The following is a 123395-nucleotide window of genomic DNA, read 5'->3' as shown; positions in this document are numbered from 1 at the left end:
GAATGCATGCAGCACTCACGACAAGGCAGATCATTTGAAGGCACAAATAGAGCTAAACAAGTATGATTTAATTGCCATTACGGAGATGTGGCTACAGGGTGACCAGGACTGGGGATTGAATATTCAGGAATATAATGGTGGGTGAACATTGATGTAATGGTATTCATAATATGATCAAGTGCAGTATAGGGGACAAACACAAAACAGCTACTAAGATTCTCAATTTATGTAAGACTGACCTCAATGTGATGAGACAGAGACTGTCCACAGTAAACTGGGCAAATCTGTTAATGGGTAAATTGACAGATCAGTGGGAAATGTTCAAAAAAATAATTTAATGTGATACAGAATCAGTTTATATCCCTAAAGGGCAAGAGTTTTACTTGCCAAAAAGAAACAGCCATGGATGACTAAAGCAGTAAGAGGAAACATAAAACTAAAGGAAAAAGCATACAAAATGCAAAAAAAAGTACAGATCCTGGTGATTGGGAGGAATACAAAGAACAACAAAAGATGAAAAAACTGATAGAGCTACAAAAAGGGAGTATGAAAAGAGACTTTCAAGGGATATCACAATCCACACAATGAGCTCAACTTTGTGCTGGAGGCTCCCGGTGCTGGGCAGAAAAGACAGGCAGATCCCTGACACCACATTTTCATGCTCCCCCCCCACCCCCCCAACCCCCACCCTGCAGCAATCCTCTGGTCTTTTTAAATCAAAGTTGTAGGAGCCAGGATTTCTGTCCCTTTAAAGACACCTCCAAAAGCCACCGGCCAATCAGAGGGACGTCAGCTCAGCAGTATCGGCAGCGTCACTGGGAGCGGTGGCCACAGCCAGTACTGCAGAGGCCTTGGACCCAGGCCCAGGGCTGGAACCCCAGAACACAGGTAGGTGAGGTGGGGTCATCGGGGCCAGTCCAGAAGGCCCCGGCAAGGAGGGGTGGGCTGTGTGTGGGGGGTTTGTCATGCAGTCCAGGGGGAGGGGTTCCCGGGGGGTAAAATTGCTCCCGGTGGGGGTCCTCCATGGGCCACAAATTGCCCATGAAGGAAGGAACCCCCCGCACCCCCCCCCCCCCCCAACTGCCACAGGTAAGATCCCAGCGGCGGCTGGAAAAGGCCCTCAATTGACCGTTAATAGGCCACTTAGGGACCTCAATTGTCCTCTGGGCGGGAAAGACATTGTCCGGCTATGCCGCCCCCAGGAAGATCATTTGGTGATGGGGAAGCGAAGGGCCCTTCACGCCCCGCTACCCCCCCCCCCTTCACCACCTGTCGTGGTGCTCAGTGTCCCCCGCGTCAAGGGGCCACAGAAAATCTGAGCCAATACTTTTTTCAACAATATTAGGAAAAAGAGGGTGTTCAGGAGCAATGTGGCTCTTTGAAAACTAATAACAGTGATGTTGTCAATGAAAATATGGAAATGGCAGACATGTTGAATAATTACATTGCTCATCCAGGTACACAGATCATTAAAATGTCATGGGCAGGTACAGAAAATAATTACAAAGGTGAATGGAATGCTGAGCTTTATATCTAACGGACCAGAATACAAGGGGTTAGAAGACATGCTTCAGCTACACAAAGTCCTGGTTAGACCACACCTGGAGTTACTGTGAGCAGTTCTGGGCACCACACCTTAGGAAGTATATATTGGCCTTGGAGCGAGTGCAGTGTAAATTTACCAAACTCCAAGGGTTAAGTTACAAGGAGAGATTACACAAACTAGCATCGTATTCCCTGGAATTTAGAAGGTTAAAGGATGATTTGATCAATGTTTTCAAGTTATTATGGGAAACAGATCAGGTAAATAGAGAGAAACTATTTCCACTGGTTGGGGAGTCAAGGACAAGGGGACTGAGACTAAAAATTAGAGCCAGACCTTTCAGGAGTGAAATTAGGAAAACTGCTACACACAAAGGGCTGAATTCTATTCTCCAGCCACCAGGAGCGGCAGTGGGCGAAGAAAACAGCTCAAGGTAATACATCAGTCAGGCCACTCCCTCCCTAATCACATGGGGAATCGCTCTGCGATGCTGGCAATGATGTCAGTTACCTGTGTGCAGGTACTGGTGCTATTTCTAAAGGGCAGCCAGACCTGCTGCTAAATTTAAATATTTAAAACTGTAGCCCCCAGTATACCACAATAAAAAATATAGCAGCACCACCCCCCCCCCGCCCCACAACATTAAAACTTAAATATAATAGTTGCCCTCCCCCAACAAAAGACATTTTTTTTATTTGTCTGTACAAGACTCGACCTTCCCACCCTGCCACAAACTGCTCAAAGGGCAGGGGTCACCTCTTTGTCCCCTCACCTACACTATTAATGCACATTTAACTCCATACCCCCCCCCCCACCACTACACTGAAAATCCTAAGTACTCCCTTCCCCACCTTGGTAGAGTCAGCTTTCCCTGGACGAGAAAGTGAGTGCCAGCCGCCGCTCGGAGGATTTCGGGCAACAGGTAAGACCGCTGACAATTTTATTTAAATTTATTCATTTTCTTAATTTACATATTCAAAGTCGGGTCCCATCACCCAGCAGTGGGCGGGGGGGGGGTGGGGGGGCGCGGGGATGGGAAGGGGTCCACTATAGAGCATCGCCACTACCGGGAAGATCAGGTCCGGCACTCCCGGCATCGCGCTCCGTGGCAGACCGCGGCTGGTACAATCTTCCTGATCCCCCGCCACAGGTCCCGAAGTCAGGATCTCAAGAAAATCCAGCCCAAAGGGTGGTAAAAGTTTGGAAATCTCTTCCTCAAGCAGCAATGAATGCTGGGTCAACTGTTAATTTTAAATCTGCGATTGATTGATTTTTGTTATCTAAAGGTATTATGGAATATCGGGCAAAGGGATATGGAGTTACGTCACAGATCTGCCATGATCTCACTGAATGATTGAATAGGCTTGAGGGGCTGAATGGCCTCCTCCTGTTCCTGTGTATTCCAACACCCTTCAGATAAAGGCTAACATTCCATTGGCCTTTTGATGCATGAGGGCTCTTACATCAGGAAAGCACAACACATTCAGGGGTGCGTTTGTTCGTTCCTTGATGCAACTCCACTGTGTCCCATGGAGGAGCTAAAATCCTGCACATGATCAGCTTCCCAAATATTCTTCACCTTGGAGCAAAGAGTGACAGTTTATTATGTAGCTCATAAATAATGAACACATGGCAAAGAGCACAGAGGGCAGCTGAGACCTGTGGAACTGTTCTCCAGTGAGACTGCTCCTTTAGGATGCCAGGGAGAAAGAACTGGGGTAAGTGACAATGCTCAACATTATTGATTTACTTCAAGCTCAAACCATACCATCCAACTCACCATCAGCTCAATACACAACTGAAACTTAACACAGAAAATAACAGATGTTTTTCACTTTCTCTGTGGTTGACCCTCTGATCAGATTTTGACGTGCCCTCACGTTAAATTTCCAGCTTTTCTATTTTCATGGTGTGAACACAACAGGACCGTATGACTAACATTAACAAGTACTTGTTCATGTTAACTGCAAAACCTGATGAAGGTGTTAATTTATTGCAGAGACTCTAATATACCCTGGAACCCAGTCACACCATCACACTGCTTCCCAACTCCAAACTAATTTCCCTGTGACACATACCAGGTTTTAAATTTCCTTCTAATTCTGCTGTCACTCTGCATCCTGGCTACACATCATTAATTTATACAATGTTATACCCAGAACACACCATGTGTTATTACAATATATACAGGAGTGTTATACCCAGTAACATGTGGTGTGTTTATAATATATACAGGAGTGTTATACCCAGTAACATGTGGTGTGTTTATAATATATACAGGAGTGTTATACCCAGTAACATGTGGTGTGTTATTACAATATATACAGGAGTGTTATACCCAGTAACATGTGGTGTGTTTATAATATATACAGGAGTGTTATACCCAGTAACATGTGGTGTGTTTATAATATATACAGGAGTGTTATACCCAGTAACATGTGGTGTGTTTATAATATATACAGGAGTGTTATACCCAGTAACATGTGGTGTGTTTATAATATATACAGGAGTGTTATACCCAGTAACATGTGGTGTGTTTATAATATATACAGGAGTGTTATACCCAGTAACATGTGATGTGTTTATAATATATACAGGAGTGTTATACCCAGTAACATGTGGTGTGTTTATAATATATACAGGAGTGTTATACCCAGTAACATGTGGTGTGTTTATAATATATACAGGAGTGTTATACCCAGTAACATGTGGTGTGTTTATAATATATACAAGAGTGTTATACCCAGTAACATGTGGTGTGTTTATAATATATACAGGAGTGTTATACCCAGTAACATGTGGTGTGTTTATAATATATAGAGGAGTGTTATACCCAGTAACATGTGGTGTGTTTATAATATATAGAGGAGTGTTGTACCCAGTAACACACGGTGTGTTATTACAATATATACAGGAGTGTTATACCCAGTAACATGTGGTGTGTTTATAATATATACAGGAGTGTTATACCCAGTAACATGTGGTGTGTTTATAATATATACAGGAGTGTTGTACCCAGTAACATGTGGTGTGTTTATAATATATACAGGAGTGTTATACCCAGTAACATGTGGTGTGTTTATAATATATACAGGAGTGTTATACCCAGTAACATGTGGTGTGTTTATAATATATAGAGGAGTGTTGTACCCAGTAACACACGGTGTGTTATTACAATATATACAGGAGTGTTATACCCAGTAACATGTGATGTGTTTATAATATATACAGGAGTGTTATACCCAGTAACATGTGGTGTATTTATAATATATAGAGGAGTGTTGTACCCAGTAACATGTGGTGTATTTATAATATATAGAGGAGTGTTGTACCCAGTAACATGTGGTGTGTTTATAATATATAGAGGAGTGTTGTACCCAGTAACACACGGTGTGTTATTACAATATATACAGGAGTGTTATACCCAGTAACATGTGGTGTGTTTATAATATATAGAGGAGTGTTGTACCCAGTAACACACGGTGTGTTTATAATATATAGAGGAGTGTTGTACCCAGTAACACACGGTGTGTTATTACAATATATACAGGAGTGTTATACCCAGTAACATGTGGTGTGTTTATAATATATACAGGAGTGTTATACCCAGTAACATGTGGTGTGTTTATAATATATACAGGAGTGTTATACCCAGTAACACACGGTGTGTTATCATATAATACAGAACATGAGAAATCGGAGCTGGAAGAGGCTATTTGGCCCTTCGAGCCTGCTCAGCTATTCAACTAGATCATGGCTGATCTTTTAGCTCAACCCCACCTTCGTGCACTATCCCCGTATCCCTTAATTCCCTTCGTACCCAAAAATCTACTGACCTCTGTCTCAAATATACTCAACAACTGAGCATCCAGAACTCTCTGGGGTAGAGAATTCCAAAGATTCACAACCCCTTGAGTGAAGAAATTCCTCCTCATCTCAGTCCTAAACGGCCAACCCCTCATTCTGAGACTGTGACCCGTGTTCTAGATTCCCCAGCCAGGGGAAACATTTTCTCAACATCTAACCTGTCAAACCTCTGAAGAATTTTGCATGCTCCAATTAGATCACGTCTCATTTTTAATTCCAGGCAAAATAAGCCTTGTCTACTCAATCTCTTCTCATGCTAAAAGCCAGTCCAGTGAAGCTTCATTGAACTCCCTCTGGGGCAAGTATGTCCTTCCTTAGATAAGGAAACCAAAACTGCACACAGTACTCCGGGCATGGCCTCACCAATACCCTGTATAATTGTAGTAAGACTTTTTTACTCTTATACACCAATCCCTCTGTAACAAAAACTAACATACCATTTGACTTCCTAATTGCTTGCTGTACCTGAATGTTATCTTTCTGTGATTCATGTACAAGGACACCGAGCTCCCTCTGAATGCAAACATTTTCCAGTCTCTCACCACTCAGAAAATACTCTGCTTTTTTATGTTTCCTACCAAAGTCGGTTACTTCACAATTCACCACACTGTATTCCATCTGCATGTTTTCGTCTACTCACCCAACCTGTCCATATCCCTCTGCAGCCTCTTTGCCTCCTTCTCACTGCTTACTTTCCCACCTAACTCTGTATGGTTAGCAAACTTGGATACACTCAGTCTCCTCACCTAAGTTATTGATATAGATTGTAAATAGTGCAGGCCCAAGTACTGATCCCTGCAGTCCCCTGCTAGTTACAGCCTGTCAACCATGAAAATGTCCTATTTATTCCCACTCTCTGCCCTCTGTCCATTAACCAATCCTCAATCCATGCTAATATATTATATCCAATCCCATGAGTCCTAATTTTGTGTAATAATCTCTTCTGTGGTGCCTTATAGAATGCTTTTTGAAAATCCAAATACACAACATGCACTGGTTCCTTCTTAGCCATCCTAGTAGTTTTATCCTAAAAAAATGAATAGATTTGTCAAACATGATTTTCCTTTCATAAATCCGTCTAGATCCTGCTTAATATTATAAATTTTCTAAGTGCCCTGTTACCACATCCCTAACAATACATTCTAACATTTTTCCTACTGATGTCGGGCTAACTGGCCTATAGTTCTCCATTTTCTCTGTTCCTCTTTTTTTAAATAGTGGGATTATGTTTGCTACCTTCAAATACTTGAGAACTTTTCTGGAATATAAGGAATTCTGGAAGATCAAAGATAATTCATCCACTATATCCGCAGCTCCCTCTTTTAAAGCCTAGGATGCAGTCGTCTTGTCACCACTTAGTACCATTAATTTCTCCAGTACTATTGCTTTACTAGAAGTGGTTTCTTTAAGTTTCTAATTCTCACTAGACCCTTGGTTCCCCATTATTTCTGGAATGTTTTTTGTGTTTCTATTGTGAAGACAGGTACAAGTATTTGTTTAACGTCTCTGAAATTTCCTCATTCCCCATTATAATTTCACCCATCTCTGCCTCTAATGAACCCACATTTATTTTCACTAATCTCTTGCTATTTGCATACCTATAGAAATGTTTACAATCTGTTTCTATGTCTCTTGCTGATCTATTCTCATATTGTCTTTTCTCTTTTCTTTATCAATTTCTTGGTCCTGCTTTGCTGAATTCTAAAATTCACTCAATGCTTAGGCTTACTATTCTTTTTGGCAACATTATAAGCCTCTTTGATTTAATACTATCTTTAACCCCTGTTAGCCATGATTGAAAACTTTTTCTGTGGGGATTTTATGCCTTAAAGGAATGTATATTTGTTACAAATTAATTAATTGCATTAATTCTTTAAATGCTAGCCATTGCTTGTCTACCTTCGCCAATGCACCTCTCATGCCTAGGTAGTGGGATTATGGATTCAAGTCCCATATGGATACAACCTAGGCTGACACTCCACTGCAGTTCTGAGGGAGTACTGCACTGTCAGAGGTGCTGTGTTTCAGGTGAGATGCTAAACTGAGGCCCTTTCGCTGTTCAGATGGGTATAGGAGATGGATGGCGCTGTTTGAGGAAGAACAGAGTTCCCCCACTGTCCTGACAATCATTTGTCCCCCAACTAGCATCACCAAAACAGCAGTTTGTGGGAGCGTGCTGTGTTCCCTACAACAGTTTAACAGCATTTTAAAAGTACTTCGTTGGCTGGAAAGCACTTTGGGACGTCCCGGGGAGATGAAAGATGGTTTCCAAATAAGAGTTTGTTCTCTGGTTTCTAATGTAGAGGGTGGACAGGAGGGTGTTGGGAGAGAGAGGTGACTCTGGATAGAGACTAACGGACTGAAAGGATTTTTAACTCATTCGGGTTTGTCTGCAGATTCTGTGTTTCTTGATAATCTCCAGCTAATTTTGGTAATGTGATTCTGCCTCAAATGAGTTGTTGAAAGACACTTTGCCCTTTGTCCCTAAATGATGCAAATAAAGAGACAACTGCAAGTATCAGGAGCGTGCAAAAAAGTTAAATACTAGAAACAAATAAATGATTCTAACATTCTTCGTCTGATGACTTCATCTCTCTGACCACACTCAGCTTTTCAGACACGTAGTACATTGGTTGCCAGGCTTATTTGTGTGTTTTTTCTCTCCCTGAGTCTGAATAAACTTCCAGTGAGTTGCAGATTTCTTTTAAGAAGCACAGGTCCTGCGGAGGAAACTGAGAAATCCGCAATCCAGGCGATTTCCGCCTTTCTCTTCAGGAGAAAGGGAGAGAGAGGCGGAATGTGAAGGGGCCACTCAACTCACTGCGGGAGGTTCCCCGACAATCAACTTAACCTGAGAGTCCCAGAGGAGCTGAGAGAGAATCAAAGACGCAGAGAAGGGACCAAAAGAACCTTCCTGAGAGAGTCAACCTGCAGTAAGTTTGGGAAGAAAAGTTGCTAGTGTTTTAAAACAAAGTTTGTGTAAGCTAAAGTTGAAGAACTTTCTGATCTCAATTAAAACTTGCTTTAGCTCAAATCGATGAGACTTACAAGAAATTTAAAAACAAAACGTGCATGATTCATTCAAAAGAAGACAGACTTGGACCGAGAAAGTTTCAGGCGGGTGAAAGCAGAGACTCATCCCATAATCCCAGACCAGGCTCTGCTTCGAGTTTGGACAAGTTGTTAATTATTGAGTGAAGCGGCTGAGATTGTGTAGAACAGATTTAAAGGGTCGATTTAACGAGTGGTTGCCGCTTTACTCATTCTCCGTGTTCCGCTTCCAGTCGCACCAGATGTCTCAATGTCTCAAGGTAACAGCAAGTGCTGCAGTTACAAAGAGCAGGAATCAGCGCCCACAACACACGGGACCCGACCGTCCCGGGATAGAGGTAAGGAACAGGGCCGAGCGACCGCAGAGCCAGCGGGAGGGTCAGAGACAGACAGAAACACACACTGGGTGAGAGAGAGTCAGAAACATACACTGGGACAGAAACAGAGAAAGATAAAGTTAAAGATAGACATTATACACAGAAGGGGAGAAACAGAATAAGTAATCCCAGACAGTGAGAAAAACACAAATACAGACACACACATAGAAACATACTTACACAGGCACAGAACACAGATACAGAGACTCAATAAGGAACATAGGGCAGACAGACTTACACTAAGAAACATTGCACAATAGATACACACAACATAGGCATACTCACGGAGAGACATACAACAAGGACAGACACAAAACACACAGAAGACAGAAACTCAGTTGCCTGGCCTAGAGTATTTCCAGTATTTTCTGGTTTTATTATAAAACAAAGGCCTACACGTTTACTGAATCAAAACTTTCAGAGATAGACTAATGGACACCTTGGCATACAGAAAGGTGAAGACAGACTCTGACACAGAGCAATGTAGGATGGATAAACAGCATAGGATCCACTGTCAAACAGACAAACCTATATAGAGAGAGAGAGACAGACAGACATCCAGCTACAAATACACATTCACAAAATTGCATCCTCCTTTTTTAAAATTCCTGAAATTGCATGGTCGAAAACCAGAAATGTTCGAAAGTTCCTTTATATTTTGGATGAAAAGTTGAATAATCTGACAGTCTTGAGATCTGACAGTGTGTGCATGATTTGAATGGATGTGAGGATACACAGAGATGCAACATTTAACTGTTTATGGGCTGAATCTAAGCAAATATCAGCTGTGACTCAGTGGGCAGAGCTCTCATCTCTGAGTCAGAAGGTTGGGGATTCAAATCCCACTCCAGAGACTTGAGCACAAAATCCAGCCTGGCACTCCCAGTGTCGTACTGGTGCTACACTGTCGGAGGAAATGTTTTCCATGTGAGACTTTGTCCAGGATTTTCCTTTCCCAATAGTGTTTGGTGCCATTGAGAGCCACGATGGCACTGTAACTTCCAGCAATCTTGCTTATGCAGAAACCCGGAGGTTGTGATGTTCCAGAAGAGCCCCCGCTGACGTTCCCACTAATACGATACTTAAAGCAGTCGTGGGAGAATTTTGCCTATTTGCCCAGAACTTGCACATATCTGTAGGTGCAAGGAGTTAGAGCTGACAATCACAAGAGTAAGTCAGCAAAGAAGAACTAAATTAGTGAACGGTAAATTCAAAGTAGATATATTTGGATGGCCTTGTTTAGTCGAGGCTGAAAATCTGTCAGGCGGGGACGTAGAAATGAAAATATCAGTAATATTCAAATCACAATTCGTCATTATTTTCTGCCATGAATGAAAGAGGGTCACAAATAAAGTCCAGCTCCCTCCCCACCACCCCCCCAGCTCTCTTCCCCCTCTCTCCCCCCCCCAGCTCTCATCCCCCCCCCTCCTCCCACCCCTCAGCTCTCTTCCCCCTCTCTCTCTCCCCCTGCTCTCATCCCTCCCTCTCCCCCATCCCTCAGCTCTCTTCCCCCCCTCTCCCCCCAGCTCTCATCCCCCCTCTCCCCTCACCCCTCAGCTCTCTTCCCCCTCTCTCTCTCCCCCAGCTCTCATCCCCCCTCTCCCCCATCCCTCAGCTCTCTTCCCCCTCTCTCCCCCCCAGCTCTCATCCCCCCTCTCCCCCCACCCCTCAGCTCTCTTCCCCCTCTCTCTCCCCCCCAGCTCTCATCCCCCCTCTCCCCCCACCCCTCAGCTCTCTTCCCCCTCTCTCCCCACCCCAGCTCTCATCCCCCCCTCTCCTCCCACCCCTCAGCTCTCTTCCCCCTCTCTCTCTCCCCCTGCTCTCATCCCTCCCTCTCCCCCATATTTCAGCTCCCTTCCCCCTCTCTCCCCCCCAGCTCTCATCCCCACTCTCCCCCCCACCCCTCAGCTCTCTTCCCCCTCTCTCCCCCCCCAGCTCTCATCCCCCCCCTCTCCTCCCACCCCTCAGCTCTCTTCCCCCTCCCTCCCCCCCCCAGCTCATCCCCCCTCTCCTCCCACCCCTCAGCTCATCCCCCACTCTCCCCCCACCCCTCAGCTCTCTTCCCCATCTCTCCCCACCCCGGCTCTCTTCCCCCTCTCTCCCCCTCCCTCCACCCCTCGGCTGTCTTCCCCCACTCTCTCCCCCCAGCTCTCCCCCACCCTCTGGCTCCCTTCCCCCTCTCTTTCCCCGCCCCCAGCTCTCTTCCCCCTCTCCCCTCCCAGTTCCTCAGTCCTGCCGATGTCCGAAACAGCACTTGTTAGGAAGGGGAAAAACATCATGAAACTGCCTAAGGCTTTCTCCTCCCAACAAGTGCTGTTTCTGACATCGATGAAACTGAGGAGCAAGGAGGGCGCAGGGATGTGAGCCAGAGGGAGAGGAACTGGGGGAGCCAGAGGTGAGGGGGAGTGGAGCTGGGGGAGCTGGAGGTGAGAGGGAGAGGAGCTGGGGGAGCTGGAGGTGAGGGGGAGTGGAGCTGGGGGAGCTGGAGGTGAGGGGGAGAGGAGCTGGGGGAGCTGGAGGTGAGGGGGAGTGGAGCTGGGGGAGCCGGAGGTGAGGGGGAGAGGAGCTGGGGGAGCTGGAGGTGAGGGGGAGTGGAGCTGGGGGAGCTGGAGGTGAGGGGGAGAGGAGCTGGGGGAGCCGGAGGTGAGGGGGAGAGAACTGGGGGAGCTGGAGGTGAGGGGGAGAGGAGCTGGGGGAGCAGGATGTGAGGGGGAGAGGAGCTGGGGGAGCTGGAGGTGAGTGGGAGAGGAGCTGGGGGAGCCGGAGGTGAGGGGGAGTGGAGCTGGGGGAGCTGGAGGTGAGAGGGAGAGGAGCTGGGGGAGCTGGAGGTGAGGGGGAGTGGAGCTGGGGGAGCCGGAGGTGAGGGGGAGAGGAGCTGGGGGAGCTGGAGGTGAGGGGGAGAGGAGCTGGGGGAGCTGGAGGTGAGGGGGAGAGGAGATGGGGGAGCCAGAGGTGAGGGGGAGAGGAGCTGGGGGAGCTGGAGGTGAGGGGGAGAGGAGCTGGGGGAGCCGGAGGTGAGGGGGAGTGGAGCTGGGGGAGCCGGAGGTGAGGGGGAGAGGAGCTGGGGGAGCCAGAGGTGAGGGGGAGAGGAGCTGGGGGAGCCGGAGGTGAGGGGGAGAGGAGCTGGGGGAGCCGGAGGTGAGGGGGAGAGGAGCTGGGGGAGCCAGAGGTGAGGGGGAGAGGAGCTGGGGGAGCCAGAGGTGAGGGGGAGAGGAGCTGGGGGAGCCGGAGGTGAGGGGGAGAGGTGCTGGGGGAGCCGGAGGTGAGGGGGAGAGGAGCTGGGGGAGCCAGAGGTGAGGGGGAGAGGAGCTGGGGGAGCCGGAGGTGAGGGGGAGAGGAGCTGGGGGAGCCGGAGGTGAGGGGGAGAGGAGCTGGGGGAGCCGGAGGTGAGGGGGAGAGGAGCTGGGGGAGCCGGAGGTGAGGGGGAGAGGAGCTGGGGGAGCCGGAGGTGAGGGGGAGAGGAGCTGGGGGAGCCGGAGGTGAGGGGGAGAGGAGCTGGGGGAGCCGGAGGTGAGGGGGAGAGGAGCTGGGGGAGCCGGAGGTGAGGGGGAGAGGAGCTGGGGGAGCCAGAGATGAGGGGGAGAGGAGCTGGGGGAGCTGGAGGTGAGGGGGAGAGGAGCTGGGGGAGGTGGAGGTGAGGGGGAGAGGAGCTGGGGGAGCCGGAGGTGAGGGGGAGAGGAGCTAGGGGAGCTGGAGGTGAGGGGGAGAGGAGCTGGGGGAGCTGGAGGTGAGGGGGAGAGGAGCTGGGGGAGCCGGAGTTGAGGGGGAGAGGAACCGTGGGAGTGGGGGCAAGAGGAGTGTGTGGGGGAGGGGGCTTTTGGGGAGAGGCATTGGTTGGGATGTTTGGGGGGAGAGAGGAAGAGGAACTGCATGGCATTAATACCTGAGGGACAGACCCCGGCAGGTGGGAGGTTTAGGCAAAGCCAGGGGCAAGGAGAGGATTGGCACAGAACCTTCCTGTGCCTGTCTAACTGTCTGTCTCCGTCCCACTCTGTCTCTCTCCCCTTCTCCCTCTCTCTCAGTTTTTAAGTTTATAAACTTTTAAAAACTTTTTTTTTAGTCTTTCATGGGATGTGGGCATCTCTGGCAAGGCCAGCATTTGTAGTCCATCCCTAATTGCCCTTGGAAGGGAGGAAGTTCTTGCTGTATCTTACAAACCAGGTAAGTATGGAGTTTTTTTGCATTCAGTGATCCCTCCCACTTTGCCGTTGACTGCAAAATGCAGGCCATTAAATCAAGGCTCTGTCTGACCTCTCGGGTGGATGCCATCTTTGAAGACGGGTGGGGGTTCTCCCCGGTTTGCTGGCTGTTCTAATCCAGCAAGTCAGGTGGTGAAGGAGAGAACTGGAGCCTAATCTTTACATACTTTTAAGCTTCTATTTATAGAAACACACATTACAAACACGTCCAAACCCGATAAGCCAGGTTTCAATCTGTTTCTATATGTAGGAGTACAAGTGAAGTCTCAGTTAATGCCCAAGACCTGAATACAATTAAACACTCAATTAATATACAATTAATACTCTCCCTTCGGCAGTCCCTCGGGATCGAGGATGACTTGCTTCCACTCCAGTTCAGTGGGTTCTGAGATGGCTGATAAGTCCAATGTGTGATCTGCAGACTCCGCCACGTGAGGGGCAGGTGATGTTTGAAGGGTCAGGTAGATGAGTAGTTGGGAAGTTTTTGCTCTTCCTCTGATGCCTCGATGTTGCTTCCACATGTTCCCGATGAAGTCCCTCAGGTTGTACGATGCCTTGCTGAATGAGCTTTCTCCATCTAGGACGGTCACAATGAGGGATTCCTACGAGTCGACAGAGATGTTTGATCTCTTCAGGAATTAACATTAGCCAATATTTATTGCTCAACCAACATCAAAAACAGATTATCTAGTCATTACCTCATTGCTGTGTGTGAGATCTGGCTGTGTGAAAATTGGCTGCCGTGTTTGCTACATTACAGCAGTGACTATACTTCAAAAGTACTTAATTGGTTGTAAAGCATTCTGGGATGTCCTGAGGTTGTGAAAGGCACTATATAAATGCAAGCCATTCTTTAATAAAGTCCAAAAACTTATTGATATACAATCCAATCTTAATGTGAAATTTATATACAGGAACATACAGAGAGCAGACTGAGGGGAACACATTCACCATTTACAGGGAATATTTTGTCACTACGTGACTATATTCATTTCTATTTAAGGAATATCAAACCTTGCTGGATATTCATTCTTGTTGCAGTATTTATTTACTCTGCCTATCAACATGGAAAAAGTGTCCCTTTCTTGTGCCTAATTACAAGGTAAGTTGGAGGCACACCAAATGTATCCAAGGAGTTGCTGAACTGAGGCCCCACACCCACTGGCGCCATCAACTATCCAACATTTCAGAAGGACCTTGCAGCCCATCTTAGCTCATCCATTCCTCCCAAATAACATCTTCTAACCGGACTCCGAGTTCTTTGCGCCTTTTAAATTCTGGCCTCTTGTGTATTCCCAATTTTTAATCGCTCTGCCAATGGCCTTCAGTTGCCCAGATTCTAAGCTCTGGAATTCCCTCCCTAAACCTCTCTGCCTCTCTTCTCCTTTCAGATCCTCCTTAAAATCGACCTCTTTGACAAAGTTTTGGTCACTTGTCCTAATATCTGTGTGTGTGGCTTGATGTCAAATTTTGTTTGATTACATTTATGTGAAGTGCCTTGGAATATTTGGCTACTTTAAAGGTACTATGTAAGTACAGGTTGCGTTGTTGAGTGAGTCTTCACCATCCCACCCAGAGCCTATTCCAAGTGTTGATCTCTCTTTGTGTGAAATCTTTCCTTTCCCCAGTTCTAACCTGTGCCCCACTGTTTTAATATCCAGGCATATGTTGAACCAGTGTTCGATATTACCTTATCTATCTTGTCTATCCCATTTAATATCTTGTGTACTCGATAAGGTCCTTTCAATTTCACCCCTTTTCAAGGAGCAAAAGCCCCAGTTTCTTCAGTCTTTCTTTGTAACTCAATTGGTTGATACCAGGAATCATGGGCTCTGACTTCACTCCCCTGACCTAGTGATATAACTCAACACTCTAGAGAATAACAAATAGGAGCTGGAGTAGGCCATTCGGCCCCTTGAGCCTGCTCCCCCGTTTAATAAGATTATGGCTGATCTAGCTGAACCCCACTTTCTCACCCGTTCCTTTTACCCCTTGATTCCCCTTGAATCCAAAAATCTATCTATCTCATTTAGAAATATACTCAACAACTGAGCATCCACAGCCCTCTGTGGTAGAAAATTCCAAAGACTCACGACCCTCTGAGAGAAAAAATTTCTCCTCATCTCTGTCTTAAATGGGCAACCCCTTATTTTTAAACAGTGACCCCTAGTTCTAGATTCTCCCACAAGAGGAACCATCCTTTCCACATCCACCCTGTCAAGACCCCTCAGAATCTTATATGTTTCAATCACGTTGCCTCTTACTCTTCTAAATTCCAACAGATACAAGCCTAGCCTGTCCAATCTTTCCTCATAAGACAACCCACCCTTTCCAGGTATTAGTCTAGTAAACCTTCTCTGTACTGCCTCCAACACATTTACATCCTTCCTTAAATAAGGAGACCAATACTGTACACAGTACTCCAGATGTGGTCTCACCAATGCCATGTATAGCTGAAGCAAAACCTCCCTACTTTTGTATTCAATTCCCCTCGTGATAAACGATAACATTCTATTAGTTTTCCTAATTACGTGCTGTACCTGCATACTAGCGTTTTGCAATTCATGCACTAGGATACCCAGATCCCTCTGCATCTCAGAGCTCTACGACCTCTCACCATTTAGATAATATGTTTATTTTTTTATTCTCCTGCCAAAGTGGACAATTTCCCACTTTCCCACATTATACTCTATTTTCCAGGTCTTTGCCCACTCTCTTAACCTTCCTCAGATAAGGAGACCAAAGCTGTGCACAGTGCTCTAGATGTGGTCTCACCAAAGCCGCATACAATTGTATCAAGATTTCTTCATTCTTGTACTCCAACACACTGGCAATAAAAGCCAACATAGAATCACAGAATTGTTACAGCACAGAAGGAGGCCATTCGGCCCATCATGTCTGCGCTGGCTGTCCGAAGGAGCAATTCACCTAGTGCCACTCCCTGGCTTTCTCCCTGTAGCCCTGCACATTCTTTCTTTCCAGATAACAATTCAATTCTCTCTTGAATGCCTCGATTGAATCTGCCTCCACCAAACTCTCAGGCAGTGCATCCTAACTACTCTCTGCATGAAAAAGTGTTTCCTCATGTCTCTGTTGCTTCTTTTGCCAATTACTTTAAATCTGTGCCCTCTTGTTCTTGATTCCTTCCTCCAATGGGAACAGTTTCTCTCTATCTGCTCTGTCCAGACACCTCATGATTTTGAATACCTCTATCAAATCACCTCTCAGCCTTCTCTTCAAGGAAAACAGTCCTAACTTCTCCAATCTATCCACGTAACTGAAATTCCTCATCCCTAGAACCATTCTCGTGAATCTTTTCTGGACTCTTTCCAATGCCTTCACATATTTCCTAACGTATGGCACCCAGAACCGGACACAATACTTCAGTTAAGGCCGAATCAGTGTTTTAGACAACTTTAACATAACTTCCTTGCTCTTGTACTCTATGCCCCTATTAATAAAGCCCAGGATACTGTATGCTTTATGAACCACTCTCTCAACCTGTCCTGCCACCTTCAATGATTTATGCACATATACACCCAGGTTCCTCTGCTCCTGCACCCCCTTTAGAATTGTACTCTTTATTTTATATTGTCTCTCTGCATTCTTCTTACCAAAATGAATCACTATGCATTAAATTTCAACTGCCGCTTTTCCTCTCATTCCACAAACTTGTCTATGTCCTTTTGAAGTTCTAAACTATCCTCCTCACAGTTCACAATGCTGCCAAGTTTTGAATCATCCGCAAAATTTAAAATTGTGCCCTGTACACCAAGGTCTAGGTCATTAATGTGTATCTGGTACAGCAAGGGTCGCAACACTCATCCCTGGGGAATTCCACTACAAACCTTCTTCCAGTCTGAAAAACATCGTTAATCACTACTCTTTGTTTCCTTTCACTCAGCCAATTTCATATCCATGTTGCTATTGTCCCTTTTCTTCCATGAGCTGTAATTTTACTCGCAAGCCTGCTGTGTGGCACTTTATCAAATGCTTTTTGGAAGTCCATGTACACCACATCAACAGCATTACCCTGATCAACCTTCTCTGTTAGCTCATCAAAAAACTCTGGCAAGTTAGTTAAACACGATTTGCCCTTCACAAATCCATGCTGGCTTTCCCTAATTGACCCGCATTTGCCCAAGTGACTTAATTTTGTCCCGAATTATCATTTCAAGAACCTTTTCCACCACCGAGGTTAAACTGACTGGCCTGAAGTTGCTGGGCCGTTCTTTACACCCTTTTTTGTACAAGGATGTAACATTTGCAATTCTCCAGTCTTCTAGCACCACCCCTGAATCTAAGGAAGACTGGAAAATTATGGCCAGTGCCTCTGCAATTTCCACACTCACTTCCCTCAGTATCCTTGGATGCATTGCATTCGGTCCTGGTGCCTTATCAACTTTAAGTACGGCTAGTCTATTCAATACCTTCTCCTTATCAATTTTAAATCCTTCAGGTGTTTGAATTACCTCCTTTTTCACAATGACCTGCACAGCATCTTCCTTGGTAAACACTGTAATATTAATTGTTCCTTTGATATGCAAACTATCGTCAGACTCATTGGACTATGAGTAATAGCCAAAGAAAATATGCGGTTTCATTATCACCTAACTAGAACATATATGTACAAACAGTTATTGCACAAGCCACAAAAAAGCATATCCCATTCTGTGGGGCGACATCCACAACTCCCTGGTCATTTTTGATGCAACATCACTTCCTCCAGTGACCTTTACTTACAGCTTCTTAAGGTGATCTGCTCTTAAGATCCTCCCACAACATCCCCCTTTTTTCTAAAGATAAAAACATATGTACAATATACAATGATGTTGCGGTTCAGATTAACTACACAAGATTAAAACAAAATGTTATTTACAAATAAGTAAGTTTAACACTCTCTAAAACGTAGAGAAGGTTTACTTATGCATCCCAATCTTGTTATCGTAAACCTCTTCCTAGAGCTGAGCTCATCTTGATGTCTTCTCTGAGACGCTGGTAACTCAGAACTCTGGTTAACATGTTCTTCCTCAATGCTGCTTCTGTACGTTCATCTTCAGATTTTGTCTTTGAACGTGTCCGTGATGCCACAGGGTTGTCACATGTCATGTTGACGTACAGCTCTCTGAGTTGACTTCAGTTCCATCTGAGAATCATACCATTGGGTGTCTGGACCTCGTACGATCTGGGCTGGTTGGATATCCTTGCAACCTCTGCAGGAAACCAAGTTCCCGATGCATGATTGAGGACTCTGACCTTCTGTCTACTCGCGATTGAACTAGTTCTGATCCTGCTTGCCTGTCGTATGATGCCTTCATCGTCCCTTGTTTAGACAGATTACAGAAATGATGACTGGCAAATTCACCAATCACCGGCAATCCTTCTGGCCTCACGGTACTTGCTGCAATGAAGTGAAGCTCGAGAGAGACTCCCGATCATATTGCCCCTTCGTGTCAAGACTCCCAGCCTTTGTGTTGTCCTTTACATGGACCAACCGGATACACTTGACTTGGGTATTTCCTACCATCTTCGGTGCGTTACTGCATTCATGGATTGTGACAATTCATAATTCTTGGCATACTGGAAGTCCCATAACAGCTGGTCCAGCTTCGTCTACAATTTAAAACATTTATGGTAGCCATTCGGAGCTCCCATAGCTGCACTGTAAGGTTATTGCTCCAGTGCACTTGATTGGAGAACCATTGCAGGCAGTCAGCCTAGCCGTGGTGAAATTTAAATTCAATTAATTACTTCAATTGAAAGCTAATCTCAGTAATGGTGCCATAAAACTATCATCGATTGTAGTAAAAACCCATCTGGTTCACTAATGTCCTTTCGGAAAGGAAATCTGCCATCCTTACCTGGGCTGGCCTACATGTCACTCTAGACCCACAGCAATGTGGTTGGCTCTTAATTGCCTTCTGCAGTTGTCAAGGGCAATTAGAGATGGGCAACAAATGCTGGCCTTGCCAGCAGTGCCCACATCCATTGAAAGAATAAAGAAAAGGCCGTTGGCCTGTCAGCTCTTTGAATGAGTTATCCAATTAGTCCCACTCTCCTGCTCTTTCCCCATAGCTCTGAAAATTTTTCTTTTAAAAGTATTTATTCAATTCCCTTTTAAAAGTTACTATTGAATCTGCTTCCACTGCCTTTCAGGCAGAACATTCCAGATCATAACTTGCAGCATAAAAAAAGTCTCCTCATTGCCCCTCTCATTCTTTTGCCAATTACCTTAAATCTGTGCCCTCTGTTTAAAAATCTCCTGCCAGTGGTAATAGTTTCTATTTTACTCTATCAAAACCATTTGAACACCTCTATTAAATCTCCTCTTAACCTTCTGTGCTCTAAAGGATAACAATCCCAGTTTCTCCAGCCTCCCCACATAACTGAAGACTCTCATCCCTGGAAGCATTCTGGTAAATCTCCTCTGCGTCCTCTCCAAGGCCCGGATATTCTTCCTGAAATGTGATGCCCGGAACTGGACATTCTACTCCTGCTGTGCGAGACGCATTTGTGATCTGTCACAGTTTTAATCCCTAAAATATTAATCTCAAAAAAGCAGGTGGGCTTGAGTTGGGTGGAGGGTTAACAGTCTGAACCCTGACATCAACCTGCCCACTTCTGGTTATAAAAGAGGCAGAATGCGGGGGGGCAGGGGAAGTGGGTAATCAACCCACTCAAAGGAGCATTTGTATTCATGATTTGAAGTTTAATATTGGATAGTCAGTCTCCCAGGCCTTGGAAAACCTGCTGGCTAAATCAAAGTGAAGGCCACTGGATCCAGAGGAAAATGCCTTTGCACCTACACGTAGAATTCAGCGTGCCTGCCTGGACAACCACCACCGCCCCTCACCACCGCGATCAGGCACTCCACCCGACCCTTCCAATACGCCCCCAATCTCCCCCATGAAGCCTCCAGCTGACCACCGAGATCATGCACTTTGCATTTATCTTAGACAGAGAGGTAGAGAGGTTTAAGGAGGAAAGTCCAGACCTTAGAGCCTGGTTAGATGCAGCCGCCAATGGTGGAACAATCTGCCAACCCCACACCCCAGCCCATACCAGTTGCCACTGCAAATCATGGACACTTCCTGCACCCACCCCACCCATGGGACTTATCTTTGGCCATTGGTATTTAAGATGATTAAAAGAATTGACAGGGTTAATGGAGACAAACTATTTCCTCTGGTGGGGGGAAATCCAGAACAAGGGGGCAAAACCTTAAAATTCGAGCCAGGCTATTCAGGGTGATGTCAGGAAGCACTTCTTCACACAAAGTGGAGTGGAAATCTGGAACTCTCTCCTCCAAAAAGCTTTTGAGGCTGGGGGTCAATTAAAACTTCCAAAACTGATATTGATAGATTTTTATTGGTAAAGGGATTATGGAACCAAGATGGGCAAATGGAGTTAAGATACAGATCGGCCTTGATCTGAATGAATGATGGGAACAGACCCGAAGGGCTAAATGGCCTCCTCCTTGTCCTGTGTTCAATCCCAATGACCTTTTTGAGAACAGATGCCCAACAGTACAGGCAATATCCTCAATGTTGATTTTCCAGTAAACTGAATAAGATTAGGACACCATCAAATGGCTTTGACATATTTCTCTCTCTTTCTATAAAATCTTTAACCCTCAGGATGTCCCAAAACACCCCTTAGTCATTGAAATATTTTGACATGTAATCAATGCTGTAATGTAGGAAGCACAGCAGCCAATTTTTGCACAGCAAGATCCCACAAAGAACACTAAGATAAATAACCTGATAATCAGTTTTACTGATGTGAGTTGATGGTAAATATTTTCCAGGACACCAGAGAGAACTCTGACGACTCTTCAAAATAGCATAAAACATAGAAACATAGAAAGATTTATGGCACAGAAGGAGACCATTTGGCCCATCGTGTCTGTGCTGGCTGAAAAAGAGCTACGTGGTCTAATCCCACCTTCCAGTTCTTGGTCCATAGCCCTGTAGTTTACAGGATCTCAAGTGCATATCCAAGTATCTTTTTAAATGTAATGAGGGTTTCTGCTTCTACCATCCTTTCAGGCAGTGAAATTGGAGGCAGAGGGAGATGATCCTAAACAGAGAGGTGTCCCGGCTGCATAATAAGGTGCACTGGCACAGCTTGGGGCACGAAGAGCTCATGAGGATGCCAATGAATGTCAGGGATCTCCTAACTCAGGAATGTTTCAACTGTGTCCCTCTGACCCAGGATGAGGGGCACAGCATGGAAGGGACTCTGAGGTAATTGTGCTAGCACATACACGGAAGACGCAGCCTGGAACATCTAATCACTTATTACCAATGAAGGAGGCACATCTGCCCAGAGGCTGCCCTCACTGTGGATGATCCCATTATCCCTTTCACCACCTCACACCACTTTTCCTGTCATGACAGCAATAAAAGGAGTCCCAGATGTCTGGCTTAAAATGTTACCATTTTATTGCATGCAAAGAGAGGACGACAGTAGACAGAGGGAGTAAGAACACACCCCAGTGACACACTCAGTGCTCCACGTGACCTGATGGTCTCCTCCTGCCACCCTCTGGAAACAGGACCTCGCTCCTCTCCTTCATGACCTCCAACGTTAGATCCAGGTTGGCATCGATGTTGCAAATGGCAGGCTTGCCACAGGTGCTCGGCCTCTGGTTACCTGTGACATCTCGCTGCCCTCTGGTACTGAGTGCCAAAGCCTTCCAAACCGCAGATCTCTCCCTCAGGACAACCAGCAGCCTCAGTGATGGTTGCCGTGGGGAGTGTAAATCAGTCTTACACTTCATTTGACCCTCCTCCATTTCCCTCTCCACTGGCTCTATTTGGACAGGAAACCCGTCTCTATATCAATTAACGGCTCATTCTCTGGAAAATCTGAACTTTAAGCAGTTTCCCACTGGCAGAAGTTTTCTGACCTGAAAAATGTTGATTGAGGGGTAGAAGATCCCACGGCATTATTTCGAAGAAGAGCAGGCGAGTTCTCCCCGATGTCCTTGACAATATTTACCCCTCAATCAACATTACAAGATAAACAGATGATCTGGTCAGTATCAAATTACTGTTTGTGAAATCTTGCTGTGTGTAAATTGGCAGCTATGTTTCCTGCATTATGACAGTGGCTACATTTCAAAAGTACTTCATTGGCTGTAAAGTGCTTTGGGACACCCGAGGTCATGAAAGATGATTAGATTAGATTAGAGATACAGCACTGAAACAGGCCCTTCGGCCCACCGAGTCTGTGCTGAACATCAGCCACCCATTTATACTAATCCTACACTAACTCCATATTCCTACCAAACATCCCCACCTGTCCCTATATTTCCCTACCACCTACCTATACTAGTGACAATTTATAATGGCCAATTTACCTATCAACCTGCAAGTCTTTTGGCTTGTGGGAGGAAACCGGAGCACCCGGAGGAAACCCACGCAGACACAGGGAGAACTTGCAAACTCCACACAGGCAGTACCCGGAATCGAACCCGGGTCCCTGGAGCTGTGAGGCTGCGGTGCTAACCACTGCGCCACTGTGCCGCCCCAGTGCTATAGGAATGCAATTTCTTTCTTTCTAAAATCACACCATTTATACACCTGTGTAGATTCAGAGACCAGTGTTAACAATGGAAACCATTGCATGAACCCTTGCTGCTAGAAACCATTCTACATCATGTACCTACGCAGGTCGACTGACAGCTCAGGCACTCCTAGATGGCAGATATTTGGCACCCCCAATGACAAGCAGCACCCTTACTCTGTTACAATCAGGTGAAGAAGGATCGAAGGGCTCCCCTCTTCTCCCTCTTGTTAGACTGCAACGGGGTTTATTTCTTTTTAAAAGTGAATGTACCTGACAATTCAGTGAGTGTTTCATTATTTACGTGCTATAATCATAAAAGAACCAATCGGACAGGTTTCCTTGAGTTTAACAAGGAAAGAGGTTAGCTTTATTGTACCTAAACCGATCTAAGTAAAATAATAAACTACGCTCCAACTTACACACACAAGCACATACACACACACACACACACACACAAATGGGTTACAGAGTGGAGAAGGATATATTGGTCGGATTAGAGTCCGGAGCATTAAAAAAGGGGTATACAGTCTGTGGAGTTTGATGATTTGATGGTCTCCTAGATGAACTCGGTGGTCCTGAGGCTTCTGGCTTGTAGATGTGGCCAGCATATTTGGGGTTTTCCTGGAGAACAGGGATGCAAATGATTTTTTTCATGGGGTCTCTGTCTGCAGCAATGATAGGCTTAGATGGTCATGATCAGCAGGCAGCGTTCGAAACTTGCCAGGTGGACTGGGGGGGGGGGGAGAAAGAGAAAGAGAGAGAGAGAGGGACCCTACTAGGGTCTCTTCTGAGCAGTGTTGGTTGCAGAGAGAGAACAGCCAGTTTAAAACACACAGATGGTGGGCCTGTCACATGATGATTCAGTGTTTTCTCTCTTGCAACTTGATTAGTTCATGTCTAGGAATTCCCCTTCTCTCAATCAGGGTCCCATTGTTCAAGCGATTACCTTTGAGTGGTCCATCTCCACCAGTTTTAATGTCCCAAGTTTGCCTTTAATGTCTTGTTAATGAAGACTGGGCAGGTGAGGCACTCCAAACTTCTCAAGTCATTGTTCGGGAGGGGACTGGCTAGACACCCCGACTCCCTCTCAATGCAGTGGAATGCAAGGGATTTTGATGCAAATTTTGATAGCCATTTTATCTGCCAACAGCCACCTTTTGGTTTGTTCTTTCTTTTTAAAAATTTAATTCAGGTTACCAGCCGACGGATTTTTTAAAAATCATCATTCCGCATAGCCTGTGTTCGTGACATCACCATGTACCAACCTCACTACTGGATTAAAACAGAAAGTGCTGGAAATACTCAGCAGGTCAGGCAGCATCTGTGGAGAGAGAAGCAGAGTTAACGTTTCAAGTCTGTGACCTTTCACCATCACTACTGGATGTCCCTTTCAGGAGGTAGAGAGGAAGCAATTAGAACCGAGATGAGGAGAAATGTCTTCACTCAGAGGGTGGTGAACCTGTGGACTTCTCTACCACAGAAGGCAGTCGAGGCCAAGTCATTAAATATATTCAAGAAGGAGATCGATATATTTCTTAATGCCAAAGGTATCAAGGGATATGGGGAGAAAGTGGGAACAGGGTACTGAATTAGACAATCAACCATGATCTTTTTTGAATGGCGGAGCAGGCCCGAAGGGCCGAATGGCCTACTCCTGCTCCTATTTTCTATGTTTCAATTCTCATCAGAGGGTGTTCATGGTCTGGAAAGGCAGCACTGAAATAGAAATGGGATAGAACTGAAGTAGTAGTACATTGGTCAGAGCTGCTAGAGTTCCTGGAGTCATGGTGATGTTACAGGACTAGTGCAATGATTCAGGAGTGCATTAGCTCCCGTTCTAACATGCTATAGATTTTGTGCCACTGCCATCAATGGATAAAGCACCGCACTCTGGCACACATGCATGCACACAGTAGTAAATATTTCAGGACTTCACTATCTCAGGTCTTTTTTTTTCCAAAATATACTTTATTCATAAAAATCTGTAAAAAATACATTACAAAACGATTCACAACAGCACAAAGTTGGCATTCCAAAAAGTGCACAGGAAATCAGTTTTCTTCGATACAGGAGTGAGTTGCCTCACAACCCTTCCAATCCATTTTACCTGCCATGTATATTTTACAGCAAAACCATATTTGGTGTAGACCCCCTGAGGGGTTTCCCATGGATCCAGCCCCTCAGTTCACCTTGGTGGGGGGACCTTACACTGTGGTCTTTCCCAATTGAGCCTTTGCTGCGGCTGCCCCAAGCTTTAGTGCGTCCCTCAGCACGTAGTCCTGGACCTTGGAATGTGCCAGTCTGCAACATTCGGTCGTGGACAACTCTTTGCACTGGAAGACCAGCAAGTTTCAGGCAGACCAAAGGGCTTCTTCAGCAGCAGTTGATGTTTGTCTCGGTGTGTGTCTCTGGGAACAGCCCATAGAGCACAGACTCCTGTGTTACAGAGCTGCTTGGGATGAACCTCGACAAAAACCACTGCATCTCTTTCCACACCTGCTTTGCAAAGACACATTCCAGGAGGAGGTGGGCAACTGTCTCTTCCCCACCACAGCCACCGCGGGGGCATTGTGCGGAGGGGGCGAGACTTCGGGTGTGCAGGAAGGATCTGACGGGGAGGGTCCTTCTCACCACCAGCCAAGCTACGTCTTGGTGCTTGTTTGAAAGTTCTGGTGATGAGGCATTCCGCCAAATGACTTTGGCAGTCTGCTTGGGGAACCATCCGACAAGATCCACCGTCTCCTTTTCCCGTAGGGCCTTGAGGACATTCTGTGCAGACCACTGCCTGATGGACAGGTGGTCAAAGGTGTTTTCCCGCAGAAACTGCTCCACGAAGGATAGGTGGTACAGCACGGTGCAACTGCATGGAGCGTTCCGCGGCAATGTGACCAGGCCCATCCTTCACAACACCGGGGACAGATAGAACCTCAGCACGTAGTGACACTTGGAGTTTGCGTACTGGGGATCTACACACAGCTTGATGCAGCCGCACACGAAGGTGGTCATCAGGATGAGGGCCACATTGTTTACATTTTTCCCGCCCTTATCCAGAGGTTTGAACATGGTGTCCCTCCGGACCTGGTTCATTTTGGCTCCCCAGATGAAGCGGAAAATGGCTTGGGTGACCGTCACAGCGCAGGAGTGGGGTTTGGGCCAGACCTGCGCCACGTACAGCAACAACGTGAGCGCCTCGCACCTGATGAGCAGGTTCTTACCCACAATGGAGAGAGATCGCTGCCCCCACATGCTCAACTTTTGTTGTACCTTGGCTGCTCTCTCCTCCCAGGTTTTGGTGCACGCCCCAGCCCTTCCGAACCATATCCCCAGCACCTTCAGGTAGTCTGACCTGACAGTGAAGAGGACAAAGGATCGGTCAGCCCAGTTCCCAAAAAACATGGCCTCGCTCTTGCCATGGTTAACTTTGGCTCCCGAGGCCAGTTCGAACTGGTTGCAGATGCTCATCAGTCTGCGTACGGACAGCGGATCCGAGCAGAAGACGGCGACGTCATCCATGTACAGGGAGGTTTTAACCTGAGTGCCTCCACTGCCTGGGATTGTCACCCCTCTTATGCTCGCATCCTTCCTAACAGATTCAGCAAAGGGTTCAATACAGCAAACAAACAAGACCGGGGTGAGAGGACAGCCTTGTCGAACTCCAGATTGGATCGGGAAACTTTCCGATTCCCATCCGTTGATTGAGACTGCGCTACTGATGTTTGTGTAGAGCAGTTGGATCCAATTGCAGATTCCCTCCCCAAACCCCATTTTGGAAAGCACGTCCATCATGTAGGTGTGCGATATCCTGTCAAAAGCCTTCTCCTGGTCCAGGCTGATGAGGCAGGTGTCCACCCTCCTGTCCCGTACGTAGGCGATCGTGTCCCTGAGTAGCGCGAGACTATCAGAGATCTTCCTGCCGGGTACAGTGCAGGTCTGATCGGGGTGAATTACCAACTCCAGAGCAGACTTGACTCGACTGGCGATGACTTGGGACAGAATCTTGTAGTCAACATTAAGCAGTGAGATGGGCCGCCAATTTCTGATTTCTGCCCTCTTCCCCTTCCGCTTGTAGATGAGGTCTTTTTTTTTAATTCTAAAATATACTTTATTCATAAAAATCTGTAAAAATTACCTTCTCAAACAGTTTAAAACAGCATCAAGTCAAAAAATACAAACAGTGCAAAGGTGATCAGTGTCCTTCTGTACAATCATGAGTTGCCTCACAACCCTTCCATTTCATTGTTATGCCAATTACATTTTTACATTTACAGCACACAAAATTTTCGCGATACAGTTCGAGGGGTTTTCCATGGATCCAGCCCCTTAGTTCAGCTTGGTGGGCGGACCTTACACTGTGGTCTTTCCCCATTGAGCCTTTGCTGCGGCTGCCCCAAGCTTTAATGCGTCCCTCAGCACGTAGTCCTGGACCTTGGAATGTGCCAGTCTGCAACATTCGGTGGTGGACAACTCTTTGCACTGGAAGACCAGCAAGTTTCAGGCAGACCAAAGGGCTTCTTTCACCGAATTGATAGTCCTCCAGCAGCAGTTGATGTTTGTAGATGAGGTCTGTCACATTAGTGATAGTGAGAAGCCTCCTGATCCTGAGCAGAAAGTGCTTTTTACCACCTCCAAGGATGTCCCAAAGCACTTTACAGTCAATGAAGTACTTTTTGAAGTGTAGTCACTGTTGTAGGAAACACAACAGCCAATTTATGCACCGAACAGAAATGTGATAATGACCAGATCATCTGTTTTTGTGATGTTGATTGAGGGATAAGTATTGACCAGGAGAACTCCCCGGCTTTTCTTTGAATAATATCATGGATCATTTGCATCCATCCAAGGGGGAATGACTGGGAGCTTTGGTTAACATCTCATCCAAAGAACACCTCCAACCGCGCAGCATTCCCTCAGTATCACACTGGTTTGTCAGCCTCGGTTTTATTGCTCAACTCTCTGGAGTCGGACCTCAACTGACAACCGTCTGCCTCCAAGGCGAGAGCTCTAACCACTGAGCCACAACTGACACAACCTTTTCTACTACACCCAGTCCTACCTGGGAAATCTCCACTAGTTATACAGAGCTGGGCAGACTCTCATCAGTCTTAATTGTTATAAATTGATTGGTTCTCCCCAGCAATTGAGATAGGTACATCTACGAACTCTGGTGGAACTGAAAAGGATCAGGAAGGTTCCAGGTTCTGGTCTGTTCTGAGCAAGTTGATCTAAGCTGGGCTGTTGCTGAGGTGATCGAATTGGCTTTTGCACTCCTGGGAACTTCAGCCAGGGTTCCTGTTCCTGTTCCTGTTTGCTATACGGTGACCCCTGCCAGAAAGTGTGGATGCCGGATGAAGGCAGAATCAGCTATGACGCCTATCACAGAGGAATAGCCTAAAGCCAGTAACGGTTCAAAGCCTCACATGAAGGGAGACAGCACCAATGGAACAGTATGGCATTATAAGTCAGTGAATAACTTTGGAGAGGAGGGCAGAGAAACAGAGAAATAAATTCCTCATGATATTGTGGAATTGGCCCAAGAAATCTGATCCCTATTTTTCTTTTGGCTTTCGATGTTGAAATTCAGCAGTTCCTCAGTGGGATCCAGCTCTGTGCTACCTCGTGCTTCCAGTATTTAACTCTGCATGCTAAAGGAATGTGAAGGGCAAACAAATAAATATGTTATTTTCTTGACTTGCTGGAAGCACTCAGATTGCAATCTGCTGATGCTTGACTCGAGAGGTTTGACAGAGTCGAGTGACACAGTGGTTCTGAGAGGCACTCGTTAACACTCTTGCTGCCAAGAGCCAATTTGGCTCAAATGTTTCCTGTTTTTTTGGGAAAAGGAGACTAGATTGCAAACAGAACTTTGTTTATTTTTGTGCTCATCTGGATGAGAGGTGGCAGAGTGGAAATAGAACAGTTGTTACTTTTAAGATCGGTCATAAGGTCACTTCCAGGGCAGGTACAGCATGGGGTTAGATACAGAGTAAAGCTCCCTCTACACTGTCCCCATCAAACACTCCCAGGACAGGTACAGCACGGAGTTAGAAATAAAAACGGGGGTTAGATACAGAGTAAATCTCCCTCTACACTGTCCCCATCAAACACTCCCAGGACAGGTAGAGCACGGGGTTAGATACAGAGTAAAACTCCCTCTACACTGTCCCCATCAAACACTCCCAGGACAGGGACAGCACGAGGTTAGATACAGAGTAAAGCTCCCTCTACACTGTCCCCATCAAACACTCCCAGGACAGGGACAGCACGGGGTTAGATAGAGAATAAAGCTCCTTCTGCACTGTCCCCAGCAAACACTCTGAGGGCAGGTACAGCAACAACAAAAAAAATGGGGGTTAGATAGAGAGTAAATCTCGCTCTACACTGTCCCCATCAAACACTCCCAGGTCAGGTACAGCACGGGGGTTAGATACAGAGTAAAGCTCCATCTATAGTCTGCATCCAGGAAGGCCTTTGTGCAGTTGTCTGCCAGTTTTGTGCTTCAGATTCACTAGAAACTAGACTGAGATGGCCCATAGAATCTAACAGCCAGAAGGCATCTTATTTTAATCCCAGCCGTCTGGGCTTGCTTCCAACAGGATAAACATAAGGATCCAAGAATTGGACGAAAGGGTTCATAGAACAATATCAAGCAGCCGAGGACCACAATGAAACTGTCCTGTTCATGCTCAAAGCAGAAGCAAGCAAAATTCCTCATCTAACATCAATGGAAATAAGAATGAGGGGAGATATAAACAGTTGGTTCCCATTCACATTACTAAGGTACAGAGTACAATGTTAACTGAGTGCATCATAAACAGAGTGAGAAGCTCTGAATTTGGTGAGAGTGGGCATTCAGTGCAGAAGGGAAAGGTGGTGGGTTCCTTTCAGTTAAATTTAATAGTTTAAAATAAATCAAGTGAGTTATTTACATAAAACTTTAAATATATAAAATTAGAGATGGCAGTGCAGGAGGTACAGCAGATGGGAGTTTGCAGGTAGCAGCGTGATCCGAGGCAACCACATCTGCAGTAAGTGACTGCAAATTGAGGAACTTCAGCTCAGAGTTGTTGATCTGGAGTCTGACATGCAGACATTGCTGGGCATCAGGGAAGGGGAAAGTGACCTGGACATCTGGACCCAGGAGACAGTCACACCCCTTATGTTAGATAGTTCTTTATGGCCAATGGTCAGAGGCTGGAAGGTACGACTGCAAGTCAGGCAGGTAAGGAGACCCAGTCGCAGTAGTGGAGGAGCCTCGACCCTTATCCAACAGGTACAAGGTTCCATGTATGTATGAGGGCAAAATCTGCAGGGTGGATGGGCAAACTAACCACAGCACCATGGTACAGGAGAGCATTCAAGTGGGGGAGTGAAAATTATTTTTTTTCTATTGGTTTGTGGGATGTGGGCATCACTGACTAGGCCAGCATTTATTGCCCTTCCCTAATTGCCCTTGAACTGAATGGCTTGCTAGGCCATTTAAGAGTCAACCACATTGTTGTGGGTCTGGAGTCACATGTAGGCCAGACCAGGTAAGGACAGCAGATTTCCTTCCCTAAAGAGCATTAGTGAAGCAGATGGGTTTTTATAACAATCGACAATGGTTTCATGGTCACTGTTAGATTAGCTTTTAATTCCAAATTTATTAAAAGAATTCAAATTTTACCATCTGCCGGTGGGATTTAAACCCATGGCCCCAGAGCATTAGCCTGGCTCTATATTACTAGTCCAGTGACATTACCACTACGCCACTGTGGTAGTTATGGTGGGTAGCATTGTCAGGGGAATAGATATTGTTCTCTGCAGCCACGACTGGGAGTTCCGAAGGTTGTGTTGCCTGCCCATTGCCAGGGTTAAGGACATCTCCTCATGGCTGGAGAAGAACTTGGAATGGGAAGGGAAGGATCCAGTTGTTGGTTCCTATGTGGAACACAACAACTGAATCATGATATTGGCAGAACTAGGAATGAGATTCTGCTGAGAGAATTTGAGGAGCTAGAGTCCAAATTAAAAAGCAGAACCTCAAAGATAAAAATCTCTGGATTACCACTTGAGCCAAAATCAAATTGGCATGGGGACAAACAGATTAGAGACTTAAAGGCATGGCTGAAAGATGTTTGAAAGGGGTTTCATTTCATGGGGTACTGGCATCAGTACTGTGGAAAGCAGGAGCTGTTCCATTGGGACAGGCTCCACTTAAACAGGGCTGGGATCAATGTCCTGGCATATTGAATAACTAGAACAGTAAATAGAGCTTCAAACTAACACGGGAGGAAGGGGTCAGATAAGGACAAATTTATAAGTCTGAAGAGAAAGGTTAAGCTTGTAGAACAGAGTAGCATTTTGGGTAAAATCAAGCAGGTTGTGTCAGGAAGGAACAGAGTTTAATAACTGTAATAGTGTATTAGCAACTAAGGTACATCAGGGAAAAATAGTAAAATGTTAATATTAAAGCTGTTTCTCTGAATGCAGCAAGTATTCACAACAAGACAGATGAATTAATAGCATAAATAGAGATACATGGGTTTGATCTAATCCCCATTTAGAACTGAGATGAGGAGAACTTTCTTCAATCAGAGGGTTGTGAATCTTTGGAATTCTCTGTACCCTAGAGAGCTCAATCGTTCAGTATATTTAAGACAGATGTCATTTTGGGGGCATTAAGTGAGTCAAAAAATACAAGGATTGGTTGGGAAAGTGAAGTTGAGATCTGGGATCAGCCATGATTGTATTGAATGATGGAGCAGGCTTGAAGGGCCAAATGGCCTATTCCTGCTCCTATTTCTTATGTTCTGATGTTTACACTATCGCATAAAGTCAAAATGATCTCCAGTGACATTGGCAGAGTGGGAATACTGCTCTGCCATTGACCTCCGCTCCTGATCCCATCAGAGCTTCTAGGGTCAAGAAAGGACCATCTGTTTACCATATTTTGAATGGGTTGCTTTGGAAATATGGGGGATGGGAAGGGGAAGGGTAGATGGGATGCTGGATGGTCCTGTGGGAATTTGCTTGCTGGAGCAGCCTTGAAAACTGAAATGTCTTGTGCAAATTGCTCCCCTTTATCAGAGGATGGTCATCAGTTCAGGAATCTTCCAGGTCAGCACCCAAGCGTGGAGAACCTCCTGGAGCCTAATTCCACTTGTAGAATGACCTGGTCAGGAGGTTCTTCTCATTTATTTGCTGGGATGGGAATTCTGGCAGCAAGTAAAATGCCCTGGGCTTCAATGGGCACCTGCATGATGCTCCTTTGAGCAAAGACCTGATGTTTATGGGTCCTGCCTGATTTTCACCCATGCTGGCCGACTTTCAGCCTAATTTACCCCCCACTATACGTCAGGCCCCCAAGTATTTTGGGACTAGTGTCTCCTCGCACTACTTTACATTCTTTGATAGGACACAAAACAAATCTTGATACAGGCTTTCGTCATTTGTCTCCAACTGTCTTCCCATTGCAACCTTTCTAGTCTTTAATCAATTAATACTAGAATCAATCTTCTCTGCACCTTTTCCTCATTTTTGTCTTGGCTCCAAACCTATCTTCCTATTCACATCAGATCTGGTCACACTGTGTCGTACTCTTTAACAAGAAATTTCCCAGGACTTCAAACCTTTGAAGTGACTCAACGGCCACAATCTTCCTTCTATACAAACCCAAGATCTGCATCACTGAACCACTATTCCTCAAGTAGTTTTGTTCCCTGGTCCTCCTCTATAGGCCTTAGTTGTCCACTGAGGATTCTCAATTTAAAAAAAAAATGATTGATTTCTTCCCAACCCAACAGCAAGACTGAAAATGGATGGAAGCTATAGGCAAAGTCACTGAAATGAACAACTGACACAAAATTACGCATTACTCCTTTTAGAAATTCAGTTTGTAAAATTGCCTATAATTATCCTTGATTCAGGCACAAAAAGAGACATTGAGGGATGCCTGGAGACTTCTCGTGAGAATTGGCGTCTATAATATCACCATAATACAGCTGACGCTGCAATTACAAAGAAGTTACGGAAAAAATCCACTTGAGCAAAAGGCATTCGTTATTCCATTCTTTTCAGTAAACTGGTTTTACAGAACGAAAAGTGGGTTTGGAACAAACGAGTTTTATAAAATTGAAATTGCACTGGATTTGAGCTTCAGAAAGGATAAAAGGTTGAATTTTATTATGTAGTGAAAAGAAAAGACACCTTCAAAACTGTGGTGAATAATAGAACAATGACTGACTTGGTACCTAATGTCCCTTTATATTCTAAAAATAGAAGCCAATATCGTGGAGCAGGAAAAGGCTATTTACCCCAATAACCCTACTGCTTCCACAACCCATGTACACTCGCCCCTCTTATGGACTCTACCCACCCATTTAATCGCTTTCCACAGCTCTTATAAACTCTACCCTATCGCAGACTTTACTCATCATTGAGATTAAAAATGATTTGATCTCCAGATGTTTGCGACGTCTTTAAACTTTTATATCACCTAGACTTCATGCTAAGTGTGAAGAACAAGTCCAGAAATTTTCTGCTTCCGTGATTACCCTCAGAGATGGTTCCTAAGAAGTTACTGAAACAACTGCAAGGAGTTCGACTTTTTAAAGATACAGCCTATTCGATGTTGTACTCTTTTCATATATCATAGTATTCTTTGCTTCTGTATATTACTTTATCTTCTTTGGTCTGAGTCTAACCTTGCTGCACACCAGGGAGTGGTCGGTGTCGCAGTCCGCACTGTGGAAGCTGCGTGTGATTTGAACACTGTTTAAGGCGGCTCGCCTTGTGACAATGAGGTCTAGCTGGTGCCAACGACGTGATCTTGGGTGCCTCCATGAAACCTGGTGACAGGGTTTAGTGTGAAAGAACGAGTTGGTGATGCAGAGGTTATGATAGGTACACAACTCAAGCAGTCTCTGCCCGTTCTCATTCATCCTTCCAACGCCATAGCGCCCAAGGCAGGAGGGCCATGAGTCATGGTCGGCCCCAACCCTGGCATTAAAGTCCCCCAGCAGGAATAGGTGTTCGGTGTTGGGGATGCTGCTAATGATGTTATGGAGTTGTTCATAGAACTGGTCTTTAGCTTCAGGTGCGGAGCAGAGTGTTGGAGCATAGATGCTGAGTAGGTGTACTGGACCAGAGGTGGTGAGCAGTCGGATGGACAGTATGCGTTCCGAGCCATTTGAGGGAGGCTCTATCATGCTGAGCAAGGAGTTTCTGATGGCGAAGCCCACTCCATGCTGTCTTGGTTCTTCAGGATCCCTGCCCTGCCAGAAGAAGGTGTAGTCTTGCTCTGCTAGAGAGCCACTCGCGGGGAGGCGAGTCTCCTGAAGTGCTGCAATGTCCACATTGAATCTACTGAGCTCGTTGTTAATGATGGCGGTCTTCCGAGAATCGTTGATTTGTGTAAGGTCTTCCGACAGGCCAGGACACATAGTTCTGACGTTCCAGCTTGCAAAGCGAAGGGCTGGTACCTTCTTTCCTTTTTTCATGTTGTTTGGTGCGGTGTATCAGTCCACCTTTCGGGCAATGACCCTGAGCTCCAAGCACCCATTGAAGCAGGCAGACTGTGGCGGGACAGAACCTTATTGACCGGGGGCTGCCCGGTTTGAGGCGGGCGGTAGCTGTCCAGTGAGGTGCAATGACCTCTCCCACCGACAAAGGCAACCCGTGGCGCCCAGTTTCTACGCCAATTTATCTGGACTTATAACCCGTAACTGCTGCCTTCCGTGTTGTTTTAGTCGCTGTGAGGCAACTATGGAGTGACCTCTCCATGGCGCATGCCTGGGCAAATTTATGGAGGTTGAGAGTTGCCCAGTCGTCAAAACCCCCCTCTCGGCCTTTCTGGTGGGGTCCAAAGGAGTGCAGGACACGACGTTTGGCACCAGTATGGCTGCAGGAACTGCCGGAAACATGCCAAAGGTGACACATGACCGCCTACGGGGTTCCGCTCCGGATTTTCTGTTAGGGTTTACTCCCTTAGCCTTGGTCTCTCCCGAGACGCCCACAAGGCAGTGGGGTTGTTGGGGCCCCTACACAGGTGTAGGATGGTGCCGGTGGGAGGAGGGGATGCAAGGGGGAGGGGTAGAGGGAGGGGGTGGGGGGGGGTGCAGGGGAAGGGGGTGCGGGGTGAAGATGGTGCGAGGGGGGGGCGGGCTGGGACGGGGTTGTGAGGGGGTTTCATGTGAGGCACCCAAGATCACGTCGTTGGCACCAGCTAGACCTCATTGTCACAAGGCGAGCCGCCTTAAACAGTGTTCAAATCACACGCAGCTTCCACAGTGCGGACTGCGACACCGACCACTCCCTGGTGTGCAGCAAGGTTAGACTCAGACCAAAGAAGTTGCATCATTCCAAGCAGAAGGGCCACCCGCGCATCAACACGAGCAGAATTTCTCACCCACAGCTGTTACAAAAATTTATAAATTCACTTGTAACAGCCCTTCAAAACACTCCCACAGGGGATGCTGAGACCAAGTGGGCCCACATCAGAGACGCCATCTATGAGTCAGCTTTGACCACCTACGGCAAAAGTGCGAAGAGAAATGCAGACTGGTTTCAATCTCATAATGAAGAGCTGGAACCTGTCATAGCCACTAAGCGCATTGCACTTTTGAACTACAAGAAAGCCCCCAGCGATTTAACATCCGCAGCACTTAAAGCAGCCAGAAGTACTGCACAAAGAACAGCTAGGCGTTGCGCAAACGACTACTGGCAACACCTATGCAGTCATATTCAGCTGGCCTCAGACACTGGAAACATCAGAGGAATGTATGATGGCATGAAGAGAGCTCTTGGGCCAACCATCAAGAAGATCACCCCCCTCAAATCTAAATCGGGGGACATAATCACTGACCAACGCAAACAGATGGACCGCTGGGTTGAGCACTACCTAGAACTGTACTCCAGGGAGAATGCTGTCACTGAGACTGCCCTCAATGCAGCCCAGCCTCTACCAGTCATGGATGAGCTGGACATACAGCCAACCAAATCGGAACTCAGTGATGCCATTGATTCCCTAGCCAGCGGAAAAGCCCCTGGGAAGGACAGCATTACCCCTGAAATAATCAAGAGTGCCAAGCCTGCTATACTCTCAGCACTACATGAACTGCTATGCCTGTGCTGGGACGAGGGAGCAGTACCCCAGGACATGCGCGATGCCAACATCATCACCCTCTATAAAAACAAAGGTGACCGCGGTGACTGCAACAACTACCGTGGAATCTCCCTGCTCAGCATAGTGGGGAAAGTCTTTGCTCGAGTCGCTCTGAACAGGCTCCAGAAGCTGGCCGAGCGCGTCTACCCTGAGGCACAGTGTGGCTTTCGTGCAGAGAGATCGACTATTGACATGCTGTTCTCCCTTCGTCAGATACAGGAGAAATGCCGTGAACAACAGATGCCCCTCTACATTGCTTTCATTGATCTCACCAAAGCCTTTGACCTCGTCAGCAGACGTGGTCTCTTCAGACTACTAGAAAAGATCGGATGTCCACCAAAGCTACTAAGTATCATCACCTCATTCCATGACAATATGAAAGGCACAATTCAACATGGTGGCTCCTCATCAGAGCCCTTTCCTATCCTGAGTGGTGTGAAACAGGGCTGTGTTCTCGCACCCACACTTTTTGGGATTTTCTTCTCCCTGCTGCTTTCACATGCGTTCAAATCCTCTGAAGAAGGAATTTTCCTCCACACAAGATCAGGGGGTAGGTTGTTCAACCTTGCCCGTCTAAGAGCGAAGTCCAAAGTACGGAAAGTCCTCATCAGAGAACTCCTTTTTGCTGACGATGCTGCTTTAACATCTCACACTGAAGGATGCCTGCAGAGTCTCATCGACAGGTTTGCGTCTGCCTGCAATGAATTTGGCCTAACCATCAGCCTCAAGAAAACGAACATCATGGGGCAGGATGTCAGAAATGCTCCATCCATCAATATTGGCGACCACGCTCTGGAAGTGGTTCAAGAGTTCACCTACCTAGGCTCAACTATCACCAGTAACCTGTCTCTAGATGCAGAAATCAACAAGCGCATGGGTAAGGCTTCCACTGCTATGTCCAGACTGGCCAAGAGAGTGTGGGAAAATGGCGCACTGACACGGAACACAAAAGTCCGAGTGTATCAGGCCTGTGTCCTCAGTACCTTGCTCTACGGCAGCGAGGCCTGGACAACGTATGCCAGCCAAGAGCGACGTCTCAATTCATTCCATCTTCGCTGCCTTCGGAGAATACTTGGCATCAGGTGGCAGGACTATATCTCCAACACAGAAGTCCTTGAAGCGGCCAACACCCCCAGCTTATACACACTACTGAGTCAGCGGCGCTTGAGATGGCTTGGCCATGTGAGCCGCATGGAAGATGGCAGGATCCCCAAAGACACATTGTACAGCGAGCTCGCCACTGGTATCAGACCCACCGGCCGTCCATGTCTCCGTTATAAAGACGTCTGCAAACGTGACATGAAATCGTGTGACATTGATCACAAGTCGTGGGAGTCAGTTGCCAGCATTCGCCAGAGCTGGCGGGCAGCCATAAAGACAGGGCTAAATTGTGGCGAGTCGAAGAGACTTAGTAGTTGGCAGGAAAAAAGACAGAGGCGCAAGGGGAGAGCCAACTGTGCAACAGCCCCAACAAACAAATTTCTCTGCAGCACCTGTGGAAGAGCCTGTCACTCCAGAATTGGCCTTTATAGCCACTCCAGGCGCTGCTTCACAAACCACTGACCACCTCCAGGCGCGTATCCATTGTCTCTCGAGATAAGGAGGCCCAAAAGAAAGAAAGATTACTTTATCTGTAAATGAATCTGTCAGGCAATTTAGCCTGCATGCTTTCGGCTAACAATGTACTAATTCTGCCTGTAGGTATGACCATTGACGATGATAGCTGCCCTATGTGTTCTCCAGTACTTTATTGTGAACTGTTGTTGCTTGACGCATTAACCCATACGTGGTGCAGAATAGAAGCACAGATTTACATTTACAACAGACTCAGTCCACTTATGGAAACTGTCCCAGGAAAAAAATGTTCAAACTGTAGCAGCTAGGAAGTATTTCTTTACAAAGTAATCAACAGCTGGAAAGTGTTACCAGGAAAGAGGTTGAGGCCAAGACATGGATAAAGAATAGCTGGACGCTGGGATGGACAGACACCAATCTTGTATTCAGGAAGATAAAATCAAATGGGCTGAAGAGCCTCCTTCATCCAAATCTATGTATAGAACCTTGCAATACAGAGGGACACTATTCAGTCCTCCCTTCCTGTGCCAGCTATTTGAAAGAGCTATTCCAATTAGTCCCATTGCCCTGCTTTTCCCCTATAGCCCTGCAATTTTTTTCTTTTCAGGTATTTATCCAATTCCCTTTTGAAAGTTACTATTGCATTCGCTTCCACCGCCCTTTCAGGCAGCGCGTTCCAGATCACAGCAACTCACTGAATGAAAAGAAGTTTCCTCATCTCTCCTCTGGTGTTTTGCCAATCACCTTAAATCTGTATCCTCTGGTTACTGACCCTCCTACCAGGGAAAATAGTTTCTCCTTATTTACTCTATCGGAACCCTTCAAAATTTTGAACACCTCCATTAAATGTCACCTTAGCCTTCTCTGCTCCAAGAACAATCCCAGCTTTTCTAGTCTCACCTCAGTTTCTGTGATCAAAATCTATTCAAGAGGTGAATGTAGTAATTAAAATGTATTAAAAAGTTTATCATTTAAGAAAATTAATATTGGGCATACTTAAAAACAGGTTAACTAGAATTATCTCCAGGATATGTGTTAGCATCAAACTCAAAACGGTGGATTAACTAGTTTAGTCTGACATTCAGGAAGATACACTGTCTCAACTGAGTTTGCAGCAGTCCTGAGTCTGTTCAGGTACAGAATTACCAATAATTTTGTAGGAATTGGCATCAACTTAGCAATCTTGCAAAAATAGAAGGTCAGAGTACTGCAGTGAAGGGCACTGGTACTGGAGGCATATTTCTGGGCTGTGCTTGCACTGTACCTGACCTGACAACAATCAAGGCTGGTCTCAACAGCGGAAGCAGAAAAATATTTTAATTACTGACACTCCTGACAGCTCACCTCGGTGAGCAAAAGAATGCGTGAAATTATATTCCAGTCATTAAACTAAGAAAAATAGGAACACAACTGGATGGAATTTTAATTGGATAATGGATGATATTTGATTGGCCACCTGTTATACACCACGCACCATTTTGATTTCCATTAGCTTCACTTCTGAAAGTTAAAATGACCCCCAACAAGTCTGCAGAGTAGGAAATGGCCCAACAAACTCAATGCAGTTGGTTAACTTAATCCCACCATCTACTCTCTTGCTGAACTGCTCAATTAACAACAACAGAAACTTGCATTTATATAGCACCTACAACATAGTGAGATGTCCCAAGGCTCTTCACAGGAGCAATTATCAAATATAATTTGACACCAAGCCATATGAGAAGATATTAGGGGAGATAACCAAAGGCTTGGTCAAAGAGGCACATTTTAAGAAGCATCTTAAAAGAGGAGAGACGTAGAGAAGTGGGGAGGTTCAGCGAGGGAATTCTCTTAGAGGCCAGGCCGCTGAAGGCATAGTCACCAATGGTGGAGCAAAGAAAACTGAATGCTTTACTTATTCTTTCCCCAGAAACACATGTAGTTGTGTCTGGACCCCAGTTTTTTTAAATTCATTCATGGGATTTGGGTGTCGCTGGTCAGGCCAGCATTTATTGCCCATCCCTAATTGCCCTCGAGAAGGTGGTGGTGAGCTGCCTTCTTGAACCGTTGCAGTCCATTTGGGGTAGATACACCCACAGTGCTGTTAGGAAGGGAGTTCCAGGATTTTGACCCAGCGACAGTGAAGGAACGGCGATATAGTTCCAGGTCAGGATGGTATGTGACTTGGAGGGGAACTTGCAGGTGGTGGTGTTCCCATGCATCTGCTGCCCTTGTCCTTCTAGGTGGTAGAGGTCACGGTTTGGAAGGTACTGCCTAAGGAACATTGGTGCATTGTGGCAGTGCATCTTGTAGATGGTACACACTGCTGCTACTGTGCGTCGGTGGTGGACGGAGTGATTGTTTGTAGATGGGGTGCCAATCAAGCGGGCTGCTTTGTCCTGGATGGTGTTGAGTTTCTTGAGTATTGTTGGAGCTGCGCTCATCCAGGCAAGTGGAGAGTATTCCATCACACTCCTGACTTGTGTTTTGAAGATGGTGGACAGGCTTTGGGGAGTCAGGAGTTATAAAGCTCCCATCGATGATCAGTCCCGGTAACTTGTTTCCACCAAACCAATTGCTGTTTATCTGAAAGAGTTCCCCCATGATTTCATTTTTTATTGAAAACCCATGTGAAGGACCAAACCCCATAGTGCAGGAGACCATCAAGGTTGAAAGGGGAGGTGGGGTGGGGGGGTGGGTAGGATGGAGGAAAGACCAACTAGGGTCAATATGACCACTGTGACAAGCTACTTGTGGATCGGAGGAGAGAGGTGAGGAGATACACAGTTTTTAAAGTCCTGAGGAAACAAGAGATGGCGTAGGAGATGGTTGTTAAGACTTGAGGCCTGGTTGTTGCTCCCATGCTGCAGGTGGGGAGGCTGTTCGAAGGTGAGAAATCGCAAGTTCGCATCTTGTGGTTTTCCCTTCACTAACCAACAGCCATGAACCTGAGATTTCTGTGCCACACTTTCCCCACATATGCTGCCCCCAATTCCTACACTGTAAATAAGAACATAAGAAATAGGAGCAGGAGTAGGCCATTCGGCCCCTCAAGCTTGCTCCACCATTCAATAAGATCATGGCTGATTGTGGTCTTAACTGCCTGACGACCCCCACCACCCCCCACCCCCCCATAACCTTTGACTTCCTAATCAACAATCTGTCTAACTTAGCATTGAATATATTCAATGACCCAGCCTCCACTGCTCTCTGAGGAAGAGAAGAAATTCCTCCTCATCGCCGTCTTAAAAGGGAGACCCCTTATTTCGAAACTATGCCCTCTAGTTCTAGATTTCCTCACGAGGGGAAACATCCTCTCAGCATCTACCCTGTCAAACCCCCTCAGAATCTTAGATGTTTCAATAAAATTACCTCTCATTCTGTTAATCTCCAATGAGTAGAGGCCCAATCTGCTCAACCTTTCCCGATAAGACAAACCCCTTCATCCCAGGAATCAACCTAGTGAGCCTTCTCTGAACTGCTTCCAATGCAAGTATATCCCTCCTTAAATAAGGAGATCAAAACTCTGCACAGTACTCTAGATGCAGTCTCACCAACGCTCTGTATGCTTGTAGCAAGACCTCCCTACTTTTATACTCCTTTCCCCTTGAAGTAGATGCATAAACATGCCATCAACCCCTTGATTTCAGTACAGCAAAGTGTGCAGGGAGGAGGGGAGATGTAGAACTTAGACAGAACAAGGTGATTTAGAAGACCATAGCATCAGTATTATAGAGAGATAGCAAACAGAATGAGAGAGAGAGAGGGAGACAGGCTGCAGGTGAGAATGGGAACGTTTACAGACTAGATGTTTCTTGTAACTCAGGAATACTAATCACAAAAGGAGCAGTGGAATGGGACTCATAAATCAAGGGGAAAGGTGCCTCCGGTCACAAGGCACTGACTGGATCTCTTAATTATAAAGAATTTCTTAGTGTTGAAGCACTCTGTTAAAGTGTGCAGTCTTTATTAATTGTCTGCGTCCATGCGGAACATTGATGGGGGCTGAATGAACAGCCAAGGTTTGAAAATCTAAGTTTGATTAAATTCATTTCTTAAAACTCACTTTTTAAAACAAAAAAAACTTTAAAACATCACAGCATTCATTTACGAATGAGCCCTAAATCATTAATGATTTATTTTTTCAAACCTCAGCCACATTAAACATCAAATCAATGTGACATGTTGGCTAACTATAATTATTGAGCATTTCACACCTTACAGGAGGGAGAGCCTCGCTTAGCAAACTAGAATCAGACTCTCAGTAGGAACATATATAGAGTTTTGGGGTTAATCATACTACCTGACGAAGGAGACAATAATGGGATTGGGTCCTTCAATATTAATTTCTTATCTCTGGGATCTAATCTTGAATTATGCCTAAAAAGGCTGGATGAAAGTTTCCCAAATCTCGGGGTATAAAGTGTCAAAGTAAGTCAGAGTAAGTAAGACTGGTGGCCCCGTCATATCTCCAGATGTTTTGCAAGGAGCGCCATTGCTACTGTATTACTTAAAGGGGCAAAATCATAAATCATCTTAAGCTGTGCTGTCGATGTCTCTAATTACCACCCTCAGCTGGGCTTCTTATATTGTAATTGGTGGCAAACAAATACTCAGCACAAAGCTGGTTTTGAGTGAAAGGCATTTATTTCCTTGCACCTGGAGTGTGAATGTTTGCAGCTTCAGAGTGTGCTGCTGCTCCCTGGCAATCAGGCTTTATTCAGCTGTGTGCAACAATTCTCACCCAATGATTTCCTTGAGGAAGAAGGACATTGAATCTGCATCACAGGAACAGGCCATTCGGCCCAACGGGTCCAAGCTAGCGCTTATGCTCCACACATGCCTCTTCATCACCCAACTTCATTTCATCCTATCAGCATATCCTTCTGTTCCTTTCTCCCGCAGGTGTTTATCCAGCTTCCCCTTAAATGTATCAATACTATTCACTTCAACCACTCTCTGTGGTAGTGAGTTCCATATTCTCACCACTCTCTGGGTAAAGAGGATTCTCCTGCATTCCCGATTGGATTTATTAGTGACGGTTTTATATTCATGGCTCCTAGTTCTGAACTCTAAGGAGCTGCAAATTGCAGTTTTAGAAGGGTCACCGCTGTTCACTTCTTCACTGGCCCATGGTGTAGCAGATGCTTTTATTGCAGGAAATTCATGGGTAAAGCAACAGTGGAAGTTGTGCCAAAAGCTTTCAGTCATCCACACTTTTCCCACAATAGAGGATGTCAAGCCTCTGCAGCAGATTGCAATCAGCAACATTTCTGATCACTTCTTCCCTCTGATTTTCTCCCTGTCCATATCTCCTGAAAGTATTGCTTATCTGGGGTTCAGGTCTACAGGCAGCAGTGGGTGTTCTCTGATACTCCAAGCACATCTGGACAGCATGTATTGATTGGCTATTCAACTGTAGTGGGCACTTCATCGAAGCATGACCCTATCTCAGTTAATAACTAGATTTTCTTTCAGTGGCTGCTGGATAGTGAGAAGGTGCAGGAACTCTGGCAGATCCTGGTAGCCCAGGAACACAACACCAGTTGGACCACCAGACCTGTTGCCCAGGAACAATTATACAAGCATACCACACAGGAAGAGACCATTCAGCCTATCATACCTGTGCTGTACCTGCCTTGGGAGGGTTTGATGGAACAGTGTAGAGGAAGATTTATTCCGTATCTAACCCGTGCTGTACCTGTCTGAGTGTTTGATGGCTTCCTGAAACAGAATCATTCTTTACCTTGAAGATGATTTTAAGAAGAAATCCAATTTTATGGGGAAAAGCTCAATGAACTGGTTTTATGGAGTTTTCTATTTCCAGCGTGAGGAGATGGGAAGGAAGGGAAGGGGGGAGGGGAGGAGAAAGTGGAGGGGGGAGGGGAGGAGGAAGGCAAGGGGGGAGGGCAGAGGATGCAGATCAGCATGCTCAGAATTTTAAAGAAATGAGAGAGGGGAAGACAGAAGATTTATTGATAAAATAGAGAATAAAAAGATTGCTATGGGGAGAGAGTGGGAAAGAAGGTTTGCAGGTTGGAGGTGAGACTGCAACTACATACTCCACACCTTTTCTTGTTTCCTGTCTCCGAGAGATCAAATATTTTACCCTTCATGACTCTGTATACTTCATGATTTAATTTCATCATCTCAATTAAGATAATTTAAAAATATGTTGATTCAATGACGCCCTTTCCATCTATATTGGCTCCATATGGCTACTCTAACTCTTTAAATACCTCCTTTGTAAATTTGTTTTCTTTTTTCAGTGAATCAGGGGCCCCAGGCCTTCATTCCTATTCCCTCAGGAACTGCAGTTCAAGGGCACTACATACATCTAAAGCCTTCAGACACTCACTCAGTGTGCTTGGGCATAGTTTGATCCAATGGCGGTCTGAAACAGACAGAAACCCATCCCCATGTTAAAGAGTCTCCAAGTCAAACTACAGAGGAACCCACACAGGGAGAGTTTCAGCTGGGCTGATGTGGAGTGCGCACACTCTGATAGAGTCTAAGCCTGTTTACTTCAGTCTATGGAGCTCTGATACAATCTGGCAAGAACCAAGACCTAAAGAAAAATGTGTACAGAATAGAAATTGAGTTTAACCAGCTAAAACCACTTGATTGCCAGCACAGAGAGCTCTGACAAGAAGGAACCTAACCCCAGTGAGGAATTTCTCTGTCCATTTTTGGGTCAATCAACAGAGGAGGACTATGCCTAGTCCAGATGTTGGATTAACAACTATCCACAGAGGGTTACCTCAATTCCCAATTTCTATCATCATGCATATCATTTTGGAACCATCTTGATGCCAAAAAAGATCCCACTTAGCTCCACCCCAAGAAGGGTGATCAGCAGATGATCATTAAACAAATGACAATTATGGGCTTGAGCTGTCATGAGGTGGACAGTAGGTGACCAGGAGCATCTGATGAGCAGCATAACTCTCTATATGTGTGGGTGAATTATCATCATCCTGTTAACCACAGCATGGACACACAGCAAACCCCATTGAATGGCAACTCTACCATTTGCAAATATGGAGTTTCAGCTGTAATTTCTATCAGGCCACTGTGGGCTATTATAAGTTCAAAGCCAGGTACTGTCCTTCAGGATGAGAAAAAAAAATCCCATTTTGGTTTGAATAGTTTTGTAATTGTTTTACCAGAGCCCTTTCATTTGATGTTTGGAAGCTGGAATAAATCTGCTTTCCAACAGTATTCCCTGACTGACATTTGTGGAGAGCAAGTGAAGGACCAGGAATACCACTGAATCCCAGTTCAGTTCAAGATCCCAAACCCAGTGGACCTTGAATCCAGGCTGAGGGGTAAGTGGAGCTAACAGGTCTGTCCTGGGCTACAGGTAGCTGAACTGCCGATGACCCCAAGCCTTACTGAGAGGTCTATTGCTCAATATTGAGGCTCTGAGCAGATATGGGCTTGGCTTTTGTGATGTCAGTACTGTAGTATGTGACAGTCTGCACCAGAACTGGGGTGTGGTATGTTAGCCTAGTGATTATGGGATTGAACTAGCAAATCTTGTTGTGAAATTAAATTTCATAGTTTGTGAGCTGGTACTTGAAAAAGTGAGTGTTAAAGCTGCCTGATTCCTGTAAAAACCCACGTGGTTCATGTGTGAGGAGAAGCAACCACCTCTCCACCATCTCACCACATCCCCACCTTTGCCCCATGTCCCCTTTCTCTCTCCTGAATCACATCTAGTTATTGTTTGACTGTATTCATACTGTCCACCTCAGTGCATTTCCCTGCTAACTTCAATTAGTCAATGACCTTTAGTTGAAAGAGTTCCCCATTCCATTCTTGCTCCCAGCTCTATTTCCACCTTTTACCATTCCAAAGACTTTTCTGTCCTTGGAAGTTTTCCCAGCAGCTAGTCGTTTCCCTTCAGAGATTACCTAAATTAGAGAGAGCCAGTGAAGCAAAAAGTGTACATGGATCATTAAAGGAGTCAGCTGATAGGGACAAACAGCCTTTCCAGTTGTATCCTTTCTGATCTCAGACATGAGTTTTAATTGTGTTTATACCCTTGTGGTAAAATAGCACAGTTTAGACTCTGCATCCGTTTACTGTGCTGTGTAATTCTCCAATCTATGGATTAATAACTAACAGCAGTGCCTGTATTTACACCTGGAGACTGGATTCAGACAGCTTCATGCTCAGACTCATGCTTGAGGTTAAATGACTCATTGCTAACACACAACCTTCCCATTTACATTGGTTTATTTGTGCTTTTGTCACAATTCCACAAATGTCAGCCCTCTGAGTGTTGGATGAGAAAACAGATAAATAACTAGAGCACAAACATTAAGCTGTTTATGCTACCTCGGTTTGCAGAACCTTCCAGCAGCTGAAATGCATAGTCTGCAGAAAGTTGAGGTGAAGTGCATAGTCACATTAATTTACATAAATTCTACAGCACTGAAACAGGCCATTCAGCCCAGCTGGTCTATGCTGGTGCTTATGCCCCACGTGAGCTTCCTTCCACCCTAATCATCTCTTCCGACCCATCCCCCGTATTGCTCTAATCCCACCTTGTTCCAGATCCCGTTGTTCCCACCCTACCCCCCCCCCCCCCCCCCCCCATATTCCTCTATAAACCATGCAGGTCTGATTTACCCAAATCAATCCCGATTACAAGATGTCTCCTCTCCTGAGATGTAAACCTTGAGTTGCCTTCTGGTATTGTCAATGGGCACAGCCATCTTTCGGAATCCAAGATAAGGAAGTCTAGCTGCAATTGTACAGGACTTTGTTGTGACCACACCTGGAGAACTGTGAACAGTTTTGGTCTCCATATTTTAGAAACATATACTTGCATTGGAGGCGGTACAGTGAAGGTTTACTAGATTAGTTCCTGCGATGAGAGGGTTGTCCAATGATGACAGGCTGAGTAAATGGGGCCTATACTCTCTGGAGTTTAAAAAATGAGAAGTGATCTCATTGGAACATACAAGATTCTGAAGGGGCTGAGAGGTTGTTTCCCCTGGCTGGGGAATCTAGAACAGAGGGGCAGAGTCTCAGGATCATTTAGGACTGAGATGAGGAGCAATTTTTTCACTCAAAGGGTTGTGAATCTTTGGAATTCTCTACCGCAGAGGGTTGTGGATGCTCCATTGTTGAATATGTTCAAGGCTAAGATAGACAGATTTTTGATCTCTCAGGGAATCAAGGGATATGGGGAGAAAGTGGAAAAGTGGAGTTGAATCTGAGGATCAGCCATGATCATATTGAATGCCAGAGCAGGCTCGATGGGCCATATGGTTACTCCTGCTCCTATCTCTTCTGTTCTTAATAGACTGTCCAACCTTTCCTCCTTTTTTTAACGTAAACAGCAAGGCCCTGAAATTCTCTGGTGCTGTGGCCATTAATGGATGGATTTCTGGGTGGGATTTGTGTTAGTATCTGGTTAGGCTGAATTCCTGGCATGTTTTCTGTTGGAATTATCAGCCACAATGGGGCCTGGCACAGAACATGTCTGCCCACAGACAGACAGACAGATACATAAAAACCCCATTCAAATGAGGGAATTATGTCATTCATTGTGTCCTCCAACAATGCTGGATGCAAGGGATAATTTTAGAAACAATAATCAGAGAAAAAAATCAACAGGCACTTGAGGAGAGGTTTGAGTTAATTAAGGAGAGCCAGCATGGATTTGTAAAAGGCAGATCATGCTTGACGAATCCAATTGAAATTTTTGATGAAGTAACAGAGAAGGTCGATGAAGGGAAAGCAGTGGACGTTGTCGATATGGATTTTAAGAAAGTATTTGACAAAATACCACATAAAAGACTGGTTAAAAAAATTGAGGCACATGGAATAGGAGGGTCAGTGTTAGTTTGGATAAAAAAATTGGCTTAAGGACAGAAAACAGCGAGTTGTGGTAAAGGTTATTTCAGACTGGAGGATGGTAGACAGTGGTGTTCCCCAAGGGTCAGTGCTGGGACCACTGCTTTTTTCTATATATAAATTATTGGAATACAGAGTAAAATTTCAAAATTTGACGATGATACCAAACTTGGAGGTGTGGCAAACAGTGAGGATGATACAAATCGACTGCAATAAGACATAGATAGGCTAGCAGAATGGGCAGGCAAGTGGCAGATAGAATTTAATACACAAAAGTGTGAAGTGACGCATTTTGGCATAAAGGAAAGGGAGAGGCAATATAGTCTGAATGGCACAGTTCTAAAGAGTACAAAGACAGAGGGAACTGGGGGTGCAGGTGCATTGATCTTTGAAGGTGGCAGAACATATTGAGAGAGTGGTTAGTAAAGCATATGGGATTTTGGGCTTCATAAATAGAGGCATTGAGTACAAAAGCAGGAACGTTATGCTGAACCTTTATAAAGCTCTGGTTAGCCACAACTAGAGTACTGCATTCAGTTCTGGTCACCACACTTCAGAAAGGATGTGAGAGTCCTTGAGAGGGTGCAGAGGAGATTTATCAGAATGGTTCCAGGGATGAGGGATTATAGTTACAAGATTAGATTGGAGAAGCTGAAGTTGTTCTCCCTGGAGCAAAGGAGATTGAGGGGAGATTTGATAGAGGTGTACAAGATAGTGACAGGTTTAGATAAGGTAGCCAAAGAAATGTTGTTCTAATTAGCTGATGGTACAAGGACTAGGGGACACAGACTTAAGGTTTTGGGTAAGAGATGCGGGGGTGGGTGGTGGTTAGTGTGATGAAGAACTTTTTTTACGCAAGGAGTGGTAATGACCTCGGACTCGTTGCCTACAAGGCTGCTAGAAGTGGAGACAATCAATAATTTCAAAAGGAAATTGGATGGACACTTGAGGGAAATAAACTTGCAGGACTACGGGGATAGAGCAGGGGAATGGGACTGACTGGATTTCTCTACAGAGCCGGCAGTGACTCTGTGCCCTAATGACTATAACTCTGACTCTATGACTGATGTGGTCCTGGAAACCAATGTTGCAAAGGACTATTTGGGCAGATTTGAAAGATCAGTTTCAGCACTGCAATCAATTGCATACAAACCTAATGCAGAAAAGTTTTAAGATGAGCTGATGGTTTCTGAGAGTCACCGTTACAGCTTTGTTTATTTAGTGTTGTCCCAAAGAGTTTCACAGAGCAAATAACCATTTTTAGAATTTTTCTATTCTCAACAAATGAACTTGTTGGTCTTCTCAGATGTTGTCTAGTGTGCGAGTTTTTCACCCTTATGAGAGATAAGGTCAGATGATTTCTGGTGTAAATATGTTATGTATTTGGTTTAATTTCAGTATTTGTCTTAATGATCTTGTAGAATTGGCAAGGTTTGGAAGTAAATAGGGACTGGTTATGAGTTTTACTTAATCTAAAATTTACAGTTTCTCTTATTTGGATTATAAGGACAGAATAGTCTTTGGTAAACATCTGCCTTGTAGAACACCTGTCACCCTTAGAAGACCAGCAAGATTTTAATGTATGCTCTGGTTTCAAACAGATTCATCCAACCACAGGCCAATTCAAATGATCTTGGCCCTCTCACCTCACCCACAGTCTGAATTGCATATCATCAAAAGGAAGGACCTGTATTTCTATAGCACCTTGATGACATTAGGAAGTCCCAAGGTGATTTATAGACTCTGGTAGTGGAGTCACTGTTGTAATATAGGAAACGCTGCAGCTAATTTGCACACAAACAGCGATGTGATAATGACTGGATAATCTGTTTTTAGTGATATTGGTTGTAACAGTAGATTTATTTTTGTTGCAGATGATGAAAATGAAGGCAGAGAGGATCATCTGTTGTCGAGAGAGGACACTGCACCATTTGAGGAGCAGACAGCTCAACCGAAGGTAGAGAGCAAGTCAAGAGGTCGCAGTTCAGCAGTAGATGCCATAACATGTAAGTCCAACAACTGCTTGTCATATTCAGGCAAAATAGAGTGTTTACTGAAGGGTTAAAACATGTCCTAATTTTTGGATAGGTGAGATAGAGAATAAAAACTCTGCTCCTTTGACTGACACATATTTCAATTCAGGTATTAAAAATATATGTAGACCAGGATTCTATATTCCTCCTCCCACAATCCCGTTCTCATCTAATTTTGTTCTCTTTCCTCCTGAAGATGCTGAGGGCTACTGGGATACAGTTCCACAAAGGGTCAGGTACCTTGTCCAAGTGGTTACTCTTCATTGGTGAACTAAGACACTGAGCAGCAACAGGATATTAGTCATATAGTGGGCACCACAGCAAAATCAAATCCTATCTTCACTCAATCTCCAATGTCTCAGCTGATTTTTGTCCTCCCAGGTCAGGACTGCTGAGGCTAATTTTAGTAACCCAATAATTCCCAAAGCTCTGCTCAACTAAATCAACCCAGCCCGAGGATCGATTCTGGGCCACTGTGTGACTCAGTACCACATGGAATAGTCTACAGGTGTGAGCATCTAACAGTACCTCCCAAGTTTCTCTCTTTGCTTCTTAATGCTGGGCATTAAAATGGCACCTAATGGCTGAGCAGTGACAGCGCAAGATTTGGAACAGGATCCCCAACTGGGGTCCATCACTGTGCCAAATGTAGGCCGAGAGTGAGAAAGGGTGGGTATAAGAGTGTGTGGGCATGGAGGGAGTGACTGAAGGAGTGAGTGAGGAAGGGATAGAGCGAGTGAGGGGCTGACACTCAGTTAGTTTTACACACCTCCTAATGCCTGGTTTCAGAGTGATAGTGCCAGGAGACAGGAGCAGGTTCAGGTCATGCCTCTTGGCCAGGTGAATGCTGTGGAATTTCAAGAGTGAATTGGGAGAGAAGAAAGGCAAAACAGCTCAAAACAGCTTAAAGAAGCTGTCAAAGCTAGAGATTCGCATGAACAAAGTGAATCCTTGATCCAGACAGTGACTATAACTCGCTGTGCACTAAACGGACACCATAAGTGTTAATTCATAACAGCTTAAAGAAGCTGTTTTACTCTCAAAATAGTCCTTGAACCCCTGACTGCCAACATCTGGCTCCTATTGCTAAATATAAATGCCACAAGTTCCAAAACGATTTCAACTAAAAGCTGCAGACAGAGTGAAACTTTGCCAGTCAGAAATATCCAATAAAAGCATCATAACTGATAAGGCAGACTGAAGAGTGAAGGTATTGTGAGCTGCTGCAACTTACAGGCAGAGTTGGAAATGTCAAAGCTCGAGATTCGCATGAACAAAGTGAATCCTTGATCCAGACAGTGACTATAACTTGCTGTGCACTAAACGGACACCATAAGTGTTAATTCATAACAGATAAACAATAGAACAGATTTGGAGAGGATAATGGGCATGAAATAAGAGCCTGAATAATTTTTAAGAACATTTTAAGAAAGGTCATTAGACCAAACACATCTGCCCAGTTTGATGGATCAGTGTGTCCATATCCCTTAACACCACCTACCCACCTTCTTATCATATCCATCAACCCCACATACCCAGAGAGGACTTGAGAATTTTATTCACTCATTGTTGTGATCTGAAATGTGCTGCCTGAAAGGGTGGTGGAAGCAGATCTAATAGTAACTTCAACAGGAAATTGTTTAAGTAATTGAAAAGGAACATTTTACAGGGCTATGGGGTAAGTGCAGGGGAGTGGGACTAATCAGAGATAGCTCTTTCAAAGAGTCGGCACAGGCATGATGAATGGCTTTTGTCTGAGCTGTATCATTCTATGATTCGATGAATTAATGCAATTCATATTTTGGAACAGGCTGTTGCATCTTTGAAAACTTTTTTAAATTGTGAAAACTATAGCAAGTTCTATTACTGCCACATTGATGAGTGCTTTGTGTTAGCCTCTACAGGAGCAGTTCCCACAATGGCTAAATAAGAGAATGCACCATCTGATGTGGTACTGAACCAGACTGAGCCAGAAGATGTCAGGTCTAGTCCTCAGTTTATACTGGGTTAGTTGATCCCAGCCAGTTTGAGTGCTACAATAAGGCGGCAAAAGGATAAATCATTCCAGGAACGCATCACTGATTTATAATGGGGTATAATGGTATACAGACCACCTAACATTAACCACACAGTAGGACGGGGTATAAAGGAAGAAATAATGGCAGCTTGTCAGAAAGGTACAGTGATAATTATGGGGGATTTTAATCTTCATATAGACTGGAAAAATCAGATGGGCAGAGGTAGCCTAGATGAGGATTACATAGAATGTTTGCGGGATAAGTTCTTGGAACAATACATTCTGGAGTCAACCAGAGAGCAGGCTATACTAGACCTGGTATTGTGCACTGAGATAGGATTAATTAATGACCTCATAGTTAAGGTGCCCCTAGGTAGCAGTGATCATAATATGATTGAATTTTACATTCAATTTGAGTGAGAGAAGAGTGGGTCCAAGACCAGTATTTTAAACCTAAATAAAGGCAATTATGAGGGCATGAAAGCAGAGTGAACTGGCAAATCAGGTTAAGGGAGAAGTCAATAGAGATGCAGTGGCAGACATTTAAGGGGATATTTCAGAATACACAGAATAGATACATTTCAACGAGAAAGAAAAATTCCAAGGGTGGGACCAAAGGTGTTATCCTTGGTTAACTAAAACAGTTAAAGATAGTATCAAACTTAAATAAAAAGTTTATAATTGCGCAAAGATGGGGGCAGAAGATTGGACGGAATATAAAAAAACAGCAAAGAATGACTAAAAGATTGATAAGGAAGATAAAATTAGAGAACGCAAGAACGCTAGCTAGAAATATAAAGACAGATAGTAAGAGTTTCTATTGATATTTAAAAAAGAAAACAGTTAACAAAGTGATTGTTGGTCCTATAGAAAGTGAGTCTGGGGAATTAATAATGGATAATAAGGAGATGGCAGATGAATTGAACAGATATTTTACATCGGTCTTCACTATTGAGGATACAAGTAACATCCCAGTATTAGCTGTAAGTCAGGAAATGGAGGGGAGGGAGGAACTCAAGCAAATTACAATCACCAGGGAAGTGGTACTGAACAAATTGTCGGAGCTGCGGGCTGACAAGTCCCCGGGTCCTGATAGACTTCATCCTAGGGTGTTAAAAGAAATGGCTAGTGAGATAGTTGATGCATTGGTTTTAATTTTCCAAAATTCCCTAGATTAAGGGAAGGTTCCATTAAATTGGAAAATAGTGAATGTAACTCCTTTATTCAAAAAGGGAGGGAGACAGAAAGCAGGAAACTACAGGCCAGTTAGCTTAACATCTGTCTTAGGGAAAATGTTAGAAGCTATTATTAAAGACATTATAGCAGGGCATTTAGAAAAATTCAAGGTAATCAGGCAGAGTTAACGTGGTTTTGTGAAAGGGAAATTATGTTTAACCAATTTATTGGAGTTCTTTGAGGGAGTTACATGTGCCGTGGATAAAGGGGAACCAGTGGATGTATTGTACTTAGATTTCCAGAAGGCATTTGATAAGTTGTCACATCAAAGTTTTTTGCAGAAAATAAAAGCTCATGGTATAGGTGGTAACATATTGGCATGGATAGAAGATTGTCTAGCTAACAGGAAACAGAGAGTAGGTCATTTTCTGGTTGGCAAGATATAACGAGTGGTGTGCCACAGGGATCTGTGCTGGGGCTTCAACCTTTTACAATTTATGTAAATGACTTGGATGAAGAATTTAGAAGAGTAAGAGGTGACTTGATTGAAACATATAAGATCCTGAGGGGTCTTGATAGGTTGGATGTGGAAAGGATGTTTTCCCTTGTGGGAGAATCTAGAACTAGGGGTCACTGTTTAAAAATCAGGGGTCGCCCATTTAAGACAGAGATGAGGAGAAATGTTTTCTCTGAGGGTTGTGAGTCTTTGGAATTCTCTTCCTCAAAAGGCGGTGGAAGCAGAGTCTTTGAATATTTTAAAGGCAGAAGTAGATAAATTCGTGATCAGCAAGGGTGTGGAAGGTTATCGGGGTAGGTAGAAATGTGAAGTAATCAGTTCGGCCATGAATTTATTTAATGGCGGAGCAGGCTCGAAGGGACAAGTGGCCTACTCCTGCTCCTAGTTCGTATGTTCATATGTAATAAGGAAATGACAGAAAAACTAAACAAATACTTTGCGTCTGTCTTCATGGAGGAAGATACAAAAGCCTCCCAGGAATACTAGAGAAGCAAGGGACTAGCAAGAATGAGGAACTGAAATAAATTAGTATTAATAAAAAAGTAGTACGGGAGAAATTAATGGAACTGAAAATTAATAAATCCCTTAGACCTGATGATCTACATCCCAGAGTCTTGAAAGTGGTGGCTGGAGAGATAGTGGATGCGTTGGTGGTCATCTTCCAAAATTCTCTAGAACCTGCAATAGTTTTGGGGGAGAGGAGTCGGTTGGAGGGTTGGCGGGGAGGAAGAGGAGCTGGGTGGCGTTAATACTTGAGGGACAGACCACGGCAGGTGGAAGGTTTACACAAAGCTGGCACACAGAACTTTCCTGTGCCTGTCTAACTGTCTGTCTCCCTCCCGCTCTGTCTCTCTCCCCTTCTCCCTCTGTCTCAGTTTTTAAGTTTATAAACTTTTAAAAACTTTTTTTTAATTCTTTCATGGGATGTGGACGTTGTTGGCAAGGCCAGCATTTGTTGCCCATCCCTAATTGCCCTTGAACTGAGTGGCTTGCTCGGCCATTTCAGAGGGCAGTTAAGAGTCAACCACATTGCTGTGGGTCTGGAGTCACATGTAGGCCCGACCAGGTAAGGATAGCAGATTTCCTTCCCTAAAGGACATTCGTGAACAGATGGGTTTTTATGACAATCGATGATAGTTTCATGGCACCATTACTGGGACTAGGGCTGGAATTTAACGCCGCCCCCCCATCCCCCAAAGAGCGGGAAGGTCCTGGGGGGGTGTAAAATGGAGCGGCAGGATCGGGGGACCTTTCCGACCTGCTCCCGTCTCCACCGCCACTTTACGCAGCGTAGCAGCTAAAAACAGCCTGCCCACCCCAGGCCAATCAAGGCCTTTAAGTTGCCACTGAACGGCCACTTCAGGGCCTCTGCCCGCCTCCACGGGGATTTTACCCTTGGCAGGCGGGCATCCCAGGCCCGAGAAACGCCGCCTGTCAAAAGCAGGCGGCTCTCTGACGGCTTGGGGGAGGGCCTCCTGAAAAGGCACCCTGTGCCTGATGGAGCGCCACCCCTGCTGTCCAAACCACCCCCAAAAGCCAACATGTCCTCCATTCCCCTAGTCGACCACTCTTGCCTCACCGGGACCCGACCGATCATCTGCGGTGAGACAACAAAAAATTACCTTAATTCCGGGCTCCCCAACATCATTTACTGCAGGCTGGGCTGCTGATTAGCCAGCAGCTCAGAACAATTAAAGGCTGGGGACCCACACAATATGGGTCGGATCCCCAGGCCAGGTGGAAGCGGGTTCACCACTGACTTTTCAGTCTGTGGATGGCTCCCATCCTCCAAGGGTAAAATCTTGGCCTAGCTTTCAATTCCAGATTAATTGAATTTAAATTCCACCAGCTTCCAAGGTGGGATTTAAACCTGTGTCCCCAGGACATTAGTCCAGGTCCAGTGACATTACCATTACACCACTATCTTCCCCCATTTTATTGGAGCATACAAAATTCTTAAAGGGCTTGACAGGGTAGATGCAGGAACGATGTTCCCCTGGCTGGGGGATTCTAGAAACAAAGGACACTGTCTCAGAATAAGAGGTAGGACATTTAAGACTGAGATGAGGAGGAATTTCTTCACTCAAACGGTGATGAATCTTTGGAAGTCTCTACCCCAGAGGGCTGTGGAGGCTCGGTCATTGAGTATACTCAAGACACAGATCGATTGATTTCTAGATATTAAAGATATCAAGGGATATGATGATAGTGCAGGAAAATGGTGTTGAAGTAGATCAGCCATGATCTAGCTGAATGGCAGAGCAGGATCGAGGGGCTGAATGGCCTACTCCTGCTCCTATTTCCTATGTTCTTATGCTCCTCATCAGCAACCCCTGCATGTGAATTTTGAGTGAAGATAGGACTGCACTAAGCAGTGATTTTCTCACACATTGAATACCATGCTGACATTTTCTTGGTTTGCATGTGAAAAATGGCCACTTGGACAAAGTACCAGAGGGTGACCAATGCCAGTGGAGGAATTCTCCAGTGAGAATCAGTATCCACCAGATAGGAGGAGAAACTGGAATAGTCATATAAAAATGTATCAGGAACTGTGAAATAAGGTGGATCATTCAAATTACGCCCTTGTACAATGATGGATCTCCCAGCGTCTGGAGAGCATCAATGATGTTAACTGTAGTCTCTGTTCTGATTGAGCTTACTGAGTGTGGGAAGGACTCAGAGAAGGGCAGCAATAATAACTCCCAATTGATGATCACTGAAACATGAAGAAAGACAAATCTGTTCTCATTGGGGGGAAAAAAATTAAAATGGAGAAAGATAGGAACAGGAGAAGGCCCCTCAGCCCCTTAAGCCTGTTCCGCCATTCAGTGAGATTATGGCTGATCTGAATCTTAAGTCCATCAACCTGCCTCGGCTCTGTATCCTTTTATACCTTGACTAAATTCTGTTAATCTCAAATTTCAAATTATTAATCAAGTTAGCATCTATTACTCTTTTGTATGGTAGACAGTTCCAGACTTCTACCCTTTACACAGAGAAGAGTTTCCTAACTTCTCTCCTGAATTGCCCAAGAGCAGGACCACAGCTTTCAAAATTGAGGGTGTGGTTGGAAGGGGAGCTTTGCTCAGAATCAGTGAAGGAGAATCAGTGGCACGGTTATGAAGTGACAATCTAATCCACAAATTAAATACAAAGCAAATGACTTCATGTTCAAGAGTTGCTGATTTTCGGAATAGTTTTCAGTTCAGCACAGTGAGTGAATCACCTTTTAATAATTTTGTGCCCACCTTTAACCTCTCCAGAGCCTCACCTCTTTGTATGCTGATGATCTGCTTGTCACTTCCAGCAGATAATCCGGCAATCAGTGACAAGTTGGCCAGAATGATTTCCCAGTTGATCAATCTCAGGTCCAACCAGAAATTAGGCAAAAACCCCAGCAGAAAATTGGGTTCCTGTGTCCCAGTTACACACTTCGAAAAATGTTGGATATGCCAGTTAAAAAGTTGAAACATGGAATGCTATCAGCCTGAACCCAGTGACATTGGTCGTAAAACAGTGGTACAGATGGTGATACTTAGGAAATTCTAGTGAATAGTCTGGGTCTCATTAACATTGCTTTGAATTAGATTCATTCTTTCATACCAATCTGTGTGAAAATAGCCTGTTACCAAAATGCACTTCTTTTTAATGTAGCTGCATTTGGCAAGGAACCTGAATTTTTCTGAATTCCTTGAATTTTATTCTACATCCCAGTTGGTGGTGAGCAGCGACTAGCCAGTCTGCAGGCATACACAGTGTGTGTCACAAAGACAATGTCACGACATAGCTGTAGGTAGACAGTGGGTGCAATACAATGAAGTGAGCTTAAAAAAACAGATTGGATTTTGAATGGCAGCAATTGATGAAACCATCTCTGATTGGTTGTCACCATTGACAACCTGAAGGACTATATGCAAATGATTGCTAGCGAAGTAAAATTGACATTGAGAAAGTTTAAGGAATAATGTGGGAGTAGATTATTGCAGAAATGAGCCCACAATAAATGCCTGAGGGACCAAAGATTTGTGATTCTTTCTGGTAAACTCCCGTTTGTAGTATAAAAATGTCACATCGGATATAAATCTGATCTTGGGAGTTGCTGCATGGGTTTCAAATCGAGAAACTGTTTTCCCTGAAACACAACCATCTTTTTGTTCATTCTTGGGCTTTTCCCCTCCCTGCTTGCTCAAACTGGAGGGTTTGCTCGGCCACATTAGAAGGCAGTTAAGAGGCTGGTGTTTAAAATAGAGTCACATGTAGGCCAGAGCAGGTAACATTGGCTGGTTCCTTTCACTAGACGACGTTATTGAACCAGTTTGGTTTTTATGACAATCCAATAGCTTCTCAGTCCCTTTTTCTAATACCAGCATTTTTATTTCCAAAATTTTTAAAACTGAATTCAAACTCTCATGGTAGGATTGAAAATCACATTTTCTGGATAATTAGTCCTCTGGATTACTGGTCCCATACAATAACCTCAACACCATCATAACCCTATCTGTTAACCTGCGCTCTGCGGGAGCTGGATGGTCAATGGGTAAATGTACTTTCACCTCCAGAAACTGTGGCCGGAATTTTCCCATCACACCATGGGTCCCACTGCCAGGACAGATAGAGATGGCTGCTGCTGAGACTGCAGGGAGAAGGTGAGGGCGTCTCCATGTTGAGATGCCCTCAAAGGGCCGGAGAGAATTTTTTTTAACGTGCTGGGGCCGGGCACGTAGGCCCTGGTGATCAGAGGTGTGAACCGTCCAGCGGCAGTGTCGGAGCTGCGGGAACAGCTATTGCTGCTGGGGAGGCCCCTCTGTGGGATTTGGAGCCCCCTGGAAGGAAGTCCCCTCCCTGGAAGCTATTGGGAGCCACTCAATGTACCTAACGGTCTCCCCACGCTACAGGGGGCCAGCCGGTGGAGGGAGTCAAATGGCTGTTAATAGGCCAGATAATTGCTTTAATTGGCCACTTGCCTCTGGTCATTGCATTGCTTTAGGAAAGAACCAGAACAGATCCCTCTAAATGGCCTCCTTCTGTTCTTGAAACCTCTATAGATTTATGAATTTAATTTGTACAGTATCAGCCCAGTTCAGGGTGAGAACATGTCAACAGAAAATTGCCTATATCTAGGCACAAATTGTCACTGGTTTGAATATTTCATTCACCAAAGCCACAGGAATGTTGGTGTATGATATGGAAATGTCTCCGTTTTGGAGTTGGGATTAGGACTTGCTGACACAGAATGGAGGGAACATTGTCTGAATCAATCATATGTTGCATTTATCTAGTGAGCTGCAGGTTGTCTCCTCAACCCATGGTATACTTGACTTGAGAGTGCTTAGTGACCATGTAACAGGATAAATCCTTGTGCTCATAGTGGGGATCACTGAACCATAAAGGAACATGGTGCTAATCACCTGACCCATCCTCTCTTCTAGTCCAGCTCAACAGTGAATTTAAGTGCAAATGCCAAAAATATTCCATTCCCTGTTCAGATTGCAACATAATGCAATTCTCTCCAAAAAAAATAACATAAAGTTGCTCTGCAAAGCCGCTTTCCCCTGGTTTCCCCTGGCGGTATCAGAATGTTATCAGTGTAAAATGAGAGGAATTCTGTTTCAATGTGTCAGCTCACGTAAAAAATCACCTTTCAGCCCCAGTACCAGAGGCTGGTTATGGCCCACCCATCCAACCATATCCCAGCTTGAAGCTGCGCCTCCACCACTGGAAGGGAGAAAGACTGGAGAAAAGAGCTAGAGGGTGAGAAAAGGAGAGTACAAATCCATCTTCGCCTTTTGGACCTAGTACAAATACATGTCCACTGTAGTAGTTGGAACTGTACCGAGACGGGTTGACTGAAGGTTGCAGCAGAGTAACAATGAATAGTTTAATGTTTTTTCTGAAACAACAGGAAATTTCTTGATCACAGTATCTACACTCACTGATTCCTGCTGTGGCCCCAAAGGAATTTTCTTAGACAAGTCTGGTTTTGTGAAACGTAAATGTCTCCAAATCTTTTCCTGTGGGTTTGCTAGGAAGATTTTGCCACAATGATTTTGGTGATTTTTTTTTTTGCTGTGTATCTGAGAGAGGGGATCAGATTGATTCTTGTAACAGTTTAATTGGTAAATGAAAATGAAGAAAGGCAATATGAACTAAATGGTGCAATTTTAAAGGGGGTGCAGGAACAGAGACCTGGAATTGTGCATACACAAATCTTTGAAGTTGGTATGACAAATTGAGAAGGCTACTTAAAAAAGCACACAAGAGCCTGGCTTTACAAATAGAAACATGGAGTACAAAAACAGGGAAGTTGTGCTAAATTTTTGCAAAACACTAGTTAGGCCTCAGCTTGAGGATTTTGTCCCGTTCTGGGCACTGCACTTTAGGAAAGATGTCAAGGCCCTGGAGAGGGTGCAGAGGAGATTTACTGGAATGGTTCCAGGGATGAGGGACTTCAGTTCCGTAAAGAGACTGGAGAAGCTGGGATTGTTCTCCTTAGGGCAGAGAAGGTTAAGTGGAGATTTAATAGAGGTGTTCAAAATCATGAAGGGTTTTGACAGAATCAATAAGGCAAAACTGTTTCCCCTGGCAGGAGGATCAGTAACCAAAGAACACAAACTTAAGATTATTGGCAAAAGAATCCGAGGTTAAGTGACAAGAATTTTTTGAACACACAGCAAGTTTCTATGATCGGGATTGCAGTGCCTGAAAGGGTGGCGGAAGCAGATTCAAAAGTAACTTCCGAAAGGAAATGGATAAATATGTGGAAAAAAGGCAGTAAAAGAGGCAAATGGTATGTTGGCCTTCATAGCAAGAGGATTCGAGTACAGGAGCAGGGATGTCTTGCTGCAATCATACAGGGCCTTGGTGAGGCCACACCTGGAATATTGTGTGAGGTTTTGGTCTCCTTATCTGAGGAAGGATGTTCTTGCTATAGAGGGAGTGCAGTGAAGGTTTACCAGACTGATTCCTGGGATGGTGGGACTGATGTATGAGGAGAGATTGAGTCGGTTAGGATTATATTCGCTGGAGTTCAGAAGAGTGAGGGGGGATCTCATAGAAACCTATAAAATTCTAACAGGACTTGACAGGTTAGATGCAGGAAGGATGTTCCCGATGGTGGGGGAGTCCAGAACCAGGGGTCATAGACTAAGGATATGGGGTTAACCTTTCAGGACTGAGATGAAGAGAAATTTCTTCACCCAGAGAGTGGTGAACCTGTGGAATTCACTACCACAGAAAGCAGTTGAGGCCAAAACATTGTATGTTTTCAAGAAGGAGTTAAATATAGCTCTTGGGTTTAAAGGGATCAAAGGATATGGGGCGAAAGCAGGAACTGAGTTGGATGATCAGCCATGATCATAATGAATGGCGGAGCAGGCTCGAAGGGCCGAATGGCCTACTCCTGCTCCTATTTTCTATGTTTCCATGTTTCTATAAAACCATTTCAGGGCTATGGGGAAAGAGCAGGGGAGAAGAACCAATTGGACAGCTCTTTAAAATCGCTAGTACATGCACAGTGGGCTGAGTGGCTGCCTTATGTGATGCATGATTCTACAATTCTAATCATCACCCAGTACAGAATTGGGTTTGATGCCCAGTCTGAGCACCGTTAATAAATTTCAGGGCAGAACTAAGGTGTTGCTGAAATTGACTGTCATATTCTATCGAGGGGACGGTGCAAATGCAGAAACATCATTGCTTGGGTACCTGGAGATTCTCAAAGCCCTTGGTACTGAAGTTTGTACAAAAGAATAATGAAAATGCTGAGAAGCTCACTGCAATCTGTAACCTCATGTTCCTCACTCAACCATTACCATCAAGCCAAGGAATCAACCCTGGTTCAATAAAGAGTGCACGAGAGCATGCCAGGAGCAGCACCAGGCATACCTAAAAATGAGATGTCAACCTGGTGAAGCTACAACACAGGACTACTTGTATGCCAAATGATGGAAGCGGCATACAATAGACAGAGCTAAGCGACCCCACAACCAATGGATCAGATCAAAGCTCTGGAGTCCTGCCACATCCTGCCATGATTGACGGTGTACAATTAAACGACTGACAGGAGGAGGAGGCTCCACAAATATCCCCATACTCAATGGTGGGGGAGCTCAGCACATCATTGTGAAGGATAAGGCTGAAGCATTTGTGACCATCTTCAGCCAGATGTGCCGAGTTGAAGATCCATCTTTGCTTCCTCCTGAGGTCCCCAGCATCACACATGCCAGTCTTCAGCCAATCCAATTCACTCCACGTGATATTAAAAAACGACTGAAGGCACTGGATACTGCAAAGACTATGGGCCCTAAGAACATTCCGGCAATAGTACTGAAGACTCGTGCTCCAGACCTAGCTGCACCCCTAGCCAAGCTGTTCCAGTACAGTTACAACACTGGCATCTACCCGACAATGTGGAAAATTGCCCAGGTATGTCCTGTACACAAAAAACAGGACAAATCAAATCTGGCCAATTACCACCGAATCAGTCTCCTCTTAATCATCAGCAAAGTGATTGAAGGAGTTGTCAACAGTGCTATCAAGCAGTACTTGCTCAGCAATAACCTGCTCAGTGACGCTCAGTTTGGGCTCCGCCAGGGCCACTCAACTCCTGACCTCATTACAGCCTTGGTTCAAACATGGACAAAACAGCTGAATTCCAGAGGTGTGGTGAGAGTGACTGCCCTTTAAATCAAGGCAGCATTTGACCGTGTATGGCATCAAGGAGCCCTAGCAAAACTGAAGTCAAAGGGAATCGGAGAAAAAGCTCTCCGCTGGTTGGAGTCATACCTAGCACAAAGGAAGATGGTTGTGGTTGTTGGAGGTCAATCATTTCAGCCCCAGGACATCACTGCAGGATTTCCTCAGGGTAGTATCCTAGGCCCAACCATCTTCAGCTGCTTCATTAATGACCTTCCTTCCATTATAAAGTCAGAACTGGAGCTGTTTGCTGATGATTGTATGATGTTCAGTACCATTTGCAACTCTTCAGATACTGAAGCAGCCCGTATCCATATGCAGCTAGATCTGGACAACATTCAGGCTTGGGCTGATAAGTGGCAAGTAACATTGGCACCACACAAGTGCCGGGCAATAACCATCTGGAATTGAAAGCTAGTCTCAGTAATGGTGCCATGAAACTATCATTGATCGTTGTAAAAACCCAACTGGTTCACTAATGCCCTTTAGGGAAGGAAATCTGCCGTCCTTACCTGGTCTGGCCTACATGTGACTCCAGATCCACAGCAATGTGGTTGACTCTTAAATGCCCTCTGAAATGGCCTAGCAAGCCACGAAGGCCAAGGGCAATTAGGGATGGGTAACAAATGCTGGCCTTGTCAGTGATGTACACATCCCAAGAAAGAATTTAAAAAATCTCCAACAAGAGAGAATCTTCCCATCTCACCTTTTACATTCAATGGCATTACTATCGCTGAATCCGCCACTATCAACATCCTGGGGGTTACTGTTGAACAGAAACTGAACTGGAATAGCCATATAAATACCGTGGCTACAACAACAGGTAAGAGGCTGGGAATCCTGTGGCGAGGAACTCACCTCCTGACTCCCAAAGCCTGTCCACCATCTACAGGCACAAGTCAGGAGTTTGATGAAATACTCTCCACTTGGATGGGTGCAGCTCCAACAACACTCAAGAAACTCAACGCCATCCAAGACAAAGCAACCCGCTTGATTAACACCCCATCCATCACCTTCAACATTCACTCCCTGCACCACCGACGCACAGTGGCAGCAGTGTGTACCATCTACAAGATGCACTGCAGCAACTCACCAAGGCTCCTTTGACAACATCTTCCAAACCCGCGACCTCTACCATCTAGAAGGCCAAGGGCAGCAAATGCATGGGAACACCACCACCACCTGCAAGTTCCCCTCCAAGTCACACACCATCCTGACTTGGAACTATATCGCCGTTCCTTTACTGTCGTTGGTCAAAATCCTGGAACTCCCTCCCTAACAACACTGTGAGTGTACCCACACCAGATAGACTGCAGCGGTTCAAGAAGGCAGCTCACCACCACCTTCTCAAGGGCAATTAGGGATGGGCAACAAATGCTGGCCTTGCCAGTGACACCCACATCCCATGAAAGAATAACAAAAAAGTCTCACTTGGTTAAGATTGTGAATGATACAGCTACAAGGAATGGTGGGATCCCAAATTTCATCTCCAGTCTGTGTTGAGTTCTTTGATCCAGTTATGGGTTGCTAGATTTGAGCTCATTACTGATTGTTTTCGAGAGCAGATAGCTGACTAGGGTTCCCTCTCCTGTTTAGTATCCAGAAACCTTTGGTGTAAATTGTGCTTGTATGAACACCTGGTGAGAACAGAATTTAATTCAGCATTGAAGCCCTCACCCAATGGGCAAATAGGTTCTCTTTTATTTGTCCATGGAATGTGGGAGAGGTCTTTCTGCTTTGTAGTCTGAAGCTTAAACATTTAAATTACGAGAACAGGTTGCCTAAAATTGATTTGTAGTCTCTGGAGTTTAGAATGTTGATCTAATCACCACCACTGCTATACCTCAGCTTGGCTCAGTGATAGCATGCTTATCTCCAGGTCAGAAGGTTGTCTTCTAAAACACACCAGCAGGGCGAGGGCATATAATCTAAGCTGACACTGCGGTGTGATATTGAGGGAGTGCTGCATTGTCAGAGGTGTCAGTCTGTCTGGGTGAATGGGGAAGATCCCGTGGTGCTATTGAAAAAGAGCAGTGAGCTTCTGGGCAACCTGGCCAATCTCCCTCATCAATTTAAAAACTGGGGAACCCCTAACCATTTGATTGGTGTTTTTGGGATGTTGCTGATGCATTTGGCTGCACAAAATGTCAGCTGTGGCTCAGTCGGTAACTTTCTCACCTCAGATTCTGATTCCCAGAATGGGACTTGAGCACAATTATCTACGCTGATGCTCCAGTGCAGTACTGAGGGAGTGCTGCACTGTCGGAAGGTCAGTACTGAGGGAGTGCTGCACTGTCGGAAGGTCAGTACTGAGGGTGTGCTGCACTGTCGGAAGGTCAGTACTGAGGGAGTGCTGCACTGTCGGAAGGTCAGTACTGAGGGAGTGCTGCACTGTCGGAAGGTCAGTACTGAGGGAGTGCTGCACTGTCGGAAGGTCAGTACTGAGGGAGTGCTGCACTGTCGGAAGATCAGCACTGAGGGAGCGCTGCACTTTGGAGGTGCTGTCTTTTGGATGAGATGTTAAACCAAACCCCCATCTGCATGCTCAGATGAATGTAAAAGATCCCATGGCACTATTTTGAAGAAGAGCAGAGGAATTGTCCCTGGTGTCCTGCCCAATATTTATTCCTTAACCAAAACCTAAAAACAGATGATCTGGTCATTATCACATTCCTGTTTATGAGATCTTGCTGTGCAAATTGGCTGCTGTGTTTCCTGTATTATAACAGTGATTACACAGTGATGGCTGGCACGGAGACGATGGGCCAAAGGGCCTGTTTCTGTGCTGTATAACTCTGTGGCTCTATAACTTCAAAAGTACTTCATTGTCTGTTATACGCTTTGAGATGTCCTGTGGTTGCGAAAGGCGCTATATGAAGTCAAGTCTTTTTTCTTTAATAATTGATCATTTGAAGCACTGAGATGTTTGGCATGAAATAAATGAAAGTTAAATTTCTTCTTATAATCATCAAAGGAGCATCTGGACAGGTCTTGTGAATCCAGGTGCCTTGAATTAGTTTCTGGGAAGCAGGTTGGTCGTGTTAAAGTTGACTGACTGACTCTTAGACAATGCCTTCTATCGCCATCCCATCAGGTGATCCAGCAGTGATTGCTCTACTTCCCAGTGCCATACATCACACTCCACAATCAACATACTACCTAGAGATGGATCATTACTTCCATCCTGGAACAACTTCGAACTTTACAAATGTTTAGACAGGTTAATTGGGCTTAAATCAGAGTTAGCCGAAATTATACTAAAACTGACCAGCATCATGTCAACGTTTGAATGTCTACTATCTTAACAATGCATTTTATTAAAGCAAAGCAATCATTTCCTGCAGTAAATTGTTTGGGGAGATCTGCAAGATTCAGTCTCACAAACTCTAAACACTTTTACTTGGCTCTGTGGAATAAAAGATGAGTCAGCAACACACCAGATTCTAGTTTTGGAAATGGAACAATGTACAGATCTCTTTGTTCCTGCACCCACTTTAAAAGTGCCCTCAGATGTGTAATGTAAGGAGTTAGATTCTGTCGTTTTACTTTTTTACAGTACACTTTACCCGGTCCTTGCTCAGTAGATGAATTTATTTGGATGGTGTCCATAATAAAGCAGGTTGTATATAATCTGTGTGAGTAATACATTTGATGGGCTGAATGGCCTTTCCTTGTTCTTTGTTCTCTTGCACGCTCATGAATCTGATGCTCTTCCTTGACTTTGCTCACTGTAGCTTCCATGATATTTATTGGGGAGAAAGTGAGTGAGGCAGGTAAGGGGATCAAGAAGGGAGAAGAGGAGGAGTCTCAGCCCTTGCAATTGTCCAACAGGTTTGAGGTTCTTTCAGCTTGTATGGATGAGAGCGAGGGTAGCTGAGCGAACTAACCATGGCACCGTGGTACGGGAAGCCATTCAAGCGGGGGGAGTAAATAGGAGTGGAGTGGTAGTAGGAGATAGTGTAGTCAGGGGGATTGACACAGTTCTTTGCGGCTAAGAGTGAGAGTCCCGAAGGCTGTATCGCCTGCCCGGTGTCAGGGTTTGGGGACACCTGCTCAGGGCTGGTGGGCAACTTGCAGTGGAAAGGGGAGGATCCAGTTGTCATGGTTCACGTGGGTATCAACGACGTAAATAGGACTAGGAAAGAGGTTCTGCATAGGGAGTATGAGCAGATCGGGGCTAAATTAAAAAACAGAACCTCAAAGGTAAAAATCCCTGGATTATTACCTGAGCCATGAGCAAATTGGTGTTGGGTAAATAAGATTAGAGAGTTGAATGTGTGGCTCAAAGACTGGTGTGGGAGAAATGGGTTTCAATTCATGGGGCACTGGCACCAGTACTGGGGAAAGTGGCAGCTGTATCATTGGGACAGTCTTCACCTGAACCATGCTGGGACCAGTCTTCTGGCCAGTCATGGAACTAAGGCGATAGAGAGGGCTTTAAACTAAAAAGTGTGGGGTAAGAATCATGTGGGAGGAGATGTGGTAAATCAAAGGGAAACAATGAGGTAATAAAGCAGGGTAGTGATTTGGGTAATGATAACCAGAGTATCACAGGAAGGGACAGAGCATACAAATGTAAGACTGCACCAGCAGATAAAGCCAAAGATTGCAGAAATGGTAAAAAGAGAGTTAAAGATTCTGTATCTGAATGCGTGTAGCATTCATAACAAAATGGATGAAAGTGAGGGCAGTAGAGTGGATGAGCAAACTGACCATGGCACTGATAGCACAGATAGAAATAAATATGTATGACCATTACAGAGACCTGGTTGCAAGGTGACCAAGGCTGGGATCTGAATATTGAAGGCTATTCGACATTTTGAAAAGTCAGGAAGCTTGGAAAAGGTAGTGGGGTAGATTAATTAAGGATAGCATTAGTACAGTAGCAAGAGATGACCTTAACTTGGAAGAGCAAGATGTTCAGTCAGTTTGGGTAGAGATAAGAAATAGGAAAGGTAAAAGGTCACTTGTGGGAGGAGTTTATAGGCCCCCTAAACAGTTGCTACACTGTAGGACAGAGTGTACAGGAAGAAATAAATGAGGTGTGTAAAAAAGGTACCACAATAGTCATGGGTGAGTTTAATCTACATGTAGATTGGGCAAATCAGATTGGCCAAGTTGGCCTGCAAAATGAGTTCATAGAGTGCATTCAGAATAATTTCTTAGAGCAGTATGTTCTAGAGCTAACTAGGGAGCCGGCTATTCTAGACCTGGTAATGTGCAATAAGACAGGATTAATCAATAACCTCATGGTACAATTTATATCAATAACTTAGCTACCAGGAACATTGACTGGACACCGATGAGAACACTCTGTTCTCTGAATAGTGCCGTGGAATCTTTCACATCCAGCGGAGCCACTTGTTCAAGCAGACAGGGCATAGATCGAACAGCTCGTGAAGCTCAGGACGTCTGATAACGCAGCACCATCCCTCGTCACATACTGGAGTGAGGCTTGAATCTTCTGGCTGAGATAGGAGTCCTATTGATTATATGTAGGAACAGACAGCTGGTTAAAACCAGCATCTGAAAGAGAGTAAAACCAGTTAATGCTTTGAGTTAGACCTAAAATTTTAACCTAGTGATCTCTTTCAGATGCCAAAAGATCAGCATTTCTGTTTTTATTTCTGAACTCAGTGGAGTTTCATTTAGGTAAAGAGGTCCTCGAGGGAGTGCTGACTCAGGCTGGCAAAGTTCAATGGAGTTTGTTGGAGACAGTCTGCAGCCTGTGCTTCTGAGCTAGGTATAGGGTCTGCTTTCAGTCCCCAGGCACATGCATTGAAAGAGCCAAGTTAGTGAAAGTTGGAATGTGTTGTTTGTTTGATTTGTATTTCGTTGCATGTGAATATAACACCAAGAAATTGCCAACACATTTTCCAGAGACCTAAAATATTAAACATCTTCCCTTAGCTTATTTATAAATAGCAGATTGAGCTCAGATAAAGGAGAGCAGGAGTTTGCCAGCAAGAGGGAGATAATCCTTCATGTGGCAGCAAATATTTTCCAAACATTAATTTCAGAATTTTTAAGAATTAAAAAAAGGCCTCTAAGTCTAACAAGCCTGTTCCTTTTAGTGAATGAATCCACCTCCTCTTCTCTATCCAGCAATGTGTCTGATAGTCTCTTGACTCCATTTATACTGTCTTCTTCAATATTATTCTGCAATCTGTCTATCATACTTCAGGTATAAGCATTCTCCCTGCTTTCTCCTTCCCAATGTTCCTCATTTTTAACTTGTATCAACAAGTCGCAAAGTGTCCCAAGGAGCTTCACAGGTAATCAGATCTAATTTGGTACCAAGTCACATAACATATTAGGGCAGGTGACTGGTCAAAGAAGTGGGTTTTAAGGAGGAGAGATTTAGGAAGGAATTCCAAAGTTCAGGACCTAGGCAGCTGAAGGCTAGTCGCTAACGGAAGGGTGAAGGAACTCAAGAGACCAGAATGGGAGGAACACAGAGTCCTCAGAGATGTAAGGCCATAGGAGATGACAGAGATGGTGAGGGGGTGAGGAAATGGAGGAAATGGAACACCAGGGTGTGAATTTTACATTCAAGTCAAGTTCCCTCGACAGTACCGTAGTGTTGTCCTGAAGTCTTAACCTTATAGGGTAACCCCTACAGTAACAGATAATATGTTTCCACTTTGCACACTACATCATCCATGGGTGACATTTCCAAAAAAATGTGCAATTGAGGGTACTTCTGTGTTTCGACCTAAAACTGAAACTGCTTTTCTCAAAATATCCATACAGCTGACAAACAGAGGGACTGTCTTCCTGGCACCTATATGAAAATACAAGTTCCAATGATGAAATCCCAGAATGTGACCCACAGTATCAGCCAGTCACCACGACAGATAGTTCAAGATAGCTTTGACACTACCTGGGAATGAGATTGGGATTGATGCTGTCACTGGTGACCTCAGACTGAAATCCCACACAGTGATCCAAACATTTAGATCCATAACTCTTTAATCTGAGTCCATTTTTACCAAACCAAAAGTTTGTTTAACTTTCAAGATGTCTCTTGTGGAGGATTAAACTTTCCATTACTGAGGCCACCTCACTCATAAGGGCTGATTGTGGGTGGTTAATATTGGCAGCTTGCCTCCGATTTCTTTTGATATATGCAATTGCTGATGGAAGTGCCTCATCAGTAAAATGTCGCAGCCTGGAATTGTCCTGTGTGATATTGGTAGACGAGTTCTTAATGCTTTAGTGCGAGAGGACCTTATCGCCAACAGGACTTACAGAGGTATTTTTTGTTCTTCGTGGGATGTGGGCGTTGCTGGCTAGGCCAGCATTTATTCCCCATTCCTAATTGCCCTTGAGAAAGTGGTGGTGAGCTGCCTTCTTGAACCGCTGCAGTCCTTGGTGTAGGTACACCCACAGTGCTGTTAGGAAGGGAGCTCCAGGATTTTGACCCAGTGACAGTGAAGGAATAGCAATACAGTTCCAAGTCAGGATGGTGTGTGGCTTGGAGGGGAACTTGCAGGTGATGGTGTTCCCATGTATTTGCTGCCCTTGTCCTTCTAGGTGGTAGAGGTCGTGGGTTTGGAAGGTGCTGTCGAAGGAGCCTTGGTGAGTTGCTGCAGTGCATCTTGTAGATGGTACACACTGCTGCCACTGTGCGTCGGTGGTGGAGGGAGTGAATGTTGAAGGTGGTGCCTTTCAAGTGGACTGCTTTGTCCTGGATGGTGTCAAGCTTCTTGAGTGTTGTTGGAGCTGCAGCCATCCAGGCAAATGGAGAGTATTCCATCACACTCCTGACTTGTGCCTTGGTGATGGTGGACAGGCATTGGGGAGACAGGAGGTGAGTTACTCACCGCAGAATTCCAAGACTCTAACCTGCTCTTGTAGCCACAGTATTTATATGGCTGGTTTGGTTCAGTTTCTGGTCGATGGTAACCCCCAGATGTTGATAATGGGGGATTCAGTGATGGTAATGCCTTGAACATTAAGGGGAGATGGTTAGATTCTCTCTTGTTGGAGATGGTCATTTCCTGGCACTTGTGTGGTGCCAATGTTACTTGCCACTTATCAGCCCAAGCCTGGATGTTGGTCAGGTCTTGCTGCATATGGACACGGACTGCTTCAGTATCTGAGGAGTTGCAAATGGTGCTGAACATTGTGCACTCATCAGCAAACATCCCCACTTCTGATCTTATGATGGAGGGAAGGTCATTGATGAAGCAGCTGAAGATGGTTGGGCCTAGGACACTGGTCTGAGGAACTCCTGCAGTGATGTCCTGGGACTGTGATGATTGACCTCCAACAACCACAACCATCTTCCTTTGTGCTAGGTATGACTCCAACCAGCGGAGAGTTTCCCCCCGATTCCCATTGACTTCGGTTTTGCTAGGGCTCCTTGATGCCATACTCGGTCAAATGCTGCCTTGTTGTCAAGGGCAGTCACTCTCACTTCACCTCTGGAGTTCAGCTCTTTTGTCCATGTTTGGACCAAGGCAGTAATGAGATCAGGAGAAAAGTGGCCCTGGTGGAACCCAAACTGAGCATCAGTGAACAGGTATTGCTAAGCAAGTGCCGCTTGATAGTACTGTCGATGACCCCTTCCATCACTTTGCTGATGATCGGGAGTAGACTGATAGGGCAGTAATTGGCCGGATTTGGCTTGTCCTGCATTTTGTGCACAGGACATACCTGGGCAATTTTCCGCATTGCCGGGTAGATGCCAGTGTTGTAACTGTACTGGAACAGCTTGGCTAGGGACACGGCAAGTTCTAGAGCACAAGTCTTCAGTACTATTGCCAGACTGTTGTCAGGGCCCATAGCCTTTGCAGTATCCAGTGCCTTCAGTCGTTTCTTGATATCACGCGGAGTGAATCGGATTGGTTGAAGACTGGCAAGAAATTTGCTTGGGATTTCAGGAGGAGGTTTTAGATGGATCACCGACTCGGTACTTCTGGCTGAAGATGAATGCAAATGCTTCAGCCTTGTCTTTTGCACTGTCGTGCTGGGCTCCTCCATCATTGAGGCTGGGGATATTTGTGGAGCCTCCTCCTCCTGTCAGTTGTTTAATTTTCACCACCATTCACACGGCTGGATGTGGCAGGACTGCAGATCTTAGATCTGATCCGTTGGTTGTGGGATCACTTAGCCCTGTCTATCGCATGCTGCTTCCACTGTTTGACACACAAGTAGTCCTGTGTTGTAGCTTCACCAGGCTGACACCTCATTCTTTGGTATACTTGATGCTGCTCCTGGTATTCTCTCCTGCACTCTTCATTGAACTAGGGTTGGTCCCCCGGCTTGATGGTAATGGCAAAGTGGGGATTTGCCGGGCCATGAGGTTACAGATTGTGGTTGAATACAATTCTGCTGCTCTGATGGCCCACACTGCCTCATTGATGGCCAATTTTGAGTTGCTAGAACTGTTCAAAATCTCTCCCATTTAGCACGGTGGTAGTGCCACACAACACAATGTGAAGATGGGACTTTGTCTCCACAAGGACTGTTTTGTGGTCACTCCGACCAATAACTTTGACGGACAGATGCATCTGCGACAGTTAGATTGGTGAGGATGAGGTCAAGTATATTTTCCTCTGTTGTTGGTCCCCTCACCACCTGCCGCAATCTATCAGCTATGTCCTTTAGAACTCAGCCAGCTCAGTGGTGCTAGCCAGCTACTCTTGGTGATGGACATTGAAGTGCCCCACCCTGAGTACATTTGTGCCCTTGCTACCTTCAGTGCTTCTTCCAATTAGTGTTCAACATGGAGAAGCACTGATTCATCAGCCGAGGTGGGGGTGGGGGGTAGGTGGTAATCAGCAGGAGGTTTCCTTGCCCATGTTTGACCTGATGCCATGAGACTTCATGGAGTCCGGAGTCAATGTTGAGGACTCCCAGGGCAACTCCCTCCCGAATATATACTACTGTGCCGCCACCTCTGGCGGGTTTGTCCTGCTGGTAGGACAGGACATACCCAGGGATGGTGATGGTGGTATCTGGGACATTGTCTGTGAGGTATGATTTGGTGACTATGACTATGTCAGGCTGTTGCTTGACTAGTCTGTGGGACAGCTCTCCCAACTTTGGCACAAGATCCTAGATGTTAGTAAGGAAGACTTTGCAGGGTTGACATGGCTGGGTTTGCTGTTGTCGTTTCCGATGCATAGGTTGATGTCGGGTGGTCCATCCATTTTCATTCCTCTTCTTAGACTTTGTAGCGGTTAGATACAACTGAGTGGCTTGCTAGGCCATTTCAGAGGGCATTTAAGAGTCAATCACATTGCTGTGGGTCTAGAGTCACATGTAGGCCAGACCAGGTAAGAACAGCAGATTTCCTTCCCTAAAGGACATTAGTGAACCAGATGGGTTTTTACAACAATTGACAATGGTTTCATGATCACCACTAGACGAGTTTTTTAATTCCAGATTTGTTAATTGAATTTAAATTCCACCATCTACTGTGGTGGGATTCGAACCCATGGTACAGAGGTGGTCCTAGCAGCATTAAAACAGCAGGCTCAGTGATTATAAGTGAGCACATTGAGTGTTTATGTATTAATATCACAGCGTGTAACTTCCAGGCTTAGTTACAATTTGTTTGATAGCACTCCTGTGAAATGCCTTGGAACGTTTTACTACATTACAGGCACTATATAAATGCAAGTTGTTGTTGCACTCCGGAAGTGAAGCGTACTTGTTGTCAAAATGGAACAGTCCATCACTCCTTTTGTTTTTGGGCCCCGGCTATGATTGCACCAATCTGTTGGCCCATCTCAGAAACTTAGCGCACATTAAAGATGTTTTCAGCCAAGATGAGCAAGTAGTGAGTGTGAGTTTGTAGTGACTACATTCAAGGCAATTTAGTTCACTGAAGAATCCAACTTTGTGCTTTAGGGGAGAGGGAGGGGAGAGGGAGGGGGGAGTCTCCCCACCGGGAGCACAGACTGGGTATTCAGGAGTGTTTTCCCACTGTTTATGTGTCTCAGTGGGTAGCACTCTCTCCTCAGAGTCAGATGGTTCTGAGTTCAGATTCCACTCCAGACACTTAAGCACAAAATCTAGGCTGACATTCCAGTACAGTACTGAGGGAGCTGCAGTGTCAGAGGTACAGTCTTTCAGATGAAATATTAAACCCAGGCCTCATCTGCTTTCTCAGGTGGACGTAAACAATTCTATAGCACAATTTGTAGAAGAACAGGAGAGTTCTCCCCAGTATCTCTGACCAATATTTATCCCTCAATCAACATCGTTGAAACAAATTCACTGCCCATTCATTTTATTGCTGCTTTTTGGGAGCTTGTTGTACACAAGTTGGCTGCTTCACTTCCTTCTTTACAACTGTGAGTACATTTCAAAAAGTACTTCATTGTGTGAAGTGCTTTAGGACATGCTGAGGTTGTGAAAGCTGCTACAGAAAATGTTCTTTTGCTCTTTTTATTTAAATAAATGCTTGGATAATTGTGGAGTGTGCACAGCTGGATTTCCGATGTGCGGTTCCCATCAAGAAAACCCCCAGACAATAATGATTGGATTAACACACCAGGATAAGGGACAAAAATTACATCCAACCCAGTACTGTACATCTGGAGAGAGCCTCAGTGCCTAATGCAAGTAACGCCTGATAACACGAAAATTGGTGGTGTCGTAAATATTGAGGAGGAAAGCCTCAGATTACAGGATGATATAGATGGGCTGGTAAAATGGGCAGAGCAGTGGCAAATGGAATTTAATCCTGAGAAGCGTGAGGTGATGCATTCTGGGAGGACGAACAGGACAAGGGAATATACAATGGATGGTAGGACCATAGGAAGTACAGAGGGTCAGAGGGACCAAGGTGTACTTGTCCATAGATCACTGAAGGCAGCAGCACAGGTAGATAAGGTGGTTAGGAAAGCATATGGGATACTTGCCTTTATTAGCCGAGGCATAGAATATAAGAGCAGGGAGGTTATGATGGAGCTATATAAAACGCTAGTTAGGCCACAGCTGGAGTACTGTGTACAGTTCTGGGCACCACACTATAGGAAGGATGTGATTGCACTGGAGAGGGTGCAGAGGAGATTCACCAGGATGTTGTCTGGGCTGGAGCATTTCAGCTATGAAGAGAGACTGGATAGACTAGGGTTGTTTTCCTTAGAGCAGAGAGGGCTGAGGGGAGACCTGATTGTGGTATACAAGATTATAAGGGGCAATGATAGGTTAGATAGGAAGAAACTTTTTCCTTTAGCAGAGGGGTTAATAACCAGGGGGCATAGATTTAAAGTAAGGGGCAGGAGGTTTGGAGGGGATTTGAAGAAAAAAATGTCCACTCAGAGGGTGGTTGGAACCCTCACAACATTTAAGAAGTATTTAGATGAGCATTTGAAACGCCACAGCATACAAGGCTACGGGACAAGTGCTGGAAAATGGGATTCGAATAGATACGTGCTTGATGGCCGGTACAGACATGATGGGCCAAAGGGACTGTTTCTGTGCTCTATGGCTCTATGACTGTGAATTCAGGCCATGTGCAGCCTGAATGTACAAAAGTCTCAACATAGAATCATCAAATCATGCAGCACAAAAAGGAGGCCATTCGGCCCATTGTGCATATGCAGCTTCTTTGAAAGAGCTATCCAATTAGTCCCATTCCCTTGCTCTTTCCCCTATAACCCTGCAAAGTTTTCTTTTTCAAGTATTTATCCAATCCACTGCTCTTTCAGGCAGCGCATTCCAGATCACAACAACTCATTGTGCAAGCAAAGTATTTCCTACACTCACCTTTGGTTCTTTTTTGAATCATCTTAAATCTTTGTCCTTGGGTTACTGACACCCCCCCACCCCCCTGTCAAAACCCTTCATGATTTTGAGCACTTTGTTTAAATCTCCCCTTAACCTTCTCTTCTCTAACGAGAACAATCCCTGTTTCCCCCGTCTCTCTACATAAACTGAAATCCCTCATCCCTGGTACCATTCCAGTCAAGCTCCTATTCATTCTCTCTGGGGTCTTGACATCCTTCCTAAAGTGTGGAGCTCAGAAGTTGATGGAAATGAAATCAGAGGAGATGTATAATGGGCAGCTGATTCGATATCGCAGTTTTATAATATCAAAATCAGAATTATCCCCAGTATCCATAAATGAAGGGCTACTAATCATCTAGGCTTTGACTAGACTAGCCTATGTTTGAGCGGTTCATCTGCACATTTCCTAAATGAAAACCAGATGTCGAAACTCCTGACTTGATGGATTTGCACTCCTTTACATATCAGGAATTCAAGTGTGGAAATAAGCAGAGGACCTGCTGTCCATTAAAACTGATGGATGGAAAATCCATTGACATTCCCAACATCCATGCCTGAACTCTGGTCTGCATATTCAGAAGGAGAAGGTCTGTGTTGGGAATGGGAATTTGTAAAAAATCACTCTTTTATTTACTTCTGTGTCTCATGATATGGACTTGTGTTAGTCATGAAGATCCTCAAATCATTTTCATCTACAGCAAAGCCACAATCATGATAGACCATTCTTACCAGACCAATAGAAAGTCTTGCCTGGAGCTCATGTCGGAAATTTGGGCACCCACTGCTCGTGATTTTCTGATCATTATAATGGCGGGGGGCATGTGCTCAAATTTCCACCATTCCACTGGTCAGTGCGGCTCCCCATGGCTCTGCAACTTGGTAAAATTACCCGACAGAATTCATGCCAGGGTCCCACTCACTTCTACTCTGCTTCTATTGTGTCCTCTTTCCAATTTTGTATTTAGCAAAAGGTTCCTCAGTATTGGGAGTAAATCTGCTGCATTCAGCTAGATTGCAGTTTTAATAGATAAAATTAATTTTCAGTTATACCTTAAAATAATTAGAATTTATGTATTTAAATTGGAAAGCAGTTCACCTCCTCCCCCATCCCACCTCTGTACCTCCTCCCCTCCAGTTTCTCCTGGATGTCAGGACTATGTTTGGTTAATTATCAGACATACTTCGCCATTAGTATTTTCTAACACCAATTCTGTCCTTGGTTGACTTTGGAGTAGAGAAAGTAAACAGGAAGAGATGACTCAGGGTGTATAGCACTAATGAACCAAGTCATAGGCCTTTGCATCAATGCGATTATTGTAGACTTAATTCATAAACCCATTACCCAGTAGAACACCCAGATATTCTCATTGGGAATTGACCCAGATAACATTAGCTAGATGCTCAAACATATTTGCCAATTTCAAAATGTCTCATTCGGAATCCACACGTTTGAAATACATATTTCTCAACCTTGTCGACATGGGTATAAATGTTTAGCCTGCTGACCATGCAGTGAGTCTCACTAGTAGCAGTTGTTATAATGAGAACCTCAAGCTCCTTGGGTTGAGGAGGGGTGAGGCCCAACACGTGTTTTTTTTAAATATGGTCATTAACTGTGAAGCAATGCCATGGACGATTGGTTAAGATTTCTTCCGTCTCTTATTTGCAACATGGTGATGAGCATGTTGAAAACTTCACTAGAAATGCAGAGGAAATCACCATGAACCCTATCACAGCATTGCTCTGCACAGCAAGCAGAAGAATTCTTACTCTCCTTTTCCTGTTCAAGACAGACTGACATTCAGCAGCTTTCCCTAAGGCTGTTTCTAGAAGTTATAAGTGGAGTGTGATTTCACATCTTCAAGCAGCTGGGACCAGCTAGTCTCTCTTCAGATAGTTCTCCATTCTTTATCTTCAAGATTATCCTATGTATTTATCTAGGTGACGCTCATGTTTTTGTCTTTGGACAGCTCTTTCCTTGTTTGAGAACTTTTCTTGTCTTCTTCATAGCTTGTCAGGCTCCTCCAGCTGCTTCCCTTGTCCTTATCTGTTTACTAATTTCTCCAGGACACATTTCAATGACATTTCTCTGTCCTTTAGAATTTGTTTTGCTAAGGACTGACATAGCAATACCAAGAGGCCAATATGTGAAAAGTTTGCAAGTTACTGCATGATGAGTCAGATTTTGTGCTCCATCAGTATGGAAAAGGAAGAAAGAAATTGCATTTCTATAGCACCTTTCACAATCTCCGGATGTCCCAAAGCCCTTTACAGCCAATGAAGTAGTTTTACTATTATAATGTAGGGAAACGCGCCAGCCAATTTGCGCACAGTAAGGTCCCACAAATGGTAATAAGGTAATGACCAGATCACCTGTTTTAATGATGCTGATTGAGGGATAAATGTTGTCCAGGACATTGGGGAGAACTCCCCTGTTGTTCTTTGAAATAGTGCTGCAGGATCTTTTACATGCACCTGACAGAGCAGGGGGGCTTCAACCCACAATCCAGTATTAAAATTTATTAAATCCTTAAAGGATTGCAGCTTATGATATATTACAGTCAAATCCAACAGTACAGAAGGAGGTCATTCAGCTCATCTTGCCTGTGCTAGGACCTTTTTCTCTGTTACAAGCCCTTTAAATTGTAATTACCCAGATACAGGGTCTGTGAGCTGCTCAAAGAAGCATAGAAACGTACAGCACAGAAGGAGGCCATTTGACCCATTATACCGGTACTGGCTCTTTGAAAAAAGTCCTACTTAGTCCCACATCCCCACTTTTTGTCCATAACTGTGTAACTTCTTCATCCTCCAACTCCCTTTTAAAATGATTTATGGAATCAGTGTCCCTACCTTTTCAGGTCGAGCATTCCAGATACCGACAACTCTGAGTGGAAAAAAAATTCTCATCTCCCCTTTAGATCCTTTGCCATTGATTTTGAATCTCTGACCTCTGGTTATTGACCCACTCACCAGAGGAAATAGTTTTTCTCTGTCTACTCAATCAAAACCCCTCAGCATCTTGAAAGCCTCTATTAGGAAATCTCTGTTCCAAGGAGAACAGTCGTAATGTTTCCAACCTCACCTCATAACTGAAGTTGTATCTCTTCAAATCAATGTACAGGAATGATGGTCCTGCAAACTGCAATTAGTAATGGAAGTGGGAGAGATAAGGCAGGAGAAACACATAGAAATTACAACACATAAACAAGCCATTCGGCCCAACCAGTCCCTGCTGGCATTTACCCTGCACACCAGCAAATAGTTCTATCTAGATTTGTTCTCTCTCCTTCTCCCTGAAGGTGCTAGCACATGTCAGGTGACAATATCTCATGTGCTCGACAGCTCTCTGGTATTTCAGCCAATTGGAGCTTTCTGATTTTTATTGAGTGTGGATTTTGGGGGATATGCAACAAAGGCAGGTAAAAGGAGTTGGGGTGCAGATTAACCATGATGTCATTAAATAGTAGAACAGGCTCAAGTGCCAATGAGCTCAATGGCCATCTCCTGTTCCTAACACAGGGAGAGATTCAGAGGTAACAATCATTGCTACAGTAATGGGGACTTGAGAATTCAAGAGCAGTGAAGAGTGCAACTCATGATTATCTCCATCAGATGATCTCTCAGTCCTCAGTTCCCTGAAGCAGGACATGCAACTTTCTCTGTCAAGTCTATTGTCAATATTTCAGGAGTTGGGAACATTCTTCCTCAATGCAAGGTCGCATGGAAATCGCTATCTCATCTGGATATGAAGAAAAGAATCTATTTTGGAGATTTATTTGGCATGAGTTAAACAAGTTGGGTTGTTGGCTTGACGTTAGCCTGGTTTCCAGATGACCCCATTCATGATTAGGAATTCTGCCAACTCACCCTTTATTGCATAAACTACAATCTGTCTTAATGATTTCTGAAATGGATTTCTGCAGCCAGTCATTCTCCCATTCAAACATCAGGTTTTAATTTTTCACATCAGTTGACCAGTCCTATGAGCCATTCCTGGCAGGTGTCATCACACCATTGCTTCAGATCACTCTTTCCAGCCCCATCCCCTATACCAGTCAGTGAACTGTAACTGGTCTCCAAACACAGATTTTGCCCTGCAAACTACATCAAAGGCAACATTTTTAATTTTGTTACAGCGTTTATTGGCAAAACAATTTTAATTGAAACCTCTCACTGCAGCCCATCGCTCTAATCCGTTCATCATGTAAAATCAAACATTTCTTCAAAGTCCTGATTTAAAATTAATGTTAACTGGACAGATTTTAACTGCCAACTCAATCACTCTAAAATCCGAGCAGTTACCTGCTCCATTGCCAACAATTCTAAAGATTTAAGCCCCCCCTCCAAGGCCTTAAAGACGAGAGAATTGGCAGAAAGGCTCTCAGTTGGCTGCACACTTTTAGAGTCATAGAGTTATACAGCACAGAAACAGGCCCTTTGGCCCATCGTGTCTCTGCCAGACACCCAGCACCCAACTATTTTAATCCCATTTTCCCACAGTTGTCCCGTAGCCTTGTATGCTGTGGCGTTTCAAATGCTCATCTAAATACTTCTTAAATGTTGTGAGGATTCCTACCTCTACCACCCCTTCAGGCAGTGTGTTCCAGATTCCAACCACCCTCTGGGTGAAAATTTTTTTCTTCAAATCCCCTCTAAACCTCCTGCCCCTCACCCTAAATCTATGCCCCTGGTTATTGACCCCTCCACTAAGAGAAAAAGTTTCTTCCTACCTAACCTATCAATGCCCCTCATAATTTTGTATACCTCAATCATGTCTCCCCTCAGCCTTCTCTGCTCTAAGGAAAACAACCCTAGCCTATCCAGTCTCTCTTCATAGCTGAAATGCTCCAGCCCAGGCAACATCCTGGTGAATTTCCTTTGCACCCTCTCCAGTGCAATCACATCCTTCCTATAGTGTGGTGCCCAGAACTGTACACAGTACTCCAGCTGTGGCCTAACTAGCGTTTTATACAGCTCCATCGTAACCTCCCTGCTGTTATATTCTATGCCTCGGCCATTAAAGGCAAGTATCCCATATGCCTTCCTAACCACCTTATCTACCTGTGCTGCTGCCTTCAGTGATCTATGGACAAGTACACCAAGGTCCCTCTGACCCTCTGTACTTCCTAGGGTCCTACCATCCATTGTATATTCCCTTGCCTGTTAGTCCTTCCAAAATGCATCACCTCACACTTCTCCGGATTAAATTCCATTTGCCACAGCTCCACCCATCTTACCAGCCCATCTATATCGTCCTATAATCGAAGGCTTTCCTCCTCACTATTTACGACACCACCACTTTTCGTGTCATCTGCGAAATTACTGATCATACCTCCTATATTCACGTCTAAATCATTAATGTACATTACAAACAGCAAGGGCCCCAGCACCAATCACTGTGGTACACCACTGGTCACAGGCTTCCACTCGCAAAAACAACCCTCAACCATCACCCTCTGTCTCCTGCCACTAAACCAATTTTGGATCCAATTTGCCAAATTGCCCTGGATCCCATGGGCTCTTACCTTCTTAACCAATCTCCCATGTGGGACCTTATCAAAAGCCTTACTGAAGTCCATGTAGACTACATCAACTGCTTTACCCTCATCCACATATCTAGTCACCGCCTCAAAAAATTCAATCAAGTTAGTCAGACACAATCTCCCCCTGACAAAGCCATGCTGACTATCCCTGATTAATCCCTGCCTCTCCAAGTGGAGATTAATCCTGTCCCTCAGAATTTTTTCCAATAGTTTCCCAACCACTGATGTTAGACTCACCAGCCTATAATTACCTGGTTTATCTCTGCTACCTTTCTTAAATATTGGTACCAAATTCGCTGTCCTCCAATCCTCTGGTACCTCTCCTGTGGCCAGAGAGGATTTGAAAATTTGTGTCAAAGTCCCTGCTATCTCCTCCCTTGCCTCACATAACAGCCTGGGATACATCTCATCTGGACCTGGGGAATTATCCACTGTTAAGCCCGCTAAAACAGCTAATACTTCCTCCCTTTCAATGCTAATTTGTTCAAGTATATCACAATCCCCCTCCCTGATTCTGACACCTACATCGTCCTTCTCCATAGTGAACAGAGATAAAAAGTAATCATTTAAAACCTCACCTATGTCTCCGGCTCCACACACAGATTGCCACTTTGGTCCCTAATGGGCCCTCCTCTTTCCCTGGTTATCCTCTTGCCCTTAATATACTTATAAAATGCCTTCGGATTTTCCTTTATCTTGCCCACCAAAGTTCTTTCATGTCCCCTCTTCGCTCTCCTAGTTACTTTTTTAAGTACCCCCCTACACTTTCTATATTCCACTAGTGCCTCTGCTGTTTTCAGCACTCCAAATCTGCCATCAGCCTCCGTTTTTTTTACTGATCCAATCTTCTTTATCCCTTGACATCCAGGGTTCCCTGGACTTGTTTGTCCTACCCTTCACCTTAATGGGTACATGTTGGCTCTGAACTCTCACTATTTCCTCTTTGAATGACTCCCACTGATCTGATGTCGACTTTCCTACAAGTAGCTGCTCCCAGTCCACTTTGGCCAGATCCTGTTTTATCATCTTAACATCGGCCTTCCCTCAATTCAATACGTTTATTTCTGGCCCGTCTTTGTCCTTTTCCATAACTACTCTAAATCTTACAGAATTATGGTCACTATCCCTGAAATGCTCCCCCACTGACACTTCTACCACTTGTCCGGATTCATTCCCTAGGATTAGGTCCAGTACTGCCCCTTCTCTTGTAGGACTTTCTACGTACTGGCTCAAAAAGCTCTCCTGTATGCATTTTAAGAATTCCGCCCCCTTTTAAGCCTTTTGCACTAAGACTATCCCAGTTGATATTGGGGAAGTTGAAATCCCCGACTATTTTGTGTGAATGAACTCCATTTCAGGAAACTGATATCAATGTAGCCACAAAGATCTGCCTCCATCACACTCTCAGGCAGTGCATTTCAGACCCTAACCACTCACTGCATAAAAAAATGTTTCCTCATGTTGCCATTGCTCATTTTGCCAATCACCTTAAATTGGTGTTCTCTGATTTAAAGGCCTGCTCAGGTCAGGGAAAAAAAAACCAACCCGAACGCGACAGAACCGTATCGGACCCGAACCCGACCCGGCCCGAATCCCTCCCTTTTGTCCTGCGCCCGACCTGAGCTGAACCCAACCCCGACCCCGACCCTGACCCGACCCGACCCGACCCGACCCGACCCGACTCAACCCGACCCAACCCGACCACCGGAATGTTCCCTGTACCTACCTTGCGACTCCAAATCTGCAGGAAGCTGCAGCATGAGCGTGATGATGTCATAGAGACGCTCACTCGCTCACTGTGCAGACTCAGAGTTTCCCTCCTTGACATCCCAGCCTCCCAGCTCAGGTTGGTTTTTTCACTTTTAACTTACCAACAGAGCAAAATGCAATACTTACTTTGTGTGTCCAACCCGGACCTGGCCCGAGCCCGAAAGACTGACCCAGAAGAGCAACCAGAACCCGACACATGTTGTCAGATCCCGTTGGGTATGGGTCGGGTAGCAGGCCTTTACTCTGATTCTGGATCCTTCCACCAACAGGAACAGTTTCTCCCTATCTACTCTGTCCAGACCACTCATGATTTTGAACACCTCTATCAAATCTCCTCTTAATCTTCTCTTTCCAAGGAGAGCAGCCCCAGCTTCTCCAATCTATCCACATAACTGACGCTCCTTATCCTGGAACCATTCTCATGAATCTTTTCTCCACCCTCTTTAATGCCTTTACATTCTTCCTGAGCTGTGGTGCCCAGAATTGGACACAATACTCCTGTTGAGGCGGAACCAGTGTTTTATACAAGTTCACCATAACTTCCTTGTTTTTGTACTTTATGCCCCTATTTATAAAGCCCAGGATCCTGTATGATTTATGCTGTCTCAACCTGCCATACCACCTTCAGTGATTTGTGCACATATACCCTCAAGTCCCTCTGCTCCTGTACCCCTTTAGAATTGTACCTTTCATTTTATATTGCCTCACAATATATTCTTCCTACCAAACTGAATCACTTCACACTTCTCTGCATTAAATTTCATCTGCTATTTGTCCACCCATTCCACCAGCCTGAACACGACCTCTTGAAGTTTATCAATATTCACCTCACAGTTCACAATACTTCTCAGCTTTGTGTCAGTCGTAAATTTTGAAATTCTGCCCTGTACACCCAAGTCTAAGTCACGAATATATATCAAGAAAAGTGGAGGAACTAACAGCGACCCTTGGGAAAACTCCACTTATATACCTTCCTCCAGGCTGTAAAACAACCTTACACCACTGGTTTCTGTTCCCTGTCACTCAGCCAATTTTGTATCCATGCTAGTACTGTCCCTTTTATTCCATAGGCTCTAACTTTTCTGACATGCCTCTGCACTGTCCCCATCAAACACTCTCAGGGCAGTTACCGTATGGCATTAGAAACAGAGTAAAGCTCCCTCTACACTGTCCCTATCAAACATCCCAGGGCAGGTACAGCACGGGGGTTAGATACAGAGTAAAGCTCCCTCTATACTGTCCCCATCAAACACTCCCGGGCAGGTACAGCACAGGTTTAGATGCAGAATAAAGCTCCCTCTACACTGTCCCTAACAAACATTCCTGGGCAGGTACAGCACGAGTTTAGATACAGAGTAAAGCTCCCTCTACACTGTCCCCATCAAACACTCCCGGGCAGGTACAGCACGGGTTTAGATACAGAGTAAAGCTCGCTCTACACTGTCCCCATCAAACACTCCCGGGCAGGTACAGCACGGGTTTAGATACAGACTAAAGCTCCCTCTACACTGTCCCCATCAAACACTCCCGGGCAGGTACAGCACGGGTTTAGATACAGAGTAAAGCTCGCTCTACACTGTTCCTAACAAACACTCCCGGGCAGGTACAGCACGGGGTTAGATACAGAGTAAAGCTCCCTCTACACTGTCCCCATCAAACACTCCCGGGCAGGTACAGTACGGGGTGAGATACAGAGTAAAGCTCGCTCTACACTGTCCCTAACAAACACTCCCGGGCAGGTACAACACGGGGTTAGATACAGAGTAAAGCTCCCTCTACACTGTCCCCATCAAACATCCCAGGACAGGTAAAGCACGGGGTTAGATACAGAGTAAAGCTCCCTCTAGAATATCCCCATCAAACATCCCAGGGCAGGTACAGTACGGGGTTAGATACAGAGTAAAGCCCCCTCTAGACTGTCCCCATCAAACATCCCAGGGCAGGTACAGCACGGGATTAGATACAGAGTAAAGTTCGTTCTACGCTGTCCCCATCAAACATCCCAGGACAGGTACAGCATGGGGTTAGATACAGAGTAAAGCTCCCTCTACACTGTCCCCATCAAACACTCCCAGGACAGGTACAGTACGGGGTTCGATTAAAAAAAAAAAAAAAACGGGGTTAGATAAAAGAAAAAAAAAAACGGGGTCCTCCCCGATTGCCTGCCCCTCTTCCGCGGAAAAAAATAAAAATACGGGTTAAAAAAAAACGGGTTAGTAACTGAGTAAATCTCCCTCTACACTGTCTCATCAAACACTCCCAGGACAGGTACAGCGGTGCGGAGGGGCTCGGGCCGGGAGGAGGATCTCCTCGTCGGTCTGCTCCTGGGCCTGGCCAAGGTGGCAATTCACAGGTCCAGGTTGCGGGCCGTCGGGGGTTCCGTCCTCCCCGATTGCCTGCCCCTCTTCCGCGGTTACGTTCGCGCCCGGGTGTCCCTGGAAAAGGAGCATGCGGTGTCCGCCGGTACGCTTGAGGCCTTCCGCGACCGGTGGGCACCGCAGGGACTGGAGTGCATCGTCGACGCCGAGAATGGCATTTTAATTTGAGTTTTTTTGTTTATTTATCTGTTTTAATAAAGTTATTTTAAAACTGTAAATATGTACATAAAGGGGGCCTGAGGGATAAAGGCCCCCTCGATGAAAGAAAAAAAAAAAAAAAAAAAAACGGGTGAGATACAGAGTAAATCTCCCTCTACACTGTCCCCATCAAACACTCCCAGGACAGGTACAGCACGGGGGTTAGATACAGAAAAAAAAAAAAAATGGGGTTAGATACAGAGTCAAGCTCCCTCTACACTGTCCCCATCAAACACTCCCAGGACAGGTACAGTACGGGGTTAGATACAGAGTAAAAAAAAAAAACAGGGTTAGATACAGGGTAAAGATCCCTCTACACTGTCCCCCATCAAACACTCCCAGGACAGGTACAGTATGGGGGTTAGATACAGAGTAAAAAAAAACGGGGTTAGATACAGAGTAAAGCTCGCTCTACAGTGTCCCCATCAAACATCCCAGGGCAGCTACAGCACGGGATTAGATACAGAGTAAAGCTCGCTCTACACTGTCCCCATCAAACATCCCAGGACAGGTACAGCATGGGGTTAGATACAGAGTCAAGCTCCCTCTACACTGTCCCCATCAAACACTCCCGGGCAGGTACAGCACGGGGTTAGATGCAGAATAAAGCTCCCTCTACACTGTCCCTAACAAACACTCCCGGGCAGGTACAGCACGGGGTTAGATATAGAGTAAAGCTCCCTCTACACTGTCCCTAACAAACACTCCCGGGCAGGCACAGCACAGGGTGAGATACAGAGTAAAGCTCGCTCTACACTGTCCCCATCAAACATCCCAGGACAGGTACAGCATGGGGTTAGATACAGAGTAAAGATCCCTCTACACTGTCCCATGAAAGAAAAAAGAAAAAAAAAAAAAACGGGGTTAGATACAGAGTAAAGCTCGTTCTACACTGTCCCCATCAAACATCCCAGGGCAGGTACAGCACGGGATTAGATACAGAGTAAAGCTCGCTCTACACTGTCCCCATCAAACATCCCAGGACAGGTACAGCATGGGGTTAGATACAGAGTCAAGCTCCCTCTGCACTGTCCCCATCAAACATCCCAGGGCAGGTACAGTACGGGGTTAGATACAGAGTAAAGCTCCCTCTACACTGTCCCTAACAAACACTCCCGGGCAGGTACAGCACGGGGCTAGATGCAGAATAAAGCTCCCTCTACACTGTCCCCATCAAACATCCCAGGACAGGTACAGCACGGGATTAGATACAGAGTAAAGCTCCCTCTAGACTGTCCCCATCAAACATCCCAGGAGAGGTACAGCACGGGATTCGATACAGAGTAAACCTCGCTCTACACTGTCCCCAACAAACATCCCAGGGCAGGTACAGTACGGGGTTAGATACAGAGTAAAGCTCCCTCTACACTGTCCCCATCAAACACTCCCAGGACAGGTACAGCATGGGATTAGATACAGAGTAAAGTCTGGAACATGGTCGCCTCCAGTCAGGGCGCTCCCCCGCCGGCGGAGGAGAGCGCCTCGGCTGTCCGGGCGGCCGACTCCGGGGACGATCCGGCGGGCGGAGGAGTAGCCGAAACCCCCGGGACGCCCCTCACTGCGGGTGGCGAGGGGGCTCGGGGGTGCGGAGCGATCCCAGCCGAGCTGACCCCCGCTCGGCCGGAACTGCTCATCGGACCCAGGCCCCGAAACCCTCCTCGGGAGACGGTCCCGCACAACCCGAGCCGCCTCTCGGAAATGCCCTCCGTGCCATTCCAATCGGCGCGGAGGGGTTTTCTGTACGGGCTGCTCCTGCACACTCTCCACTTCCTCGCCCTCGTCAGCCGGCCGGACACACCCTGGCGGTCCGCGTTGCCATCTGGCGGCGAGGGGAAACCCCGATGGAGGTCTCTCTATGCAGGAATCTTCCCCCTTTACATCGGGGACCTGGGGTGGAGGGTGCTGCACAGAGCAGTCCCGTGCAATAGACTTTTAAGTAGGTTCACGGACTCCCAGGCCTCCTGTACTTTCTGCGGCCTGGACGAGTCAGTGTTCCACGTTTACACGGAGTGTGCGAGGTTGCAGCCCCTCTTTGAGTATCTGAAGGGGCTGCTCCTCAAATTCTGGCTGCACTTCAGTCCCACGCTCCTGATCTTTGGGCACCTGGTGCGGAGGGGCTTGGGCCGGGAGGAGGATCTCCTCATCGGTCTGCTCCTGGGCCTGGCCAAGGTGGCAATTCACAGGTCCAGGTTGCGGGCCGTCGGGGGTTCCGTCCTCCCCGACTGCCTGCCCCTCTTCCGCGGTTACGTTCGCGCCCGGGTGGCCCTGGAGAAGGAGCATGCAGTGTCCGCCGGTACGCTTGAGGCCTTCCGCGACCGGTGGGCACCGCAGGGACTGGAGTGCATCGTTGATGCCGAGAATGGCATTTTAATTAGAGTTTTTGTTTATTTCTGTTTTTAATAAAGTTATTTTAAAAATATAAGTGTGTATATAAAAAAAAGACATAAAAAAAGAAAAAAAAAAAACGGGGGTTAGATACAGAGTAAAGCTCCCTCTACACTGTCCCCATCAAACACTCCCAGAACAGGTACAGTACGGGGGTTAGATACAGAGTTAAAAAAAAACGGGGGTTAGATACAGAGTAAAGCTCCCTCTACACTGTCCCCATCAAACACTCCCAGGACAGGTGCAGCATGGGGTTAGATACAGAGTAAAGCTCCCTCTACACTGTCCCATCAGACGCTCCCAGAACAGGTACAGTACGGGGGTTAGATACAGAGTAAAGCTTCCTCTACACTTTCCCCATCAAACACTCCCAGAACAGGTACAGTACGGGGGTTAGATACAGAGTAAAGCTCCCTCTACACTTTCCCCATCAAACACTCCCAGAACAGGTACAGTACGGGGGTTAGATACAGAGTAAAAAAAACAGGGGGTTAGATACAGAGTAAAGCTCGCTCTACACAAAAAAAATGAAAAAAAGAAAAAAAAAAACGGGGGTTAGATACAGAGTAAAGCTCCCTCTACACTGTCCCCATCAAACACTCCCAGGACAGGGACAGCACGGGGTTAGATACAGAGTAAAGCTCCCTCTACACTGTCCCCATCAAACACTCCCAGGACAGGGACAGCACAGGGTTAGATACAGAGTAATGTGGCACTTTATCAAATGTCTTTTGGAAGTCCGTGTACACCACATCAATCAAATTATCCTCATCAACCCTCTCTGTAACTTTTGAAGTACAATTACTGTTGTCATATAGGAAATGTGGCAACCAATTTGCACGTTGCAAGGCCCCACAAACAGCAACATGATATTGGCCAGCTTATCGTTTTCTGTGATGTTGGTTGAGAGATAAATGTTGGATCAGGCCACCAAGCGAACTCCCCTGCTCTTCTTCAAATCATGCCATGGGATATTGGGATATTTTATGTCCAGCTGAGAGGGCATACAGGAATCGGCGTAACACCTCATCCTAAAGATGGCCCCTCTGACAGTGCAGAACTGCCTCAGTACCGCACTGGGAGTGTGGGCTTTGACTGTTTCTTCAAGTCTCTGGAGTGGGACTCAAACTCACAACCTTCTAGCTCAGATGTCGTACGAATGCAAGATGTTACCAAAAGATGATGATAAGTGAAAATAACATCAAACCCACTACAGAATAAAATGAGGCCATTCAGCCCATCATGCATGTGCTGGCACCAGCTCTTCTACTGGAGTTGCCTACTCCAGTCCAATTTCCCTCCCTTTTCTCCATATCCTCTTATATTCTCCCGTTTCAAACATTTATCCAATTCCCTTTTTCCTGATGGTCTCATCTCAGTCTCAATAGACACTTGTGGTAAAGTATTTCATGTTTTAATAACCCCATGTGAAAAGTTCTTCTAATTTGTCTTCATTCTTCTATTGTTACCGGTTCATTAACTAATAGAAACAATCTTTTACGATTCACCCTCTCAAATCTTCAATAATCTTTGAAACCTCAATTTTATCTCCCCTTACTCTCTTTACCAGTGAAAAAGGATCCAATTTTTCAATCTTTCAGGTTTGTCACAGACATTGCAAACCTGAAACATTAACTCTGTTTCTGTCTCCACAGATGTTGCCTGACCTGCTGAGTATTTCTAGCATTTTCTGTTTTTATTTCAGATTTCCAGTATTTGCTGTATTTTGCTTTTGTGTCCAATTTTTTATTGTTTTCTTCATGTCTATAACCTCTTTGTCATGGTGTCAGTTGATTGAAGATTTACTGTTCCTTTCCATGGCTTTAACATCCCTACTATATCGAGCTGCCCAGAAATGACTTTAATGGCAATGAAACTTGACTTTATTGCAAACAATTAGGCAATTGCGTGCAATTCTGGTCGCCACACTACCAGAAGGACGTGGAGGCTTTGGAGAGGGTACAGAAGAGGTTTACCAGGATGTTGTCTGGTCTGGAGGGCATTAGCTATGAAGAGAGGTTGGTTAAACTCGGATTGTTTTCACTGGAACGACAGAGGTGGAGGGGCGACATGATAGAGGTTTACAAAGTTATGAGCGGCATGGACAGAGTGGATAGTCAGAAGCTTTTTCCCAGGGTGGAAGAGTCAGTTACTAGGGGACATAGGTTTAAGGTGAGAGGGGCAAAGTTTAGAGGGGATGTGCGAGGCAAGTTCTTTACACAGAGGGTGGTGAGTGCCTGGAACTTGTTGCCGGGGGAGGTGGTGGAAGCAGGTACGATAGTGACGTTTAAGAGGCATCTTGACAAATACATGAATAGGATGGGAATAGAGGGATACGGACCCCGGAAGTGCAGAAGGTTTTAGGTTAGGCAGGCATCAAGATCGGCGCAGGCTTGGAGGGCCGAATGGCCTGTTCCTGTGCTGTACTGTTCTTTGTTCTTTGTAACTTCTCCATCACCACCATAAATATGTTGAGCTGCAGCCCTTTAATAGGGTGGCACAGTGGCGCGATGGTTAGCACCGCAGCCTCACAGCTCCAGGGACCCGTGTTCAATCCTGGGTACTGCCTGTGCGGAGTTTGCAAGTTCTCCCTGTGACCGCGTGGGTTTCTGCCGGGTGCTCCGGTTTCCTCCCACAGCCAAAAGCTTGCAGGTTGATTGGTAAATTGGCCATTATAAATTGCCCCTAGTGTAGTTAGGAGAATTGAGGGAAGGTGGGGATGTGGTGGGAAATATGGGATTAATATAGGATTAGTATAAATGGGTGGTTGATGGTCAGCAAAGACTCGGTGGGCTGAAGGGCCTGTTTCAGTGCTGTATCTCTCTATGACTCTAATAGCTACAGCCTAGCAGACTGTGCACTACTGAAGCACAGCAGTATTATAGGAGCAGAGGAGTGTATTATCAATTAGTATTTAAATTTGTTATTGCCTCCATCCTTCGATGAACAGACACATGCAGCCCAATCATACTCATGTTGTGCCTCTTTCTCCCACAAGGTTTAAAAAGATAGGGTAAAGGGAAATTCAATTTGAAAAAGTGAATACAGACTGGCCAGCTCGTGTCTGCTGAAAACAAGCAACAATAGAGGTTATGCTGATTCTGATTGCAGAGAAAGAGTGAATTACTCACACAGACTATTCATTAGCCTTTATACCTCAATCACTAATTGTATATTTTCCCAAACACATTCTAAGCTAATGTAATTTTTGGGTGTGGTTTGTACAGACATTAATAAGTACTCTATACCAGGACTGTTAGATTTCTCACTGCCTCCTTTTCTGCAATTTATGCACAATGTATTTTAACTTGTTCTCTCTTCCTAATAATTAAGCTGAAGCTTGTGCATTACCAATCCAACAGGAGGTAACAATCTCAGACATTCTTAGACACAGATCTGCATCTAACACCTGCGATACTTGACTGGTGAGTCTGGGAGTGTTTGATGGGGTCAGTGTAGCAGGAGCTTTACTCAATATCTAACGCCGGTTTTTTTTGGGAGTGTTTGATGGGGACAGTGTAAAGGGAGCTTTTCTCAGTATCTAACGCCGGTTTTTTTTCTTCTTTGAGGGGGTTTTACTCTGTATCTAACCCCATTTTTGTTTCATGACGAGGGGGTCTTTGTTCCTCAGGCCCCCTTTATATACATATTTTTAAAATAACTTTATTAAAAACAGATAAATAAACAAAAAACTCAAATTAAAATGCCATTCTCGGCGTCGACAATGCACTCCAGTCCCTGCGGTGCCCACCGGTTGCGGAAGGCCTCAAGTGTAACGGCGGACACCGCACGCTCCTTCTCCAGGGACACCCGGGCATTAACGTAACCGCGGAAGAGAGGCAGGCAATCAGGGAGGACAGACCCCCCTAACGGCCCGCAGCCTGGACCTGTGAATTGCCACCTTGGCCAGGCCCAGTAGCAGACCGACGAGGAGATCCCCCTCCCGGCCCACGCCCCTTTGCACCGGGTGCCCAAAGATCAGGAGCGTGGGACTGAAGTGCAGCCGGATCTTGAGGAGCAGCCCCTTCAAATACTCAAAGAGGGGCTGCAACCTCGCACACTCCATATATATGTGAAACACAGACTCGTCCAGGCCGCAGAAAGTACCGGCGGCCTGGGAGTCCGTGAACCTACTTAAAAGCCTATTGCACAGGACTGCTCCTGTGCTGTACCTGCCCTGGGACTGTTTGATGGGGACAGTGTAGAGGGAGCTTTACTCTGTATCTAACCCCGTGCTGTACCTACCCTGGGAGTGTTTGATGGGGACAGTGTAGAGGGAGCTTTACTCTGTATCTAACCCCGTGCTGTACCTACCCTGGGAGTGTTTGATGGGACAGTGCAGAGGGAGCTTTACTCTGTATCTAACCCCATGCTGTACCAACCCTGGGAGTGTTTGATGGGACAGTGCAGAGGGAGCTTTACTCTGTATCTAACCCCATGCTGTACCAACCCTGGGAGTGTTTGATGGGACAGTGTAGAGGGAGCTTTACTCTGTATCTAACCCCGTGCTGTACCTACCCTGGGAGTGTTTGATGGGACAGTGTAGAGGGAGCTTTACTCTGTATCTAATCCCGTGCTGCATCTACCCTGGGAATGTTTGATGGGGACAGTGTAGAGGGAGCTTTACTCTGTATCTAACCCCGTGCTGTACCTGCCCGGGAGTGTTTGATGGGGACAGTGTAGAGGGAGCTTTACTCTGTATCTAACCCCGTGCTGCATCTACCCTGGGAGTGTTTGATGGGGCAAAAACAAGAAATGCTGGAATCACTCAGCAGGTCTGGCAGCATCTGTGGAAAGAGAAGCAGAGTTAACGTTTCGGGTCAGCGACCCTTCTTCGGAACTGACAAATATTAGAAAAGTCACAGATTATAAACAAGTGAGGTGGGGGTTGGGCAAGAGATAACAAAGGAGAAGGTGCACCTCACTTGTTTATAATCTGTGACTTTTCTAATATTTGTCAGTTCCAAAGAAGGGTCGCTGACCCGAAACGTTAACTCTGCTTCTCTTTCCACAGATGCTGCCAGACCTGCTGAGTGATTCCAGCATTTCTTGTTTTTGTTTCAGATTTCCAGCATCCGCAGTATTTTGCTTTTATTTTAGTGTTTGATGGGGACAGTATAGAGGGAGCTTTACTCTGTATCTAACCCCGTGCTGTACCAACCCTGGGAGTGTTTGATGGGACAGTATAGAGGGAGCTTTACTCTGTATCTAACCCCGTGCTGTACCAACCCTGGGAGTGTTTGATGGGACAGTGTAGAGGGAGCTTTACTCTGCATCTAACCCTGTGCTGCATCTACCCTGGGAGTGTTTGATGGGACAGTGTAGAGGGAGCTTTACTCTGCATCTAACCCTGTGCTGTACCTGCCCTGGAAGTGCCATGGTTGATTCTCAAGTGCCCTCTGAAGTGGTCGAGCAAGGCACCCAGTTTTATCAAACCTCTACCAGTGGCTCAAGAAGAAAAGTGACCATCACCCACGTCCTCTGGACAAAAAATGCTGGCCTTTCCAGCAACGTGCACAGCCTGAGAATGAAGTGAAGGAAAGAGAACAATGTACTTGGGAAGTAAACCATGTGACTTTGGCCTGGTCGGTATGAGGTCAGCATAAGTGCTGATTGGACAAAACAACATAATTTTTGGCTGAAGCCCACACAGCTCCACGCTTGCCATAGCCAATCAGGGAATGGCTTGTTGGTCAGGAGTTGCAAAGGAGATGTTATACACATATGTAAGATACTTAATGGAATGAAGTCAACAAGCGCAATGTTGTTAGATAGTCCAGGGAGCAAATCAAGAGGGCACAGAAACAAATCTATAAGCGGTAAATGCAGGTCAGATGGCAGGAGATGTTTTCTTCATGCAGAGCAGCTGGCTGCTGTAAGGGAAAAATAACGTCATCGACCAGTACAGCAAAGAAACAGGCCATTTGGTCAAACTGGTCCATACAAATATTAGTGCTCAATATGGACCTCTGCCAACTCCTCTTCATCTCACACTATTACCACCCTTTTAGACAGTGCAATCCAGATCACAACAGCTTATTGCATAATCAAAATATCTCCTCAACTCCCCTTCTGGTTCTTTGATGTCCTTTGGTTACTAACCCTCCAGTGTTTCATCGAGGTTTAGCATAACTTCTGGCTTTTGTACTCTATGCCTCTATTCATAAAGCCCAAGATCTCATGTGCTTTATTAACAGCTTTGTTAACCTGTCCTGTCACCTTCAATGATTTGTGCACAAACTCCGCCAGGTCTCTTTGTTCTTGCACCCGCTTTAAAATTATACCATTTAGCTTGTATTGTCTCTCCTCATTCTTCCAACCAAAATGTATCACCTAATTTTTATCTGCTATGTGTCTCCCCATTCCACCAGCCTGCCTATGTCCTCTTGAAGTTTATTATTACCTTCCTTAGTGTTTACTATATTTCCACAGAATCGTTACAGTGCAGAAGAAGGCCGTTGGGCCCATCGTGTCCACACTCCCTCTCCGAAAGAGCAAATCCCTCAGTTCCATTCCCCTGCCTTTTCCCCATAACCCTGCACTTTCTTCCTTTTCATATAACTGTCTAATTCCCTTTTGAATGCTTCAATTAAACCTGCCTCCACCACACTCCCAGGCAGCGCATTCCAGACCTTAACCACTCGCTGTGTGAAGAAGTTTTTCCTCATGTCACCTTTGCTTCTCTTACCAAATACTTTAAATCTGTGTCCTCTCATTCCCGATCCTTTCGCAAGTGGGAACAGTTTCTCTTTATCTACTCTGTCCAGACCCCTCATGGTTTTAAATACCTCTATCAAATCACCTCTCAGCCTTCTCTTCTCCAAGGAAAACAGTCCTAACTTCTCCAATCTATCTTCATAACTGAAATTCCTCATCCCTGGAACCATTCTCATGAATCTTTTCTGTACTCTCTGCAACGCCTTCACGTCTTTCCTAAAGTGCAACGCCCAGAACTGGATGCAATACTCCAGCTGAGGTTGAACTAGTGTCTTATACAAGTTCAACATAACTTCCTTGTTCTTGTACTCTATGTCCCTATTAATAAAGCCCAGGATACTGTATGCTTTATTAATTGCTCTCTCAACCTGTCCTGCCACCTTCAATGACTTATGCACATATACACTAGGCCCCTCTGCTCCTGCAACCCCTTTAGAATTGTACCCTTTATTCTATATTGTCTCTCCTTGTTCTTCCTAACAAAATGAATCACTTCACATTTCTCTTCATTGAACTTCATCTGCCATCTGTCTGCCCTTTTGTCTTTGTCCTTTTGAAGTTTTACACGATCCTCCTCACAGTTCACAATGCTTCCAAGTTTTGTATCATCTGCAAACTTTGAAATTGTACCCTGTACACCAAGGTTTAAGTCATTAGTATATATCAGGAAAAGCAAGGGTCCCAACACTGACCCCTGGGGAACTCCACTACAAACCTTCCTCCAGCCTGAGAAACATCCATTAACCCCTACTCTCTGTTTCCTGTCACTCAGCCAATTCCGTATCCATGTTGCTAACATCCCTTTTATTCCATGAGCTAGATATTTGTTCTCAAGTCTGTTGTGTGGCACTGTATCAAACGCCTTTTGAAAGTCCATGTACATCACATCAACAGCATTGCCCTCATCAACCCTCTCTGTTACCTCCTCAAAAAGCTCCAGAAGTTAGTTACACAAGATTTTCCCTTAGGAAATCCATGCTGGCTTTCCTTAATTAACTCACATTTGTCCATGTGACTATTGATTTTGTCCTGAATTATTTTTTCTAGAAGTTTTCCCAGCACTGAAGTTAAACTGACTGGCCTGTAGTTGCTGGGTTTATCTTTACACCTTTTTTTGAACAAGGATGTAATGTTTGCAATTCTCCAGTCCTCTGGCACCACCCTCGAGTCTAAGGAAGACTGAAAAAGAACAAGAAATGCTGGAAATACTCAGCAGGTCTGGCAGCATCTGTGGAGAGAGAAGCAAAGTTAATGTTTCAGGACAGTGACCCTTCTTCAGAACTCAGTTTGAAGAATTCTGAAGAAGGGTCACTGACCTGAAATGTTAACTCTGCTTCTCTCTCCACAGATGCTGCCAGACCTGCTGAGTATTTCCAGCATTTCTTGTTTTTGTTTCAGATCTCCAGCATCCACAGTATTTTGCTTTTATATAAGACTGAAAAAGTATTGCCAGTGATTTCAACCCTCACTTCCCTCAGTATCCTTGGATGCATCTCATCTGGTCCTGGTGCTTTATCCACTTTAAGTACAGACAGCCTATCTAATACTTCCTCCTGATCAATTTTAAACCCCTCTAGTGTCTGATTTACCTCCTCTTTCAACATTGCCTGGGTTGCATCTTCTTCCTTGGTGTAGACAGATGCAAAGTATTCATTTAATGCCTCAGCTATGCCCTCTGCCTCCATGTTTAAATCGCTTTCTGGTCTCTAATCAGCCCCACTCCTTCTTTTACCACCCTTTTACTATTTACATGCCTATAGAACACTTTGGGATTTCCTTTAATACTAGCTGCCAGTCTCTTCTCATGATCTCTCTTTGCTTCTCTGATTTGCTTTTTCACTTCCTCTCTGGACCTTCTATATTTCAGCCTGGTTCTCAATAGTATTTTCTACCTGGCATCTGTCATAAGCACACTTTTTCTTCTTTATCTTATTCCCTATCTCTTTTGTCATCCAGGGAGCTCTGCATTTGTTTGCTCTGCTTTTCCCCTTCGAGGGAACATACCTTGACTGTGCCCGAACTATCTCTTCTTTGAAGGTGATCCATTGTTCATCTACCAGTTTTCCTTCCAGCTTTTGACACCAATTTATTCGCCCCAGCTCCATTCTTACCCCATTGAAGTTCGCCTTCCCCCAGTTAATTATTCTTACCCTAGATTGTTCTTTGTCCTTTTCCATAGTCAGCCTAAACCTTATGATACAATGATCACTATCTCCTAAATGCTCTCCTACTGATACTTGATCCACTTGGCCCACCTCATTCCCAAGAACCAGGTCTAGCAGTGCCTCCTTTCTCATTGGACTAGCAACATACTGTTGTAGAAAATTTTCCTGAACACACGCTAGGAACTCTTGCCCCTCACTACCCTTTACACGACTATTATCCCAGTCTATGTTTGGATAATTAAAGTCCCCCATTATAACTATCCTATAATTTTATCACCTCTCTGTAATTTCCTTGCAAATTTGTTCCTCCACGTCCTTCCCACTAGCTGGTGGCCTATAGACAACACTGAGCAATGTAACTGCACCTTATTTGTTCTTTAGCTCTAGCTAAATTGATTCTGTCCTCGACTCCTCTGGGACATTTTTTTCTCCAGCACTGCAATGCCCTCCTTAATCAATACTGCCACCCCTCCCCCTTTTGTCCCTTTCCTATCTTTCCTAAACACCTTGTATCCAGGAATATTTAACACCCAGCCCTGCCCTTAATTGAGCCAAGTCTCATAGCCACATCATTGATTTCCTCATCAATCTTATTAACCATGCATTCAAATACATGCACATTAACCCTGATTCAGACTTTATTACTTTCTCCCTCACTCTGACCCCACCTAATAACATACTATTCCCTATTCTCATGCTATCTATCCCCTCCAGTATTCTGTGCACCTCGGTATTCCTCTCTGATACTTGCTCCTGGTTCCCACACCCCTGACAAGTTACCAGTTTTGCTTCCCTCCAATCTGAGCTCCCTCTCAGGTTCCCATGCCCCTGATAATTTAGTTTAAACCCTCCCCAACAGCACTAGCAAATCTCCCAGTGAGGGTGTTAGCCCCAGTCCTGCTAAGATGCAATCCGTCCATCTTGTACAGGTCCCACCTGCCCCAGAACTGGTCCTAATGTCTCAGAAATCTGATGCCCTCCCTCCTACACCAGTTCTCCAGCCATGTGTTCAATCGCTCAATTCTCCTATTCCTATGCTCACTTGCACGTGGGAATGAGGGTAATCCTGAGATTACTGCTTTTTAATCTCCTTCCCAGCTCCCTAAAATCTGCTTTCAGGGCTTCATCCCCCTTCTTACCTATGTCGTTGGTACCAATGTGGACCACAACCTCTGGCTGCTCACCCTCCCCCAGAAGAATGTCCTGCAGCCGTTCTGTGACATCCTTGACCCTGGCACCAGGAAGTCAACAGACCATCCTGGAGTCCCTGCCGCAGAAATGCCTGTCTGTTCCCCTAACTAACGAGTCCCCTATCACTACTGCTCTTCCAGTCCTCTTCCTCCCCTCCTGTGCAGCTGAACTGCTTGTGCTGCCACAAACTTGGCTCTGACTGCACTCCCCTGAGGAAACATCACCCTCACCAGTATCCAAAATGGAAAACCAGTTAGCGAGTGAGATCGTCTCAGGGAACTCCTGCACTACCTGCCTGGCTCTCTTCGACTGCCTGATGGTCATCCATTCCAAAACCCGGAGCTCAAGCTGCTGCAGCCAGTGTCACTTCCTGCAGATGTGTATGTCTAGGACACGTGGTTCATCCATGATTTCCTACATACAGCAGGATGTACATTCCACACGGCAGAGCTGCACTGCCATACCTTAACTTTACAGACTATTTAAGATAATTAAATTAGCTTACCAGGTACCAAACAGCTCCTTCCACTGCACCGAAGCAGAAACCAAATACTGGAGGGTTAAAAAAGTATGAAAAAATGTAGAAAAATTGAGCACCTCCTCTGCGCTTCACCGAACTCCCCACTCACCAAACTGGAATCTCCACACTGAGCTTGCAGTCTCCACTCTGAGCAGACAAATCCAAGTTTCACCTCATCTGCAAATTTCAAAATTGTGCCCTGTGCCCCCAAGTCCAAGTCATTAATGTCTATCAAAAACTGCAGTGATCTAAGACAGAACCCCGGGGAACACCACTGTATACCTCCCTCTGGACAGAAAAACAGCCAATCACCACAACTGTCAGTTTTATATCCCTTAGCCAATTTTGTATCCATGTGGCCACAGCTCCTTTTATCCCATGGACTTAAATTTTTCTAACAAGCCAAATATGTGAGGCTTTATCAAACGCCTTTTGAAAGTCCGTATACACAACATTAACTGCACTGCCCTCATCCATCCTCTCTGTTAGCTCATGAAAAAACTCAATCAAGTTAGTGAAACATGAGTTGCCTTTGACAAAACCATGCTGACTCTCTTTTACAGTCCATGCTTGTCCAAGTGACTGTTAATTTTCTTCCAGATTATTCTCTCTAAAAGCTTCCCCAACACTGACGTTAAACTGACTGGCCTGTAATTTCCAGCTTTATCCTTTTGAACAAGGTGGAACATTTGTAATCCTCCAGTTCTTTGGCACCAGCCCTGTGTTTAAAGAGAATTGGAAGATTGTGGCCAGCACCTCAGCAGTTTCTGACCTTGCTTCCCTCAGCAACCAAGGATGTATCCCATCGGGACCAGGTGACTTATTCACTTTAAGTACTGCCAGCCTTTCTAGTACCTCCCCTTTATCTATATTTATCTCATCCAGTGTCCCGGCACTCTCCTCATTTACCACAGCTTGTGTAAAGCCCTGTTCCTTGGTAAACACCGATGCAAAGAACTCATTTAATACTTCAGCCTTGGTCTCTGCCTCCACCAATAGATCTGCATTTTGGTCCCTAATCGGCCCCACTGCTCCCTCTGACAACCCTTTTACTGTTAATATGAGGTTCAAGTTATTTTAGTTTTGACTTACAATCTTCAAGACAAATTCCTGTAATCAAATTAGAAAGTCCTCAACAACTAACCCTCTGCCACATCACAGGAATCACAGCCTGAAAGCTTTAAGCAGCATTTTAGGTCAAACTGTAATATTTTATTCATTAAGGTAACCTCTCCCCCCCTCAGGCTATTCCCTGTGGGGTTTGCACAGGTCCAACATGGAACCCAATCTAAGGCCCCAGAAAACGTGAAGCATTTTTGACTGTAAGTGGGCCGCATGCTATGAGCTGCTAAACCTTGAGTAACCATGGGAACAAACCTTGGGTAATTATGGCAACAGAGCTTAAATCACATGAATACTTAAAGCTTCATCATCCGGGCCCTTTAAGTGCTCAGTAACTTTAACTTGCATTCTGATTTCTTTGCAGCCATGTGTGTAATACACTGACAGACCTCCCATGGCATTGCTTATAGTAGATCAGTCGATGTATTCTTTCATAAGGAAAGGAATGTCATAACATACAAAGTGCAAGGTATTATTCTGCTGCTAAGGTGAAGCTGTGTCTGCTGGAACCTCTCACTATAAGGTCATTAAAGACTATTGCTGCTTAATAAAAAAGTACCTCCTGGGGTTAAATAGAGGCAAACTGCTGTCTTTCTCTTTTATTCTCACAGAACCATGGAATGGTATAGCACAGAAGGAGCCATTCGGTCCATCATGAAAAAGCTATCCAATTAGTCTCACTCCCCTGCCCTTTCCCCATACTTGTGCAAATTTTTCCCCTTCAAGTATTTTTCCAGTTTCCTTTTGAAAGTTACTATTGAATCTGCTTCCATTCCCCTTTCAGGCAGCGCATTCCAGATCACAACAACTTACTGTGGAAAATAAACGCTCCACATCTCCCCTCTGGTCCTTTTTCCGATTATCTTAAACCTGAATCCTCTGGTCACCAACCCTTATGCTTGTAGAAAAAGTTTTGCCTTATTCACCCTATGAAAATCTTTCATCATTTTGAACACCTCCATTAAATCCCCCCTTAATCTTCTCTGCTCTAAGGAGAGAAATCCCACCTTCTCGAATCCATCACATAACTAAATCCCTCATCCCTGGGACCGTTGTAGTAAATCTCCTCCACACCCTCCCCAAGACCTTGACATCTTTCTTAAAGTGTGGATGCCTAGCTGAGGCCTAACCAGTGTTTTATAAAAGTTTAACATAAATTCCTTGCTTTTGAACTCTATTAATGAAACCAAGGATCCTGCAGGCTTTTCTGACAACCTTCTCAACTTGTTCTACCGCCTTCAAAAGATTTGTGCACATACACCCCAGTCGTGTCTGTTCACGCACATGCTTTAAAATTTTTAGAAGCTGTTTATTCATTGGATGATTGACTACATTTGGGATGTTACGTGTTGTTTTATAAATGACTTATAAAATGTGAGTGTGATACAGGTTTTGTGTGTGTGACAATTTCAAATACATGACAAGCACGTTAAATGCAAGATCACAAGAGAGACCTTTTAACACGAAGCAGTGACAACTTCATCAAGGAACCTGGGGAGAAGTTACTGAGCATAACAGTGAGGGAACAGCCCTACAGCCTGTTGTGCGGAGGTTTTGTGAATTGGACGCTTTGGGTAGATGCTGTCTCTGTCTCTCTCTTATATTCCGTCAGTGTTTTGATTGGAGTTCAGAGGAAATGATTTCCCTGCAGGGTACTGGAAATGTGGAACCTGGCTCCAAGCAGCAGTCACTGCTGAGATTGTTTCAAGGAAAAGGAGGATAAATATTGGGTTAGGATTGAGATGGAAGAAATAGGCTCTCAGCAAGATGCATGAAGGCGCTGTTCCTGAATACAGCTGGGGCTATCCATGAGCTTCTTTGGAATGCAACTAGTCAGAGTTTAAATCATTGTTATGCAAGTGTGGACAAGAATTGCAGAGTTTTGCTTAGTGATTGGGAGAGAGGTACTAAAAATATCATTGCAGAATGTGACTGTGTAGGCATATAAACCAGGCGGGTCCCAGGTTCAACCCTTGTCATACATAGAATTACATAGTATTTAGAGTGTAGAAACAGGCCATTCGGCCCAACTGGTCAGTAGAGAGTGAGGTCTCTCAGTCCTCAACTACTCAAACTCAAAATGGAGGAGTCAAATCCTAAGATTCAGTGTCCTGGGCAGTCAGGAGTAAAAACAGCCAAAACTAGTGCCAGCTTATAATGACACTGCTGTTCTGTGTTTTTACATTACTTTTTCCCGCTTGTGGTAAAAAATATAAGATTTAAAGCTTGTACTTATTAACAGATTTATTCCTTGGCTGCTTTTAAGATTCACGTTTTGTGTGTTCGAGAGGGTTTGTGTGTAAGAGAAGAAATTTGTAGGTGAATGTTAGTGTGTGCAAGCGAGTTTATATTTGTATATGTGTGTCCATGAGTTAGTGTTCTCCATGACAAACCCTCTCCTTAAACCCCTCTCCTCTGCACCCTCGACCTTCCAACAAGTGTGAGGAGCTCATTAAAACATTTACTGCTAAGACTGAGACTATTCTTTCAGCTACCTCTGCTATTCCATTCTGTCCAAACGTGCATCATGTTTTTCTCCAAGTTTTACCCCTATCTCCCATCATGTTTTTGTGTGTGTGTGTTAGTGTGTGAAATGGAAGAGTGTGTAAGACAGATAAGTGCCAGCTGCAGAGTGACAGAAATGTTAAAAATGGGATAATTTTAATTCTGGCAGGATTCCAATAAAATCTCTGTCTGAAATCTGAGTTTTGTTTCTGTTCAGGAGAATGATCATTGAGCAGATTTTCTTTACAGAAAGCAAACGTGTGCAACTCGTATTGTGTCACAATTAACAAATGTGCCCCAGGCCCCTGTGAAATGAAGGCAGTTTACATTCACTTTAAAACACGAAATGAAAACTTTTTGTAACACACTTTGATCTCAGAACTCCTTCAAAATATATTTTAATATAACCTGCATTCAAAATTTGTAAAAACAAAAATTACCACAAGGAGCAGGTTAGCACGTTGACCTTTCACCTCTAGGACCTGTGTCAAGCAGGTCTGAAACGGATTGGTTCAAAGTCTTCTCTCTCTCTCTTTGGCTGTATGTTTGCTACATGATGAGTATTTGCACAGTCTTCCTAGTTCCTGGTGGCTGTATGTCTACAGAACAGGACTGCAATTATTTTCAGACTCAGATATGTAGACAGATTTTGGAAAGATGTAAAGGTAACAGGGTTGCAGTGGTGGGTGATTTTAACTTCCCCTATATTGACTGGGACTCATTTAGTGCTAGGGGCTTGGATGGGGCAGAATTTGTAAGGAGCATCCAGGAGGGCTTCTTGAAACAATATGTAGATAGTCCAACTAGGGATGGGGCCGTACTGGGCCTAGTATTGGGGAACAAGCCCAGCCAGGTGGTCGAAGTTTCAGTAGGGGAGCATTTCAGGAACAGTGGCCATAATTCCATAAGTTTTAAGGTACTGGTGGATAAGGATAAGAGTAGTCCTTGGGTGAAGGTGCTAAATTGGGGGAAGGCTAATTATAACAATATTAGGCAGGAACTGAAGAATTTAGATTGGGGGCGGCTGTTTGAGGGTAAATCAACATCTGACATGTGGGAGTCTTTCAAACGTCAGTTGATTAGAATCCAGGACTGGCATGTTCCTGTGAGGAAGAAGGATAAGTTTGGCAAGTTTCGGGAACCTTGGATAACGCAGGATATTGTGAGCCTAGTCAAAAAGAAAAAGGAAGCATTCGTAAGGGCTGGAAGGCTAGGACAGACGAATCCCTTGAGGAAGATAAAGACAGTAGGAAGGAACGTAAGCAAGGAGTCAGGAGGGCTAAAAGGGGTCATGAAAAGTCATTGGCAAACAGGATTAAGGAAAATCCCAAGGCTTTTTATACGTATATAAAGAGCAAGAGGGTAACTAGGGAAAGGGTTGGCCCACTCAAGGACAGAGAAGGGAATGTATGTGTGGAGCCAGAGGAAATGGGCGAGGTATTAAATGAGTACTTTGCATCAGTATTCACCAAAGAGAAGGACTTGGTGGATGATGAGCCTAGGGAAGGGAGTGTAGATAGTCTCAGTCATCTCATTATCAAAAAGGAGGAGGTGTTGGGTGTCTTGCAAAGCATTAAGGTAGATAAGTGCCCAGGGCCTGATGAGATCTACCCCAGAATACTGAGGGAGGCAAGGGAAGAAATTGCTGGGGCCTTGACAGAAATCTTTGCATCCTCATTGGCTACAGATGAGGTCCCAGAGGACTGGAGAATAGCCAATGTTGTTCCTTTGTTTAAGAAGGGTAGCAAGGATAATCCAGGAAATTATAGGCCAGTGAGCCTTACGTCAGTGGTAGGGAAATTATTAGAGAGGATTCTTCGGGACAGGATTTACTCCCATTTGGAAACAAATGGACTTATTAGCGAGAGGCAGCATGGTTTTGTGAAGGGGAGGTCGTGTCTCACTAATTTGATTGAGTTTTTTGAGGAAGTGACGAAGATGATTGATGAAGGAAGAGCAGTGGATGTTATCTATATGGACTTCAGTAAAGCCTTTGACAAGGTCCCGCATGGCAGACTGGTACAAAAGGTGAAGTCACACGGGATCAGAGGTGAGCTGGCAAGATGGATACAGAACTGGCTCAGTCATAGAAGACAGAGGGTAACAGTGGAAGGGTGCTTTTCAGAATGGAGGGATGTGACTAGTGGTGTTCCGTAGGGATCAGTGCTGGGACCTTTGCTGTTTGTAGTAAAGATAAATTATTTCGAGGGAAATGTAGCTGGTCTGATTGGTCAATTTGTGGACGACACAAAGGTTGGTGGAGTTGTGGATAGTGATGAGGATTGTCAGAGGATACAGCAGGATATAGATCGGTTGGAGACTTGGGCGGAGAAATGGCAGATGGAGTTTAATCCAGACAAATGTGAGGTAATGCATTTTGGAAGGTCTAATGCAGGTGGGAAGTATACAGTAAATGGCAGAACCCTTAGGAGTATTGACAGGCAGAGAGATTGGGGCGTACAGGTCCACATGTCTCTGAAAGTGGCAACGCAGGTGGATAAGGTAGTCAAGAAGGCATACGGCATGCTTGCCTTCATCGGTCGGGGCATAGAGTATAAAAATTGGCAAGTCATGCTGCAGCTGTACAGAAGTTTAGTTAGGCCACACTTAGAATATTGCATGCAATTCTGGTCGCCACACTATCAGAAGGACGTGGAGGCTTTGTAGAGGGTACAGAAGAGGTTTACCAGGATGTTGCCTGGCCTGGAGGGCATTAGCTGTGAGGAGAGGTTGGATAAACTCAGATTGTTTTCACTGGAATGACGGAGGTGGAGGGGCGACATGATAGAGGTTTACAAAGTTATGAGTGGCATGGACAGAGTGGATAGTCAGAAGCTTTTCCTAGGGTGGAAGAGTCAGTTACTAGGGGACATAGGTTTAAGGTGCGAGGGGCAAAGTTTAGAGGGATGTGCGAGGCATGTTCTTTACACAGAGGGTGGTGAGTACCTGAAACTTGCTGCCGGGCGAGGTGGTGGAAGCAGGTACGATAGCAATGTTTAAGAGGCATCTTGACAAATATATGAATAGGAAGGGAATAGAGGGATACGGACCCCGGAAGTGCAGAAGGTTTTAGGTTAGGCAGACATCAAGATCGGCGCAGGCTTGGAGGGCCGAATGGCCTGTTCCTGTGCTGTACTGTTCTTTGTTCTTTGTTCAGATGACTCTCTTGTTCTTAGAAGTATGTCATGTTTTGTAATTTTCAACTATTTTACCATGAATTGATCTGGGTATAATTTATAGTGGAGCATCATTTGTAAGTAAATCCACAATAATTTAGAATCTTGCAGCCAGGCCTGGAGATGTTGGTCAAACTGGGCACTAGCCATTGAAATGTGGCCATTTCCCTTTGTGAAAGGGTGATTACTTTAAGTAACTGCCTTCTGGTGTTGGGACAATTTAATTCATTCAGAGTACAGTGGAGAGCTTTGTTCTCGATCTCTCTGCTGTACCTCTCCTGGGAGTGTTTGATGGGACAATCTAGAAGGAGCTTTACTCTGTATCTAACCCCCGTGCTGTACCTGTCCTGGGAGTGTTTGATGGGGACAGTGTAGAGGGAGCTTTACTCTGTATCTAACCCCGTGCTGTACCTGCCCTGGGAGCATTTGATGGGACAGTGTAGAGGGAGCTTTGCTCTGTATCTAACCCCCATGCTGTACGTTTTATTTTCATCCATCTATGGGATGTGGGCATCACTGTCAAGGCCAGCATTTATTGACCATCCATAATTGCCCTTGAGAAAACTAGTTCCTTGCTATGTCATTTCAAAGTCAGCCACATTACAGTGGATCTGGAGTCATATGTAGACCAGTCCAGGTAAGGACAGCAGATTTCTTTCCCTCGGGTGAGTCTTTACAACAGTTTCATGCTCACCATTAGAATAGCTTTTTTCTAATGCCAGATTTTTATTAATTGAATTCAAATTTCACCATCGGATGTGGTGGGAATCAACCCCATGTCTGCAGGGCTTTAGTCAGGGCCTCTGGATTACTAGTCCAGTGACATCAGCACTACACCACCATCTCCCCCTGGCTGTGTTTGATGGGACAGTGTAGAGGGAGCTTTACTCTGTACCCAGGATGTGATGAAATTTATATAAAAGAAGCATGAGATAATACAGTGAATTCGAAAATACTTTTGTTCACATCCATATGCCAGTTCAGATTAATATAACAGATTCCACAGCCACTATTTGAAGAAGAGCAGGAGTGTAGTCCCTACTGCGCTGGCCAACATCCATCCGTTGACCAAGATCTCAAAACAGATTTTCTGGTAATTATTTCATTGCTGTTTGTGGGATCTTGCTGTGCAGAAATTGGCTTCTGCATTTCCTAAATTACAACAGTGATTACGCTTCAAAAGTACTTCATTGGCTGTGAAATGTTTTGGGACATCCTGAGGTTGTAAAGGCGCTATTAAAATGCAGTGAACCTGAGAGCAGCAGAATGAGGTTGTGTCACTCATGAGACATCAATCTCTGCTAATCTAACTATTGATATGAAAGAAGCCGTAACTTATAGTCTTAGCACAGGATGTCCCTGGGATCCAGTTCTGATATTGGGGTTGGAAAATGTTGTTGAGATCTCGGTCTAGTCGACACTGACACTTGGTGAGTTGTTTTATAGATACAAAGAAGATATTTGTTCTATTGCAAGCACAAACATCACGGGAAATGAGTATTTAAAGGAGCTTTTACCTCATTCCCACAGTAATGCCACAAATATTATAAAATTTATTCAAAATACTATAATCCTTGCCAATTCAAATAATATGCAAACATTTTTGGCAGCTAGAGCATCCCTTTGATACATTAAATATCAAACTTCAACATATCAAAAGCATAAAAAAGGTAAAGAAAGCCAATCATTTATTGCTGGTTTCCTGACCTTGAGAACTTGTCTCTCCCCAAGGATCGAAGTCAGGGATTTACAAACATCGCAAATCTGCAGAAACTTCTGGTAACAAGAAGTCGCAATTTGAACTCAGGGTGTGCTTATTCGAATCAGAGTATCTGAGGAACTGCCTTAAGGGGAAGGTCACATAAACCACAGGTTCACATCATCAGCTAAACAGCAAAACTGTACAGCAGATCCCAGACAAGACATGAGCAATGCTACAAGAGGCTCGCAGTGTTGTAATTTAGAACTGTACACTGGGAAGAAAACGACACTGAATCTAGCACAAACTAGTACTCTGAAACCATCCCCTCAAATACCAATCCCACCTTGTACCTTACACTTATGCATTGCAGTATTGTACCCCAGTGTTATACAGTGACAGACCAGTCCCCACCATTACTGTACCCCAGTGTTATGCAGTGACAGACCTGTACCACCAGTACTGTACCCCAGTGTTATACAGTGACAGACCTGTACCACCATTACTGTACCCCAGTGTTATACAGTGACAGACCAGTCCCCACCATTACTGTACCCCAGTGTTATACAATGACAGACCTGTACCACCAGTACTGTACCCCAGTGCTATACAGTGACAGACCTGTACCACCAGTATTGTACCCCAGTGTTATACAGTGACAGACCAGTCCCCACCATTACTGTACCCCAGTGTTATACAGTGACAGACCAGTCCCCACCATTACTGTACCCCAGTGTTATACAATGACAGACCTGTACCACCAGTACTGTACCCCAGTGTTATACAATGACAGACCTGTACCACCATTACTGTACCCCAGTGTTATACAGTGACAGACCAGTCCCCACCATTACTGTACCCCAGTGTTATGCAGTGACAGACCTGTACCACCAGTACTGTACCCCAGTGTTATACAGTGACAGACCTGTACCACCATTACTGTACCCCAGTGTTATACAGTGACAGACCAGTCCCCACCATTACTGTACCCCAGTGTTATACAATGACAGACCTGTACCACCAGTACTGTACCCCAGTGTTATACAGTGACAGACCTGTACCACCAGTATTGTACCCCAGTGTTATACAGTGACAGACCAGTCCCCACCATTACTGTACCCCAGTGTTATACAGTGACAGACCAGTCCCCACCAGTACTGTACCCCAGTGTTATACAGTGACAGACCTGTACCCACCAGTACTGTACTCCAGTGTTATACAGTGACAGACCTGTTGTTACAACCAGGTGAGAAAAAGGTCTAGGGTTTCCTTCGAGCCTTCACCTGGTCTTTACTGTAATAGGATTTAATTTTTAAACACACCGTGTTTTTTAGCTCCCCCTTGGTGAATCCTTGTTCACTGCTTTCCAATTATAAGGCAAAGAAACCAGCACAAACAGGCTTTCTTAGGTTTTAGTTTAGAGATACAGCACTGAAACAGGCCCTTCGGCCCACCGAGTCTGTGCCGACCATCAGCCACCCATTTATACTAATCCTACACTAATTCCATATTCGTACCTGTCCCTGTATTTCCCTACCAGCTACCTATACTAGGGGCAATTTGTAATGGCCAATTAACCTGCAAGTCTTTGGCATGTGGGAGGAAACCGGAGCACCCGGAGAAAACCCACGCAGACACAGGGAGAACTTGCAAACACCACACAGGCAGTACCCAGAATTGAACCCGGGTCGCTGGAGCTGTGAGGCTGCGGTGCTAACCACTGCACCACTGTGCCGCTCTTTAAAGAAGAAAGATTGAAATTTGTTAAACTTAAACTCTAATTTAGTTAACACCTATGGATACACGAAGCGCCCATGTTAGCATGCACACATGATACACATATGCAGATAGGGACAGAAAAGAGCAGAAGAAAAGTAAAATGTAAAAGTTTGAGGCAATCTTTGAAGAGGATTTTGTTACTGTGCTTCAATCTCGCTGTAAAGTCCTTGTTTGCAGGTAGATCCTGCTTTTCATTGGGGCCCAGTATTCTTCTTAAACCTTGTTCGCTGTAGGAGACTTTTCTCTCTTGGGGTTCATATGTCTTCAGTGGGTTTTGGAGTTCCGTGAGAAAGAGAGCAGACAGGCAGGAGGTCTTCTTCAGTCCAGGAGCAAACTGCTTTCAGCAGGTTCTCAGTTCAAACTGTGTGGCAAGTTAAAAAAAAACCTGCAACAGCCAGTTGGTCATGTGACCAGCTGGTATAACCACTTCTGGCTTTGTGGATTGTCTTGTCCTAGCAGACGCTGGAATGTCTCCTCTGCACATAATACCTGGTGATCACAGGTCCATTGTGGGTTAAATTGGAGCAGGGAATAGCCCCTTTGTCCTTTCAAGCACTGTCTGTTAATATGTAAATATCTTTTTTCCAGCCAATGTCTGGCAGTCCTTGTAACAGGCCTTCTCTTCTTCCCTGCAACGATGTGAAATTTAATGTCCATTTGGCAAAATTAATATGCCTCATTCTTGGCAGGTGGGGGTCTGCATGGCACCCGTACTCACGAATACTGTACCCCAGTGTTGTGTAGCTGACTCTCAAGATGCAGCCCAAGTTTGGAAGGACAAAATGTCAAATTTGTCGTGAGTGTTTTTACAGTTCTAACGTGGTCAGCATGTAACTGTGACACATCATGACTACATCTTGCTGAATTCCCAGTAACGGTGTGCTATGTTAGACTGTGCTGTGATACAGCACAAAATATTCCAACTTCATTTTCCTCCCATTCTAACACAAAGAATAAATCTCAAATGTTGGAAATCCAGAACAAAGGTAGAAAATACGAGAAACAGCCCACAGGCCTCTGAGCATCTTAAAGGCCAGAAGGGAGGTTAATGTTTGGGGAACACTCTACCCTGTTTGTTTTGGTTATGCCACTGACTGGTGTGCCTCTTCTGTTCCGACAGAGTTCAGGCCAGTATATCAACCTCTTCTTTCTCCTTTCATAATTTAATGGTGCTAATGTGGGTATTCCTCATTACCTGGTTTATATTCTTGCACAGATAATTGTTGTCTTTGACTACTGGCAGGTGATCTTTGATTTTGTAGCACTGTGAGCCAACTGTGCAACAGCCCCGACAAACAAATTTCTCTGCAGCACCTGTGGAAGAGCCTGTCACTCTAGAATTGGCTTTTATAGCCACTCCAGGCGCTGCTTCACAAACCACTGACCACCTCCAGGCGCGTATCCATTGTCTCTCGAGATAAGGAGGCCCAAAAGAAAAAGAAGAAGGGTGTGCACTATCAGAGGGCAGCGACCAGACAGGGAAGCAAAACAGGGAAAGGAAACTGAATTGGGAGGAGAGAAGAAATCAAACTTTAGTATAAAATTTCAAAGCCAGACTAAAATAGGGAGCTGTATTACATCTCAAAGTAATGCAAAGCAAATTGATTCAGACAGGAATCATCGGCAGAATGTTTCTTAAATTAAAAAGTTAAAATTAAATTCCTCAAGTGACTTGATGTGAAGTGAGATGATTGATTTCAGTTTCACAAGGTCTTTATATTCTCTCCAATGCACAGGTTTTAATTAGCATGGGCAGATAATGCAGTGTATTTGTATAAAAACGGGGCCATATTAATTCAATCAGAATTCAGGCACCATGATCTCATTGAGGACGTGCAAGTTTTATTAACTGACATCTGATCAGTTGTACCCGTCTTGCAAGTGCCAGCCTGCTTCTGTGGGTCAAACCCTGTTTTGTGAAACAAAGAATTTCTGGGTTCAATCTACACTCCAAGATTTGAGTGGCCAACAATTCCAGTGCAGTACTGAGGGAACGCCGCATTGTCAGAGGCTCAGTACTGACAAAACGCCGCACTGTTGGAGGGTCAGTACTGAAGGAACGCTGCATGGTCGGAGGGTCAGTACTGAGGGAGCGCTGCATGGTCGGAGGGTCAGTACTGAGGGAGCGCTGCATGGTCGGAGGGTCAGTACTGAGGGAGTGCTGCACTATTGGAGGGTCATTACTAAGCAAGTGCCACACTGTTGGAGGGTCAGTACTGAGGGAGTGCCGCATGGTCAGAGGGTCATTACTGAGGGAGTGCCGCAATGTCGGAGGGTCAGTACTGAGGGGGTGCTGCACTCTCAGAGGATCAGTACTGAGTGAGTGCTACACTGTCGGAGGGTCTGTACTGAAGGAGTGCCACACTGTCGGAGGGTCAGTATTGAGGGAGTGCTGCACAGTCGGAGGGTCATTACTGAGGGAGTGCTACACTGTCGGAGGGTCTGTACTGAGGAAGTACCACACTGTCGGAGGGTCTGTACTGAGGGAGTACCACACTGTCGGAGGGTCAGTACTGAGGGAGTGCCGCACTGTCGGAGGGTCAGTACTGAGGGAGTGCCACACTGTTGGAGGGTCAGTACTGAGGGAGTGCCGCATTGTCGGAGGGTCAGTACTGAGGGAGTGCCGCACTGTTGGAGGGTCAGTACTGAGGGAGTGCCACACTGTTGGAGGGTCAGTACTGAGGGAGTGCTGCACTCTCAGAGGATCAGTACTGAGTGAGTGCTAAACTGTCGGAGGGTCAGTACTGAAGGAGTGCCACACTGTCGGAGGGTCAGTATTGAGGGAGTGCCGCACTGTCGGAGGGTCATTACTGAGGGAGTGCCGCACTGTCGTAAGGTCAATACTGAGGGAGTGCCACACTGTTGGAGGATCAGTACTGAGGGAGTGCCGCACTGTCGGAGGGTCAGTACTGAGGGAGCGCCGCAATGTCGGAGGGTCAGTACTGAGGGAGTGCCGCACTGTCGGAGGGTCAGTACTGAGGGAGTGCCGCACTGTTGGAGGGTCAGTACTGAGGGAGTGCCGCACTGTTGGAGGGTCAGTACTGAGGGAGTGCCGCACTTTCGGAGGGTCAGTACTGAGGGAGGGCTGCACTGTCGGAGGGTCAGTACTGAGGGAGTGCCGCACTGTTGGAGGGTCAGTGCTGAGGGAGCGCCGCACTGTTGGAGGGTCAGTACTGAGGGAGCGCCGCACTGTTGGAGGGTCAGTGCTGAGGGAGCGCCGCACTGTTGGAGGGTCAGTACTGAGGGAGCGCCGCACTGTTGGAGGGTCAGTGCTGAGGGAGCGCCGCACTGTTGGAGGGTCAGTACTGAGGGAGTGCCGCACTGTTGGAGGGTCAGTACTGAGGGAGCACCGCACTGTCGGAGGGTCATGGGTAGAAGTAACATTGGTGATTAAAGCTTTTTCGTCGTTTTTATTCAAAGATCAACCCGAGGCCTCCCTTTCAGCGAGATATTTGGCAGCTGAAAATGCTGGCGAGAGCCCTGTTTTATCGCAGAATGGCATGAGGGGAGATGCCCACCCAAACAGCACAGACAGTGAAGCTTTAAACACACGCCGAAGCCCAGTTACCCACACTCCAATTGGACACAGAGCACACACCAGTGACGTGGAGCACATGATGCCATCGACCTCACACAAGCAGCACGGCAAGCTACAGTCCTACCCATCAATCAACAGCCACAGCAGCAAGAAGAGTAAATCCAGCTCCAGGTCAACAGCATCACAGATCCCTTCTGATGCAGAGGAAGGTGAGTGCAGGTCCAGGCTTCTCGTACTGCTTTAAGAGCCTGGATATAGATTGTTTGTGGTAGAGCATGGCTCAATAAATAGAGTAATAACACAGCGGCTGTATTGGAGCTACCTTGATGGACTGAATGGCCTTTTCTCACTGCATGTTGAATAAATATTTGTTATCTTCTGGGTGCAGTTCCTGGTGTGGGGATTCCCCCAGCTGGGGTTGCTAAATTGACCTGGGTAAACAAATGAAGACAAAGGGAATGGTTGACAAGAATGTGCTACTCCTGATCACGATCCAGAAATCACCAGACTCCATGGGACAGTGCACGAGTCTGGATGTCTAGTGAGGATAGAATCAGGAACTGCTGTGAAGCCCCTCACAGTGGATCACCTGTCTTAGTTAGTTCATTGAAGAGTGGCTACTTGAGTGAGGTAAGGAACTGAAGGGACGAAAATAGGGAAAGCAAATCAGATGTGAAATCAAAATGAAACCAAAAAATCTATTCTTCAAAGAGCTTGGTTGAGAGCTGCAGTGTTACTGTACAGAACAATACTGCACGTATCATCCTGGGTTCAATCTAGTCTCTCCTGGACAGGTCATATTGAGGACTACCGCTGACCACAGCCTCTGGGGTTAGTGAGGGGCTAAAAAAAAAATGACCCAATCAAATGGGCCTTCTGGCTGTAAGATCCAGAGTGAATTGAGAGTGGCCAATTCTAACCCATCGGTTACCTCAGTTAACAGTGAGTTATCACTGCAAAATGAAGCTCTGGAGCTCCTCACAGTCTCAGTGGGAGCAGGACAGGCTGCCAGGGAGGACCCAGACTCAAACCCAAATCTCTGCTCAGTTAACAGATGCCACTAAGGACACCTGCTATTGGCTTCAGAGTACAGTCTAGGACAATGAGTAATCAGCCGGGGTTCCTGCTCCTGATCATTGTCCAGTGACCCCTGGGTTAGAGTGAGGGGGAAATCAACCAGGGCTCCTGCTCTTGAACACTGTCCAGTGACCTTGGGTTCGAGAAAGGGGGAAATCAACCAGGGCTCCTGCTCTTGAACACTGTCCAGTGACCTTGGGTTCGAGAAAGGGGGAAATCAGCCAGGGTTCCTGCCCCTGATCACTGTCCAGTGACCTTGGGTTAGACAGAGGGGGAAATATTTTTTTTAATTCCTTCATGGGATGTGGGCGTCGCTGGCCAGGCCAGCATTTATTGCCCATCCCTAATTGCCCTTGAGAAGGTGGTGGTGAGCTGCCTTCTTGAACCACTGCAGTCCATGTGGGGTAGGTACACCCACAGTGCTGTTAGGAAGGGAGTTCCAGGATTTTGACCCAGCGACAGTGAAGGAACAGCGATATAGTTCCAAGTCAGGATGGTGTGTGACCTTCTAGTTGGTCGAGGTCGCGGGTTTGGAAGGTGCTGTCTAAGGAGCCTTGGTGCATTGCTGCAGTGCATCTTGTAGATGGTACACACTGCTGCCACTGTGCGTCGGTGGTGGAGGGAGTGAATGTTTGTAGATGGGGTGCCAGTCAAGCGGGCTGCTTTGTCCTGGATGGTGTCGAGCTTCTTGAGTGTTGTTGGAGCTGCACCCATCTAGGCAAGTGGAGAGTATTCCATCACACTCCTGACTTGTGCCTTCTGGATGGCGGACAGGCTTTGGGGAGTCAGGAGGTGAGTTACTCACCGCAGGATTCCTAGCCTCTGACCTGCTCTTGTAGCCACGGTATTTATATGGCTACTCCAGTTCAGTTTCTGGTCAATGGTAGCCCCTAGGATGCTGATAGTGGGAGATTCAGCGATGGTAATGCCGTTGAATGTCAAGAGAGATGGTTAGATTCTCTCTTGTTGGAGATGGTCATTGCCTGGCACTTGTGTGGCGCGAATGTTACTTGCCACTTGTCAGCCCAAGCCTGGATATGGTCTTGCTGCATTTCTACACGGACTGCTTCAGTATCTGAGGAGTCACGAATTGTGCTGAACAATGTGCAATCATCAGCGAACATCCCCACTTCTGACCTTATGATTGAAGGAAGATCATCAACCAGGGTTCCTGCTCCTGATCACTGTCCAATGACCCTGGGTTAGAGAGAGAGGGGAAATCAACCAGGGTTCCTGCTCCTGATCACTGTCCAATGACCCTGGGTTAGAGAGAGAGGGGAAATCAACCAGGGCTCCTGCTCTTGAACACTGTCCAGTGACCGTGGGTTAGAGAGAAAGAAGATTGTTGTGTGATTGCCTTTAAGAGGTAATGGATGGGCAAATTGATAGAAAGGATGTACTGGAAAGGCTGGCTATGCTTAGGGTCGATAAGTCACCTGGTTGCATCCCAGGTTGCTAAAGGAAGTGCGGGTATAGATAGCAGAAGGACTTGCCATAATCTTCCAATCTTCCCTGGACATGGGAGAGGTGGCAAACGATGGAACGTTTTTCGGCTGGCACAGACACGATGGGCCAAGTGGCCTCTTTCTGTGACGTAAACTTTCTATGATTCTATGATTGGAAAGTTGCAAATGTGACACACTTATTCAAAAATGGATGCAAGAACATTCCTAGTGACTACAGCCCAGTCAGTTTAACATCTGTGGTGGGTAAGCTTTCAGAAACAATAATCAGGGTAAAAAATCAACAGGCATTTGGAGAGGTTTGAGTTAATTAATGAGAGCCAGCATGGATTTGTAAAAGGCAGATCATGCTTGATGAATCCAGTTGAATTTTTTGATGAAGTAGCAGAGAAGGTTGCTGAAGGGAATGCAATGGATGTTGTCTACATGAATTTTAAGAAAGCATTTGACAAAGTAGTACCTAAAAGACTGGTTAACAGAAGTGAGACTTCTGGAAGAGGAGGGTCAGTGTCAGCTTGGATAAAAAATTGGCGTAAGGACAGAAAACAGTAAGTCATGGTAAATGGTTGCTTTTCAGACTGGAGGATGATAGACAGTGGTGTTCCCCAAGGATCAGTGCTGGGACCATTGCTTTTTAGATATATATATAAATGACTTGAATCTTGGAACACAAAGTAAAATTTCAAAATTTGACAATGACGCCAAACATTGGAGGTGTGGCAAACAGTGAGGATGATACCAATTGACTGCAACAGGACATAAATAGGCGAGTAGAATGGGCAGACAAGTGGCAGATAAAATTTAATACAGAGGAATGGGAGGTGATGCATTTTGGAAGAAGGGACAAGGAGAGGCAATATAGTCTAAATGGCGCAGTTCTAAAGAATGGATAGGGACAGAGGGATCTGGGGGTTCATGTGCATCAATCTTTGAAGTTGGCAGGACATAATGAGAGTGGTTAGTAAAGCATATGGGATCTTGGGCTTCATAAATAGAGGTGTTGAGTACAAAAGCATGGAATTTATGCTGAACTTTTAAAAAGCTCTGGTTATGTCACAGCTAAAGTATTGCATCCAGTTCTGGTCACCACACTTTAGGAAGGATGTGAGGGTCCTTGAGACGGTGCAGAGGAGATTTCCAGAATGGTTCCAGGGATGAGGGAGCTTAGCTACAAGGTTAGGATGGAGAAGTTGGGGTTTTTCTCCTTGGACTAAAGGAGATTGAGGGGAGATTTGATAGGGGTGTACAAGATGACAGGTTTAGATAAGGTAGACAAAGAAAAGCTGTTCCTACTAGCTGATGTTACATGGACTAGAGGATACAAATTTATTGGGGATAGTGCAGGAAAGTGGCGTTGAGGTAGAGGATCAGCCATGATCTAATTGAATGGTGGAGCAAGATCGATGGGCTGAATGGCCTACTCCTTCTCCTATGTTCCTATGTTTTTGGGCAAGAGATGCAGGGTGGATGTGAGAAAGAACCTTTTTACACACTGATTAGTAATGACCTGGAACTCGCTGCCTACAAGGGTGGTGGAAGTGGAGACAATTAATGAGCTCAAAAGGAAATTGGATAGGCACTTGAGGGAAATAAACTTGCGGGGCTATAGGATAGAGCGTGGGAATGGGACTGATTGGATTGCTCTACAGAGAGCCAGCATGGACTCGATGGGCCAAATGACCTCCTGCTGTGCCTCCTTCTGACTATGACATTTCTCTCTCTCTCTCTCTCCTGTGTAGACTGCTGCGTACACTCTATCCTGGCCTGCCTGTTCTGTCAGTTCCTCACCCTGTGCAATCTCGTGCTAGACTGTGCAACCTGTGGCACCTGCACCTCAGACAGTTCCTGCTGTTTCTGCTGCGGCTCGCAGGAGTGCGCATCCTGTGATTTGCCATGTGACCTGGATTGCGGGATTGTGGACGCGTGCTGTGAGTCAGCGGACTGTCTGGAGATCTGCATGGAGTGTTGCGGCCTCTGCTTCTCCTCCTAAATGTGAATCCTGGGAATCCAAACTGCCTTCGATGAGAATGGAACAAGACCATTAATTATGGTCAGTCTCTGAGGCTCTTCAGCCATTCGAGACAATGTCCTCAAGATGAAGAACAGTCTGAGTATTTCAGCTCTGGAAACTGTTGATTGTCAAGACTGGAAGACAAGGCATGTGTCATAATGATGTTAGTGGCATCTCCTTCAGTTTGTTTTACCACAAGGTTTGCCGAATATTGTTCAGTAATTATTTTTAAAACTGTGCTCTTCATACGCTTCAAACTCCAAAGTTTTTCATGGAGCAATTTATATTGTTCCCTTCGCCTGTTAGAATAGTCCCCCAATGATGTCCTATGTTGAATCTCAGCTTCAGTCCTCAGAGACTCGATCCCAGATCTGCTGCATCCAGTGGGAAATGGGGCACAGGAACAGGATAGGGACTGGGGTCAGGGAAGACATGTTGGATTGGCAGTGAGCAATGGAGAGCTGTGCCTTGGGTTCCAAGCTCCTGTTGCCCACACTACTAAGTCGTCAGGCTGCTCCCTCACATCTCCCAGCAGTTGATTTTTAGAGTGACATTGGCAAAGAATTGAGAACAAGGCAGCTACCCCCATACCCTTGGCAATGATTGAGACCTTCAGCCCATTTTCCCACCTATCCACAGTATTCCCTTAGTTGCATTTCTAATAACCCTGGATCCCATTTGTTGACCTGAACCTGTCTAGTTCCTTCTTGAAACCCATTAAGTTTTCTTGGGGTAGAAACCTGTCCTCATTGATCCTGTTTTAAAAGCATAAAATGGATACAAACGGACCAATTTCAGGATGCAACATCCTGTGTCCCAAAGCCACCTGAAAAACATTCAACCCAAAATAGTGTCAGGCCTCTTCTCAGGCATTTGGAGCAGCCACCTAAAATGGCAGTTAGGCCCTTTACATATGCTAATGAGGGGCTTAAGATCTGTTTATGGACCTTAACAGGCCTCAGGCCAGTTTTGTCTTTGGAGACATGGATATGGTCTAGCCAGGATGGAGGTTAGTAAAAAAGAAATTAGAATTAATGTGGAACTGAGAAAAGTAGTCCCGATCACTCCCATCTCCTCCCATGCTCCCTCCCCTTCCCCATTATTCAAACTGTGAGCAATGTTTGACTCATGCAGTGGGGCACTCTTAGACCCAGATGGGATCACTTATGGCAGTATAGTTGGGATTGGACCTGAGACCTTTCTAATCTTATCATGTGGTAATTCCTTGAACTTTCTTTCTCATTTCCTGAAGGTACTGACTTTTGATGGATTACTTTTGGTGGTCCTCCAATCGCTTGCTCAAAGACAACTCTTCATGTATGAGATTAGACTGTGGGTGTTGCAGGCATTTTAGACACAGCCAGGCCCAACGCTGCACCTCCCTGTCTCTCCCTGCAATCTCCTCCAGTCCTACAATCCTTCCTCCCAGATACATTGCCAGCAGAGGTTTGTTAGTTAATCAGCAGCATCAAATGTTGATGTTCTGCAGGCTGACCGGGGACATTGTGACTAATCCCAGCTGAGACTCATTGTTAACACATTGACACAGCAGGAATCAAACTGGGGATTTTCCTGCCCCATGAAGCCCAGTAACAAAAATGGTGAATAAGCTGCTCTGTTGGTGAATTCATTGACCTATCAGTGATATTTTTAACTATAATCACATCAGACTCTATGTTTTGATGGCAGGTGTGACATATGTGAGCAAGTGGCTGTATTTGGTTCTCCAGTGATGATGTTGGCACTGGAACATGTAATCACTACAAGTTTACAGGAACTTAATGTGCAATGAATGAGTAAATAATGCAAATAGTACAATAAGATCGTATCACATTGTGGTGTGATACCAGATCAATTTAAGGTAATTGGAAAAAGAACCAGAGGGGAAATGAGGAGAATATTGTCTGAAGTTGCAATCTGCAGTGCACTGCCTGAAAAGGTGGTGGAAACAGATTCGATGCTAACTTTCAAAAAGGAAATTGGATAAATATTTGAAGGGGAAAAATTTACACGGCTACGGGGAAAGAGCAGGGTGGAATAGGATTAATTGGATAGTTCTTTCAAAGAGCTAGCACAGACACGATGGGCTAAATGCACCCTCTGCTATATCATTCTATGAGTCTATGAATCTTACAACATGTTAACAGAATGACTGAAATTACATTTTTGCCCCATTACTATAAATCTCCTAATCTGTCTCATGACAGTACCCCAACACACAGCTGAGACACGAAGAGGAACTGATTTTATTTTCTGTTTGTTGCAGAGGCCAATTTGATACAATATTTTGTCTGTCTCTGTCTGACATTGTTATCTAAATACTCACATTTTCTGAATGACTCACGTGTGATGGGGGCTGTAAAAAGATGTCTTCTGCTTTAATATTTTGCCAAGATTTTTATTTAAGGGGGAGACTGCTTTTACTTTTCTTGCATTCCTTACTTCATGCACCATGTAACGGTCAAGGCTGTTCTGGATGTTCCTCATCTCACTCCGCCAGACAACATGCTTGAATTTCAGCTTACATTCTCACAACATTAAAATCAAAACTCATTGAACCACCTCCTTCGCTAACTCATTCAGCCCACCCTGAGGACCTCAAAGTGTGAACTGCTCAACCTCCTTCAGCCTTCCCTCCACCCACAACATCTTAAAGCCTAAGCTTTCCATCATCTAACCGATACCTCTTGATTTACTTTGTCTTTTCTTTCTGGCTTTCAACCTTCCCAGTATCTTAAAAAGAAAGACTTGCATTTATATAGCACTCTTCACGACCTCAGTGCACCCCAAAGCACTTTACAGCCACTGAAGTATAGTCTCTGTTGTAAAGTAAGGAAATGCAGCAGCTAATTTGTGTATAACAAGATCCCACAAATAGCAATGAAATAATAACCTGGCTCGTCTTTTTATAGTAATGTTGTTAGAGAAATAAACATTGGCCGGGACACCAGGGAGAACTCCCCAGTTCTTCCTCGAAATAGTAGCCATGGGATCTTTTACATCCACCTGAGAGGGCAAACAGGACCTTGGTTTAAGGTCTCATCCAAAAGATGGCACCTCTGACAGTGGGAGTATCAACCCAGATTATGGGGCTCACGTCTCTGGAGTGGATCTTGAATCCATGACCTCTAACTCAGAGGTGAGAGTGTGACCACTGACCATGACACCTCCATTCTGTTCTCTGATTGTACGGGATAAATCAGCTGCAAAGCAAGTTTCTGAATCTAAAATAATATTGAGATGGATAAAACTGTTGATTGCTATTCATGTTGGGCAAGTGTGTCCCAATCTCTCTGCATCTCAATTCTATTTTCCACTCTGGATATTGAAAAACTGGAAAAACTATTTCTGCCATACTCAGGTGTAGTGTGTTGGTTCTGGTGAGGTCGTCAAGAAACTGATCCAGATATTCCTGGCTATGCCCTCCGGTCACTTTGGATTGCTGCTCATTCTCTGCTCCTTTTTCTACACTACCTGAGACTGATCTTTTAGCCATTTTACCCTTGCCCTCTGCAGTTCTCTTCCAACACTTCACACCTTGCTGCCTTCCCCTCTGTATTCAAATTTCTCCTATACCCCTCTTTTTATTGATTTGAACCTTTGCTCTCTTCCCTCCTGGCCTTAAATTTCCTTCCTTGGTTGCTCATTTTCCTTTTCCTCCCATAACTTTATTTGAAGACAATGGAGCTCTCCTTGTGTCTGAGCCAACAGGCCTTCCTCAAACAACATCACCGGAAAATAGATGACTGATTATCTATAAAGGGTTACTCTAAGAGACAGGTTTCACAAACTAGGCTTGTATTCCCTTCAGTTTGGATCAGTAATGGGTGATCTAATTGAGGTGTTTCAAATGATAAAGGGATTTGATAGGGTAGATAGATATTACCTTTGGTGGGGAAATCTAGAACTAGGGAGAAAAGCCTTAACATTAGATCTAGGCTGCTCTGGAGTGAGATCCAGAAGCACTTTTTTCACTCAAAGGGTAGTGGAAATCTGGAACACTCTCCCAAAAAGGCTGTGGATGCTGGGGGTCGATTGAAAATTACAAGGCAGAGCAACAGAATTTTATTCAATGAGGGTATTGAGGAAATGGAACAAAGGTAAGTAAGTGGAGTTGAGGTACAGATCAGCTGTGATTTGATTGAATGACTGAACACACTCATTTTCCCTATTAGCACTTCTTAAAAAAAACTTTAATTACAGGTCATCTACAGAACTCGAGCTAGTCTATTCTGCAAGGTGAACAGTCTGTTTCAGGTCAGTCTCTGGACCTAAAGACACAAGTAAGAAGACAGTCGTGGATTAGACAATATAAAAATCACTCGATGAATCAATATTCAGGATGCAGTCATTCCAATTGCAGTCATTTGCTGTAACAGAATTCAAATGTACTGTTTGCTCTACTTTATCAAATTATGAACTAACCCTGATACAGTGAGATACTAAATTAATAACAACATTGACACAGTGAAACTCCTGACATAGTGAAACACCTAATATAACATTAATTCTGATATAAAGAAACTGCTGGAGATAAAGCACTTTTCCTGCCAACGATTTTAGTTCACATGTAAAGGTTCAGCTGTATTCTTGTGATACAAAAATATTTACAGACAAAAGGTTTATATAGCACTAAAGGACATGGGTCTGTTAACCCACTGTACTCCACATCCCCCTGCCTGGTTCTTTTTTTTATGTAAGCATCTCAAACTACACGTTAATAATTTATTGCTATGGTGAAAAAGTAAAATTTAATGAGTCATTATGTTCTCATTTGGAAATGCAGCCCATTTTGTTTGTATTTCTGTGCAGTGTTGTGTTGTCATGTTATTATTGTAATGTTTTATATTGGAGCGGGGACTGGAGGGGAAGGGGGTAACTTTAATGCTTGTGTTGCCTGAGATGTAGCTACTCATGGGGAGTGAAGACTTGTAAAGTGAGCTCTCTGTTTCTCACTCCAGGTTGAATGCTGCAGAATGAAGATACAGTAAAAGGGTTGAGCATTTCTTGTGCTCCACCATTAGAAGCCATGCCTTCAGCTTTGGAATTTCCTCCCTACACCTCTCTTCCTCACTTGCCTTCTTTAAAACACTCCTTAAAACCTACCTCTTTGACCCAGCTTTTGGTCATCTGACCTAATATCTCCTTATGTGGCTCGGTGTCATATTTTGTTTTATAATGCGCCTATGATGCGCCTTGGGATGTTTTATTACGTTAAAGGCACTATATAAATATAAGTTGTTGTTGCTGTTCAGTGGCTCGGTGTCAGATCTTGTCTGATGACTTGTTTTAAATTCAGTGAAAGCTGCAATGAGATGATGGGGTTTCGGGTGCTCGAGTCAATGTATTGATTGCTTCCAATCGAAAGCTTCGAACCACCTTCTCCACATCATCCCTCTTCTCCTGACTGTTTGCTGGGATCTGGTTATGGGAGAGTGACTGTCCTCTGATATCTCAGTCCACCAGCCAATCTCCAGTTGTGAGTAAGAGTGCTGATTGTTGGCAGTTTACTTTGACAGAAATTCCAGTATTGAAACAGGCTGCTTGGCCCAACCAATCCGTGTTGGTGCTTACCCTGCAGAAGTGTCCGGATCCCATGTGCCCTATGTCCCTTTCTCCCCTTATCTAACTTAACCTTAAATGTTGACATGGTCTCTGCTTCCATCACCAAAGCCAGCGATGCATCCCACAGCCTCACAACCCTTGGCATCAATGTTTTGGGACCGTAGGGTGGAATTATGATACAACCCAATCTTACCCGCATCCAATGTTCAAACATTTACACTCTTCAGTAGGAGTCACTTCATAACAATACCTGAAAACTGATTCCCCGAATCATCCCTACCCTAATGTACTGTCCCTACCACCACATTGGCTGAAATCAGCTAACTCAGCACAGGCCAGGGACTGAGCATGGGACTATCCTGGGCTACATGCTTCGATTCCATACCAGGTCTGGTGGATTTACTAGGGGGGATGAATGGAACTGGCATGTTCAGAGTCATTCTGGAGAAGTTTAATTTCCAATGGTGTTTCTGCACCCGAGAGAGTACTCCAATTTGAGTTAGCTGAGTGTTAATCCTGCTTCACTTGGCTCTCAGTCTGGCCTGCACTGAGCACAAAGGTGCAGGTCAGAAGCTGCAACATCTCCTGGAAGGAGTCAGAGGAAGGAAATTGGAGAAGGACTTTCCACCTGGGAACAGTACAGAAAGCAAATGCTGGTGCTGTGGGCATCACAATTGATGGCATCCAGTTCAGAAAGACTGGGGTAAAATGGACAAAGGAACTTCACCCAAGATTTACCCTGGGATTTGTGGAAGATTGCAAATGCCAGTCACTTTTTTTTAAAAAAAAAGTAATGAATGCAAATTGGATGTTAATTTATTTATTACTGTTGCTAAAGTCAGACAGGTCCCATATTGTTTGAAAAACCCATTCATATTAACTCTGCCCCCCAATGTGATTTAAATGAGGGACTTATTGTGTTGTTATTTTCCTGTGTTTTATCTGTTTTGGATCTGTAATCCTGGTTATTGTATTTTTTGCACAACTAGAGCAACAACTTATTCTCAGGCTCTCTCTTGTTGATAATATCTGTTGGAACTAAGATCGGGAACTTGGGCAAAGATGTCATTCTGGCCCATTCATATAAACAGCAAATCTGATCGTGTAACTCTGCAGTATTGGGTGATAGCCTTATTTGTTTATTTAATATTTCCATGACATGCTCATCGTCACACATTTTCATCCAGCTAGTTAATTCATTTGCAAGATCATGGGTGAGATGTAATGCATTTTTATGAAAGTGTTGTGTATGTTTCTAAGCTCATTAAGGTGTATTAAAGCTTTTAGAATTAACTTTTCTTTTTGAACTTATGTTGGTCCGAGTGTTCCTGTGATCTGTTGGGTTATTGAGTTACCTCTTTTAGTTCTGGAGACTGAAGAGGCAAAGTGAATGTTCTAGTGCACAGTTAGAGAGGACTAGCTGCTCACTCCATCTCTGATCCCATTTGATGGTTTAATTTTTGAGTGTCTGTTGGGTACTGCCATTATTTCCCTCTCAAGCCGATTTTCAGAGTATTTCGGAGCTCAGAGGTAACCACGAATTACATGATAGTGGTTTCACTTTGATGCTCTGCTCCTTCCTGCCTGGATCTTTGTGAAAATAAAATGGAGCCTTGAAAGACATGCTGGCTTTGTAATCAGTAATAACTCTCCTGCAGATCTCTACAGGAACAAGCATGCATACTGGAAGTGTCTAAGTAAAAAATATTCTTTCCACCAGCACTCTCATACTGAGGATAAATAAAGGAATATATTGCACCTTTTGCAATCTCAGGATGTCCCAAAGCACTTTCCAGTTAACAAAGTGCTTTTGAAGTGTAGTCACTGTTGTAATGTAGGAAATACAGCAGCCAAGCTGTGCACAGCAAGCTCCCATAAATAGCAATGTGGCAATGAGCAGATAATTGTTTTAGTGATGTTCCTTGAGGGAATAAACATTAGCAACTACTCTGGGGAGAACTCCCTTGCTCTTGAAATAGTGCCATGGGATCTTTGACTTCCACTTGAGAGGGCAGATAAGTCTTGCTTTAATGTCTCATCTGAAAGACAGCACCTCTGGCAGTGCTGCAGTCTGTCACTACTACACTGGGAGTGTTGCCTGGATTTTTATGCTCAAGTCTCTGGAGTCGAACTTGAACCCAGAACCTTTTGACTTAAAAGTACGAATGATATTCACTGAGCCACAGCTGTAATTCTGCAAGTTTCAGCAATTCTCTGTTACAGTG

At 45.1% G+C, this 123395-nt stretch overlaps 1 protein-coding gene across 1 annotated transcript; it reads left to right on the top strand.

Annotated features, from left to right (window-relative positions):
• Positions 1 to 8095: 8095 nt before the first annotated feature.
• Positions 8096 to 122646, top strand: mdfi (MyoD family inhibitor). The gene is made up of 4 exons (XM_068057547.1): positions 8096 to 8799; positions 49050 to 49181; positions 110937 to 111263; positions 115334 to 122646. The coding sequence occupies exons 1-4, from the start codon at positions 8712 to 8714 to the stop codon at positions 115582 to 115584; spliced, it is 798 nt and encodes a 265-aa protein (XP_067913648.1). The 5' UTR covers positions 8096 to 8711; the 3' UTR covers positions 115585 to 122646.
• The last annotated feature ends 749 nt before the right edge of the window (positions 122647 to 123395 follow it).

This window comes from Heterodontus francisci, chromosome 25 (assembly GCF_036365525.1).
Source record: "Heterodontus francisci isolate sHetFra1 chromosome 25, sHetFra1.hap1, whole genome shotgun sequence".
In the NCBI taxonomy this organism is placed as follows: domain Eukaryota; kingdom Metazoa; phylum Chordata; class Chondrichthyes; order Heterodontiformes; family Heterodontidae; genus Heterodontus; species Heterodontus francisci.
Note: the sequence above shows the minus strand (reverse complement) of the source record. Positions and strands in the feature narration are given on the sequence as shown.

Excerpts from the sequence above, each read along its gene's own strand:
- mdfi (XM_068057547.1), top strand. The coding sequence starts at position 8,712 with ATGTCTCAAGGTAACAGCAAGTGCTGCAGTTACAAAGAGCAGGAATCA. Across the intron at positions 49,182-110,936 it reads AGCAGTAGATGCCATAACAT|ATCAACCCGAGGCCTCCCTT; the intron begins GTAAGTCCAACA and ends TTTTATTCAAAG. Across the intron at positions 111,264-115,333 it reads CCCTTCTGATGCAGAGGAAG|ACTGCTGCGTACACTCTATC; the intron begins GTGAGTGCAGGT and ends TCTCCTGTGTAG.